A 144,179-nucleotide genomic window follows, 5' to 3' on the forward strand; every position below is an offset into this window, starting at 1 on the left:
CTAGAGCATACTTGTTGAACAAATTTGAAGCCTTGAAGAAGAGTTTGCAGTAGTCCTTGTACTTGAAGTTGTTTTGAAGACCTTGTGCAGAACTTGTGCAATTGATTGAAGGACTTATAAGACACCCTTGGTTGGAGAATTCTTGGGACAACGTTTTAAAGATATCTTGTTGAGAAGCCTTATTGAGTATCATGATGCATTGAATTTCATCATGAGGTGACCTTGGAGTATCATCCTAGAAGTACCTTGTGAAGACAACTTTAAGAAGACATTATTGGACACCGTGATGCATGATACATCATGAGGTGACTTGAAGAACTTGTTTGGGTACGATGAAGTGCAATGGCGATACCTTCTAATTGACAAGGTTGTCATTGATGATGTTGCATGGAGACTACAGTGAAACTGAAGATTGACAGGGCTCGGTGAAGAAGACTTTGGGAGCCGTGAAGCACAACTAAACATATCTTGACAAAGCGAAGCTATAGGATTGGTGTCCTTGGAGTTGGTGCTCCTAAACTCAAGGTTGGTGCCTTGGATAAGATAGGGTTGAAGCCCTAGAGGTCGGAGCCTCACTAAAGTCCAAGTAGGTGCTTGGCACATTCCAGGTTGGAGCCTGGGTGTCTTCATCTAGGGTCGGAGCCCTACCTATATTGTACTTGATTCATTATAAATATTATATTAATAAAAGCATTTATTTCTATTGTTCATTTTGTGTTCTAAATATAAGTGATCTAATTGGTAAAAGTATCAATTGAAAAGAAATATTGATTCACCCCCCTCTCAGTGTTTCCAACGGGAAAGCTAAGATGAAGCAAGAAGGGCCACACCATGAAGAATCAAATGAAGCTAAGATGATCAAAGAAGAATCAAGATGACGTATCTATGCATCAAAGTTATGTCATGTTATCATATGTGTATTGTTGAAGTAATGGGAATAGTTATTTGACATGAGAAAGTATGAAATATTCTATTTCACCATGCTCGAAGGCATGTACTACAATGCAATGAAGGTCAACAAAAGGATATGCTCACATAAGGAGCAAGAAGAAATTTTGACTAGTCCAGGAAGCAAGCAATGAAGAAGTGCTCTCACAAGGAGCATAAGGTGGTTGACTAATCTATCCTAGAAGAAGAAAATGAAGAAAGAGATCAAGCACATGAAGAACAACATGATCACAAAGAATCACTATCTAACAAAGAACCATTGAACATATCTCCTGAAAGAAGGCCAGACAACTCTAACAAAGGAAGGAAGGACCCTTGACACCTATGGAGGCCTTGGAGATATGAAAGGTGCAGATAAATGATTATACTCTACAAAGATGTTGTGATGAAGAAGCCATCCAGTGAAAGCAAAGCAATGTTGAAGCAATATTAGGTTGAAGTCATGAAGGGCTAATAGATTAAAGCATGGGAACAAGCAAACTCAACGAAGCATCTATGAGAACAGTATTCTGAAGCATGGACAATATGACATAGGAGTAGCCAGATGACAAGATAATTGATATATGACAAGAAGACCACTTTCCACAAAGGAAGATATCACATTACAAACTGGGAAGGAAAGTTATCGATGAATGGTGCCCTAGAGAAAGGAATTTCGAACCAAGACTTCATGACATCGAAGGAAAGAATAAGACCAAGCAATTGAAGGACCCATAAAGAAGTTGCTGATGAATGAACAAGTTCCTAGCTAAGAGGGAGCTATAACAAGTTCCCAATTACAAAGGAACTTGGACAAGTGCCTTTTCAGAGGGTACTTGGGCATGTCTTCCTCAATTGAGAGGAAGTGATAGACACAACATTCTTGTCTTCACTTGGGAAGAAAGAATGGGGGGATTGGGTAATCATATACATCTGATACTCTTTGAGGATGTGTAGGGCATCCAAGACAAGAGTAGGAAAGAGGAATGATATTCTTTGAGGGTTGGGAACCCAATATAAGAATAGTCCTAGAAGGTTATACTCAGTGATCACCCGGGTGGGTATGTACCTTGAGAGACAATGATGAAGGTGTCTATAAATCATTGGTCTCGCCAACATTGTATCTCATGATCTCATAGAGAGATGGAGTTGTTTTTCAAGGCCTTGCACTATAACAATGTTGATTAGATGATGCTATAACAGATGAATTGCAATCTGATTTATGTGAACTCTCAAAGATTGATATATCCAAACACCTTGTATTGTTGTATGAATACCTCCCTAGTTAAGAGGGAGTGTTGAAGGAAATGTAACTAGGTTCGGTCTTCATAAATGTACTTTTTATATTTGTATTTTTTCAAGAAAATAAATATTATTTTTATAGTATATGTCAATGATTTTCTTTCTCATTGAAATAGGTCTAACACAAGTTGAAGTGCTATAGGTGAGTCAAATAGTCAAAAGAAAATGTTGAAGACCTTAAGGGCATGTTGCACCATGTATATGTTTGTATAGAAGTCAAAGAATACTCCTCCAAGCAAAGTCAAGTCTCCTCCAAAGCAAAGGCACCATCAAAGAGTCTCCTCCAAGCATGTGACACCACCAAAGAAGCCATCCGAAGTAAGCATAACAAGTCGGCCTACAAACAGTCTTCAAGTTGGCCTTCTAGTCATCCTAAAAGGAGGGACAGTCCTCTATATATAGAGGTTGTCCACTCCATTACAATGTCAACCAAGTAGCTCTGAAATCTGCAAATAAAAGAGGCATGAGAAAGGGTAATGAAGGATGAAGAAGAGGTCTCTTAGTGTAGCGACGAACGGACGAGAAAAACTGAAGTGAAGAGGATTGTTTATAGGGCTAGAAACAGCCACACCTGTGAAGAAAAGGTGGTCAAGCCTGCAGGTATTGTTGATTTTGGGTAGCATCGAATGCGCTCTAGCTTCAAAATTTAGTGGAGGGGCTAGAACACATGAGATCAATAAGACCCAAAAACCATTTGGATAAATTCCACTTGGATGAGGATTTATTAAAATAATCAATATTTTTAATGGGTTCCTAAGACTAAACTTTGGAAAATAAAAATATTAATGGGTATTAATAAAAATATGGGTGAGAAGCTTCTAAGTGATGAGGATCAAGTTTGTTTTAATATTAGTCGTTGATTAGAGACTTAATCTCACTTGTTGATTTGTCAACAGGAAAAGTATAAGAGGACACTTGAGGGTCAGTTGAAGATACACCATATTGATCAGTCAGTTCGATTTTTTTGGGGCAAGGTTTGTTGAGAAAGTCGAACAAGTGATCTAAGTTGCAACAGAGGGGGAGGGAAAGTTGGGGTTGGAGGATCTTCTCCAGAACCCTGAATACTCAGCAGAGAGAAGTAGAGATATGCCAAAGGAGGTAGCGCAGACCAGGGAGGCTGATGTTGGGCCAGGAGGACCCACACATTTCTTGACGCAGTGCCAATGCAGGGAAATATTTGCCTTCCTACAGAAATTCTGAATTCATTCGGGGAGCAATAGGATCAGCCGAGAAGGCTGACATCAGAGCTCTAGGAGGTAGAGGAGGCAGTACAGAGCTGGTGCAGAGTCTCAGAGTACTCCACGCAGACCCACACAGCTACTGCAAAGTCGTAACCCAATTGTAGCCGGGGATAGTCATTCCAGTTGCCGGATCGAAGGGATTTTTCCGGGTTAAATGGGGTAATCTCACTTAGGTTTATACCAATATATCTTATCTTTGTAACTGGATAGTCGAGAGGGCATCTAGAGTTGTATTCAGAAATATTGCGTGATAATAGAAAACCCTCAGAGTTGTTGCACTGATTTTCCCGCATTGGGTTTTTTCGGGGATCTTTTATCAAAAATAACGGTGTCCCTTGTGTGTTTATCCATAGTTATTTTAGTTTATGATCTTTATGTCAATGTAGTCTGCAGTAGTGTTTTTCATCATTGTTTAATTAATTAAATAACTTTTTGAATCTAAAAATAAGTAGGAGATGATAAACTAGCGATTGCAATAGGAATTTTGATGTGTAGATTCATAAATTTTCACATGGTATCAGAGCATTTCAGATCATAGGACACTAAAGACATCAACTGGGAGATCCAGTGAATTCGCTACAGAGAAGTAGTTGTCCCGAGTGACAACGTTGTTTCAGAGGCAGAGGAGCAGTTGAAGGAGTGACGCAGAGCCAAATAAGTGATGCAGAGGCTCATGCAGTGCCCGCGTCAACATTCCAAGCCTGTAGAGGGTGACGTAGTACCCAATAGGAGCCTAAGAGGCTCAAATCAGTCAATTGTCGGGGTTGGAGGAGAAGTGTAGATTCGATCGAAGGGATTTGGTGGGACGTTGTTGTTGTTGTTGCATAACAATGTTTGTGGAGACAAAGTCGAGGTAGAGGGAGTCATTGCCTTGACAGATTTCTAGCCAAAGAAATCTAGATCTGAGTTACAACAGAAAAGGAGGATTAGAGAGGAGTTATTCAACATTTGGCGGGAGGATTTCCATGAAGGAAATCAGGACTCAGAGGGAGTCTAGGAGGAGCTTGTTCCTTAAAGGATTTATAGCACCAAAGAAATCCATATATGAGTCTTGTTGGAAAGAAGCGGGAGAGGGAGAAGAGAACCAGTCCTATATTTGATTGAGAAGAGATGGCAGTCAATGGACTGAGGAATCAGGATAGATTGGATGGAGCATCAAGGATTATGCCTTGAATGTAGTTGATGTTCTAGTCGACATTGATCTGCTGAAGAAGCATGAGGAGGCCCAGGCAAAGGCCGAGTGCATGATTCTAGATGGGGTCAAAGATCATGTGGTCCCACACATTGCTGAGAAGGAAACAACAAGGGAGATGTGGGAGGCATTGACCACCTTGTACCAGGGGACTTCCATTCAATGGAAAATTCTATTAGAGAATCAGCTGAGACAGTATCAGATGCAGAAGGTAGAAGATATTGATCCCTTCCTCCTTAGGTTGCAAGGGATTCGAGACCAGCTGACTTTCGTGGAGTCTACACTAGATCCTGAGTTCATGGTCAAGACTTCCCTGAATGCACTCACCGAAGACTAGGATACATTTGTCAAGAGTATCTTGGGTAGAGCTTCTCTCCCTAGTTGGGAGGATATGTGGGTAGCTCTTTGACAGGAAAAGATTAGGAGGCTGACCAAGGTAGGGAATAGCGGCAAAGGAGCCCGGGTCAAGAAGGAGGAGGAGGATGTAGCACTTGCATCATTAGGATAGCAAGGGAAGCAAAAGAGGAAGAAAAAGGATATATCCAAGGTCATATGCTTCAGTTGAGGGGAACTATGACATTTCGTCACTCAGTGCCCCCGGAAAAAGGGCAAGGAAGAGGCTTCTGACTCGAAGGCTACTCCAGCAAAAGTTGACAGGGAAGGCAAGGATGATGGTTGCGCCATGAGTGCTCATGCACCTCTGGAGAAGAGGTGGGAGTTGTAGTCGAGAGGACTACAAAAGGAGAAGGATCCTTGAGGTGCAAAAACTCTTGGATCACATACAGCTACGGGAGCCCTTAACGATAGTGTAAAAATGACGGGCATCAGTTGGTGCGAGCTGTGATGGAGCAATAGTGGCAAAGATAGAGTGCCAAAGTCTGAAGCAGCGTAGTGGATGTTGCAGCAATGCGAGAGGCACATAGCAGATTGCAGCAACATAGTAGCATCAGAGGGTTAACACCAATTAGCAACAGAGGTAGCTTCAACATCACAAGGTGTCTAGACTGACCACATGTCAATTTTCGAGTGAGGTTTCAGTTGCTTACTTTTCAACAACTGAGTTGCAGTGCAGCAGTTAGTAGTGGCAGTGTTATGGGCAACATGATGCATTATTTTGAGAGGGAGTTACAGTACAAATGTAGAAGTGACAATGGTAGAGTCATGGGAAGCAGTACAGGATGCAGTGGATGAAGGGAAATAGGCCAAGCACCAGCAGCACAGAGGACCGATGCAGTGGATCAGTGTTGTACTTTTGTAGGGAAGTATTACTAGAGCACATTCCTTGCTAAGAGGGAGTGTTGATTTTGGGTACATGGGATGTGCTCTAGCTCCAAAATTTTGTGGAGGGGCTAGAACACATGAGATATCCAAGACCCAAAAAACGTTTGGAGAAACTCCCCCTGGATGAGGAGTTATTAAAATAATTAATATTTTTAATGGGTTCCTAAGTTTAAACTTAGGAAAATAAAAATATTAATGGGTATTAATAAAAATATGGGTGAGAAGTTTCTAAGTGACGAGGATCAAGTCTATTTTAATCTTTGTCGTTGATTATGGACTTAATCTCGTCCATTGATTCATCAACAAGAAAAGTATAAGAGGAGGCTTGAGGGTCAGTTGAAGATACACCATATTGATCAGTCAGTTTGATTTTTTTGGGGTGAGGTTTGCTTAGAAAATCGAACGGGTGATCCAAGTTGCAGCAGAGAAGCAGGGATAGTTGGGGTTGGAGGATCTTCTCCATAACCCCGAATACTCAGCAGAGAGAGGCTGAGATACACCATAGGAGGCAGCACGGACCAGGGAAACTGACGTTGGGCCAGGAGGGCCCAGACAATGCTTGACGTAGTGCCATCGCAGGGGAAGAGTTGCCCTCCTGCAGAAAGTCTGAATTCAGTCGAGGAGCATCAAGATCAGCTAATAAGGCTAGCATCAAAGCTTTAGGAGGCAGAGGAGGTAGTGCAGAGCTAACACAAAGTCTCAGAGTGCTCCACGCAGGCCCACGCAGCTACTGCGAATTGGCAGCGCAGTTGTAGCCGGGGATAGTCAGTCTGGTTGTTAGATCAGAGGGATTTGCCAGGTGAAGTGAGGTAATCTCACTTAGGTTTCTTCCAATATATTTTATCTCTATAACTGGATAGCTGAGAGGGAATCCAGAGTTATATTCAAAACTACTACTTAATAATAGAAAACCCTCATAGTTGTTGCACTAGTTTTCCCGCATTGGGTTTTTCCAGGGACGTTTGTCCAAAAATAACAGTGTCCCTTGTGTGTTTGTCTCATAGCTATTTCAGTTTATGATTTGTATGTCAGTGTAGTTTGCAGTAGTGTTTTTCATCATTTTTGAAATAATTAAATAAATTGTTGAATGTAAAAACAAGCAGGAGATGATAAACCAGTGATTGCAGTAGAATTTCTTATCTGTAGATTCAGAAAATTTCACAGGTATGATGGCAGGGACAAACAATCCATGAACGAGTGTTGTTTTGGCTTGAAACCAGGCCTACAAGGCCTCCCAAGTAAATCGAAGAAGCTTATCTCTTCAGTGAAGGAAAGGAACCTTAATTCTCTAGGGTACATACCACACGTGGGAAACCTAGGGCAGTGGTACAATCATACACTGATCTAGGTGGGTGTTGGTGGCCACCCACCTATCCCATTTGGACCCCCACAACTGTCTCTTTCAGTTTTTTAGTTTCCTTAATTATAGCGCAGTTTACTATTTTTAGCAGTTTTTTGGGTCCTAAACTTCCGGAGCCGTTTTGAGGCCCTAAACGACGTTTTTTGGGAAATCTACCTCCATGAATTTTTAGGTAAAAAATCATCTTTTCCGTTGTAGTCCTCGGAGAGATCTTTCCAACAGGCTATCATGCGCGTCAAACGGAGATCATATGCCAAAGTTACGACCCGGGAAGTTGATGTACCAATTTACCCAAACGGGGCCCATAGTTTGGTGTTTCATCTTCTAGGGTTAGGTTTTTGAATGTTAAGGGTTTTCCATTGTTTCTCAATAATAAATAGGCCTTCGAGTCTCATTGTAAACACAGTTCGAAACAGTTCAGAGGCATGTAGCCGACACATCTCTTCTCAGAGATAAGCTACCATCGCCCTAGTTGGGTTATTTCTATTTGTAAGCATATTTCAGTATTCTCCATTAATGAAATGAAGTATTATTTCCGCTGCATCTCTGTTTTTATGGTTATCACATCTCTGTATTTATGGTTATCTCTGTAATCTATTGTGTTCCTGCTTAAATCCGGATCATACACCTAGACTTCAAGAAGAGTTTTCTTGGATCAAGAGAAGGGTGTCTCTTCAAGTGAAGAAAATCTTGAAGGATGGAAGAAAAGTATCTCATCAAGAAGCTAATATAGTTGATCGAGGTGGCTCCAGCCACATGCAGAAGTCCCAGAGGGCTCAGAAATGGTCAAAATTCAAATTCGTAAGATTGCTCTCAAACTAGCACCAGATAGAAGTGCTCGTCGCCTTGATTTCAACAGTGTGAGTGAAACTCAAACCTGAGCTCGTATGGAGGAGATAGGGCCAGAAAAAGTTCAAGGTTGACTTTTCCAAGTGGCAGGCTTAACGGACCTACAAATTGCATCGATAGCAGTCGTCGGAATCCGGTCACCAGTGGCGGGCAAAATTTTGGCCTCTTTAATTCGCATAATAACCTCCAGGTTCGAGAATTTTCAAAAATGGCATATTTTTATTAAAAAAAAATTATAAAATAGGGGTGGCGGGCTGCCACCCCTATCGGAGGTCATGTTATAAATATAGAAACTAGGGTGGCGGGACACCACCCCCACCACACCCCAAGGTCAACAAACCCCGGTCATTTAAGACAAACCACATTAACAAAAAAAATTGTACTATTGTTTTGGTTAAAAAATATACTAAGGTGAGATTTGGTAGGGTTTGAACCCTAACCTCCTCACCTCAAATGCTCTGCCTAACCACCATGTCAAGGGTGGCAGCTTTGTAAGGTCTGCCACCCAAATTCCATATAAACCTTATGTTTTCTCATTCGCGGGAGAGAGAATGGAACGGAGAGGGCGTGCCATCATTTTGGAAACTTGGAGGTGGAACCGTGAGTGAATGAGGAGGCAAAACCATGACTGTGTGGAACCGTGACTAGACCGTAACCATCACGCAGTGACCGAGGTGGAACCTTTCTTGGCACGGATTTTGAGACAAAATATTCCCTAATGCAGAGAGGGATCTAAAAGATTCTCTAGGAGGTAAAAATTCATTTGATCATAATGTAATCAAGTTTACAGTCATTTTTCTCAAATTTTTGCAGGGAACACAATGGTGAGGTCAAATTCTCCTTTTGAGCAGCGGATTTGCAGATTCCCAACATAGGAGAATCTTGAGGGAATCTTCCAGATTCCTTGGAGGCTGAAATTTCCGAGATCCATAATGCAGCCAACTTTATACTCATTCTTCTTAGAATTTCGCAAGGATCTCAATGGCGAGATCAGTTTTATTATTTGAGTTGCAGATCTCCAGTCAACTCAGAGGAGTAAATCTTTGGAGAATCATGAGGGAATCTAAAAGATTTCTACAAGCCCAGATTTTTCCAGTGTCAGAATTTGACAAATGGATAGTCGATTTTACACCTCTCGATGACACAAATTCATTGGTGCAGTCATTTTTTGTAGTTGAGCCTTCTATTTTTCGACCATTTTCTAGATTGGAGTGACGGTGTCAGATTTCAAAGTGTGGATAGTCGATCTTATGTCATTTGGTGGGTGATTTCGATGGTGCATTCAGATCCAGCAGCTGAGCATTCCATTCTTCAATCAACATCAGAGTTGAGGTATATGAAATGTTGTTGTCATGTACTTCTTTAATCATTTGTTGTGAGATGTACTATGTTGTTTTGATTCTTGCTTGATGTATGATGTGGAATCTTTGTGTCTATTTCACATGAGATTTATTCATCATGGATTTTTATGTATGTTTTGATTGATATCCCTATGTTGCTATGATGGTGGGATACTCATTGTCACCATGTGTAAGTTTATGTCATGCTGATAGGAGGTCTATTGTGAGTGATAGTTCCTGTAGCAAAACGTCTCGTCGAGAGACTTTGCCACTCATGTAGAGGGCACATATCCTTGTATGACAAAAAACATAATCCATGTACATATTCACCATTTCCAGCATTGAATGAAGCGGCCAACACCATCTTGACACCGAGCTCGGAGACGTAGCCCACACTAGATGAACTCCATTATCAATCTCTTGTTTATGATTTGTTGATCGTCATTATGTTTCCATTTGTTTAAGCATGCATATATGTTCATTTATGCTCTTATAAAATGCAATTCTAACCAAATCACAGGAGTAAAATATCTTGGTTAAATCCGAGAGTTGAGTCAACTCAGATCAATAGTCGAGGTCTATCTCTAGACAAAGCATTGAAGAAAAAGGACGGAGTGTTAGGGAGCAAGTGTCAGAAGGAAGAAGTCCATGTGTCGAGGAACATAGTGCAGAAAAGAGGAAAGACTTGACTTGTGCTTGGAGGGCATCCTAGTCAAGGGTCTAGGGTCTGGCATTGATCAATAAGAGAAACTTACTAAAGGGTTTTCCTCATAAAATGTCAATGTCGTTCATCATTGTAATAATATTACCATTGTTCATCTTATATATATGTTTAACACATCTCATATAAATTGAAGAAATCAACAAATTTGAGTTTTTCTTCTCCATGTACCAACATAATGATAATGTTGCGCTATGCGCTTGTACTCATGTAATTGTGTGTTTCATTTCTAGCTATGTTGTCTTTATGTAGTGTTGATTTCACATGAGTTAAAATTGAAATTGCTAAGTGATTTTAGAAACATTTTGAAGATAATGTTGTTATAAGAAAGTAAATTTTAGATATGGTTTATGCTTTGAAAAGTGTGCATTAAGGGTTAAAACTTGTTGGCATGTATTTGATAGCTCTTCCCTTGGGTTTCCTAGTGTGTTGGGATGAAGTGATGAAATATTATTTAATGATTGTTGGTGTAAGCTAATAAATTAAACCAGCCCTAAGGTTGAAGTTTACAGAGGCTAAATGTAATAACCTTGTTATGAAGTGAAAGCTATTGTTTTATATTGAAAGTCAAAATTATGAAATTTCTACAAGATACCAAAGGCAAACATAATAAAATTAGAATAAAAGACTTGGGCTTCCCTTGGACAAATGGTAGAACTTCCCCATGTTATTGTGAGCTAGATTTCAGATGCTTGGATAAATCCTAATTAATTCAATTTCAGGTCTGCAAGGGAAATTTCAAGACATTTACAAGGTATTTTTATGGTGGATGAAACCCCCAACAAGCCATCTTTCATGAGATTTATGGTCCATTGAGTGGGCATAATTAAGGCTTCTTACAAAGAGTAGCACCAAATGTTGATTGCTTGTTTTAATTGATAAGATTTTCGGCTTGTTTTAAGTAGGTGTTTTTAGAACTTGTCCACTAATTTGCACAATGGGAATACTTTACATAAAAATTCAAGTACAACAAGCACAGGGATTTAAATGTTATCGCATATACACATTAATAGAGGACCTTAATGACCCGGATGCGGGTGACCACCAAGGCATTTAATGGGGAATCAACTGTCCCCAACTGTTCGGCGGCGCTCAGACGAGCCAGATGGTGGCCAGCGCACCATCCTATGCCCAGCTAAGACGAACTCAGGCTCGCCTGCAAGCTACATTTAATGGTCACTTAAGCCAAGACCTGGACATCGTCTGCCTTGATATGGAGCCTCCCAACCCCTCAGTCTTCCCTCCTTCCCTCAGTATCTGCCCGCCCCAAGCTGGAAATCCCTATAGTCAGACTGTTACCGGGAGCCGCTGCTGGCTACTGTGTTGTCTCGACCTTGGAAATGGGCATCACTATTCCCATTCCAGGCTTTGCCCTCTGAATCCTGCCCAGATGCCCTCTGTTCATCCTTTGCTTTCCTTCTCGGCTTTCTATCCTGCTGAATTCCCTTCCCACCATATTGACATGGTCCACCATCGAATGAGGAGTCGCAGAGGTGGTACTCGCGGTGGTAGCGCTCGCCCACAGGCAGCGCAGAGCTCCGAACCTACCTCACCTTCTCCTCCCCATGAAAATCCTCCCCCTCCCAGCTCGCCTCACAGGCATTATCCTCACACTCGCAGTGGACAGAGTCATGCGCAGGCTTCAATTGCTGAGCACAACGATTTCAAGCTTCATACTGCTACATTTCCTTTGCCCCCCAGTTCGGTCCCTCACTCGACTCAATTTAGGTTCCGAAGCAACCTAAACAGACCTATCATCACTGCCAACATAACCATTGTCTTCTCTGAAGAAAGTGAGCAGCACGACGCTCCATTGAGACACTCTGAAACGCAACATTAGGAGGAGAATAGTCATGGAATTGGTCGTGACTCTGGGATGCTCTTGGAGGAAGAAGGCAAGGGAATACAGAGTGGCGGTCTGCATGCAAAAGGCGGACACACTGAAGACATTCAGCCACCAGGTGGCAGCTCAGTTGGAGCGTCTATTTCGATGGCTATGGCTGGCAGTACGAGTGGCACTCTTCCTGCGAGGGAGCCACAAGGTGGCGTGGCGGAAGAGGATGAGGACTAGTATCGGTATGCATGTCACATAGTTGAGGAGACTCCAGACCAGGATGAACCCAAATGAATCCACGTGGCATCCATTGCCACCCACACGTCAACTAAGGTCTCAGCTGCTGACTGGTTTGGTCAAGTCACTTGTTGTGTATGTTTTTTGTCTAAACGAAAGGTTGTTCTGTCAAAACTTCACTTGTGTCATTTTGTGTTGTGTCAAAACTTCTTCTGAGTTCTTCTGTGTTGGGTCAAAGTCTCATGTATGGTTTGTTTGCTATGGCAAACTGGTTTCCCCAAATATGGGGCAGTTTTGATACTCCTGATGAACAATGTTCATAACGGCTGAGGCTGGGGCCTCATTGTAATTTTATTTTTGTATCTTTTAATAGAATTAGTCTTACTTAGAAAGAAAAAAAAATAGAGGACCTTAATGACCCGATGAACTATATTTTATATGATTATTTCAACTCTATACATTGGGTAGATTAAAGGACTCATCTTAAACTTCTAGATGAAATGAATAACAAGCATCAAGTCCAAAATCTCATATGGTTTTCGAACTTGCTCAAAAGGTTTGGGATAAGGATTGGAAAATTCCCAATAGCCTTCAAATTAATGGAAAACAATATCCATTTTCATTATCAAAAAATTTCAAGCATTCTTAAAGATTCTAACCAAAACTATCAATCACCATGTAATTGAGTGAAGATTGACAACTAGGATTTATACAACTCTACATAGATCTTAGAGGGTTAAAAGAGATTTAGCCTTTTAACCACATTAGTGAATTGCATTAATACCAATCAACAATTTCCATGTCATCTCCACACAAAAATAAACATATAGATTAAGATTGTATGAAATTATGGAGAGCAATTATGTGTAGCATTTAAATAACAAATTTACATGTTTTCAATATAAACTTTAGATGAGATTTTGGGTTCTCTATATATCATTTTGGGAGATGAATTCAAGCCTTGCAAAAAAAATACATGAAATATTGAAAAATGCATTATCATTTAAATATTCATTAGTCTTGAAATAAAAGTATCCTTTGTTCCATGAATTGAATAAATACTTGAAAAATGTACTATAATTTAAATGTCCATAACTTGAAAAAAATGCACCCTTTGTTCCATGAATTGAACGGATCCTTGTAGTTTCTTAGTACTTCGAATTTTTAATTATTTCTCCATTTCTATTGTTGGGCACTCTAAATCACTTGTGGGCCTAGTTCATACATTGAGGGAGAGAACGTAACACCTGTCTTGGTCACCTTATATGGTATGATTTGTGGGCCTAGTTCATACATTGAGGGAGAGAACGTAACACCTGTCTTGGTCACCTTATATGGTATGATTAGCCTAGTTAGATATGACAATGTACTATATGTGTGGTTCCTTAGTGCCTACGAATTGTATGTTGAGTTATTATGTTGTGGTTAGGAAATTATCCACTATAATCTGACGTTGGTTAAACATTTAATTATGCCATGTCACGATTGCATTATGTATAATATGTGTACATTATGGTGAGTGGAAAACATTGTCTGCAATATTAGGCTTACTAGGAGAACTCACTTGTGTGATGTTTATGGGTACCTAACTTACATGGGGATGTGTATATGATCACAAAGTGACTAATGGCCTTAGATTCGTCAATGTAATTAGAATAAACACGTGATACACATAGAATGTGAAACCATGGAAAATGGAACTCCTTGTGCGCCACATAGAGGGAGTTATTGGGAAAGAATGGTAGAAACCCGTTTAATACTATTTAAAGCTTAGAATTGTGCATAACCTTTACGAGAGCCAAGGGGGTATGTCGAAGGAAAATGATCCCTTAAGGGACATGATTTTAGAAGAAGGGGGAATGAAGTGTTGTATGTTTTTTCTATGAAAACATTCATATACTTTGAAAAGGAGTAATAAGCTAAGCATTAATGCATAGTTTACGTCCCTAGATTTTCATCAGTGCATTCTCTAATAGCGGACTGAAGCTATTTTTTTTTGCACTTAATGAGTGATAGTGCTAGGTAGCCATGGAGTATATATTACTCTTGGTGAGTGGTTGGTAGATAGCTTAGTGTCTTGATAGGGTTATTATCAGTTTTCAATTCTTGCCTTGTGTGCCCTATAAATCACGAGGGCACCTTATAAACTCTTAAGGCGGGAAAACAAAGTCTAAGGTAAATTTGTAAGACCTCAAAGTAGGTCATGAGGTGATCCAAGAATGGCCATGGATATTCCATTGGACAGCCCGTCACAACAAATATGATAAATTACAATTAAAAATCCAAAACCTACACTACAAGAGTTTATTTCTCTTTAGATTTTTGGATTTATAAATTATTGTTTATTTCATATGCATGTGAATTATAATTATGCAAAAAATAGAGAACAATGAAATAAAAACTCAGAACCAATATTGACACAACATATCACTTGGGAAATCCTTTTTGGAGAAAACTCAACTAAAAGGTGAGGTCTCTTTGCGCTCTTTCTCTAAATTGAAAATGGCTACGAGTACAGAGAAGTAAGGCTTGTGGCTCGTGGGCTACTACAATACACAAATCTTCTCTATGTGTTCTCTCCCTATCACTCTTGACTACTTTGCTCATCTACTTAACAAATGCACTAAAAAAGAATGGAACCCCTTTTCCTCCTATTGGCCCAATTATAACACACCTTGATAGCCTACTAGTTGTTAGGTTTGACTCCCTCAACTCTTAACTAGAGTTAAAATATGGACACTTTTAAATTCTTCTGCATCATGATCATGTGGCTAGCCCATTTTTCTATGAATAATGTGACTAATGTGCCATTGTCTCGAATTATGGTAGACAAAATAGGAAGGTCAACTTTCAAATGTTACAACATTTGCATACGAACTCTGATGAAGTGATTCTTGCATCATTGGAAAGGTCTTTGTGTGTAGAATAGGAAAAAAAAGATGTGGTGACAAAATGACAAAGTTTTACCGCCAAAAACCATCATTTGATACCTCAAGATGTTTCCGAAAGGTTTCAGACCCTAATTTTCCAAATTGTTTCCCATTGGTAAAAATGGTCTTATGTTAATTCTTCCGCTTTTTCCACTCTAAAAGAATCGAGATGGATGAAAAAAACTATAACGATCCAATCAAGATCATAACTTCCCATTTGGGAGGCTTTTGTTCCCTAACAACTACTGAATGAGGTGGAGAAATTTTCCTCCACCTTCTCTGGAGAATACCATTTGACCTTGTCTTGAAGTTGTCCTTTCAACCCAATATGTCATTGGAGAAATTTTGATGTCCAAAATGGGCCTCAAAACAAAAATATACAACCAAAATCAACTTTATAAAAATCACTGGAATTCAAGATGATGATGTCAACCATGGGGGTGAGTCACCATTTTTGTAGTAAAAATGTAAAAATATTAAAAATGAATAAAAAATAAATAAATAACTATTTTTTCAACTCGTATTTTCAACTTAGCTCCCTACGGTTTTATTCAAATTTCGAATTGGAGCATTCGTTGGATGTTGATTTAATTCCTCATCCAAGGAGTACCCATGTTGCATACTTTCGATGGACCCTGCTACACAAAAAATGAGAAATACATGAAAAATTGTGATCGTAAATCATGTTTGTCATGTATTTTTCATTTTTCATGAAGCAAGGTCCATAGGAAGTATGCAACATGGCTACTCCTTGGATGAGAAATTAAATTCTACATCCAACGAGTGCTCCAGCACGAAATTTGCCTAAAACTGTAGGGAGATAAGTTGACAATACAAGTTGAAAAAATAGTTTTTTCTTTTTTCTTTTTTCCCTCTAAAATTTAATGATGTAATCTAATTTTATTTTATTATTTCCACTATTATTTTATAATATTCTTTGGAATACCCATACTCAAAATTTCTCTAATGCCAAAGGTCATGCTACCCGTGTCTTCTAGTTCTAAACCTCTTTTGCAAAATTATATCCTATGTCAACTTTGATTGAATAGAGTTTCATATTATTTACATTCACAATTGAGTAAATGTGCATGTATGGGGGTATCTTGCAAAACCTTGATTTTCTTACCAAAACATTGTAGTCTCTCTTTGTTCAATTGTATCCATACTCTATCTCCCACATTGAAAAAAAAATTGTTTTATGTTGATCATGCCTAGCCTTGTATTTTTTTATGACTTCTGCAATGTTTCTTGTACTTGTATATGGATTTCCCTGATTTTTTCTATAACTTTTTCAGCCTTTAAGAAATTCCTTCTAAAATCCTCTCTTACTCCTCCTTGTTGCCCATATGCAATATCCAAAGGTGAAGGTGGAAAATATCCAAAACAAGTTTATAATGGTGATTTACCAATAGAAGTGTGAACTGCTCTATTATAAGAATGTTGTATATATACCAAATTTTCATCCCATGTCTTTAAGTGCTTTTGATTGTAACCCCTAAAACGTGGCACTAAAGTCTTGTTGACTACTTTTGTCTGCCCATCTATCCGAGGAATGGAATGTTGTAGAGCCCTTCAACTTCATGTCCATATTCTCCCATAATGTAGTCCAAAATGCATTGAGAAATCTCGTGTCCTTGTCTGAAATGATGCTCCTTTGTATCCCAAAGTGCACCCAAAATTGTCCAAAGAACAAGTCTCTTGCTTCTTTCCCATTGATGGTCTTTTTACAGGGCATCAATACACACATCTTATTGAATCTGTCAAATACCATGAACAAGTTGTCATGTCCCTTTGTAGTTGTTAGAAAACTTCCCACAAAACCCATGGAAATGCTTTCTCAGGGACAAGTGGGTACAGGTAAGGGATGATATATACCATGTTTCTTGTCACTAGGCTTGTCGATATAACAATACATGCATCCTCCTATGAACCTAGCTACCTATTTTTACATCTTGGGCCAATACGCATACCTCTATAAGTTGGTCTAAGCCTTCCATATACCAAAGTGCCTTGCAACCTTGGTGGTGTGAGCCTCTCTAATCAACTACAATCACTTGCCTTTAGGAACATATAACTTATCCAACATGTAGAGTAACCCATCAGGGAAATGGTAGTCAATAGTGTTGTCACCATCGTGCACATGAATTTGGCTCTCCAACTACTGAAACACCTCCTTGAATTCTTAATCTTATGAATATTCCTCTTCCATGTGCATCATATTTCCTAAAGTTGTGATATTTTATGTGAGTGGCCTTCAAAACATGTCAAACAACTTGTTTGTTTGTCCCTCTTATACTTGATCACTAAATGAAATTATTGTGGAAACCCCATCCACTTGTAATGCATGGTTTGTTGTAGCTTACTCTGGATCTACAGATATTGTAGAGGCTAGTGATATGTGTGGATTATTGTCTCATTCCCCATTAGATAGCGCTTCCACTTCTTCAAAGCTTGCACCAAGGCATAGATCTCTTTGTCGTAGGTAGAGTAATTAAGAACTACCCCATGAAATACATCATAATGGTAGCATACATTATTCCTCCTTTCATCAAGATCGTTCCCATAACATACCCACTAGCATTTGTCTCCACTATGTTATAGCTCTGATACCACTTGTTATAGATCTAACCCAGAAATATATGATAATATAAATAAACCCAAGAATAACAAGATCAAAATAGAAAGAAATGCTTCTTTATCGATATCAAAACCCTTAACGTAGGGCAACACCATACATTCACTCCTTAAGGAAGGAGAACATTCCACAAGCCATATGCCTATTCATACAATAATCCTTCACTCTCTTCCTTGACTTGGAGTCTCTAGCCTCTATATAGGCCTCATACATACAATACCATGGTTCCCTCATACCATCAACTAATACCATGGGCCCATTACATTATTACTAACTACTTGTGGTCCCTTACATGATATGGGTTAACCACCTTATTTATTACTATGGCCCATCCCATTATTACATTATTACCTTGGGTACCTCCCTTGGTACCCCATATTATCCCCCCTAGGTATATAACATTCCACCCCCCTAGCATGTTTCGTCCCCGAAACATGGGAAGAACACAAATAATAAGATCTACTCAAAAGAGTAGTCCACTGGTACCATGAACGTGCATCTAGCCATACAAGAAAAAGGTGAACCCTCAATCTCGTTGGTGCCTCGCTCGCTTGAGATGGAAGTTGACCGTGGCAGCTCTTTTGTGTTGATGTGTAGTAGGTGGATCGTCGCTCCTCGCTATCCGTCATACGGGGGTTGTTGTCCTTATGGTTAATTGGTTGCCATCTTGTTGGTTGTTTTCTTGCGGGGTGATATGGGTGATGATATGTTGAAGTTTTAACCCACAGTGTCTTTTTCTGTAATTCACCCTGCTGTGATGCCTGTTGTGGTGTCTTCGTTTCCAATATGACTTCAACCACTGAACCCTCATAAGATGTGTCAGCACATGTTACCTTTTCGGCTTCAGCCTTTGTTTATGTTTGATTGTCGACCATCATCTGCTCATCATCTGATATATCAGTCCCTGGAACATCTTCTGCATCAACCTCCATGGACTCTACCTGTTTATTGATGGAAATATCTTGTAATGTAATTTTATTCTTTTTATACCAGAGCTTCAGGAATTTCTTTTGCACATTAATATTGATCGTACCCATAGATTCCATCCAAGGATATCCTAAAACAACATCCATATTATCCATCTCTGAAGTATAAAAATCACCATGCAACACATACTTATCCATAGAAATCTTCAAATCCTTATACACTTGAACATCCTCATCCTCCACCTGTGTGTTTTTAATGTTTTTTGCAGGAACTTGCAACTTTTTTGCCAAATTAACATGGATGAAATTATGCTTACAACTAGGATTTACAGAAACAATGATCTTCTCTTTCTGAATCAATCCATGAACCTGCAGTAAGGAGACACCCGTAGCAATTAACCCCTTATGTGTCTCATTCTCATTTTTTCTAGCCCGAGACCATTTGTCCAAAAAGACTTTTTCAGATTCTGCATTTGAAAGTTTGGTCAACTGCTTGTAGTCAAGTGATAAATTCCATTTTTGAGCCTCATCTCTCATATTAAGCACCATTGGAATCTTCCAATATGTCCCATGTGTGGACTTGTATCTTTGTATGAATTCTTCAATAGTAGGACCATCATCTTTTCCTGTAAAATATAGAATCGCCATGAAGAGGGTTTGAGAAAAAATTCGCTTACTTGGTGAAAATTTGAAATTGTCACAGTTTAGTCAATATTGCTCAGAATCCCTATTATGACCTATTTTTAGAAATGGAACAATCATTCTGCATCTACCCATGTGATAGAAATCTTGATCCAGGTACTAGAATTTCAGATCTGCGCTGCTACTCTCCCGTCGTCACCAAAATTTCTTAAAAAAGAGCTGATTTTAAATCAGCGATATCTCCCTCATCCGGACTCCGATTCGACTGATTTTTCTTTTTGAAAATTAGGTATTTTTTCACAAATATTCCAGATCTACAATTATATTTTGCAGATAGTGCACCAGGACGTCCAGATCTGCGCCGCAAACTCGCTGCCCTGAAAAATTGTCTGCAACCCCACTGATTTTTTTATCAGCGATATCTCCTTCATCCGGACTCTGATTCAACCGATTTTTTTTTAAATCGGCTATTTTTTCACAAATAATATAGATCTGCAATCAGATTTTGCAGTTCTTGCACCAAAATATACAGATCTGATCTGCAAACTCGCCCCCCCCCCCCCCCCCCCCGAAATCCTGCAAAAATTTAAAAAATCTCCACTTTTGTGCCCAAGAAAGTGCTCTGATACCACTTGTTATAGATCTAATCCAGAAATATATGATAATATAAATAAACCCAAGAATAACAAGATCAAAATAGATAGAAATGCTTCTTTATTGATATCAAAACCCTTAAGGTAGGGCAACACCATACATTCACTCCTTAAGGAAGGAGAACACTCCACAAGCCATATGCCTATTCATACAATAATCCTTCACTCTCTTCCTTGACTTGGAGTCTCTAGCCTCTATATAGGCCTCATACATACAATACCATGGGTCATTACCATGGTTCTTTCATATCATCAACTAATACCATGAGCCCATTACATTATTACTAACTACTTGTGGTCCCTTACATGATATGGGTTAACCACCTTATTTATTACTATGGCCCATCCCATTATTACATTATTACCTTGGGTACCTCCCTTGGTACCCCATATTATCCCCCCTAGGTATATAACATTATCCTCCTTTCATCAAGACAGTTCCCATAACATACCCACTAGCATTTGTCTCCACTACGAAGGGTTGTTGCAAGTTTGGTAATGTCAGAACTGGTGATTAATTGATCATTTCCCCACTAGAAACTCTTGCCACTTTTTGATATGGCATGGAGTGGTGTTACTACGACTAAAAACAAGGCTATGAATATCCATAGGAACTACATTGCCCAAACAAAACTCCTGACATCACAAACATTAGGCACTAACTATTTCATGATGGTCTCATCTTCGCAAGATCTATTTTTAGCGCTCCCCCACCTATCACATACCTTAGATACACCAAAGATTGTTGTGCATACTCATACTTCTTGAGATTTGTTAGTTGTTGGTGCTTCTTTAATGTCTCCAACACCAACGTCAAAAGTGAGATATGCTCCTCCCAATTAGAACTGTATGCTAGTATATCATCCAATAGATAATAACAAATGAATTTACAACAAGGTATAACATAACATTCATTAACCTCATAAATTTCGCTAAGGCATTGCATAGGTCAAATGGCATGACTAACCACTCATACAAACATTGCTTAATTTTGAAGGTGATTTCCAGATATCTTCTTCTCTGACTTGAGTCTAGTGATAATTGAATTCTAAGTGTAGCTTGGTGAAATATTTTGCTTATTTCCACTGATATAGCAGATCATCTATTATGTGTAGGAGGTACCTATTCTTGAGCATGATTTTGTTCAACACCCTGTAATCAATACACATTTGCCAAGTCCCAATTTTTCTGACACTATGATGATGGGTTACCCACATGGTGATGTACTCGATTGAATGACACCTTGTTCCAATATCTATTTCAACAATTTCTTAACCTCCCTTGCTTCTATAACATATTGTTTGTATAACCCAATGTTTTTCACTGGGAAGTCCGACAATAGCTAGAACTCGTGCTCCACTTCCCTCTTGAGTGGCAACCCTTTAAACTCCTGGAAGACAACCCTGTATGCAGGTAGAAAGTGTTTTGACTTGTGTTTTTGTTACTCAATACACCCCTCCAGGGATACCTTTTCTCTTACTGACTCTTTTATAGATTGACTATCTCTTAAAAACAATAAAACAAATTTCTTGCTAGAATTGATTAGTTTCTTAGCTTGATTGACACTTACCAATGAAAATTTTGACTTGGCTCTGTGTGTGTTGTTGGTGAATGATTTTCTATTCTTGACGAGCTAGTACAAATTGTCTCTCCACATGAAGATTGCATTCCACATATACATGTATGAACTTCCAAATATCACTCCATATACATCATGGGTAACTACATCTAGTTATACTTCATCAATAAAATTACCATGGATAGAAAAACTAATTATGCACTATATTGTTACCTTAACTCTGCATCTTTATTTACCCATCCTAATGGGTATGGTCTTGGAAGATCACACAAACTTCCAATCCCAATTCGTTGATTGGTTCTACTACAATGAGATTCGACTATGATCCTGAGTCAAACAAAACATCAATCTTTGTTTTCTTGAAATGTATCTTTATGTGGAAGAGTTTGGTTATTTCTTTCGCTCCCTATTGTTGGAGGCTACTCAGATTCACCTCCTTTTGCATTGACATATAAAGGATCTTCTTATCCACATCCAAGTTGCTTTCGACTTGGTTGCTCAAATTAGTGGCCATGAGATTTTTCTTATTATCTTTCCTTTTGTTCTTTGGGTTAAGCTCTGGCTACAACTTCCAACACTTCTTTGTATGACCGTCAATATTACAATATTGTTTGATCCTTGCACTTGTGCAATATGGTTGTTGCCTTTTTATATTTCCCCCCCTTTCAACTCTTCTTCCCCTCCTTAGAAGTGTCTTGATGCTCCTACTTCGATCCACTTGATTTGTCTTTCTTTTGGCCTATGTTCTACAAGTAGTATGCCAGTACAAGCCTTGTCCATCGATCTGGGCTTAAACATCAATTATTTCTACAAATGGTTGCGTAAATCTCCCAGATACTTGAAGTGTACATTTGGGTATTTTAAGGAGATACCCAACATTATGGCCATCTTTCTAAACTTTGTAGTGTACCCCTGTACACTTTGCCCCTACTTTTGTCTGATGTAGTGCCACGTGATCCATTGGTCCTTTACATACTCAATAGGGTAAAATTGTGACTTTATAAGGGTTTTAATGTCCTCCCACTTAATCCCTAGAGGATCTCCTTCCAACCTCAAGGTCTTCGTGTGGCTTTCCCGCCATGTTAGGGCATGGCCCTCTAATTTCAACTGCGCAAATGAAATCATTTGTTCTTTCCCTATATGATGAACACTAAAATAATTTTTTAATTGATGCAACTAGTATTTAGCTTCAGAATGTCAATCTCACTTTGGTACAGTTTGATATCGACCTTCACTTCCATTTTGAACAATGTTTGTGAATGGTTCACGACATTCAAACCGGTTTAATCCTTTTCGAGTCCTTTCTTGGCTCGCTCTCTATTTCTTCATGATCTCTTGATGTTCCCTCTGTGGAGATTCACATTAGGCCTTATGTCTGCAACTTGTCCTTCCACCCGTGAAAACCTCTCCTCTGTAAGATCAAGATGGTTATTCACAGGTTCATCAATCATGACTAAGGTTTTATGAATTTTGGCTTAGCCGATCTAGATTCCTCGCAAATTTTCATAATATACTCAAAGAAGCATGTTTTGATATCAATATGATACATAAACTACTGTGGATATTCCACTATAAAGTTCATCACAACAGAGCTGATGAATTATACTTAAAATTTCAAAATCTACACTATGATAGTTTATTTCTCTTTAATTTTCTGGATATGTAAATCACTATTTATTGCATATGCATGCAAATTATAATTATGTAGAAAATAGAGAACAACAAAATAAAAACTCAAAAAACCATTATTGAAACAAAATACAACCTAACAAACGCTTTAAGGAGAAAACCTAGTTAGAAGGTGAAGTCGCTTCGTTCTCTTTCTCTGAATAGAAAACGGTCGAGAATAAAAAAGTAGGGTATGAGGCCTATAGGCTACTACAATACACAAATCCGCTTTGTATGATCTCTCCCAATCCTTTTTGACTACTTTGTTCATTTATGGAACAAATAACCCCTTTTCCTCCTAGTGTCTAGTTATAATACGTCTCAATAGTCTACTCGTGGTTATGTTTAACTCCCTCAACTCTTAACTAGAGTTACAATATAGACTCTTCTAGATTCATTTTCATCGTGATCATGTGGCTAGCCCATTTTTCCATAAGTAATGGGGGCTGACATGGCATCCTCTCGAATTATGGTGGACATAACAGGAAGGTCATGATGGGAATTGATTGATATTATTCATTAGGTAACTCATGTTTATATATACAAAAATAAAAAACGGATCAGTTCATCTTCTAGATGACTGTCCAGTTCACCCATCCGTTTCGGATTAGGTGTCAACATTCCCCCCCTTAATCTAAAGGGATGTTGGTGAGTCCAAGCATCGTTCTGAATCTTTCAAGCTTTTCTCTTCCAAGCACTTCGGTGAAGATCTCTGCAATTTTCTCATTTGTGGAACAATGACGGAGATGGATTGTTTTGGCCTCAACATGATGTCGGATCAGATGATATTTAGTATTGATGTGCTTAGTACGATCATGGAACTTTGGATTCTTGGCCAACTTTATTGCAGATGTGTTATCAATCATGAGTGGAGTAGATTGTATTTGTTTTACTTGCAAATCTTCAAGAATTTTCCTGAGCCACACAATTTCTTTTGTTGCTTCAGCTGCTGCCACGTATTCTGCTTCTGTTGTGGAATCTGCTGGTACTGATTGTTTGCGTAATCTCCAGGAGGCAGCTCCTGATCCAAGACTCATAGCATATCCTGAAGTAGATACCCCAGTTTCTTTGTCTCCATCGAAGTCTGAATCAGAGTATCCAATCAAGTTGAAGTCGTCCACCTGTGTATACTTGATTCCAAGGTCTTGAGTTCCCTTCAAGTACCTTAGAATTCTTTTTGCAGCAGACCAATGTCCCTCACAAGGCTTTTGCATAACCCTGGAGAGGATTCCAACAGCAAATGAAATGTCTGGTCTGGTAGTAGTGAGGTAGATGAGACTTCCTACAAGATGTCTATACTTTGTTGCATCCTCAAATTCCTTTCCTTCAATAGATGTGAGCTTCAAGTTTTGTTCCATTGGAGTAGAAAGGGGATTGCACTCTGTCATGCCAAATCTGTTTAACAAATCTCCAATGTATTTCTTTTGAGAAAGAAATATGGACTTTGGATGTTGGGTTACTTCAATGCCAAGATAGTAATGAACATAGCCCAAATCAGTCATTTCAAAAAAAATTCCTAATTCTTTCTTTATGGATGCAATATAGCTTTCATTGTTCCCTATCATTAAAAGATCATCTACATATACCACAAGATATACAACTGTTTTGCCAACTTTCTTGACAAATAAAGTTGCATCATCAAGATCAAAATGTTTGAAGTTGAGTTTCAGAAGATGCTCAGTTAGTTTTTCATACCAGGCTCGTGGTGCTTGTTTGAGGCCATACAAGGACTTCACAAGTTTGCATACTTTGTGTTCATGTCCTTTCACAGCAAATCCTTCAGGCTGGGACATAAAAACATTCTCTTTTAGATCTCCATTCAAGAATGCAGTTTTTACATCCATTTGATGGACTTTCCAACCGTTCTGAGCAGCTAGTGCAAAGAGTGTCCGGATGGTGGCCCATTTTGTTGTGGGAGCAAAAGTTTCCTCATAATCGACCCCTTCCTTCTGTGCAAAACCTTTTGCCACAAGCCTAGCTTTGTGCTTGTCAAGTGAGCCATCAGCTTTGTACTTGTTCCTGTAGACCCACTTGCAGCCAATTGGTTTGGTTCCAAATGGAGGATCAACCAGCTTCCAAGTGCCATTCTTTATGAGGGCATCATATTCCTTCTGCATCGCTTCTTTCCATTCATCATGAGAAGCAGCTTCTTTGAAGGAAGTTGGTTCAAAATCTGTAGACAAGTTCAATTCACAATCATAAGTAACATCCATATCAACAGGTGAATTAGAGTTATCTACATCACCTCCATCTTGTCGGTTTGTATTTCTGGTTCCTGTTTTTCCAATTTCATCAGGATGAACACTTTCAAGTGTCTTTGTCAGCCACTTTGGAGGACCTTTCTGAGATGGTCCAGGCTGTTCTGTTGATTGAGTTGGGACTGAATCAAGATTAAGTCTCCCAATTCTATCAATTACATCACTTAAAGCATCATCCGTTGTTGGAGTGTCATGCAGGGGAGATTGTTCTTCAGAAGGAGATTCCACATGTTGATCTAGTATAGGAATCCCCCCTTCAAGATGTGGAATCTGATTATCAAACTCTTGGAATGATTTTGGTTTTGTGAATCTATCCAAGCGATCAAGTTGCCGCTCAACAACACTATCAGATTTGGATGATTCAAGAAAAATGACATCTCTAGATAAAACAAACTTTTTATTTACTTCATCATAAAGGCGGTATGCTTTAGATGTGTTTGAATACCCCAGGAAGATACACTTACGACTTCTAGCACCAAGTTTGTTTCTATGTACCTTTGGTATTAACGCATAACAGGTGGAACCAAATATCCTGAGATGTTTTACCGAAGGAACATGTCCATACCACAATTCATAAGGAGACTTGTTTCTTATAGCACTAGATGGACATCTATTCTTTATATATGCAGCACATAGAACAGCATCAGCCCAAAACATTGTCTTTACATTTTTGAAGCAAAGCATGGATCTTACCATATTCAAAATTGTTCTGTTCATTCTTTCAGCTACACCATTCCGTTGAGGATTATAAGGCACAGTTGTTTGATGTTTAATCCCATGTTGGCGAAGATAGTGTTCAAATTCATTTGATGTATATTCTTTTCCATTATCAGTGCGAATAGACCCAATATGAGATTGTGCATCATTTTCAATCCATTTATGAAAATTCTTGAATGTTTGAAAAGCATCAGATTTGTTCTTCAAAAAATAAACCCAACACATTCTGGTGTAATCATCAATAAATGCCATGATATATTTATTTCCATTTGCAGAAGAAACAGGCATTGGACCACATAAATCTGAATGAATAAGTTCAAGCTTCATATGTGCTCTTGAATGTGAATCATGAAAAGACGGTTTGTTGTGCTTTCCTAGAATGCAAGCATCACATTGTTTATGTTTTCTAGGAATTGTAGGCAAACCAGCAACACCATTTTTCTTCAACAAGCGGACGCTATCATAGTTTAAATGTCCAAATCTAGCATGCCATAATAAACTTGATGGAAGTGCACCTTCTTCATGATGAGAAATATATGAGAAATGTTGTGCATGAGCAGAGGTTCCTTGCAGTTTAAGAAGTCTTTCTTCTTCTATACCCCTCATGACAAGTGAGTGGTCAGATGCCTTTCTTACCTCAAGCTTGCCATCAAACATGTGAATGGAGTGACCTTGCTGGCGGATGTGGACCATGGAAAGCAAGTTTCTCTTGAGCTGTGGGAGATATAGAACATGATCCAGAAGAAAGTCTGGAAGACCAGGCAGTTTAAGCCTGATTGTGCCAAGCCCTGATGGCTTGATTTTTTACTAATCTGCAAAGTATACTACTCCATCAACATTGTCAGTGAAATCTTCAAAGAAATCTTTCCTATGAGTCATATGACAGGTTGCTCCTGAATCAAGCAACCAGTCATTTTTCGAAGAAGCAAGTGAAGCATTAAACAGATCTTCATTTACTCCAATGTTACATTGTGCCTCAATATAGTGAGCGGATTCAGGTGCTTTACCTTTGTCTGTGTCATCAGTTTTACCTTTCTGCTGATTTCTTCTCTGCTCAACCTTATCCCATGGTAGCTTGCATGTAGAAGCATCATGTGATCCATTTCGTTTGCAGCGAATGCAATGCAGATCTGCCTTTTCTGCTTGAGGATGTCTGCCCCCCCTGCCTCTGAAGTATCTTCCTCTTCCTCTTCGTCCACCTCTTCCTCTTGTAGAATCTTGAGCAGGATGCTTTTCTTTATGAGCAAGGCAAACAGTCTCTTCAAAAGATTCAGGGACTGTTTTCTTTCCAAAGGCTTTCTCTCTTTCAGCAAACTTTTTCACAAGAGTGTCAAAGGTTATATCTTTAAGATTTCCATTTGCTTGTAAAGACTCAAGATAATTAGAGTAGGTAGGATAGAGTGCTTTGAGAAAGGCAATAAGAGAGATATCCAGCTCAACCTTAGTGGATTTAATATCATGCATTATAGACTTTATTTCAGATGCAAGAGCAAGAGGATCATTATTTTTCAGTTCAAGAGTGAAGAGTTTAATCATAAGTTGAACAACTTCAAGTGCAGAATGTGTATCATAGAGTTCTTTCAGCTTTTGTAAAGCTTCAAAGGCATTGGAATAGGATGAAATATGACGACTTACTTCCTCATTTACAGATGTTGCGATTAATGCATAGGCTTTGCTGTTCTTGTTTTCCCAAATAACAAGTTCTTTATCTGATGTAGGCTGCACAGGGTCTTTGTCTTCTTCTCCGACACACACTCCTTTCCACAGCTCATTGTAGATGAGGGTGTGTTTTACCATCCGAGACCATTCTGAATAGTTCTCCTTGCCAGTGAGAACTATTCCTACCATAGAAATGATTGAATGCATTCTGTAAAAAAAATATCTCTGCCAAAAAACTTTTGTTGAGAGAAAAAAAAATCCTTATATGATAGCCTTATGCATTTTATTTTTCTTCTAACATTTCATCAGCATTTCTTATATCACCATTTCTTTATATCACTTCCACAATATTATGTTTTGAGAAAAAAGAGGGCGCTCAACATATATCACTGCTACAATATTATGTTTTGAAAAAAGAGGGCGCTCAAGATATCTCTTCAACATATATCACTGCTACAATATTATGTTTTGAAAAAAGAGGGCGCTCATATATCACTGCTACAATATATATATCAATGCAATTGAAAAAATGCGCAATGATGACTTCACTATATCAGTTCACTTCACTGTATTAATATTTCAATTCCCGCAATTTCAAAGGCCACTTGCAGCCAGGTCACGCACAGATCATAAAATAAAGCACAAAATTTTTGAAAAAATATCTCTCACTGTAATTCAAAGCCAACAATCCCCGCAGCTTTGTGTCACAGCAATTCGCTTCAATAGAATCTTATCAAAAACGCAGCGATACCACAGTTCTGAAGTGGGAAATCTTCAATAGAATCTCATCAAAAACGCAGCGATAACACAGCAATTCCATGGGAAATCTTGAGTATTACGATACAGATAGATACACAAGCATGCGCTTCAATAGAATCTCATCAAAAACGCAGCGTAACCATAGTTCTTACAAAAACGCAGTCGATGCTACAGTTCAAAAAACGCAGCGAATAATAAAACTGAGGGTATGGTTTTTGAATGGATCGATGGAGGACGCAGGGACATTGAAATCATCCGAAAAACCCAAGAATGCAAATCAGCATTCACGTATTTTACCACAGCTATCAGTCGAGCACTCAAGCCCGCGGTCTCTCAAATAAGTGATGCTGAGTTAACCAATTTGGGAGACACCGTAGAAGAAATAGCAGAGCGGTTTATTCAGAATGAGCGAAGGACATTCAAAGGGACGGAATGGCAGTGTAATCCCTCAAACCCAAAAATTATTGAAAGAAAATTTCACTTGAAGGCGGCACCAAAATGCAAGTAAACCATTTCAGAGCCGAAAGATTCTGGAAAAAAAAAATCACAGTTTAAACGCCTCAGACTCAGGCCATGGTAACGGCTCTCTGTCTGGAGATGCATTCAATTAGAAACGCATCAACGCTTATGCGCATTCAATATCAATCACTGAGAACAACGCACATTCAGCAGCATAATTATGGATAGTGCACAGTCTTCAGGACAGAGGCGCAGTCTCTGGCAGTCAAAGAGCGCGGGGCATTCAATAAAAATCAGAAACGTATTGCAGTCAGGGAATCGCTCAGGATGAGGCAGCGCTCAGCAGGAGTTACACTATTTTGGGACTTGTGCTCTGATACCATGTCAGGCCAGGGTAACTCCACATTGAACGAGAGACAAAACTGATTGATATTATTCATTAGGTAACTCATGTTTATATATACAAAAATAAAAAACGGATCAGTTCATCTTCTAGATGACTGTCCAATTCACCCATCCGTTTCGGATTAGGTGTCAACAGGAATCACAATTGTCGTTAGACCAAAACCCACAGGAGTTAGTGAACGATTGCATTGCTAGAGATAAGGATTCGGGAGAGGTGGTTAGTCCATGTGATCCAGATGGATGTTGGTGGCCACCCACCTATCCCACTTGGACCCCCACAACTCTCTTTCAGTTTTTCAGTTTCTTTAGTTGTAGCACAATTTACTATTTTTAGCAGTTTTTCGGGTCCTGAACTTCTGGAGCCATTTTGAGGCTCTATACAACGTTTTTTGGGAAAACTGGGAGCAACATCGGTCCATGAAGTAGATTTTTTTAATGAGGTAAATTGCACGTCAAACGGAGATCGTATGCCAAATTTATGACCCTAGGAAGTTGATGTACCAAAACAGGGCCCATAGTTTGGTGTTTCATCTCCTCGGGTTAGGTTTTTGGATGTCTAGGGTTTTACATTGTCTCTCAACAATAGATAGGCCTTTGAGCCTCATTGTAAGACAGTTCAAAGGCATGTAGCCGCCACATCTCTTCTCATAAGCTACCATCGCCCTAACTAGTTTATTCCCATTTTTGTTTGTAAGCATATTTCAGTATTTTATATTAATGAAATAAAGTATTATTTATTTTGCATCTCTGTATTTCTGGTTATATAGGTAATTTGTTGCATACCTGTTTAAATCTAGATCAGTGGTATCAGAACAGTCTGCTCTTTCTCTGTTTTTCTTTGCGTCTCCCCAACGAGGTCGAGATATAAGGAGTTACGGCTTGAATTGGTAGATCCTTTGCAAGACCAGCCTGGCAAATCCTGACGGCCTCCCATGGCGGATGAAAAGAAAGACGAGTGGACAGGAGATCCTATCAAAATCTTGCTCGAAGAGGCCCTCGAGCGATAAAGGAACGCGATGATGGACAACTTTGCCCAGATCCTCCAGAGGCGACCCAGGGGCGACGCATCTGCTTCCAATAGCTACTCTGGAAACGCCACACCCTTTAAGGTACGAGTTAACTTTGAAATCCCCATATTTGAGGGTCAAATAGACGCATATGTCATAGATAAATGGTTAAATCTACTAGATTGTTATTTTTTTGTTCATGATTTTTCCAACCGGGAAAAGGTCACTTTTGCACTTCTCAAAGCAACCCCCCACTTTTGTACAAGCTCACTATTTTTTGCCACACCCACATGGAATTCATTACAGGATGCCATCAAGGAGCAGTACTACCCTGTCAAAGGCTATGAGGATAAATACATAAAGTGGACCATGCTGCAGTAGGGAAGTGACCAAGATGTGTCGGAGTTAACAATGTTTTTCATACCCTTCGCACAAAATTCGGTATCAAGGCTTTTGAGTTGCATTTGGTACTCAAATACCGCGGCTACCTACATAGATACATTCAGGACGAGATGGAGTTCTTAAACATCTCCTCACTCGGCACGACATAGCGATACGTTGTCAAGATTGAGCAGAAGTTTAAACAAAAGAAGCGAGACTTTGGATCTGCGAATCCGAAGAACAAAGGACAAAACCAAGGCAGGGTGACCCAAGACAACCCATCAAAGCTGCAAGAAAAGAACAACACCACAAAGTCAAAGAAAGACATAGTAAAGTGGTGTGAGTTCCATAAGAACCCCACTCACAACACAAGTGAGTGTCGAACCAAGTAGCCCTAGTGGCCGAGTTGAAGGCTTCAAAATCAGATGCATGTTCCGACCCTGAGTCAGAACCCGACAGAGGGAATGACAAATGGAACCAAATCATTGATGCGGAGCCCAATGCCACTGTTGCCATCACCAAGGTCCAGAAGAACGAGCCCGAAGATCCAAAGGAGGGGGAGCGCCTTTTCCACTCACAAATGTGGTGAAGGGTTTGCCGATGCAATTCATTGTCGACAATGTCAGCCAAATGAACCTCATTTCAGCAAAGGTCATGAAGCCGCTGGGACTACTAGCCATACCACACCCACAACCATAAAACATCGGGTGGTTTCACTAAGGGCGAGATCTTTGAGTCTGCCGACAATGTCGCCTTCCCTACAGCATCAAGCCCTTCACAAATAAGGTATTGTGTGATGTTGCACCGCTTGATGTTTGTGATGTATTATTAGGCCAACCATACTTGCATAAGCGACATGTTGTGTATGAGTCAAGGCCTCGTGCTGTTACTATTTCTTCGTGTAACACATTATACAAGATACCAAAGGTAGCCCCACCTACCACCACTTCTTTGATCTCTGCTAAGAAAAGCAGTAAGATCATATCCCAGACTAGGAAAATTATTTTCTATCTGGTTCGCTCTCAAAGTGAGAGGAAGATCGTAGCCACATCCATGGCCCCCGGGAAGGGTTCCTCCACGCAGCAGAAGCAAGTGGATACGGTCATGAAAGAAGACAGGGACATCTTCTCCACACCCATAGGGGTACCATTGCACTGTCAAGTCAAGCATTCGTCTGATCTGACTTCCGGAGCACCTGTACCCAACAGGCCAATCTATCGCCACTCCATTCTGGAAAAAACCAAGTACAAGCAGCGATATGATCAACATCAGGTACCACACAAGTTTCAAGTGGACAACAAAATCTGGTTGCATCTGTAGAAAGAATGCCTTACAATAACGCATCAAAAGCTCATACCACTCTGATATGGCCCTTATTGTTGATCTAGATTGTCATTGATGTCAATATGGAAATATTTTGGATAGTAAATAATGATGTGAAGCCATGCAGAGTAGATTAGTGAAGCAACAGGAGCAGGAAGAGTTCATAAAAATCCATCAAAGAAGAGCTATCGGAAGAAGAGTTATCGGAGCATAGAAGAACTATTGGAAGAAGAGCTATCGGAGCAGAGTATCAGATAGGAGTAAAGAGAAACCACAGGAGCGACGAGCCAAGACAATGCAGATCTATCACATATGCCAAGAGTAAGAGCCATATCGGAGGAAGTAATGAACCCCCGATTGTGATATGAGTTACGGACCTGATGGTCCCATTACAACACGCCCTAAAAAATATCGCATCCACCATATCGCTAGCCTTAAAACCTTGTCACATACAAATTTTTCGATTGCTATATAATATGCAGACCCACTGGACCATTATAATTCACCTTAATGAAATATATCGTCGGCCTATTGGAACGTTCATATCGCAAATCATAAGGGATGTATATCCAAAACCTCTGATTGTGATAACATTGTGGACCCACTGCACCATTATAGTATGACTGAATGAAATATCGCATCCGCAATAATCGCAAGTTTCAAAGGGATGTCAAAATGCTGATTACGATATAATACGTGGACCCAATAGCTCCATAGAATATACCTTTATGTAGTATCGCGTCCAGGTATCGGGGAATTTATGCAAATCATAAGGGTTGTCACCGCCGAAACGCCGATTGCGATAAGACTTGTGAACCAGACCGCCGACTGCGATAAGACTTGTGAACCCAACCGTCAATTGCGATAAGACTTGTGAACCCGACGGATCTATTAACGACGGTTTAATATTATATCGTGTATGCTTCATCGGCAGTATGAATATCGGCCATGTTACATCAATGATGTTAAGAATTGCGATTTCGAGAGTTCAGATAATTGCAATTGTGATTAACGTGGCATGTGGGACCTCCATGTGGGCCTTGTGAATATTAAAAATGGCCTCTCTGATATATTGTGTAATAAGAGACCTCTGAAAAGTTGCGATTGTGATTAGCGGTGATGTGGCAAATGAGGACCACTAGACTTCTATTATAATATCGATATAGCCTCTCCTATAATGCGATTTTTGTAAAAGGGCTAAGTTATAATTGAATATTAACAAAAGGCCCTTCGATATATTTTAATATACCACCTCATGCACAAGTCGGCCCCTCCACCAATGAACGGGTCATTTCATTTATTGGCAAAACTCATATATATATACATGTTGAAATGCTTCACTTGAGGTAGGTCATTCGCGCATCGATTACAATGAGAAGAAGTAACAGTTCACAACTCATGAACTTGAAGGAACAGAGGAAGCCAAAGATGGAGCGAGAAGGAAGAAAGTTGAAGGTCCAGCAGGAAAGAAGGAAGTTGAAGATCTAGCAGGAAAGAAGGAAGCCGAAGGACGAGCAACTCTGTTAATCTAACCTTTGAAAGGCTCAGACCAGTGATGAATTAATCAAGTACATAACACAACCTGAAGAACGATTATGTGAAGGGAAAAATATAGTTTCATCTGACATCGTTTGAAAGGAGCAGTAGCTAGCACCAGCATTGAAGCGTTTGTGACTTTGTTTTTGGGAAGTAAGAGATCGTGATAGCAGGAACAGTGAGAAGCAATCACCCCTGAAACAGTTACCACAACAGTAAAGAACAGAGGGTTGAAAACAGAGAATTCCCTTTGTGCAGATATTGAGGACAGCTCAACTTATCAAAGATATCTTGTTGAAAATCATCAACAGACCTTGGAAACATTGTTGGAAATCATGATGGCTATTTAAAATCATCACGAGGTAACTTCTACAGACTCTGTTTGGGCAATATGAAGAATTCTTAAGACTCCTTCATATGAAGACAGGTTGTCATTGATATAGCAGTGAAGCTATAGATTGACATAATTCAGCGAAGAATATTTTGGGAGCAGAGAATTACTATCAAACATATCTAGACAAAATATAACAGAGGGTTGGTGCCCTGAAGGTTGGAACCTCGAACAAACAAGGTAGGTGCCTTGAAAGATAGGGTCGGAGCCCTTGGGGCTGGTGCCTCAGAATTAGAAGGATTGGTGTCCTTGGAGTTGTTGCTCCTAAATCCAAGGTTGGTGCCTTGACAAGACAGGGTTGGTGCCCTAGAGGTTGGAGCCTCACAAAAAGTCCAAGTTGGTGCTCGACAACAAGTTGAAGCCTGGGAATTTGAAGATCGGTGTCTTCATCTAGGATTGGAGCCCTATATACATTGTATTTGATTCATTGTAAAGATTATATTAATAAAAGCATTTATTCCTATTGTTCATTTTTTGTTCTAAATATAAGTGATCTAACTGGTAAAAGTAACAATTCAAAAGGAACCCCCCCCAGTATTTCCAACACTTGCACCATTACCAAGGTTGTGGGAAACAATGTTTTGGAGCACAACATTCCCCCATTATTTTGCTTGCCTCGAGTGTTCAATGTGGATTGCCCTCGACCATGCTTCCCACCATCACTGGACACATCTGAGGTTGTAGAACAACCCACCAAGGACAAAGTTCAGCAGAAGTTTCCTCATCTCATGGAGGAACTCAATGCAATGGGGACCATTGCTTCCTAAGGGGGGAGGAATGATCCAGGTGGATGTTGGTGGCCACCCACCTATCCCACTTGGACCCCCACAACTGTCTCTTTCGGTTTTTCAGTTTCCTTAATTATAGCATAGTTTACTATTTTTAGCAATTTTTCGAGTCCTCGACTTCTAGAGCCGTTTTGAAGCCCTAAACGATGTTTTTTGGGGAAAACTAGGAACAACATGGGTACAAAGACCGATATTGTTCATCCAAAAGTTGTAGTCCTCAGACAAATCTTTCTAATGAGGTATTGTGCACGTCAAACAGAGATCGTATGCCAAAGTTACAACCCCAAGAAGTTGATGTACCAATTTTACCCAAACGGGGCCCATAGTTTGGCACTTCATCTCCTAGGGTTAGGTTTTTGGATGTTTAGAGTTTTACATTGTTTCTCAACAATAGATAGGCCTTCGAGCCTCATTGTAAGACAGTTCAGAGGCATATAGCCGCCACATCTCTTCTCAGAGATAAGCTACCATCGCCCTAGCTGGTTTATTTCCATATATGTTTGTAAGCATATTTCAGTGTTTTACATTAATTAAATGAAGTATTATTTCTGATGCATCTGTATATTTTTGGTTATATCTGTAATTTGTTGTGTTCCTGTTTAAATCTGGATCACCATGTCACGAAACACAATGGGAGTGTTGGTTTATCCAATGTCCAACAATCTCCCCCCAGCACGAACCAGGTGTGTATCTAACTTGTGACCTACACTCTAATACCATTTGTTGGGAATTACAATTGTCGTTAGACCAAAACCCACAAGTGTTAGTCAATGATCACATCGCCAGAGCGAAGGATCGACCAGACGCAAATAGTCCATGTCATGAAACACACGAGGAGCATTGAGTTATCTAAATGCTGAAAAGGGCAACTTCCAAGTCGCATAATTTTATCATATGGTCTTTGATTAAAGCGATTTTTGCATCATTGGAAAAATATATGTAGAATAGGAGGAAAATGTGTAGCGCTGAAACATCAATTTTTTACCCTAAAAAAACGTCATTTAATGCCTCAAAATGCTCCCACAAAGTTTCATACCTCAATTTGCCAAACTAGGTCATGTTGGTAAAAATGGTCCTATGAGTCGGAAAGCATCAAGATGGATGACAAACAATATAATGATCCAATTTGAATCACAAGGCTTGGGAAATCCATAAAGCCTTAACATAGATGTAAGTACTTAAATGTGACATAAATACAAAGGGTTGGACTCTAAATCCTATTGGCAATTTATGCGAAATTCAGGGTTTGGACTTCAATCTAGTGTTTAAGTTTTGTGAGGTTGTTTCATTTGAGTTACCCAAGGAGAGGTGTATTGGGCCTTGAATTCTCCCTAAGGTTGGGTTGAGAAACGTCATAGGGCATGATGGGTGCATGGATATAATATTGTTGTGGTTGGAAGGAAAATGTTATAGTGTTAGTGTTTTGGCTTCATTAAATTTGGAGAGAAATTTATTTGATAAGTTAGTTTTCTAGTATGTCGCTTATTAATAAAATAATCAAACAAGGATCAAGGCTAACCTTCTCTACATTGCCTACCAGTATTGGTGTGGTGGACATAATATTGTTGTGGTTGGGAGATACGTGGTATAGGTTTGTTAGAATTGGAGAGATATCTCCTCGTAAGTTAGTTTTCCAATCCGTTGTATACTAATAAAATATTCGAAGAGTTATTAATCTCAGATTACAATTAGAAAGCATCCTTTCACGCCTCTAAAAGGATTCAATCGACTTGTTCAAAATGTTGGCACTTGCTTCATTGACAATTCATCGAGTTTTCAACATCCACAATATCTTTTGATCCAAAACATTTAATTCTCTTTCCTGCATTAAGTTACCATTTTATAAAGCAGACACTTACAATTTTGTGCCTCAAGCCACATTTGTCCATGCCAATTTCGAGTAGTCACCATAATGTTAAGGATCAAACCAATCATTCTTCTCGTGAATGATTTACCTGCATCATATTAACAATTTAAAATGTGCATACAAAATGCACGCTTCCAAACCTAGCTAGGAAATCCCATCTAGCTCTGACGTAAATGCAAGTGTTAAAAATATAAATAAAGGATAATTAGGTTACTGTATGGCCTCATAAGTTCACTTGTGCTTTTGCAAAAAAGAGGCAATGCTTGTTTCAATGTTTTGCTGTTTGAAAGCTTCAGAGAAACCAAGTTAAATGCCAAACTATGTTATTATAAAGGATTCATGGCTATGACTAGCACAGAGGAATGCCATTGCAGCTTGAAAAGTAGGTCATCAGTGATCCTCGAATACTCATAATTACAGATAGATTGTGGAGCCATTTACAAATGCAGAAATAATACCAACTTCCTATTAAGCATGTTCACATAAAGAAAAAGTCAAACGAACATGGAGAACTAAAACCAAGCGTACAAAATACAGTTGGAAGATTGCATGTTAACTGGGAGATCACAGAGATCACAAGTTCAACGCCTGTAACAATAATAAGTTTTCTACACTCAAAAGCACAATAGAATGGTTTCCAATCCAATATGAAACCAGAAATAATGAGAAAATTCTTATCAAAAGAGAAATGTCTTACTTGCATGATAGGCATGGATGGCATCAATCATACCTCTGATGCATTTACATGGCTAAATATTGCCTCAAGAACTGAAACAGATTAAACACAATTATATGGTCCCCAGTACCAAACCCAAGCCAACATGACCGGAATTTTATTTGCAAACGCAATTGCAAATCATTTTTTTTAAATGCCAAAGTTTGTTCGCAGACAAGCTGAATTACAGTATGAACAAAAGTTTAATCTGAAGATTCAAAGAAGGTGTGCTACTTATGCAAGCCCTGCATCTTTCAAGACAGCTTCAAAAGCATCTTCACTATTCCAAGGTACCTGCATGGCCCAACAATAATTGACCCATTTATAAAAATTGGATCTCTGTAAAGAACAATAATTTCCCACATTCCAACATCTTGAATACAAAAGGTTAGGCATAGAAACCCTTCATGGGTAAAGATATCTCAACCCTTCGGTACTACAAGATGAGGTGAAGAAAAAACAATGCTATAGGTTCAGTCGAGCTACTAAATCAGGATGCTACTAACTTACCTCAGGTACCTGTCGCTGAAAATATCTTTCTATCTTGCTCATTGTTTGCTCATCTCGGTCAGTGCAAATGAAATTAAAAGCCGCTCCTGTAAAGCAAAAAAATAAATAGCCCATTATAGATTTTGGATAAAATTAAATGTCATTGGCTCAAATTGTAGGTGTCTACGTAAGAAGCAGGGAAGGCACTGTGCATGTTTGAGACAGGAGAAACACACCCTTGCGACCAAAACGTCCACTTCGACCAATTCGATGCAAGTATACTTCATAATCAGGGTCATATGGATGAGAATGTTTAATAGGGAGATCAAAATTCACAACCAGGGTTACCTGTCATAAGATTCCTTTTATTAGCTTCTTAACTATTGCAAGATGTCATAAAACGCTAAGGCAGACAGTGAAAGATGCTTCAACAAAGAAATCCTCTAAACAAGAAGCATACAACATTAAGTGCGAAGAAAACATTGAAAGCAAACCTGTGCTTGATCAAAACCCCGTGCAAGCACATCAGTTGATATAAGAATCTTTGTCAGTCCTGTTCTGAATTCCTTAATTACACGATCCCTGTCATCCAGCTTAAGTCCACCTTGAATAGAAGTGCACTTGTAACCCTCTGCTTCTAACTTGCTATGCAACATACTTGCATTCTCTCTGGTGCGGACAAAGATTATTGACTGCCCAAGTTTTTCAGCCAGTGGGAAAATTTTGTCCTTTAAAACCTCTACTTTAGCAAGTTCATCTGGACATTTCACTACATACTGCTTGATTACATCTAAAGACAACTCTTCCTTTTTCACAAACACCTGATTTGCTTTTGAAATTACCCTAGTTGTGAACTGCTTGACATTCTCATCGTAGGTTGCTGAAAAGAGGAGAATCTGCAATACACGCAACGAAGATACATAAGGTTCACAATAAGTAATCTCCAACATTGGAACGACAAAGCCCTTACCATAAATGATACATCTAAGAAGAGAAACAAAATCCTAAAAGACCGCATTTATGCTACAAAAAATCTATAGAAACAAATATTAGGAGTATTTACGAATTAAGATACCAGGATGCAGATCTGGATACAAATGTTGAGTTAACGACTGTAAGATTGATCATTGTTGTGAACATCTCGATAATATCCCGATTTTATCTCGAAATCACGATTTTTTGACCTAGCCGATGTTTGCCAATTTAAAAAAATATTTTTATGGTATCTTAATTTTGCCGATGTTCGCCGATTTTTTACTGATATTTTCCCGATTTTTACGATTTTTTGGTTTTTCGGACCCTTGCCAATTTTATCCCGATGCCGATGTTTGCAACATTGAGATTCACTCACTTGTTGGGCATTGAAAAAGATAAGAATAGCCTCCAAATATTCAGAAGATTCACTAGTAGTCATCAAATGGGTAAAAAAGAAATTCACAGTGAGAAATTTTGTATTACAATCTGTGGTAGATAAGATTCTTGGATTGTCATGTTCTTCTGATCAAATATCCTTTCATCATGTGTACAGAGAGAGGAACAGTATTGTAGATGGCTTGTCCAGGGAAGTAATTTTGATGACTTGTGGAGAAGGGATTATACGAGAAATCACCCAGAGGCATATTTCTGAATACACTCACCCACCGTTCTATTACATCTGTATTTTTAAGACAAGAAAAGCCTGCATGCTTTGGAATAGCATACTTTTGTGATTTATCTGGAAGACTGTAACTGGGGACTTACTTGATGAACTGTTGTTTTTATTTGCAAGCCAGAAGAGGATATATATATAGTACTGTTTAGATCTTCCTGAAAAGGCTATGATGATAAGAGATGGGCTCATGTGTTAACATATTCATGCCAGTGTTTTTTTTTGGGCACATTCTATTCTAGAAGTTATCATTATGCAAAGTCCAAAAAAAGGCTATCAGAACATTTAGTAGCAGAAAGACATATTGTTGTCAGCTAATACACGAACGTTGGGACAAACGATAGAAAATCCACAGGAACATCACGTGCGCTCATTGAGAAAACCTCCTAAACTTATTGTCAACTAACAATACTTAAACAACACTCTTCCTCCAATCCCCAGTCACAAAAATACCATTCTGTAGGATAGATTTATATATAATGGAGATTTGCAGCTTAAAAGCTGCTAATGAGAAGATAATAGACATCAATAAAGATTATATTTATCAGAATCAGCTAAAACATATAGAATCAAACATGACTACTGCTGTCAGCTTAAAAATGGACAATGAAACTTGAGAAGAGAAACACAGAATACAATACATTAAATGAGCTTTCCAGGAGCAATCTACAGAAACAGCTTCTCACTTACCTTTCCAACAACTAAACTGGAGAATTACATATGTACAATAAAATAGAAATCCCACATACCTGACAATCATCTCGATTTTTCTGAATGTCCTTTATAATTCTCAGGGAATCATCTTGAAACCCGTCCTGATTCAGAAATTAAAGCGTCACTATACAATGAATTTGTATAAGGAAAAAAATAAATACTGCAACCACACCTTAAATTTAAACAAACAAGTTTTGAACAGAAACAAATTACACTTCCCACAGCTGCTAAAGACCACAAAACCACTGAATTGATCAGTGCCCTCAACAAATTTTTGCACCTCTCCGAAAATGTAGCCAAAGAATATTTTGATATTTTTATCAGTTTAAATCTAGCAATGCCTGTTATACGCATTCATAATTGTAACTTACGTTAAGATATAACTTACTGTAACAAAACCAGTCATACGTCTTTGTTCACTATCTCTGAGATATAAGAAAACTCCAGACGATTAAGGATAAAGATTATGCGACCTAGTAATGTATGTCTTATCTAGATCTCTTATGTTTTTTTAATTTTTGCTGCAAAAGTGCATCATGTCATTATCCAATAATGAAAAGCAGACAGATCACCCAAAGCGATTCTATAAAAAGCTAATGCACATGACACTAGGACACGAAACACAGGACCTGTCAATGAGTATCCGACATGGAACACGTCAACCCCCAAAATGGGACACAAGGGATACATTTTCTATATATATGTATCAATTGGGTTTATCTCAGATGGTTGGGAGGAATGATTGTTATACTCCCTGCCCAGAATATCTTACACTTAGCTATGGGCTGGAGGGTAGGGTGCTTGGTTACATGGGGAAGGAAAAAAAATATATCCATATATGTGTGTCTGCACACACACATACACACATATATCTACAGAAAGAGAGAGAGAGGTGATAAAAATTATATATATTAAAAAAGTACACAAAATGAAATATCGATGTAAAGATCCAAATTTTTTAAGCATTTACAAAATATTGATACAGCTAGTTACTACATCCATGATGATCCAACACAAGATTTTAGAATATTCAATACTCATAAAACATAGGTTACAAAATGAAATATCGATGTAAAGATCCAAATATTTTAAGCATTTACAAAATATTGATACAGCTAGTGACTACATCCATGATGATCTAACATGAGGATTTAGAATATTCAATACTCATAAAACATAGATTTAGAAATTAGAGCCATAAAATGCAGTTTTCTCATTCAGTGATTTGTATCATCAAAATCAAAATGTAATCAGCAGCTATTGAATCATTGATACTATAGATGGGAATGCCAATGGCAAATACAAAACAAGGTAGATACCAGAACTATTGATGGAAGAATCTAATAGCTCATTAGTCATGTTCCTCCATGTTAGAATCATCAAGATCACCACCATGTCCACTGCTCTCTCCATCTTCTCCCTCCTACTCTATATCCAATCCAAGATTTGGATCTGCTAGTGTAGAGGATGACCCTTCAAGAGGATCACCATCATTAAAAGTGACTAACATTGGCACATGTTTATTAAGATCCAAGTTGGCTATTGCCATCTCAACGCTATTGCCCAAATCCATATCATCTAAAAATATATCTCATATATGTCTACCTCTTCAACCATAAGTCAAATGACACCAGATCAAAGGACACAAGACATGAAGGAGACATTGATACAAGTACTTGACATGGGGCACATTGATCCCTCTTACCCACCCAAGTGGGTAACCTCTAGGTGAAATTTCTTCTCATTTAGCTTGCCAGCCAACAGCCCTATGTTGATCCACAAATAACTAGCCTCAGATGCCTCCCATATGTTCTCTAGCTAGTGATTTATTCCATCTAGTCTTTCATGATTCATCCAATAAAGGTAGGTCGTCAAATATGAGGTACATTAACCATTTTTGTAATGAAGCTTTCATTTAATGTTTAAAGTCATTCTAGTATGTGTCACAATTTCAACTGGATGATTGACCTTTTTTTCCTTAAAACCAGTGTGGAAAAAGTCCCGAAAAAGTCGCGATTAATCCTAAAATTCCGATTTTTGGCCAAAATGATTAAATCGCACGATTTTTTGGTGACTTGTTGGCAAATGAAAAAATCGTGATTTTTTCGTATTAATCACGAGTCTACCCAAAAAGTCGGCCTCCCTTCTCAAGCGCCTCCTTCAACAAAAAACACTTTCCGAAGAACAACAAAAATGGATTGAAAAATTTGTCGCCTTTAACATGGAGATACTACATAAAAAGGGAAAAGACAATGTAGTAGCAGATGCCCTATCTAAGAAGGACGAAGAACCAACATTACTTGCAATCTCAGTTGTTGTTCCTCAATGGCTTAATGAGATTCGAAGTGAGTATGCCAAGGATCCAGAAATAACCACGATAATCAATTACCTTCCAGACAACTCAAAGTTTGAATGGAAGAACAATATTCTATGGTACAAAGGAAGAATCTATCTAAATTCAAACTCCAAGTTTAAATCCAAGATACTCAATGAGTCACATGATTCGCTGTTAGCTAGACATGTAGGATTCTTTAAAACTTACTACAATGCACGTCAATCATTCTTTTGGAAGGGGATGAGTCGCAATATTCAGAAATATGTAGCAGAATGTGACAAATGTCAAAGAAATAAAAGTGAAAATATTATGAAACCTGAATTACTTCACCCCTTAAACATTCTAAATCAGAAATGGGAATAAATATCAATGGACTTTATTGAGGGATTACATGTATCTGAGGGCAAGGATAAGATTTTTGTAGTAGTCGACAGACTCACCAAAAATGCTCACTTTATTGCAATGAAGAAATCAAACTCAGCTAAACAAATCGTTGAGATATTTTGCAAAAATATTTATAAATTACATGGTTTTCCGAAAGTCATTTTGAGTGATAGAGATGCCAAATTTAAGAGTAATTTCTGGAAGGAATTGTTCAACCATATAAGAACCTACCTAAATATGAGTTCGCTTACCACCCTCAAACAGATGGACAAACGGAGGTTGTCAATAAATGTTTGGAAGCCTACCTACATTGTTATGCTATAGAAAAACAAAATAAGTGGGTTCAGTGGTTGCATCTCGCTGAATGCTGGTATAATTCTACTTATCATATGTCAGCAAAATGACTCCATTCCAAGTTTTGTATGGGTACGAACCTCTGAAATGGAAGGATCTAGCTACCGGCCAGACAAATCTACCAACTATTAAAAACCAACTAGAAGAAACCCAAAAAATCGTCCAAACCCTAAAAGAAAATTTAAATGCAAGAAACCGTATGAAGCAACAAGCTGACCGAAACAGAACCGAGAGAGAATTTTAAGTTGGAGAACGGGTATTTGTAAAGCTCCAGCCATACAAACAGTTGTCCTTGAAACAAAAAGGAAAAAATAAATTGGCACCGAAGTTCTATGGACCATACCAGATCAACAAAAAGATCAGCCAAGTTGCATATAGTTTAAGCCTTCCGGATAAAAGTCGTGTTCACAACGTCTTCCATGTATTCTACCTTAAAAGGGCACTGGGAGACCATCAATCAGCACAAACAACACTTCCATCCTTAGATGATAAAGGAAGGGTCATTTTAGAACCAACAGGTCTCATATCCGCCAGAGAAAAGAAACATCGATCTCATGTAATCAAGGAATACTTGATCAAGTGGAAGGACTTACCAGAAGAAGAAGCTTCTTGGGAGACTGAAGCATTTCGTCAATAACATCCGTCGTTACATATACTTTGAGAACAAAGCATTTTTTGGGAGGAAGGCAATGTTATATAAAAATTAGTTAATTAGTAGTTATTAGGCAAAGGGCACATTCACCAAGAGGCACCCAAGGCAATATAAAGCCAGGGGCCTCCCACAAATTGTAATCATCTTCTATCTGTTTTAATAATAATAAATATGAATTTGCTAATTAGCTGAGTTAAACTATGCCAGAATGAAGGTGCATTGATGAAGAGTGCAAACAAACCCAAAACCTCCACAAATAATCACCATATTTTGTCCACTCTAAAGAAGAACTGCTTGTTGGGCTATCCCTTTTCTTTGAATGTGAGAGTATTTTCTCCACTCTCTGTGAGCACTTCCTTCTCGAATGAAGGCATGCCTAGACATTTGCCTGACTGACTGAAGGCATTCTATTTTCTCAGTAGAGGCCTTCTTTCTCAACGAAGAAGTAACCTAGATTTATTCCAATGTTGAATGTACGATATACAGAATCCTAACAAGGATCAAATGAGTCCAAATTCCGCATTTGTGCAACTTCTGTAATAGTTACTCCATCACTTTGACCTGCATTTTGAGGTGCACATATGCCAATTAATATTTCAGCAAATGAAGTCCTCAAGATGAATGTGAATATTGCCTGTATTTACCTCTATTATATGTCGATCTTATGGCTGATCTCTCCATCTGATATTGGAAAAAATTTAAGGCTGATATGGATTGAATCTAAGGTTGTTAGTTCTAACTGGTTATGGGCAGAGTGTGCAACTAGTCTTCAACCAAGTATATTGCTGGTTTGGACCGAATCCAAAGAACTGTCTTTCCGGTCTACAAAATAGAGCTGGTTTTGGACTGGGTATGCAACTTGTTTTGGGCATACTATAGGTTTGATTTTCCAGATGTTTTTGAGCTGTTCATGCAGCTGGTTCCAAGTATACTTTCGGATGATCAAAAAGCTGATTTTTGGTTGAGTCTATAGCTAGTAGGGCCGAATGTAAAGGCTTATTTCATCAGCTAATTTCTTCCATGAGCAACATCTTAGCACATTCACTTCATTTCTGAAAGCTTATCAAGACCGTCAGTTGGTCTATATTCCTGTCCCAGGTATGGAAAACTGGGTGCAATTCATTGGCATGACTAATGCTTTTATCAAGCATGCCAGTAAGGTTTCCTCACCCCAAGAACTCAGAGATATAGTTCAAGGGTTCATAGATCATCACTATGGCTGTCACTACTTGTGTCAGTATTATTTGATACAACTGATGATGAATGCATAGACTTATGGTTAGTGGAGAGCGCATATGATCAAACAATCTCAGAATTGGACTATGATACCTAAAGCGTGCATATGATCAAACAATCTCAGAATTGGACTATGATACCAAAGCATTGGTCATATTCGTCCTCAGTCGCAAGATCTCTATGACAGAGTGCATATGATCTAATCATATCAGTTTTGGACTCCAATACCAAAACAGTGGTCACATTTGTCCTCGATCACATGATCTTTAGAAGAAAGAGAATATGATCTAGATGAATTGCATGGTAAACAGAATGGTTAGTAATGCTTTGGTCTCTTATTGCTAGATTCACAATGTCTTTATTTTGAACACATGGGAAGGACTACTTAGGGACCCAGACATCTGAAATGAGTGTGTCCAGATCTAAATGGTTTAAGTATCAAAATTAAGGATTTCAAAACCGAAGCTGATCAATAGGCAAGGACTAAACCTGGTGTATGTGAACTAAGGAATCCTGCAGGACAAGTACATTCTTCTACATTAGCTCATTTAATTAATCTACTAGTATGTGGATGTGTGGTTTAGCAATATAAGAGAGTTAATGAAACATATATAACAGTGTTATCAGATGAAAGTTTGCATGTGTCCAGTTGTGAGCACTATAGAAGTTACAACAGTTGCCAGAATGGAATTTCAAAGATTTATATAATATAAATGAATACATATGTTCCAGATATATAATGAAGTTTTGTCACATCTCATGCTGAGGACATATGCACACAAGTATCTTTGCACACACAAAAAATGTCATGCGGTGTTAAGGAACAATGGGTGGTTTTCTTTTTCTCACGCTTATACTGACATCAATTTCTTCAAGCAAACTAGGGTAAAACAGAAATTAAAATTTTCCATTTAAATTTGATACCTGAGCCAACATGTGATCAGCCTCATCAAAGACAAGTATTTTGATGTGTCTCATACTCAAAACTTTGGTGGACATCCATTTCTTCAGTGTGCCAGGCGTGCCAATCACAACTTGATCATTAACTGGTCCACGTCTTGACGATGAGACATAATTTCCAATGTCAGTTGGCACAGCACAAACCGAAGTTATGCCTGTATGCTTCCCCATTTTCACCAGGACTTCCTGATTCTGTAGATAATATCAAAATGAGATTTTTAGAAACAAAGCCGTTCATAACACACATTACATGAATTGCATGACATTCCCATCAAAATAACAATTACAAACCTGCATTGCTAGTTCTCTTGTTGGGCACACACAAAGTGCTTGTGGTGCAGCAATCTTGGGATCAACCCGGCTCAACATACCAAGAACAAAACAAGTAGTCTTTCCAGAACCATTATGAGCCTGAGCAATCAGATTTTGGTAAGGTGGAGTAAGAATCATTGGAAGACTTATTGCCTGGATCTTGCTTGGCTTCTCAAATCCCATCTCTGAGTACAGACCTCTGAGTAGTTCAGGTGAAAGGTTCAACTCCTCAAATGTCTTTGCTGAAGTATAAGGAGTGTCACCAGCAGTGACCTGCATTAAATTTAACAGTTGTAATCAACTAGTGCATGAAAATAACTGTTAAGGTATTAGTTCATATACATAATAATTTATACTGTATAGATGGGCACTCTAGATGTACAGTCATCAAACTTTCATTCCCTATTTTGGAAAACTGTTAACACTAGTCTCATATTATGTCGGCCTCTAGCCACTACATAGGTGGCTTGTAGGCCTTTTACCAATATTCGTACCGTCCGTATCTAACCCTTTAGATCTAAACCTCCCCAATCTAGTAAATAATAAGACAAGCCCTTTAAACTCTTGAAAGAACCTTTGGGATAGATCAAAGAAATTCAAAACTGGACTGCAAAAGCAAGGATGACCCTAGGCCGAAATATGGACACTTTAATAGCTGGGAGACTAGAGCATATTCTTTCATCTGTGACTTTAGAAATTTTGATCACAGGACAAATTAATTGTTAAACCTAAAGGCCCCTTGTTTTGTTTTTGTTCTCATTTTTTGCGGCACTGACCTCTTGTTGATTAATTCCATACACCCACCATCCATAATGTCACATGATATGTATTGAAACAATAGCTAAAGGTACATGAAAAGCATTTGACAAACAGTCTACCTTGGTTGTGGGAACTTTGTGCTTGGTGTCATGGGATTCTAAAATGCACTTGTGAAAAACTCATGTTTTTAATTTCCCTGGTTCTATTGCAGAAGACAACTTTATTTTCATAATCTAGAAAGGATCCCTTGAAAGCGACCACTATAATGGCATAAGTTTCGGAAAATGAGTCACTCTTATGGAGAAATACTTTTATCCAATTGTGTTACACATTTCCAATGTGAATTTTTCAGTCATATTCAGTCCCATGAAAAATTACTGAGTTTTTCCAACAGGTAAAATATGGAATAATCCTGACCTTTGTGTGTAACCACATTGTCATCCAGTGACCACCATGGCTACTGATCCCTGTCATTTTCTTTTGATGGCAATTCATCAAACAACTCTACACTTGAGTTGGACAGATGTGTCAGAAGGTATCTGGTTGTCTGACAAAACATCTTTTGACCATTTAATCAACCTATAAATAATAATGCTGTTGCCAGGAAGCGCTTTTAAATCTTGCTTCTGACAGCAACCTAATTCCTATCAGTTGGAAGTCCATGCTTGAACCTTGAAAATAACAGGGATTATCAAATATCAATCTAGCTAGAAAGTGTTGATTTTTTAAGTGCAATATAGATAAAGCACAAATTTTCTAAAACTGATGACTACTTCTAATGATGTTGTTATTACTTTATCACATTTCAGATTATCATTAAGCAATTACACTTCAGAAAATTCAACCATAAATGCAATATGGCAGTAGAGATCACAGTAGATTAACAATGCACAAAAGACACCAGAAATTTACCCTAGGAAAACACTAACTAGGGAAAAAACCAGCAACCTTTTCTTAGGAGAAACTGTTCAATTCAACAAAAGTACAATCTGATTTTCCCAATCAGATTTGGTCAAACAAGACCAACAAACTAGCACAGGTCAAACCCGGTCAAACTGTCCAAATTAACCTCAGTCAACATACTGTCAAACTGCCCAGAAACAGGCCGAATTTCAGCCTCTTGAAGATACCCAGAAAGACACCCAGAATATTTGGTCAGTCAATCAAACCATGCAGCCCACACGTGCGAGGTCAACACTGGTCAAAGTGATGATCTGATACAGAAATTGGCTCCTTAAGAAACTCAGCTCCTTCCTCAGATTTCTTCTTTCTCCTTCGCACGTGTGAACAGAAGAATATATGCTTATTAGATGATCCGAATCTGTCTCCAAGTGATGAGATCAAATGGCAATATATAGTGGTTTAGGGTGCCCTAAAAGGTGTCTCCTTGGCTGGGCCAACATGAGTAGTTGGAGCTGACTTGACTTTTTGGAGGCAAAATAAATTCAAATTTTAATTTTAAATTCCCTCCTTTTTATTTTGCTTTAAGGGCTGACATGAGTAGCTGGAAATACCAGTGTTCCACAGGGTCGCGTCCCCCCACCTGGGTGTCGAGTTTCCTAGCTCCCGGGGAATTGGGGACAAGAGGGGGACGTTTCCCCAAGCTCCCAAAAAACAGGGTACGCGAGGAAACTTGGAAGGGGCCGTTTCCTCCATTTTTGGGGTCGTTTCCTCCAACTGGGGTTGTTTCCTAGGCAAAAGGGGTCTTAAGGGGTCTTGATGGGTCGTTTCCCTAGAAAAAAATCACAATTTTTTTTATGAAACAAAAAAATCTTAGTTTTTAATATTTGGTGACCGACCGGGAAGGGTTTACGTCATGTGCATTCCACATTTCATTTTCTGTTTGCTTCTTCGTTGAACTGAACTTTGCTGCCATTGCCGAGCAGCCTTTCCTGGTCTATGTTATGTGCATTTCACATTTCGTTTTTTGTTAGCTCCTTTGTGGAACTGAACACTGCTGCCATCACCAAGCAGCCTTCTGTCTGCTCCTTTGTTGAACGGAACGTTGCCGCTGATGTATCAGACTTGACTTTTAAAGTTTAAAACTTTAAACATTTATAATTTTATAATTTATTTTCATTGTGCATTGTTAGTAAGTTAGTAGACTAGTAGTTAGATTGTACAGTTACAAACTTGTATGATGTATGATTATAATTTATATGATAATGATATCAATGATCATGCTTTTCGTTTTAAATTTGTTTCAGTTTTATGATTCATCTATTTATATTTTATATTTATAAGTTTTTAAGACCCCGACGTCCCCCCCACGTTTCCTATAAAATGGTGGGGAGCTTTTGCATAGGCCACTCCTGCGTATCCCCGCTCCCTCGCCTCCTCGTCCCAGAAACATGGTGGAACATTGCAAAAAACTCATCCTTATAATTCATAAAAAAATAATATTTCTTTTTCTTGACAAGTACAAAGAGCAAAATTACATTTGTAAATTCGAACCTAGTTACACTTTCTTCAACAATTTAGTAGGACCCATAAGCTGGCCAAAGGCGTAGTTTACACTTTATCTCATTGTTTTGATTTAGGAAAATTTTAATTTTCCTACGGTAAAAATTTGAAGTGATCTCAAGTTCTCAACCATCCATTGAGATCTAATCTCAGCCATTTGTTGAGATGGTGAGACTAGGTCGAATTCAAAGGAGGGAAAAGGGCGCACACTTTGGTCATTATGCACTAGACAACTTGTGTGTTCAGCTTAACAGAGAAAAGGGTGTTCAGTTTAGTGCCTCGGGTTTTCAGATGAGCGCATCCAGGGCAGAAAGTCAGGTTGAACAACCTGAAAGTTTTTCTAGTTAACGTACACTTCAACCAGGGTTGCATTCAGCTGCGCAAAGGGGCCGTACAGGCCTGTGTGATTCCATACAATGCGCATGTAGGCGTTCCGAGTAGGAGAGAAGGGCGTAGATTAGTTGTGTTGAGGGATTTGTTGAGTGAAAGGAAGTTTTCCCTCCTCTTTGTAATCATTTTTGAATATTTTGCTGAGCATAATTAGAACACAGACGTTGGCAGGTTTTCCCTAGTTGGGGTTTCTTAGGTAATTTTTGGGTGTATTGTTTTATTGTGTGCTTGTGTCTTCAAGTTTTTTTTTTCGCTGCTATAATCAGTTAGGAAACTCAGTATATTTGATGAATGGATTTTGAGAGGTCAGGTTCAGCTCTTTCGTTTAAATTAGTTGTCGGGTTTTAAAAGATTAAGAATTCCAGCATTAACGATTTATTGATTTATGCCCTAGACTTAGACTTTGTTGAAAAGTGCATTGGATACATTCGTTGGAAATATTGAGAGGGGGGTGAATCATTATTTCACTTTTTCTTTCAATTTAGTATCACAAGCATTAACCAAACACGACAGATCAAAAGTACACAAGATTTAAATTATTTTTTATTTTTTAGGGAAGCTACAACTTTCGGTGTACTAGCTAAAACTGGAAGAGCTACAACCCTAGGTTTACCAACTCCCACTGGAAGGAGGCGACAACCTCCTAAAGGAAGCTACAACTTCCTTGCCTAGCATCACCCTACCACCCTTAACAATAAGAAATAGAAAAAGAAATCTTGGGCTCTCGTACTGGGGACAATGACCCAATTACAACACTGCTATCACAATTACACTTTAGGTCTGCTTCTTGGATGTCCAATATATATATATAGATATACACACACACACACACACAGAGTGCCGTTACTTTGACTTCCAATTTTCAATATAGCTCAAGATAAAAAATTTAAGTCATACCTCCGAAATGCATTGATAATCAGCTGTAATGTTTGCCTCAACTCTGAACATGTTGATTCAAATAAGCATTGGTCCGCCTATTGAAAACTTGAATTTTGCCTCTTCCTCAGCCTCACATCTTTGCCTTATATTTGCCACAAATCTATCCAAAACTTTGGATATGTCTCAGGAAACCACAATCATGAATCTGCCTCAGGAAACCCTAGTATTGGATCTGCCTCAGGAATTCTGTTACAGGGCCAAATGTGCTGCTTCAGAGAGGGCCAAATGTGCTGCTTCAGAGAGGGCCGAATCAGGCCTCAGAAAATCTCTGCCTCAAAGGGCCGAGAATATACCACATAGAGGCCGAATAGGAGCCTCAGAAATTGGTCTGAAATGATCTCTTCCCAACGAAGAAAAACTCCAAACAAATGACATAACGATCAGTCCAGAATACCCTTGAAACTCGACCTTTTTTTCTCTAATCTACAAGACAGTCCTTGGCCTTAGTTGGCCTCAGTTAAAACACGAATGATAAGCCTTTGAAATTCTCCACAAAGACAGGTCATTAGACATGTCGAGTTTAGGCTCAAGAATGGCCTCAGATAGGATAGCCTTTAGAAGCTTGATTTAGTCCAATGAAAATTCCCTTAGAAAGATAAAATTAATTAAGTTCAAAATCTTGGCAGCTTGGCCTCCTCCAAATATTCAATAAGCTCATGCCCTCAGACAACTCCAACAGGTTCCTTTAATATGCCACAAATGATGTATTTTTATGCTCCACGACTGGGCTATATATACAGATTGAAGGGAGCCCTATTTTTAGGGCAGACCTGTACCAAAATAAATATTTTCATTTTGAAGGGGTACGTCTATGTTGGAGCCAACCTGAAAGAGGAAATCTGACTTCTAGGAGGTGGCTTTAAATTTCATAAAAATATTAATTTTGGCTTTCATACTAGCTCCTTTCAAGGCTAACTTGAATGCTTGGACTTGGGGCAGATTGATTAAAAATTAGATCTTCTTCAAAGGGCAACATTGCAACATTAAGTTTGTAGACTCTTGGGGCACGAGCTGGAGATACACCCATTCATTTGGGGCATCAATCATCAAACTTTAATATCTCTCCAAGCAAAAGGACCTTCAAGGCTTGCAACTGGTCACATGAAATGGTGTTAAAATTGGCAGCTAGTGCCAAACTCCATGTGGGTCATCTTATTAATGGCAGCTGATATTTTTCTTGGATCCCTCTCATCGAGAGGCATAGGATTGATCTAAAGATCATCCGATTCCAATAAGTAATCATGGAGATATGAATTTATTTGTGTTATGGGACAATTCGTCAAGGACAGCAAGCAACCAAATAAACCCCACTTGTGCTCAACGTTTTAGGATAAATAGAGGTGGCCTTCAAGTCATTTCTACACACTCACTTGGGATCTCTTCCTCTCTACTTGTCTTTGGGTTTTAGTAGGAGGAGAGATCCTAAGGGATAACGCTGCCCTAATGGAGCAAGGCTCTACGCTGCCCTAATGAAGAAGCCCTAACACAGTTAATCAAAGAAGGCTCTACGCAGTCCTAGGAGGAGACACCTCTACGCAGTCAAGAAGGGTTCTACGTTATCTTAATGGAGATGAGATGCCCTAGCCGCAGTCAAATCTAGGAGCTCAAGTCAGCTGTCAGGGAAGGGCTAATGCTGCCCTATACACAGTCCTAAAAGGAGGTAGATCTTGCCTTATCTTAGCCGCAGGTAAGGGAGAGTCTTAGCCGCAGGCAAGGGAGAGATTTGGCCGCAGTCAAAGGAGAGCTCTAGCAGCATTAAGGAGGAGATAATCTGCAATCCAATAAAGGTGCCCTAGCCGCAGTCTAAGGAGGCCTAACGAGCAGCAAGTAAAGGCCCTAATCCGCAGTCCAATCAAGGATACCTAGTCGCTGTTTTATCTACAATACGCAACCCTTATCAACAACACAAGGAGGCCTATCCCTATGTATGCTGTAGGTGACAACATGGAAATCTAAGTGCTGTAGGTACCTATGTGTGCTGTAGGTGACAGAATGTAAATCTAAGTGCTGTAGGTGCCTATGTGTGCTGTAGGTGACAGCATGGAAATCTAAGTGTGCTGTAGGTGACAGCATGGAAATGTGTGCTGTAAATGCAGCAATGGGACAACAACGAAGCTTGGTGAAGCATGGACAGCAGCAGCATGGTAAAGCATGGACAGCTGCAAGCATGGTGATGCATGGAGCAACAATGAAGCTTGATGGAGCAAGTAAATCAGACAACAGTATAGCTGTACATGATCAATACATGGACAGCATGTACATGATGCAATACATGGACAACAGTGCATGAAACAATAGATGGGACAGCTAGTACATGGAGCAGCAAGGTACAACATGTCTAGATGGGACAGCTAGTACATAGAACAGCAAGGCACACCATGTCTAAATGGGACAGCTAGTACATGGTGCAGCAAAGTGCAGTATGGTACATGGGACAGCAGTAGCAGCATAAGGTGCAACATGATGATGTGTACAACATGGTCATAAGGTCTAGCAACGTGGTGATGAGTGCAGCATGGTGAAGTGCAGCATGGTGACGAGATGTTGCACAATGATAAGTGAAAGAGTCACTTTGGAGAATCAGTTGAAGCAGCATGTCTTCAACTGATCTCATGTAGAGATGATCTATTCTCTTATCTAGAAAGTCTAAGTGTTGACTTTTGTTGTAAATGTATTATCTCTCTCTCTCTCTGATGAACTATTGAAGAACATATAAAAAGAATTGATCAAGGGTTTCATTGGGGTTTGTCCCTGGCTAGCGCCACATCTTCTGTCCTCTTGTCTTCAGCGATTTATGTTTTTGTTCTATCTGCAGTTTACTTTAATGCTGACGTGATTGCTAATCTGGAAAAGATATTGAGCTAATTGTGAAAATTGTAATAAATTGCTCTAAGCATAGAACATACTTAAACTTAACATGGTATTAGAGGTGAGGTGAAGACAATGTCCAAGCAAGAGTGAAAGAGCAATCACTAAAGACAGTTGGAAAGGAAAAAAGGATCAATGGATTCCTCATCCCTCTTCAAATTCACCAAGGGGAAGCTGAAGCAGAGCACATTATCAGAATGGCGCAGCAAAAGCTTATGATGGCCTACCTAAAGATCACTTCAATAGAAAGTCTGGATCTAAGGGTGGAAGGAAAGGCGCATGCCTTGGTTGTAATAAGTTCGGCCATTATGCAAAGGAGTGTCCAAGGTAGGGACACATCACTTGATGATGATAACAATCATTCCAGGCATATCTTCCATGATCAAAGGAATGACAGGTAATGCAAGTCATCAAGGAAACGACTGACTCTTCAGAGAAAGCAAGGAACCCCAGGTATGAAGAATCAAATGTTGTTTTTGATAAGATAAAGAAGTGTTATCTTGTATTGCCCCTCTCCTTCAGATTCTTTGGGAATCTGGCTTATTTATTGTAGTGCTTCAAGGCACTCCATCAGATAGATGGGTGCTCTCTCTCTAATTTGGTATAGATGGAAACATTCGTGGGATTATACTTGGAGCCAATGCTACCTATCCCAAAAAGGGTGTTACCCCTCATTTGAAGGAGGGTAATTCGATTCATTTACAGAATCTCTTTTATCTACTTGATCGCAAGAAGAACCTAGTGTCCAATTCGGAAATCGAAGTCAAAGGTTTCAGGGTGGCATTCATCGATGGAAAGGTATGTGTTTTAGAATTTTCAAAGATGCTTTTACTCATGGGTTCAAGGTTGGCAATTTGTATCAAGTTGCAGGAAGTCCATTGGAGACCATGTTAGTTGACACATGGCATCAGATATTTGTGAGTCAAATGATGACGGGGATACCTAAATTCAAAAGGAGCATGAAGGTACATGTCTGAGATGTACCGAAGGAAAATCTTACAAGGGGACCATTCCCCTCACGTAGCAGGTCCACAGGTTTGGAACAACCCGAGGGGGTTTGAGATTCATCGGGAATCTCATGTATGCAGGTGGAAGAAAGCCCTATATGGCTTGAAGCAAAAACACCTCGCGCTTAGTATGAGAGGATTGATAGTTGTCAGATGAAGCTGAGATTCACTAAGAAAACCATTGTTTGAAGGTTGTGGATGATAAACCTCTCATACCAACACCTTCTAAGAACGACCTATTTCTGATAGGTGCAAACCCTCTCACTTGCAGAAGTAAGAGGGAGTTGGATTCAGGATGTGGAATGGTAAACTGCAAGCCTGTGACTACCTCGAGAATCTTAACTTTCAGACGTTATATGGTGATGATGCCAAACCAGATTTGGGAAATGCCTTTGAGTTTCATAAACTCATTTGCATTCATGTTCTTGGTGAACTTCCGTCCGAATATATGTTTTGCAGTTAGCATGGTGAGCTCATATTTAGTTGACCCTCATTGGATTGGTGCCAAGAATCTTCTGAGATATCTTCGGGGCACAATCTCTCATGGATTGAGATACACTGCCGGAAATATGAAGCTGCATGATTATTCGAATGCTGACAGGGCAGGCAGTGTGGAGGATCACTAGAGCACTTCTCAGTGTTGGTTCTTTTTGGGTTTTGCTTTGATATCATGGATGAGCAAGAAGCAGAAGTCGGTTGCTATAAGCACCGCCGACACTGAATACATAACCACGAGTATGATCTTGTATGAAGCTGCCTAGTTGTGGAAGCTCTTCAGTGCGTTGTTTGCACACATGATGAATACCACCGTGATCCTCCGTGACAACCAGGGGGGGTTCGATTGTTGAGGAATCCCGTATTCGATGATTTCTCCAGTAGATAGACATCAGAATCCAGATACTACCTTATCTGGGATATGGTAAGTCGATGTGCGAGGAGGCTCCATCGCATTGAGACTGATGTACAGGTTGCAAACATTTTGTCAAAGCCCATGGAGAAAGGTCAAATCTGTGACTTTCACAAACAACTTGGAGTCGTTGAAAGACCTTCTTATAAGGGTCCTGCATGTTGCATGCATTGAGCTCTAGGATCTCTGGGGGGCTTGGGGTACTTACTGGAGCAACACACGACCATAGGGTGACTCACCCTCCCCTAATGGTACGTTGTGTATAGGGTGAATGGCTCACCTTCCCCTGTGATACCCCGAGGCGACTTTGGGACAGGATGATTAGTTCTCCTGTCGAGGCATCCTACCCATGCAGTTTGGGACTCATGGGAAGTACCTCTCATCTGATCAATGAGCAGGGAAATGGGGCTAGGGACCATAGTAGTACTATCGATGGACGCATCGTTGTATCTATTGTACTCCCTATGCTAGGATGACCAACATTGATCTGGGATTAGTATGAGTGGTTTGAGACATTGTCTTGTGATATTGATTTGGGATCAATGAAACTGACTTCGGGTCAATAACAGTGGTATGACACACTCTCTTCATATGGAACTGACTTCGGGTCAGTAGAGAATGGTATGAGATATTCTCGCTCAATTCTTCTTCTTCAGGGTTTAGCAGAGCAGAGCAGAGCAAGGCTCAGCAAAGTAGAGCAAGGCTCAACAAAACAAGGCTCAGCAGAGCACAACAGAGCAGAGCTCAGCAGAGAAGAGCAAGGCTCAACAGAGCAGAGTAAAGCAAGGCTCAACAGAGCAAGTCACTTATGGCAGAGATAGTACAGTTGGACATATGGATTAGTGAATGGAGTTCTCCCTACTTGAGAGGGAGTGTTACAATTGGAAACTAGGGCCAAACTCCATGTGGGTCATCTTATTAATGGCAGCTGATATTTTTCTTGGATCCCTCTCATCAAGAGGTGTAGGATTGATCTAAGATCATTCAATTCCGATAAGTATTCATGGAGATATGAATTTATTTGTTGTTATGGGACAATTTTTCAAGGTCGGCCAACAACCATAAACCCCACTTGTGATCAACGTTTTAGTATAAATAGAAGTGGCCTTCAAATCATGTCTACACACTCACTACCTCTCTTGTCTACTTGTCTTTGGGTTTTAGTAGGAGGAGAGATCCTAAGGGATAATGCTGCCCTAATGGAGCAAGGCTCTCCTCTTCCCTAATGAAGAAGCCCTAATGCAGTTAATCAAAGAAGGCTCTACGCAGTCCTAGGAGGAGACACCTCTACGCAGTCAAGAAGGGTTCTACGCTATCTTAATGGAGATGAGATTCCCTAGCCGCAGTTAAACCTAGGAGCTCAAGTCAGCTGTCAGGGAAGGGCTAATGCTGCCCTATACACAGTCCTAAAAGGAGGTAGATCTTGCCTTATCTTAGCCGCAGGTAACGGAGAGTCTTAGCCACAAACAAGGGAGAGAATTGGCCACAGTCAAAGGAGAGCTCTAGCAGCGTTAAGGAGGAGATAATCTGCAATCCAATAAAGGTGCCCTAGCCGCAGTCTAAGGAGGCCTAACAAGCAGCAAGTAAAGGAGGCCCTAATATGCAGTCCAATCAAGGATACCTAGTCGCTATTTTATCTACAATATGCAGCCCTTATCAACAATACAAGGAAGCCTATCCCTATGTATGTTGTAGGTGACAACATGGAAATCTAAGTGTAGGTGCCTATGTGTGCTGTAGGTGACAACATGTAAATCTATGTGCTTTAGGTGCCTATGTGTGCTGTAGGTGACAACATGTAAATCTAAGTGCTATAGGTGCCTTTGTGTGTTGTAGGTGACAACATGGAAATGTGTGCTGTAAGTGCAGCAATGTGACAGCAATGAAGCTTGGTGAAGCATGGATAGCAGCAGCATGGTAAAGCATGGACAGCTGCAAGCATGGTGATGCATGGAGCAGCAATGAAGCTTGATGGAGCAGGTAAATGAGACAGCAATATAGCTGTACATGATCAATACATGGACAGCATGTACATGATGCAATACATGGACAGCAGTACATGAAACAATAGATGGGACAGCTAGTACATGGAGCAACAAGGTACATCATGTCTAGATGGAAAAACTAGTACATAGAGCAGCAAGGTACACATGTCTAAATGGGACAGCTAGTACATGGTTCAGCAAAGTGCAGTATGGTACATGGGACAACAGTGGCAGCATAAGGTGCAACATGATGATGTGTACAGCATGGTCATGAGGTCCAGCAACGTGGTGATGAGTGCAGCATGGTGCAGCACGGTGAGGTGCAACATGATGACGAGATGCTGCACAATGATAGGTGAAGGAGTCACCTTGGAGAATCAGTTGAAGCAGCATGTCTTCAACTGATCTCATGTAGAGATGATCTATTCTCTTATCTAGAAAGTCTAAGTGTTGACTTCTGTTGTAAATGTACTCTCTCTCTCTCTCTCTCTCTCTCTCTCTCTGCTGAACTATTGAAGAACATATAAGAAGAATTGATCAAGGGTTTCCCCGCATTGGGGTTTGTCCCTAGCTACCACCACATCTTGGGTCCTCTTGTCTTGGCTTGTCTTCTGTGATTTATTTTTATGTTCTATCTGCAGTTTACTTTAATGCTGATGTAATTGCTAATATGGTAAAGATATTGAGCTAACTGTGAAAATTGAAATAAATTGCTCTAAGCATAGAACATACCTATAATTAACAAATGGCTTGATGAGGGTTATCGATCTAGGGTGGTCTCGCATCTGCATTCACTGACCTTTGCACCCATATCATCAATCAAGTACATCACATCAATGGCCCAATCACGCTTTGACATCTGTGGCAATTTCTTCCAATAATCTCCCCCTTTGTCATTGATTTCAACACTCATGCTCCCCCTATCATCATGCTCCACTTATCTTCATGCTCCCCTTGTCTCCATGCTCCACTTCCTTTTCTCTCCCCTTTGACATCAATGGCAAAGGGTGACTTGTTTGTTTTGGTTTCTTTTGGGTTGCACCCCCTAAACACATGGCACCCAACACTACTTCTGCCTTCTTGTCCTTTCCTTCTTTGTTGTTCCTGAAGCTCTTTTGCTTGGATGAAATTTTCTTTTGCTCTACTTGGTCTAATATGTATATGTTGTTTGGGCTTCTTGTAGTTGTTGCAACCAATCTTAATGAGTCTTCTTCTCTGATTTTGCAATTATGGGAATCAAACAAGAGATTACACCCTTGATCACACATTTTGCCGACATTGAGAAGATTGTGCCTCAAATCCTCAACCAACAAAACATTTGTTGCTTTGACATTTTCACTTCCAAGATTTACTACACCTTTTCCAAGTATCTTGACGGAGAAGTTATCTCTGAACGCGACACTGTTGCTTTTTCTTTTTAGACCGACAAATTTGTTTTTATCTCTTGTCATATGTATTGAGCATCCATTGTTTATGTACCATTTATCTTCTTTGGCTTCAATGATCAATGCTAGATTGCAATTCCTTCCTTTTCCTTTCCGATTCGATAGCTGGCTTATCTCTCTTTATGGTTGGTGCATTTTCCTTCACAAAGCCTTTGTCCGAGGGTGGAGTTTGTATACTTCAAGGACAAGCTTAAAGTAGTTGAGAATGCTTCCCTCAATTAGAGGGAGTGTTGATGTTGTAGCATCAAGGGGTAGACGTTCTCCCTAGGTCAGGATATTGAGAGGCCAAGGTATTCACCAAGGGCCATGTAATGTGGCTAGGGAGAATGGCCCATAGTGCATCAAGGCCCAGAGAGCTCCCTCGGACAGAAGGTTCTGACCATTTTGCCAAGAGTTGCTTGGCTAGTGGGTAGAGGGAGTGTTTTTACCATTCAAATGGCATGGATGAATGGTTATTGGCCTAGGGTTTCACCATAGATGAGAGGTATTGGCCAAGTTCCAAGTGAAGACTTGGATAATTGGTGACCTTGCTCCAAGTGATGACTTGTTGAGCATGATGTTGGTGCAAGATGCTTTCCACATGAAGTGGATAGATGCATTAACATAGCAAGCTCATTCAATCTTTTTTTAGGGAGGAGATTTTTTTTAACAAAGTGGACATCTAAAGAAGTCAAGGTGAATACCTCCCTAGCTAAGAGTGTTGATATTTAGGGTACCTCCCTAGCTAAGAGTGTTGATTTTTGGGGCAGCTATGGTCGGCATTTCCCAATGTTCCACCAAGTTTCTGGGACGAGGAGGCGAGGGAGCGGGGATACGCAGGAGAGGCCTATGCAAAAGCTCCCCACCATTTTTTAGGAAACGTGGGGGGACGTCGGGGTCTTAAAAACTTATAAATATAAAATATAAATCGATGAATCATATAACTGAAACAAATTTAAAACGAAAAGCATGATCATTGATATCATTATCATATAGAATATAATCATACATCATACAAGTTTGTAACTGTACAATCTAACTACTAGTCTACTAACTTACTAACAATGCACAATGAAAATAAATTATAAAATTATAAATGTTTAAAGTTTTAAACTTTAAAAGTCAAGTCTGATACATCAGCGGCAACGTTCGTTCAACAAAGGAGCAGACATAAGGCTGCTTGGCGATGGCAGCAGTGTTCAATTCAACGAAGGAGCAAACAAAAAATGAAATGTGAAATGCACATAATGTAGACCAGGAAAGGCCGCTTGGCGATGGCAGCAAAGTTCAGTTCAATGAAGAAGCAAACAGAAAATGAAATGTGAAATGCACATAACGTAAACCCTTCCCGGTCGGTCAACAAATATTAAAAATTACGATTTTTTGTTTCATAAAAAAAATTGTGACTTTTTTCTAGGGAAACGACCCATCAAGACACCTTAAGACCCCTTTTGCCTAGGAAATGACCCCAATTGGAGGAAATGACCCCTTTCAAGTTTCCTCGTGTACCCTGTTTTTTGGGAGCTTGGGGAAACGTCCCCCTCTTGTCCCCAAGTCCCCGAAGCGCGAGGGAGCTAGGAAACTCGACCCCCAGGTGCGGGGACATGACCCCGTGGAACACTGAAAATAACTCAAAATGAAGACATGTCGGCTAGCTAAAAGGACAAAACGGATCACTTGGTTATGTCAGCTCATTATGGAGGCATGACCACTATATATACCCACCTAGGGTCACCGCATATAGGAGGAACAGGATCTCGTATTCTTCTGAAGCAACTCGGATAAGAACCAAGTCTGCAACTCTGCATACAAAGAGGAAGTATATTCTCGGATGGGATAATATGGAACAGGATTTCAGTGACAAGGTACAGTAATACCTTCGCATTCCACTCTAAGATCTCAATTAAATTCAAAGTGTTGGAACTTGGATGGGTAGAGAACTATGTCTCTTCGCATAAGGATAAGTCTTTGAACAATATCTTTGTGATCTCAAATAAGAACTATTATAATGATCACCTTCTCGACATAAGTCTAAAGACAAGGATCTCGGTGCTACTCTCTACGGTCATAACCTTAAGCACAGTGATGATCTCAATGGTGACTCTGTCTCAAAGATATAATCTCAATAAAGGGGCAGCTATGGTGAAAACAGTGAAGATCTCGATGGTGCAGACACGATGATGACCTTAAAAAAAGCACAGTGATGATGATGATTTCAACAATATGAAGAAGAGGATTGATGTCTTGGTCTTCGAGTGGCTCAGTCAGTCAAGGGTCATGGTCTTGGTGTTCGTCAATGAGAATCTCTATAAGAAGAATTATGTGTGGGTTTTCCTCTCCAAGAGGGAGAGGTTTTGGCCCTAGCAGAATGCCGCTTCTTGTGTTCTTGTCTCTTTGTTTTGGTAACAGTTTGATGAAGCAAACACACACACTAATAATAAGAAGAAGATCAAGCTAAGATAAATTGTAAAATCACTTCACAAATTGTCATCATGCTAAGAAGAATCACTCTAACTCTAAGGGCCCTAGATTCTTCAACATAACTAAGTGCACCTTTAAATTTAGCTAAACCTTTCCTCCTCTAACTCCATTTAACACTACCTCTACACCCAATTTATCTCTGAAGTACACAAATTTGCCCCTTGTCAATGCCTTAGTCAAGATATTTGTTGTTTGCTCCTCTGTAGGCACATACTAGAGTCTGACTTTACCCCTCTGAACACAATCTCTACTAGGTGGTACCTTATCTTGACGTGCTTAGAGCGATCATGAAACACTGGATTTTCAGAGAGCTTGATGCAGCTCTGATAGTCACAGTGTATCATTGTGGGCTCCAACTTGTAACTAAACAACCCAACAAGTAGTTTCCTTAACCATATGGCCTTACAAGCTGCCAAGCTGGCAGCTAAGCTTAGTGCCACTAATCTTTGCTTCTTATTGAACCAGGAAACAGTTGTTGACCCAACATTGAAAGTACAACCTGAAGTGTTCTTCATGTCTGTTGACCCCCTTGCCCAATCTGCATCTATGAAGCCCTAAAGGCTCACACCAAATAATTTTTTTTAACTATTTATTTATTTATATTTTTATTAAATTTAAATTTTTTTATTTTTATTTTTTTTAATCCTCCTATTATTTTTAATTGGCTCTATTAATTTATTTTTATTAGTTAAGATTTGGGGATTCAAATAAGATTTCAAATTAAGATTTATTAGGGTTATAAAGGGTTAAATAAATTAATTATTATAACTATAATATTTTTATAATAAAATTTTAAATTATTTATTTACCTTAACCCTTTTTTATTCAAATCTTTTCTCTGCCCTTAGTCAAACTAGTTGTTACTTGCTAACGGCTAGTTAGCAGCTCTCTACATCTATTTATTTCATTGCCCGGATCTGGTTCCTCATCTTATCCTGAAGATGAACCACGCTGGCTAGTTCGAAACACGTCGATAAGAATATATCTTATGTGATATTTTCTGAAAGATGTTGTTAATAACCCATAATCTGTTGTGCCTCTAAGATACCTCAACACGTGCTTGGCAGCAACCCATTGTACTCTAGTCGACTCAACCATGAACTGGCTCAATTGGTTGACTGTGAAGCAAATGTTTGATCATGTGTTCACTAGATACATCAACGACCCAATAAGTTGGTTGTAAAGTATGGCATCAACTTGCTCTGCTATGGTAGCGTCCACCTTCCTCCAGTTTGTGACTAGAGGCATGCTCATGGCCCTGAACTCCTGCATGTGGAACCTCTTGAGAATCTTTTGCGTGTACCTTCCCTGTCCCAAGAAGATCTCCCATCACCCTGCCATACCTCCAGCCCAAGGAAATACTGCATGAACCCTATATCCCTCATCTCAAACTCCTCTGCAAGATCTCTTTTGTAGTCATTGATGAGCTTCTCATCCCCTGTCAATATCAAATCATCAACATATAACACAAGAATGTAAGGTTGACCCCCAACCACAATATAATACAAGTTAGGGTCAGCTTTGTTGAATTTTCTAAGTCTATCCATTAGAAAATTAATCTGTATTCTGCTAGTTTATTTCTTCTACTTGTTTAAATTTGAACAAGTTATTTAATACATTTAAATACCGAAATAAACACAATTCAGTCACAACATCTACAAATCATCAATTGAAAGAAAACAAGCACACAAGTGACACCGTTATTTTTGGACAAATGTCCCCCGGAAAAACCCAATGCGGGAAACTGGTGTAGCTATTCTGAGTGTTATATTATTAAGCAGACTTTCTGAGTACAACTAGGTGCCTAATCGGCTCACCCGACAAAGATACACAGCAACAATACCTTTATATCCGGAAACAGGTATTCAGAAAACCTGTCCCACGAAACCCTCTCTGGCACAACTGAAGCTCAGCGTTGGCCCTTCTGGCCTCTGCGTCAGCCCCAGGACTCTCTGCATCAGCCCTCTAAGGCACTACGCAGCCTCTGGGAGCCTCTGCGTCACTCCATCTGCCCTCTGTGCTGCCTTTGTTGGGCTTTGCGTAGCCTGGACTGACTGCTGCTCTAGCTCTCTCTGCTTCTGTGTTGGTCTCCCAATATTGTCCCTGCCTCTCTGCCTCGTACTCACTGCCCCTCGCTGCTGATCACTGATTCAACTTTGCTTAGCAACCTCGCTCTAGCAAAATGAATGACTGATCGATCACTCTAGTGTATTCTCCAACTGACCCTCAAGCCTATTCTTATATTTTTCTCAGCAGTCCATCAACGGCCGAGATTAAATCTCTAATCAACGGCTAAGATAGATTTGGCTTGATCCATGACTTTTGGACCCTTCTAACCCAGTTTTATATTAATACCCATTAATATTTTATTTTCCTAAGTTTAAACTTAAGAACTCCATTAAAAATATTAATTATTTTAATATCTCCCAAACCGGGTACAAGTTGTCCAAACCATTTCTGGGTCTTGGAGATCTCATATGCTTTAGCCTCCCCACCAATTTTCATGGCTAGAGCACATCCATGCTACCCCAAATCAACAAGCTTCACTCATGGTGAAGCCCAAACGAAAAGGTAGTTGTCTATCCCAGCATACCAAGCCCTCGGCACCTGCTTGAGCCCATAAAGAGCTCTCTTCAGCCTGCAAACACACGTGTCTCTTTTGAAAGTCTCAAACCCCTCAGGGTGCTTGACACATATCTCTTCCTAAACAACTCTGTTAAGGAAGGCAGTCTTCACGTCCATTTGGTGGATCTTCCACCCCAACTGCGTTGCAATCACCAATATGGTCCTAATGGACGCGTACCTAGCCACAGGTGCAAATATCTCATCGTAGTTTATCCCCTCGACCTGAGAGAACCCTTTGGCCACAAATCTAACCTTGCACTTCTCCACACTCCCATTAGTTGTGTGCTTGATCTTATACACCCAACGTGAACCCACCACTGATTTGCAAACTAGTATTGGCACTATCTCCCAAACGTCGTTCATCATGATGGAGGAATATTCCTAAACCATGGCATCTCGCCATACCTGCTGTGAGGCTACCTCCTTGTAGTAAGAAGGCTCCGAGACTATCTTTTACTTTGTCTGAATGTGGAGTTGAGGGCTCCAATTCTCTCTTAAGCCTCCTAAATCATGATCAACTGATCTGCCCACTTAGCTCATCCTCTCCCTGTGTTGGAAGTCATTGGCTGAATGGGCTCCACTTGTTAATTTTCCACTACTCTATTCTATATCAATTACTTTAGCCCAATTTAATTTATCAATATTTTCAATAACGATTAATTCTTCCAATAATCAACAGTAATTGAAGATAGAACAGTAAATGAAATGCCAATAAGAGACAATCAAGAGCATCAACCAGAGACACCAAATTGGACAAAGACCTGGAAAAAACCCCACAAGGGGGAAACCCTTCGAAATTCTTCTTCTATTAGATTGTCTTCAAATGCTCAATAGAGAGTACAATGAACCAAATTCAATAATAAAAGTCAAATTCAAAGCCTTAACTTATCTAACAAATCAACCAACCAATATGCCAATGATGAAGTAGTCAAATCCGGACAACTATCATAAATCTGCAATTCTGTCCAAGTCAACAGCAGTTAAAGTGTACCCTAACTAGTCCACAAAGTCAATGGTCAACCCTTTAGTGTTGGTCAAATTCAACCCAAAACAGTGTTGAATACTAGGTCAAAAGAGAGAAATTCTACAATCAATCCTTGTAGTCAACCCTGAAGTCAATGCCAGTCAAACAGCCCAGATCACCTCGGTTTTTGTGCTAGTCAACTCAGCCTCGAGAAATCAAAATTTTCCCAGTCAAAGCATGTCAAATGATGAAGTCAAACTTGGTCAAATGAGAGAGAAACTTCTACTATCAAACTCTGCAATTTTTCATGCGGTCAACCCAAGTCAAATAGCTCCAAAATCCTTGGTTTTTGTGCCAAAAGATGCGGCCTAGTGAGATAGAGATATCCTAGAAAAATCAAACCAAAATGATGCCAAATAAACTTTGGTCAACACTGGTCAAAGCGCAGATTAGCTAACATTTTCGGCCCCCTAAAATTCATCCTCCTTGCCCACACGTGTGGAAAAGAGTTGCCTCAGACATGTACGAACCAATCAGATTGAGAGAGAGAAGATGAGATGATGTGATATGATGTCCAAATGAGATTGAAGTCACTTGTATTTATATGCGTTGGAGGAGGGGCAATATGTCCTTAGGTCGACCTTGACAACTTTTGTACCTAAGGGCTTGACTTCAAAAATACATTTTTCCTTATCCAAATTCAGTGCTTCAAAAGTCAATTTTGGTGCTCTCGGAAAGAGAAGTCTAGTCCAATGGTTGGAATTTGTCACTGAGCTGCCAAATTAACACTCCCTCTCAGCTAGGGAGAAGTTCCAACTACATCATGTGATCATCACAAGTGTCTTGTCATGTCTCATCTCTACTCAATTCTATTTGTTGAATCATTCATTCTTGAATCTAAAGAAGAAGAATCTAGGGGAGCTTTAGCTACCACCCTCTATCCATTGGGGAGCCACTACTACCACCCGAAATAACTGCCCATGGGGAGCCAATGTTACTAGCGGAGAATCATCTGCCAGTAGGGAGCCCAATGCTACTACCCGGGAATCATCTGCCAGCGGGGAGACCATGCTACTACCTAGGAATCTCTATCAGCAGGGACCCAATGCTACAACTCGAGAGACGTACAAAAAATAGGAGGGATGCCACTTACCTTATGAGGTATGGATCGCGCCTATCCCACTGCCTAGCGATAATAAGGATACCACTTACCATAAACGGTAAGGATCGCACCTATCCTATTATCTGTTCATCTTCCCAACTTTACCCTCAAGAGTCAATGGTAGAACACCTGCATCTCTAGCTTGAGTGGGATGCCACTTACCACAAGTGGTAAGGATCGCGCCTAACTCAAGCAGCCAGCACCCATTAGCCAGATGGGTAGAAAAAACAGATGCCAACTGGAGTATACTCTATCAAATCCAGAGGACCCTCAGAGAAGTCAAACAAGGGGGGAGAGTATAGCTCAGAAGTCCTCAATCAGCCCGGACCCTTACCCGGGAGAGTCACATCCATCAGACCAAGCTGCTTTATGTCTGCAATTTGCTCATCAATATAAGTATGATGGAGTCTCACATTTCCTCTTTGTACCATATCACATATGTAGTGATATATGATCTCAATGTGCTCGAATTTGTCATAAACACAGGATTCTCTGCCAATCGGATTCCACTCGTTGTCGCAATATATCATTGTCGTATCTAGGACCTGCTCAAACAACTCTTCCAAGCTAACAACGTATCCTGCCTTGGTCGTGTTTAAAACAATAGACTTTTGTTTCCTGCTTATCCATGATATCATCGTAGATCCCAAGCAACACCCAAATGTGCTCTTTCTATCATTAACGTTTCCATCCCAATCATCATCAGTGAATCCATGCAGTGTCATATCTCTGGAAGTGTATCTCAGACCAAGATCTTTCATCTTGAACTTACACTCAATCATCAGAGGCTCACTACCTGTCAAGAATAGATCGTCAATGTATAAAACCAAAATCAAAGTCATACCTTGGACCAATTTGAAGTAGAAGTTTAGATCGACGCTGCTTCTTGTGAATTCAAGCTTCACCAAGTAACTGTCAATTCGGGCATACCAGGCTCGGGGAGCTTGCTTCAAACCACACAATGCTTTCCTCAATCTGCAAACGTGTCTTCTTGTCTTGTACTTCAAACCCCTTAGGTTTCTCAACACATACTTCTTCCTTGTACTTTTCAATGCTCCCATCTGCTTCATGCTTTATCTTGTATAGCCATTTTGAAGTTGCATTAGACTTTCATTGAGGTCTCTGAAAAACATCTCATACATCATTCTTCATAATCCATTCTTCGGCCATAGCATCCTTCCAAACCCATTCATTCGCAGCAACTCCATTCTGTTCGAGATTATCATCAGTCTTGATCCAACTAGAGGGTAATGGTCCCCTTGACTTCTTTTTACTTTGGTGCCATAGCTCACTTTGATAATTAGTGTCGTGGACCATTGTTAGAAGAGGTTTTCCATTGACTCTATAGAGTCCTTCAACTCTAGATCCCAATGTAAAATCATCTCTCATTCGGGATTTCTTCAGCCAAGAGAGGACCTTTCCATTGATGAAGGCTACTCTCATTCCTTTGTCTTCCAAGGCAGAAATAGATATCAGGTTCTTATTTAGTTCTGGAACATACATCACTTCATGAAGAATAATAGATTCTCCATAGTCCAAATCAAATTTGACAATACCAAAGCCCTTCATTGGATATGTAGTGTTGTCCCCAAGAATAATCTTCAAATAATAGATTCTCCATAGTCCAAATCAAATTTGACAATACCAAAGCCCTTCATTGGATATGTAGTGTTGTCCCCAAGAATAATCTTCAAACTCGTCTCCCTTTCAACCAGATTTGAGAGGATTTCTTTATACCCGAAGAGGTGCCTAGAAGCCTCACTATCTACCAGCCGGCTATTATACGAATCCGAAGGAGAAGAACCAGAAAGAACTGAAATAAGAATGTATTTACATTGACGAGTAGCTACATTACTTTCATACCAAAAGTTTCTTGACTTCTTTTGAGGACGAGGACTTTCTTCATAATCATTTGAAGCATCTCTTCTCCTTCTATCATCCCTTCTTCTTTTATCATCTCCTCTTCTTCTAGCATCTCTTCTTCTTTTATCACCATTACTTCTCCTATCATTGTACCTAATGTTGTAGCTTCGGTCGGATCTTGGAGCATCTCTGTTTCTCGGATAGTCTCAGGCATGGTGACCACGCTTGTGACAATTGTAGCATTCAATATCCCTTAATCTTCCATTAGAGTCATCTGACTTGGGAGAAGGCCTATTTGAACTAGATGGTCTTCCTTTTCCCTTTTTCTTCTTGTCTTGAGTAACAAATTCAGCAAGCTCTCCTTCTTCATGCTTTTGAAATCTTCCTCTTGAAATCATCCTGGATTCTTCTTGAGTGCATTTTCCAACTAGTTCATCAAATGACGGGAAACTATTGTTATAGCTTATGGTGGTAATGAAAGTTTCCCAGATAGGAGGGAGACCTTCAAGGGTTACCAGCACCAACTCCCTGTCAAGTACAATTTCCCCAACTCTCTGCAATTGATCTCTAAGACGAGATATCCTCATGATATAAGATTGCACAGATTCCCATTTATTCATTTTCATATCTTTGAGTTGATCTTTCAAGGAGATCATTTCACTCAAATTGTTGACCCCATACATGTCGAATAGCTTATCATACATATCCTTAGATTTCTTCGAATTTCCAACATAAAAAAGTAAATGATCTTGCAAACCATCAACAATAATTTTCTTTGCTTTTAACTCACATTTCTTGTACTTGTTCTTGACAGCAGCGGTAGCATTTTCCGGGTGTTCAGGAACTTTTTCTTGTGTGTACTCTAAGACATCATTGTCATCTGACATGATTTCCAACCTTATCTTCCAAGCAGCAAAATTTGATGAGTCTCACAACTTCTCAGTTTCCTTGAAGTATGAGGTAGTCATCTTGACCTGTTCAGAAAGATTCCTTCAACTTTTCCAAAGATGATTGCTCTAGCTCTTGTCTCTTTTGGGCTTGTCCTTCACCTTAGCTCTGATACAATGTTACTTTTCCACTACTCTATGCTATATCAATTACTTTAGCCCAATTCAAGTTAGCAATATTTTCAATAACAATTAATTCTTCCAATAATCAACAGTAATTGAAGATTGAACAGTAAATGCAAAGACAAAAAGAGACAATCAAGAGCATCAACAAGGGACACCAAATTAGTCAAAGACTAGGGAAAAACCCCACAAGGGGGAAAACCCTTTTAAATTCTTCTTCTATTAGATTGTCTTCAAATGTTCAGCAAAGAGTACAATGAGCCAAATTCAATAATAAAAGTCAAAGTCAAAGCCTTGACTTGTCGAACAAATCAACCAACCAATATGCCAATGATGAAATAGTCAAATTTGGTCAACTGTCATAAATTTGCAAATTTGTCCAAGTCAACCACAGTGAAAATGTGCCCTAATAGTCCACAAAGTCAATGGTCAACCCTTTCAATTAGCGCGGTCAAATCAGCAATAAATGCGGCCCCAAGCATTGGTCAAAGTCATCCCAAAACAATCTTGAATACTCGGTCAAAAGAGAGAAATTCTACAATTAATCCTTGTTGTCAACCCTAAAATCAACGCCAATCAAACAACCCAGATCACCTCAATTTTTGTGCCAGTCAACTCAACCTCAAGAAATTGAAATTTTCCCAATCAAAGCATGTCAATTGATGAAGTCAAACTCGGTCAAGTGAGAGAAACTTTGGTTGTCAAAGTTTGCAATATTTCCTATGGTCAACCCAAGTCAAACAGCACCAAATTCCTTGGTTTTTGTGCAGACAAACCCTAGAAAAATCGAACCAAAATGATGCCAAATAACGCTTGGTCAACGATGGTCAAAAGTGCAAATTCACTGAGATTTTCAGCCACCCAAAATTCGTCCTCGTTCTTGCCCACACATGTGAAAAAGAGTTTCCTCAGACCTGTACAAACCAATCAAATTGAGAGAGAGAAGATGAGATGATGTGATATGATGTCCAAATGAGCTTGAGGTCACCTTATATTTATATGTGTTGGAGGAAGGGCAATGTGTCCTTAGGCCAACCTTGACAATTTTTGTACATGTGGGCTTGACTTCATAAATACATTTTTCCTTATCCAAATTCAGTGCTTCAAAGGTCAATTTTAGTCGTCTCAGAAAGAGGAATCTAGTCCAATGACTGGATTTTGTCACTGAGTTGCCAAATTAACCCACTTGCTCTACTCTCACCTGCTCCTGCGCTTTCTCCTCATCTGCATGTTGCTCGGCCTACCTAATGACTGGTTGTGATGAAGTTTGAGGGGTTGGTTGAGCCTATTGCTCCTCCTCCTGTGTTGCACCTTGCTCACGCTCTAAAGACTTCTTGAGAGCCCTTTCATCCTCGAACTTCACATCATGCTTGATCACTGTCTTCCTGAACGCTGGGACGTACATCCTGCATGCCTTAGAGGTCTTGTTGTAGCCCACGAAAATGCCCTTCTTTGTCATGGGTTCTAGCTTCTTCAATTATCAGAAGGTACATGTTAGTAAACAAGACTACCAAAAATCCAGAAGTGGGACACATTAGGCTTCTTGCCTATGAAAACCTCCTCTGGTGTGACTCTGCCTAGCACCCTGTGTGGGCTTCTGTTCTGCAAAAAGACTCCAGTGTTGCAAGCCTCAGCCTAAAGAAACATTGGTAGCCCTTCGTCATGCAACATGGTCTTAGTCGCTCCAACAATGCCCTGATTCTTGTGCTCAGCCACCGCTCTGCTGAGGGTTACAAGGCGTGGTGAGTTGTCTGGTCCCTAAAGGCGTTGGAGATGTACTCCCCACCGTTCTCTGACCTCAGTGCCTTGATCTTTTTACCTGTCTGGTCTCCACCAAGGCTTTGAACTCCACAAACTTCGAGAAGACTTCATCTTTCTTCTTCATGAAGAAGATCTAAGTCTTTCTCGAGTAGTCATCCATGAAGGTGACATAATATCTGCATCCCATAAGGGTTGGAAAGGAAAAAGGTCCACCGAAATCCGAATGCACCAGCCCTAAGATGCTCTTAGCCCTGTTATCTCTACTGGGGAAGGATGTCTTGGCATACTTTCCAAGTGTTCAGCCCTTACACACATCATGCTGGTCAACACTGCATTGTGGCAGTCCTGTGGCAATCTCTCTCATAATCTTCAACACTCCATGGTGTAAGTGACCCATACACCTATGCCAAATCTCCCCAAGGTCTATGCTCACTAACTCCTTTGTTGCTCAAGGTTGCGGCTATCTCAAACTGAAGCCTGTAGAGATTTTTCACTCTAACTCTGATTTGCTTAACTGTTCCGGAGTTCAAAGGTTCAATAAAGGCCTTTCCTCTGTTGAAGATAACCTCATAACCTTTATTCTCCAAGGTTGAGACCGAAACAAGGTTTTTCTTCAAACCTGGGACATAGAGGATATATCTGAGGTAGAGAGGATTCTTGGACTCCCTATCAAACTTGGCAGTACCCACGCCTAGACTAGGTAACTGCCATGCATGTCCTTCTCTATCAATTGGTTGAAATATCCCTTGTCCACAGTCATATGACAAGATGCCCCACTATCAATATACCATATGGTATTTGCCACCAAGCTTGCCACGCAAGCTATGAGCAAGAATTCCCTCTCAAAGTGAGAAGTGAACTCCACCACCTTTGTTGATGCTGCCACATGGTCCTTCTTAGACCCCTTCTTGTTGTTTGGACACTTAGTGGAGTAATGTTTGAACTGATGGCAAGAGAAGCATTTTATCTTACTGAGGATCTTTCTTCTTCTTGCCTCTAGAACTAGGACTCAGCCCCTCCTACACTTCTCTTGCCCTTGTCTTGCCCTTGTTTCCAACTAGCACAAAGTTCTTCTCTTCTTCAGTTTTGGCATAAGACCCAGATTTGGCCTACTTCCAGATCTCCTCTTGTACGCAATCACTCCATAGCCACTCCTAATCTGGAAACTTTTCTCTGCCACTCACTGCATCAAAAAAGTTTTCCCGTGACTTGGGAAAACCCAATAGTGCAAAATGCTCACAAGGTCTATGTCTAACACTGTCTCCCCAACACCAGCTAACTCGTCCCTCACTTGGGTGAATTTGGTGAGATATGAGACCATGGACTCAGACTTGGTCATTTTAATATTTCTGAGTTTATCTCTGAGTACCAACTTCGTAACCTCACTCGAACCCGAGTACAACCCTAAGATGGTTGCCCACATAGCCTGAGTTGTCTTCTTTCTAAATAGGTAAGGTATGATGTGATCCTTGACTTCTTCAAGGATTATTCTTCTGGCCTTTGTGTCCTTCTTGTTATGTTGGGCCAATTGTTGAAGGTCTATTGGTTGGGCTAATGGACTGCCCACAAACTCCCAAACTCCTTACTCCTCCAGCACTACACCAATCCTCTCCCTCCAAGAACAAAAATTTTGGCCCCATCAAGGAGATCCTCAAATATCAGCCCCAAATATGCCATTTTGTTATTCGTGTTGCTCAAAAACCCTAGCGCAGAGCTTGCTAGGAGAAAATCTTTTGTATCGTTGATTCAGGTAAACCCTAGTGCATGTCTTTCTAATAAATTGTACCCTTCACTGCCTTTGGGTTGCCCCTGAGGAAATAAACATGTTTTTTGGTCTTCAAACAAAGAATTGCTATGATACCATGTTAGTCTTTTAAAACCCAGCAACTAATTTAATGAAATTTCTTAAACGAAAGAGTTGAACCTAAACTTTCAAAATTCGTTCATCAAATATTACTGAATTTCCTAACTAAATATAGCAGCAAAAAAACAACTTGAAGACACAAGCACAAAATAAAACAATACACTAGTAATTTACCCAGGAAACCTGGGAAAACCTACCAACTTGTGTGTTCTTATTATGCTCAATAAAATATTCAAAAATGATTACAAAAAGAGGGAAAACTTCCCTTAACTCAGCAAATCCCTCAACACAATTGATCTACGCCCTTCTCTCTTACTCGACTTGCCTGCATGCGCACTATACGGAATTGTACAAGCCCGTGTGGCCACTCTACGCAACTGAATGCAACCCTGACCGAAGTGTGCACTGGTTGGGAAAAAAATCAGGTTGTTTGAAACTTTGACCTCTCTTTCTGCCCTAGATGCGTTGATTTGAAAACCCTATGCGTTGAACTGAACACCCTTTTCTCTGTTGATTTGAACACAAGTTGTCTAGTGCATAATGACCAAAGTTTATGCCCCTTTTCCTCCTTTGAAGTAGACCTCAGCCCACCATCTCCAGGAATGGCTGAGATTAGATCTCAATGGATGGATGAGATCACTTCACTTTTTGACTATAGAAAATTAAAATTTTCCTAAGTCCAAATAATGAGATAAAGCGTAAACTGTGCCTTTGCCCACCTGTGGGTCCCCCTGCTAAATTTAGCTTAACGCTTCCTCCTCTAACTCCATTTAACAAGGAATAAATCTTGATTTAACATAAAATAAAAGGAAAAACAATGTTTATATTTTAGGTGTTTGCCACAAGATAGATGAACTAATGCCTTTTCAATCTAGGGCATCAGGAGTCTAGGAATCAAATTATTTTAGGGTTTCCTTATAGTGAAAACAAGATTCAAACAAACTAGGGCAAGTAAACTAACTTACCCTAGTGTTTAATATCAAGGTCCTCAATTTCCGAGAATGATGAAGGAAAGGAGCAAACTAGCTACTTCCTCAAATATTTGGACGAAGGTTAATTTAACAAGAATCATGCATCAAACATCAAGCAAACTAGCTTAACACATGAAACATCTATCCAACAAAACATGAAACCAAGAAAAAACAATTAAACCAACTTACTTCACCATACAATCATCCAACATTCACCATAATCATCCATGTAAAGAGATCACTTCACATGACAAGTATGCCCATGAAAAGTCGCTCAACTAGTCCATAGCACATAAGAGAGAAATTATATATCCAAGGGATGAATGATATCAAGTGTCACAAAAACGAATCCAAGAGATGAATTGCTCCCCGATATATCAAGCATCAATCTAGGGCACAGATGCTAGATTGAATCCAGGTTCATTTGTATTGTGTATTTTCTCAGTTGAGCCATTATCCCTAGACAAGAGCCCACACAAGTTTGTATTATTAAAGAAAAATTTTGTTGGGCAAAATTTGCACATCATTTTATGAGATCGGTTATTTATCTTTTGCTTTCGCTAACTAAGTTGAGAACCTAGTTGTGTAAGTTATTCAATAGATCTTGCTTCCGGTAGGTTAATAATTTACTAGAGTTGTGTTTAACATAAATTTAACAATTAGGTGCTTCCAATCTAAAGGGGAGGAACAATTCCTTGGCTAACCCTTTCAAATAATAGGTGTAAATGATAGGTGTTATGGCTTAGGGTTTACTTCATGAAAGGTCTCATAGTCTCATAGAAGGTTATGTAAGACCATCTTCCATGAGCACCTTTGTAGAGGTAGCGCTTAGCTGCTTGAGTTACATTCCCTGCCTTTGTTTTTCCAAAACCCTTTAATTACTCTTTTTCTTGATTTGATTGGATTTTTTAACAAGCTTCAATGATTATCATGTAATAATGACGATTTCCCCTTTAATTATGGGTAGTTCATTGCTTCATCAAGATCGAAATGTTCTTTTAAAGTTCCATTTACTTTGTTAGGTGTGAAATATGCATGAAACTTATAGGTGATGGCCTATATAAGAGGGGATAAAGCTCAAGCAATTATTTGGCTTTTAATTTTCTTTACATCCTTTGCCATTCTTTTGCATTTTGACATTTGGCTTATGCTTTTTCTTTTCTTACAACTACATCAACCTCTTGCATTTTCAGTCCCTACTTCTCATAGGATGAGGTATACAGGGAACCAGTATGAGCAACTAACACCAACCAAACAAATATGGGAGAATGAATAAGGACATGGCAACAAGTGTTAAGTATGAGTAACATGGAACGCAACCACAATCATAGCCTCTTTGTGCCCCTCCCAAATAGTGAAAGAAAAAGCCCTAAGTAAGTCACACTAGACTAGAAGCAAATGACAACCACAAAGGTGAAACAAGGGAACAAGTATACATCCCAAGCATCATAGTATATCAATCAACTTCAACCTATGATCCATACTAGAATGTCAAAAACATTACATGAAAGCACTTGCATGAAAAAATGGTTAATGTACCTCACAATTTATGACCCCACCTTCATCAGATGAGTGGGCTAGTCAAATACACAAGTCAATACCATGGATGGGCATGAGGCATTTAAGGCTACTATATGTGGAACACGGTGAGGCTAATGGCTAGAAAACTGCATCATTGGAGAAAAAATCTCCTAGGGTTACCCATGTATGTAGATGGGTAACATACGTATTGCATGTTGGCTTCGCTATTGTTACCCACCACTAGTGGGTGATATCCATAGGAGAAATGTAGGCATTTAAGGCTACTATATGTGGAACACGGTGAGGCTAATGGCTAGAAAACTACATCATTGGAGAAAAAATCTCCTAGGGTTACCCATGTATGCAGATGGGTAACATACGTATTACATGTTGGCTTGGTTATTGTTACCCACCACTAGTGGGTGATATCCATAGGAGAAATGTTTCTCCTAAATGGTCCTTAGCTGGCAGCCACCAGATAGCTCGATGTGCCACCATCTCCACCACCCAAGCCAGCCATTAAGCTCCCTCACCCATTTGTTATGATCGTATGTTTGAAGGTGGGCCTTCCAACCATGAAGGTATGGCTTTAATTATGAAGTTGGGTAGTTTTGTTTACTTATCATAAACACTTTTGGGCATGGATTAGTGGGTGGATACGGCGAAAATAATGGGCATGGTTTGTACTTTTGTCCCCTCTGTCCAACTTGGGGGTTAACCTTGTATCTTAGTCCCATGGGATCTCCTTTATTGGCTACTAGCTTTAGGAGTGCCAGTACATGGAAAATCTTGATCTTGGTTGCGCGGTCCTGCTTTCCAACACCATATACATCACTCCCCTTCGCTCATTATAAACCCTTTTCATGTATTTCCCATCCACGTCCACATTTGTCAATGGAGTCCATAAGGAGTTAGCCTTCCCCCTTCCCTTGTCCACACTTTGGTCGAGCCTAGAACGATGCCCCGGAGGTTTATGCAGCTAAAAAGAAAGTAAAAAGCATAATTTGGCCACTCTCAACAAGAAATGTACCATAAAATACAAAAGATGGTCGGGACATACAAATTTAGCATGTGGGCAAAAAGCCATCATGAGCACTACCCCTATTAGTATGGTCGTCACCCTGGTTCCTAAGGCCCCTTATATTAGCCCCCCTGCATCATTAAGGAACTCATGCTTGTCCCGACCCCTGGTAGGCAATGAACTACCCAACCGTAAGGGGGTATTCGTTGTTGTATCTTATACATCATGCTCTCATCCCCTAGAGCTCCAAATAGTTATAAAAGAAAAATCAATAAAAGGCAAAAGGCATATGAAGAAGGGTGGAAAAGCAAAGGTTGGGGTTACTCATGTACCTCGATTGCTCCCTTCTACACTCATACACCCAAGTGTGGCCTTCCCTTAACATAGCTACCCTTGTACTGTGTCATGTGGCTAGGAGGTTTCCCTTCATGCCCCACTACATTCCATCATTATATCACATGAAACCTGCCACTTGAGGGATGTACCATGGACCTGTCACTCCCTTAGAGGTTGAAACCACTTAATAGGGTCTTTGGTTAACCTCCTTCTTGAACTTGGAGACACCTGTACACTCTAAAGCCCATTATGGAAGGGCATGCCACTGTGAAGTGCACACTTGATTCCATGATTTGTAAACTCATTTGCTCAATTACATTAATGAGTTGTTGTACTTGGAGGTGAGGAGAAGCATTAGATCTTAATACAATATTGCAAGTGGGTCTTCATCTTGGGGTTTGGTTTCTCTATACAGGGTCCAAGCCCTCCAGAGAGTCATATTGGCATTTGTAAGGTGTGCGTTGAGAGCCACGGGCCTCCACTATAGCAAAGAGAAGATAGCCATGCCATGGGACCCTTCAATATTATCCAATGCTCGCTTGTGTTCCACCTATTTGAGGATGATGATGCACCTGGACCACTTTGCCCAGCCAACTACACTTGGCAGTTGACCCAGGGCCCAGACGGGGTTATGTCTCACTATGGGAGACAAAGGGAGGGCTTGCATCAGTGTTTCAGCCCTTACAGACAGAGTACAAGCTTGTTCCATCCACTTGGAGACCCATGAGGATGTTTTTGTGCCCCCACAGTGACTTGGGAGCACCACATGTTATTTGCTTGGAGATAAGGGGCCACCCCCTTTATCACTATATTTGGAGCCCTTCCATTCATTTTGGCACATATTGGACTCCACTTGGCTTTTCAATGGCCCTCCTAGCTACTTATCTATCATTTTGGCCCTCTTGAGAGGCTTATTTTTCATGTTATGGAGCTATCTTGGTGGGCTTGTCACCGAGTAATGTTATTTTGGACATAAGTTTATTATTAGGGGCATCATCAGGCCTAATTAGGCAAATCGAACTCTAAGAGGATGATATATATTGATGAGAGGATCATTCTACTCCTCATCATCACTTGGATTTGTATCTCTCTCTTCTTGAGATTTTCATTATAGCTATTGATTGGCGAATTGGATGAATATTGATGCATTTCGATGTTTGGATATCTTTCTTAATCTTGGAGCTTCGATTTTTTGTCTCTTTGATGATTGGATATACTCATTATACTTGTAAGTGATTTTCATGATCTATTTCTCTCTCTTTATTGCATACCTGTATAATGTATAGAATTTTTGCTCATGAAATATGAAATTTTGCCCTAATTTAATGTGAATTAGTCAAATATTGATCTTGTGAGGGAATTGCATATGTTAGATGTTTGGGTATAGTGAATGAATGTTCCTAGGGGTACATTATCTCCATAATTGCCTTGAGAAGTCATCAAATTGTTGCAACAAGAAGTATAAATTCCTTTGGTCGCCTATTTGTTGCCTTTAGGGCTATGCGAAGTTGCTAGAGGACTCCTTGATTAGGTAAAAGCACTCCAAAAATTGAAAGCACATTGACTCCATTCTCCCAATAGACTAGGCACTGATCTTATCCTTAGTGATCACTCCAAAGAATATCTTTTCGCCTCCTTTTATCCATTCCTAAGCCCTAACCCTAGAGGTCTCCTAGGGCATCAAGCAAAATCTTCTTAAGCCATCCATTTTAAGAGCGAGTTGGACAACAACTGCACTAGGGTTTTCCCTAGGTCCTCACAAATTTTGAAGGATTTCTCACGGCTAGGTTTGGAATTATTCAAAGCCCTAGCTCCAACTCTATTCTTGACCCTAGGCTTCCATGCTTAGAGGCGTCCTCAAGGGTCATTCCACTAAAAATTCAAGGCAAATTCAATTCCATTGACCCTCTTCTCCTCCCTTGCTTGGTCAAGATCTTTTGTTTGAAGTTTCACCCAAAACCCTTGCCCCTGCTTGGGTTCACTTGAGCTTCTTTGTTATCCCATACACATTATCACTCTTTATCTCACAAAGACCATCTTAGAAACCTTTCTCGTAAGGACCTTAGGTCTACGACATCCTCTATCAAGAAATATCCCTCATCCCTATGAAAATTCCTAATCCTCAAGGAATCCCTATTGCAACAAATTTGAATCTACTTCACCTACTTGATTTTAATATACATTATCAAGTTATTCTCTGAATACTGAAGCAAATTATTTTTGCAGCCTACACTACTTTAAATTCGATTATATGAAACAAGATACATAGGACAATTATTTTTGGACAAAATAGTCCCCGGAAAAACCCAATACGGGAAAACCGGTGCAGCAGCTTTGAGGGTTTTCTATTATTAAGCAGTAATTCTGAATATAAATGTTGGTTGCCCTCCCGGCAAACCGATGACAGAGAAAATATAATGGCAGAAAAACTGAGTGAGTTTTACCTCACTCCACTCGATAGATTCCGACTGATCCAGCAACAAAACTAGCTAACCCCAACTACTTTTGCGTTGGCCCTGTGTAGGCCCTGTGTCAACCCTATGGGCTCTGCGTTGTCTCTTCTAGCCCTTGCATCAACTTTCCTGACAGTTTCGGCTTTTTGCGTGGAGGGCAACTTTTGCTTCTACGTTGGCCCTTCCGACTCTGCGTCAGGCCTGCATGGGCCCAAATTGACCAAGCGTCAGTCCTCTTAGTCATTGCACTGCCTCCAGTAGCTTCTCTCTACCTCTTTGTCAGTACTCCTAAACTATCCCTGCCCCTCTGTTGCAATTGATCACCTAGTTCGAATTTCTCAGCTTCCTAGCCCCACAAATCAAAGTCCAGATCAATTTGTTCTTTCAGTGTGTGTTTCTAAATGAACCCCAAGCCTCCTTCTTATACTTTTCTCGTTGATACTTCAACAGCCGAGATTAAGTCTCTAATCAACGGCTAAGATTAAAACATGATTTGATCCGTCTTCTAGATCATTCTCACCCATATTTTGATTATACCCATTAATATTTTAATTTTCCTAAGTTTAGACTTAGGAACCCATTTCAAAATATTAATTATTTTAATAAAATACAATCCTGGTGGAATTTCACCAAACGGTTTCTGGGTTCTTTAGAACTCATGTGCCTTAGCCTCTCCACTAATTTTCATGTCTAGAGCACATCCGATGCTACCAAAAACTAAAACTCCCTCTTAGCGAGGAAAGTGATCTAGCAATAATGTCCAACTACATGTTACTCTGTTTCTGAAGCATCTCCTTTCCGCACTGTTGTTGCCACCAACATTGTGTTGTTGTTGCTACTGTATTGTTGCCCATGACATTGTCACTGTTGCATCTGCACTACAGCTCCCTCCCAAATGTTGCATCTGTTATGCTACTAGCACTGCCACTGCTAACATTGTGTTCATACTGCAACTCAGTTGTTGAGAGAAGCAACTGAAAAACATCCAAAATTACCAAATTGTGTTCAGCACAATACCATGAATGTTGGAATTTGATTGCTACTAGTCTCTAACCCTCTAAATCTTTTGCGTTGTTGCTGACTCCTACACTCCTGCCAACCTTGCTCTGTGTTGATCAGTCTCAAGCTATTGCATCTGTCTCTCCAAACAATGCACTACATCATCTGACACTAAGTCCATCTCGCTATTGCTGAATCTCGAGCTCTAGTAGCAAGAAATTGATCCAAGAGGTGGACTCTTCAAGGATCCTGCCCACATGTAGTCCTCCCGACTACAGCTCAATATCGCCCCATTTCCCTCCTGGAGATGTGTGGGCACTCATGGCAAACTCTTCTTCGTCAATCTTTGTTGGCGCAGCCTTAGAATCATGTTTCTCATCCTTATCCTTTTGCTTCAAAGGACATTGGGATGCAAAGTGGCCCATCTCGCCTCATCTAAAACATTTCACCTTCGAAATGTCCTTCTGTTTCTGCTTCTGTTGTCCCTTTGATGCTAGAGTTGCGTTCTCCTCCTCCTTGGTCTCCGTTCCACTCCCACTGCTGCCATTGAGGTTGACCTTAACCAAATCCCTCATTAGTTCTTCCTGTCGAAGGGCTGCACACATCTCCTCCCATGAAGGTAGTCTTTCCCTGCCCAATAAGCTTTGGTTGAAGACTAGCAATTCATCTGAGACTCCATTTAGGGTCGTCCTTACCATCGCGGTAGACCGAGGAGTAGACCCCACTGCAGCAAGTTGGTCTCTGGTGTCCTGAAGACATTGAAGATAGGAGTTAACCTCTTCTCCCTGTTGCATCAATGTTCGTTGCAACTTTTGTTCTAAGTACATCTTCCACTGTTCAGAAGAGCCTTCATATAGTGAAGACAAAGCTTCCCACATCTCTCGGGCTATATCCTTGCCCTGCAAGTGTGATACCACATGATCTCGAACTCCATCAAGTATGAACCTCTTCGCCTTTCCCTGCTCAGCCTTATACTTCTTCTTCTAATCATTGTCAGCAGGAACAGCCACAACACTCTTGACGTAGGCTTCAAGATCGTACTACTCCAGAACAGCTAAGATTTTGGTCTTCCATATGTCATAGTTGGAAGCCCCTTTCAACCTGTCGTGATCTTTGAGCCTATGTGATGCCATCTCACCCAAACTGTCAAATCGACTCGTCTAGTCACTATGCAACACTGGTCTGTTGCATGGCAAGTGAAATATTCGAACTTTTGGCGAGAAAAGTCCTTTGAGGAGAAACTTCCCCTTCTATGTGTCTTCTCTCTTTTCCGATAGATTTATGCCCTTGCGGAAATTGAAAAAATTGCACCCTTCAAGCACTGCGTTAAGGCTCTGCGTCACTCCCTCTGCCTCTACAAACTCGCGAACTGGAAATCGTACCTCTCTATCAACTCTCTAAGAGAGAGATTTCCTCGGAATCTCTACTTCCTAGCGAGGATTGCGCAATCCCTTCAAGTGGATTCGAATTGCTGCCAAGTGCAGATTTTAGCCTCTCTTCTCAGCACTGGATCCGCAATTCCTGTTTCAAAATCAATGCTCCGATACCATGTGAAAATTCTTAATCCTCAAGGAACCCCTACTGCAGCAAATCTGAATCTACTTCACCTACTTGATTTTAATATACATTATCAAGTTATTCTTTGAATACTGAAGCAAATTATTTCTGCAACCTACACTACTTTAAATGTTGAAATTTGATGACTAAAAAGTTTCCTGCAATCCCAACCCAGTTTTAGTTTCACCTTATGACACCCATTCAGTTAAATGCTCTTTCCCATAAACATACATTCAACATATAGAATTATGGAAATGCAATTTTCAGATTAAAACACATGGGACTGTCAACACATGTTGAAAATAAATATGGGCATAAACAAACCAGCAACACATAAAAAGACACAGATTTTTGGTCAACTTAGACCCAAGCAAAACTTCAATCTTCTCCGAGAAAAACCTGTTAGAGAGCTCTTCAAATTTATTTATTTGTCAAGTTCAGGAAAAATACATTTGCAGACAAAACAAAACATCAAAATACAACTTACCTCTTCAGTCCAAAACTCCTTGAAAATTGTGCCCACTTTGCCTCAATTTCCATGCCCACTTAACGCTGAAAATATGTACTATATGGATACGGACTGTACTATACTGATTTCGTACTGACTATACGAATTTCGGTACTGTTGTACGACCTGTACGCATTTTTCAAAAAAACTCAAAAACTTCTCTCAAATGACGTGCAACACACAGCATTAAATGTTGTTCATACTTTACCTTCTATTTTCTTCTATGCCTTGATTTTTGTGCCCATATTTGCCCAGAAATCACTCCTTTAGCTTGCTGCAACAAATTTCTCCTTCATAACTTTTCTCCAACTCTCAGCCTCCTTTCTCCAATCTGCTCATGATTGAATGAATGCAGTCTCTTTTCTTTTCCCCCTTTTGTTTCCTTAAATGACTTTTGGGCCCCTAAGATCTAATGGCTCAGATTCATTTAGATCAAAGGATAAGAATAAATGTGCATTTAATTCTCACTTTCTATTTTTTAACTCACCCATTAAATAAAGTACCCACATTGTACTTTATGTCTAAAGTCACTTTTCACCTTATAATTTAACATTGACTTTACCACTTATAAAGTCACTTTCACTTTATAGAGTCACACTTAGGAAAAGAATTATTTTGGTCACTTTTCCCTAGATAGAGACTAACCCATGGGAAACCACTTGTCCAAGGTACATTAAAAATCAACACTCCCTCTTACCGAGGAAAGTGTTTCTCACCACACCCATCTTGTCCCTGAAATGGACATGCTTGCCTCTTGGCAAGGACTTTGTGAGAACATCGGCCACCTGCTCATCTGTCAATATATACTCCAGCTTCACTGCCCCCTTCTGAACATAGTCCCTGATGAAATGATATATGATGTCAATGTGTTTTGACCTGTCATGAAACACTGGATTCTCCGTGAGTTTAATGCAACTCTGATTATCACAGTGAATAACCGTCAGTCTCAACTCCTGATCAAATAGGCCATACAACAACTTGCAAAGCCAAATGGCCTCACAACTAGCCTGGCTAGCAACCATATACTCAGCCTCAGAAGAGCTCAAAGCAACTGACTTTTTCTTTCGACTGAACCACGACACAACTGCCAAACCCAATCTAAAGCAACACCCTAAAGTGTTTTTCTTGTCAAAAGCACACCCTGCCCAATCTGAATCTGTGTAACCTGCAAACCTCACTCCATCTCCCCGCATATAGTCCAAATCATAATCAACAATCCCCTGCACGTAGTGAAAAATGCGTTTTGCAGCTACCCAGTGCACCCTCCTGGGCTCAACCATGAACTGGCTAAGTGTGTTCACTGCAAAGCATATATCTAGCCTAGTGTTGACCAGATACATCAAGGACCCAATAAGCTGCCTATATAATGTGGGATCCATCAAACTAGAATCTAAAGCATGAAGCTTCTTCCAATTGGTGATCATAGGTGTAGACATGGGTCTACAATCTGCCATATGAAATATGCTCAACACATCCACAGCATACTACCCTTGCCCCAAAAAGATATGCCCCTCCTCCTGCCACACCTCAAGCCCTAGAAAGTAATGCATCAGCCCAATGTCCTTCATCTCAAACTCCATAGCAAGATCCTTCTTGCAACCATTAATCAATCTCTTTGCCCCAGTAATGAACAAGTCATCAACATACAGCGCAAGAATGAGCGGATCATCCTCTACGTCAATGTAGTACAGGTTCGGATCTACATCTCTCCGTGAAACCCATTTGCTGCAAGTATCAATCCTCGAATACCAAGCTCTTGGAGCTTGCTTAAGTCCATAGAGTACTCGCCCCAACCGGCATACATGGGTCTCCCACCCAAGTAGCTCAAAGCCCTGTGGCTACTCACCATACACCTCCTCCTCTATAACTCCGTTCAGAAATGTGGTCTTCACATCCATCTGATGGATCTGCCAACCCATTTCTGCAACAATAGAAATAAGGGAACGAATACAAGTGTATCAAGCTACGGGAGCGAAGGTCTCGTCATAGTCAACTCCCTCTATCTGTGAGAACCCTCTAGCCACAAACCTCACCTTGAACTTCTCAATGCTGACATCTGCACAATGCTTGATCCTGTAGAGCCACCTGGAAGTCACAACTGACTTGCCCTCGGGCCTAGACACCACTTCCCAGACATTGTTCTTAATGGTAGAGGCATACTCCTCCACCATAGCCTCTCTCCATACCTCCTGGCTGGTAGCCTCCTCATAGCTAGTAGGCTCAGAGTCAACAATGTTGGTAGCCTTCGCTACATAACTGCAAAACTGCTCAAGTGGCACACTCTCCCTGTTCACCCTCTTCGGAGGACCAAAGAACTTTGCTTCCTTCAGGGTGTCTTGAAGCCACTTGGGCCTCCTCTTCCCTGAAGAAGCTTCTATAAAAATTTGGGTACCAGAGGATAAGTGGTTCCCTAAAGCTTTGATCTTTGGCCTAGGGAAAGGTGTCCAAATTTATTTTTTACTCCTCCTAAAATGACTTTATAAGTGGTAAAGTCAATTTAATTTAAAAGTGACTTTATAAGTGGTAAAGTTACATTCTAATTTAAAAGTGACTTTATAAGTGATAAAGTTACATTTTAATTTAAAAGTGACTTTATAAGTGGTAAAGTTACATTCTACTTTAAAGGTGACTTTATTAAAGTGAACGAAGAATTAGAGAGTGAAAAAGTGACTATGGAACTAAAAGGCTAAGTGGGTCTTTATTTAAGTGGGTGAGTTAAAAAATAGAAAGTGAGAATTAAATGCACATTTATTCTCATCCCAAAATCTAAATGAATCTCAACTATTAGATCTTAGGGTAACCCAAAAGGTCATTTAGAGAATAAAAGGGGAAAAGAAGAGGAAAAGATCAATTCATTCTTTCATGAGCATTTGAGAGAAAGAGAAGAGAGAGCAAGGAGAAAATTTATGAGCAATGAGGAAGTGAAAGAGAGCAACAAGAAGACATTTCAGCAAATCTGGGCAGCAGCATTTATTGGCACGCATCTCAAGGAACCGTGCAGTAGGAGAAAGGCACAAAAATCGAGTAAGAGGGGCAACAAGTTCTGGGCACATTTTTCGAGGCTGGACGTACAGCATTTAATGTCATTTTATTGCTGTAAAAATTTCTGTTTTGACTGTTTGCTGATTGGCACGATTTTCGAGGTGGAATTCAAGCACGAAAATCGAGATAAGCTGTAATTTGTGGTTGCTGGAATTTTTACTGTGTATTTCAGTTTCTCTGTAAAATCATTTTCAGAAATAAATGAGAGCTCTCAAACTGGTTTTCACCAAGAGTTGTAGGGGGTTTTTCTAGGGTCACATTGACCAAAAATCACTGTGTTATTTTCTATGTGTGGCTGTCATAATTTTGTTGTGTTTTATTTCTGCAATTTCAGCAGTTGTGAAATCTCTAAATTTGTGTTTTCATAAAAAATATTATCATTTCCAAATTTTTGAATTTTTATCATGCTTGGATTTAAAACTAAATGCATGGAGTGATAAGGAAAACTGATAACCAGAGTGGGAGTTGAAATTTCTTCATGGTATCAAAGCTTAGTTGGCTGAAAAGTGCAATTTGGGACAGTAAAGTGAAAATTACAGCACGCTGATTTTTACACAGAAAACAAAAACCTTTACCACAGATTTGAAAATTTCAATTTGGTAGGACAATGAAACATGTCTTTGGGTTTGAGAGTTGAAGACAGGTTGGATGGGCAAAACAACTACAGTACATGGAAGGAGAGAATCCAGAGCATCTTTGAGGAAGCAGAAGTTTGGGGCATTATGGTAAATACCACACAGAACCCAGTAGTAGTACCTGCTGACCCTGTACAGTTGGCAGAGTTTAACAAAAAGAATGTTAAGGCAAAAAGATTGATTCTGGAAGGAATGAAAGACCATGTCATTTCTCATATGAGAGGAAAGACTTATGCACGAGATGTGGACAGCCTTGACCAGTCTTTACCAGAGCTCAAATGAAAACAAAAAAATGGTTCTAAAGGAGAAACTAAAGGCCATTAAAATGGCTAAGACTGACAGTGCTACAACATACCTCACAAAGATCATTTCAATGAGAAATGAGTTGGCAGTGGTAGGTGAGATCATTGCACCCACTAAGTTGGTGAGAATTGCTTTGAATGGTCTTCCCAAGACTTGGGAAAATTTTGTGGATGGCATTGTTGCACGGGAAAACCTTCCGATTGGGAGAGGTTGTGGGATGATTGCATTCAAAATGAGATCAGAAAGAACCATCTTGGGGCAGCCAAACAGGTGGAGGAGGATGACAATGTGGCATTGTTAGCAAGAGGCAAGAAGGGCAGAGCAAAGAAGCAAGCTACCAACAGGGGAGGCAAAAGCAAAGGTAAAAGCAAGCAACAGAACAAGGAGAAGGACTATTCCAAAGTCAAATGTTGGAATTGTCAAATGTTGTGACACTATGTTGTTGTGTGTCCAGATAAGAAAAACAAGAAAGGGAAAGACAAACCCATGGCAGCTTCTGCAGAGATAGAGAGCTTCTCAGAGAGATTTGATCGGGAGTTTGGGTTCATAGCTTGTGAGGCCACTAGTGCAGGATCACTTGCCATAACAGGTTCAGAGGGAGTGTGCATTCCCCACTACTAGCAGAGCATCTTCTATGAGTGGTCGGATGTCTCATGTATCATTGAGTGGCTACGAGTACTATGTTTTATTCATTGATGACCACTCCAGGAAAACCTGGATTTATTTCTTAAAGACCAAGAGTGAGGTCTTCAAGTGGTTTCAAGAGTTCAAAGCTCTTGTGGAGACCCAAACAGGTAGGAAGATCAAGGTCCTCGAGTCAAACAATGGAGGGGAGTATACCCTTGTGAGTTTGTTGATTTTTGTGTTGAGGCAGGCATTAGGAGGGAGTTCACAGTTCCTTACTACCCCCAACCGAATGGGGTTGCAAAGAGGAAGAACAGATCCATTGCAGGGGTTGCCAAAGCCATGCTTCATGATCAGGGGTTACCTTTATTTTTGTGGGTAGAGGCCTGCAACTCTATTGTGTACTCGCAGAACAGGAGTCCACATCGTGCCTTGGGGAATGTGACTCCGAAGGAGGCTTTTTTGGGAAGAAGCCTGATGTTGGGCACTTTCGTATCTTTGGGTGCCTTACATATTCATATGTCCCCAAGGAGAACAGGACCAACCTAAAGCCCACTGCAGACAAGGGCATCTTTGTGGGTTATAGCGAGACCTCGAAAGCTTATCGGATTTATATTCCTGCGCAGAGGAAAGTGGTTGTCAGGCGGGATGTGAAGTTAGAGGAGGAGAGAACTTTCAAAAGGTCACGGGAGTTAGAGTATCTAGAGTCACCAGACCCTCAGGAGCAGCGAAGTCAGTCACAGGGATCCAATGGTCAGGGATCAGAAGGTACGTCGATTACAGTGTTAGGTCCATCAGTGAGCAGTGGCTCTCAGAGTCGGGTGGGTGGTTCTTCGGGCAGCATGCAGGGTAGCCCGCAAAGCAATTCACAGGGCAGTCCACTAATGGACAGTTTGCACGGTACTTCAGCGTCTACAAGCACAAGTTCAAGCATGAAGTCAATTGACAGGCCTTCAGGAGTTCAGGCTTCTAATGATGATGATGATTCTTTCACGCCAGTGGGAGAAGTATGCTCAGGAAAGAGGAAGCCCAAGTGGCTTCAAGATACCTTGCGCGGGGCCACATCAGTTGTTGGGCCAAAGAGACAGGTTAGAGAGAGTAAACCCCCTGAGTGGTTCTGTAGTTACATGGCATTGGTAACAAGCACTGTTGACTCTGAACCTTCTAGTTATGAGGAGGCAGCCAGCCAGCAAGTCTGGAGAGAGGCCATGATGGAGGAGTATTCTTCTATTATGAAGAACGATGTTTGGGAGGTAGTACCGAGGTCTTAAGGTAAATCAGTTGTTACTGCCAGATGGCTCTACAAGATAAAGCATGTTGCATATGGCAACATCGAGAAATTCAAGGCTTGATCTGTGGCGAGAGGGTTCTCACAGGTAGAGGGAGTTGACTATGAGGAGACCTTCGCTCCCGTAGCTCAGTATACATATATTCGCTCCATTATATTGATTGCAGCAGAGATGGGTTGGAAGATCCACCAGATGGATGTGAAGACCGCATTTCTCAATGGCTTCATTCAGGAGGATGTTTATATTGAGTAGCCGCAGGGCTTTGAGGTGCATGGGAAGGATTCCCATGCATGCAGATTGAAAAAAGGCATTATATGGCCTGAAGCAAGCTCCTAGAGCTTGGTACTGGAGGACTGATACATACTTGCAGCATTTGGGTTTCACAAAGAGAGAGGCTGATCTGAACCTATACTTCATTGTGGTGGGTGAGGAGCCTCTCATTCTGGTGTTGTATGTTGATGACTTGATCATCACTGGCGCAGAGAGACCCATTGAGGTCTGCAAGAGAGATCTTGCTTCAAAGTTTGAGATGAAGGATATCGACTTGATGCATTATTTTCTGGGATTAGAGTTGTGGCAGGAGGAGGGGCATTTCTTCCTGCGACAAGGGAAGTACATTGTGGATATTCTTAGTAGATTTCACATGGAGGACTGCAAACTCATGTCTACACCTATGATCACTAACTGGAAGAAGCTTCATGCTTCTGATTCAATTGGTGGATCCTACTCTATATAGACAGTTGATTGGTTGTTTGATGTTTTTGGTCAACACTCGACCAGATATATGTTTTGCAATTAACACTGAGTCAGTTCATGTGTGAGCCCAGGAAAGTGCAGTGGGTAGCTGCAAAACAAATTCTTCGTTACTTGCAGGGAACTGTGGATTTTGGTCGGGATTATAGATAGGTTGATGGAGTGAGACTGGTAAGGTACGCAGATTCAGATTGGGCGGGTTGTGCTTCAGACAGGAAGAGTACTTCCAGGTGTTGTTTTAGGTTGGGTTCGGCAGTTGTGTCATGGATCAGTCGGAAACAATAGTCAGTTGCATTGAGCTCAGCTGAGGCAGAGTATATGGCTGTTAGTTTGGCTAGTTGTGAGGCCATATGGCTTCGCAAGAGGTTGTTTGGTCTATTTGGTCAAGCATTGAGACCTTTAGTAATTTACTGTGATAATCAAGGTTGCATAAAACTCACGGAGAATCCAATTTTTCATGACAATTCAAAACATATTGAGATCAAGTATCACTTCATTAGAGATTGTCCAAAAGGGCGTTGTCGAGCTTGAGTACATTTCTACAAATGAGCAGATAGCAAACATTTTCACCAAAGCCTTACCATGCGGCAAGCATGTATATTTCAGAGATAAGATGGGAGTGGTGAGGAACACTTTCCTCTGTAAGAGGGAGTGTTAAAATTTGGGTACCAAAGGACAAGTGGTTCCCTAAGGCTTTGATCTTTGGCCTAGGGAAAAGTGTCCAAATTTATCTTTTACTTTTCTCCCAAAGTGACTTTATAAGTGGTAAAGTCAATTTAATTTAAAAGTGGCTTTATAAGTGGTAAAGTTACATTCTAATTTAAAAGTGACTTTATAAGTGATAAAGTTACATTCTAATTTAAAAGTGACTTTATAAGTGGTAAAGTTACATTTTACTTTAAAGGTGACTTTATTAAAGTGAATGAAGAATTAGGAAGTGAAAAAGTGACTATGGAAATAAAAGGCTAAGTGCGTCTTTATTTAAGTGGGTGAGTTAAAAAATAGAAAGTGAGAATTAAATGCACAATTATTCTCAACCCTAGATCTAAATGAATCTTAGCCATTAGATCTTAGGGTAACGGGAACCCAAAAGGTCATTTAGAGAATAAAAGGAGAAGAGAAGGGGAAAAGATCAATTCATTCTTTCATGAGCATTTGGGAGAAAGAGAAGAGAGAGCAAGGAGAAAATTTCTGAGCAACGAAGAAATGAAAGAGAGCAGCAAGAGGACATTTCAACAAATCTGGGCAGCATCATTTATTGACACGCATCCCAAGGAAAACCATATAGCAGGAAAAAGCCATAGAAATCGAGGAAGAGGGGTAGCAAGTTCTAGGCACATTTTTCGAAGCTGGTCGTACAGCATTTAATGTTGTTTTATTGCTGTTAAAATTTTTGTTTTGGTTGTTTGCTGATTGGCACGATTTTCGAGGTGGAGTTCAAGCCGAAAATCGAGATAAGTTATAATTTGTGGTTGTTGGAATTTTTACTGTGTATTTCAGTTTCTCTGTAAAATCATTTTCAGAAATAAAGAAAAGCTCTCAAACTGGTTTTCCCCAAGAGTTGTAGGGGGTTTTTCCAAGGTCACATTGACCAAAAATCACTGTGTTATTTTCTGTGTGTGGCTGTCATAATTTTGCTATGTTTTATTTATGCAATTTCAACAGTTGTGAAATCTCCAAATTTGGGTTTTCAGAAAAATATTATCATTTCCAGATTTAAAATTTTTATCATGCTTGGGTTTAAAACTAAATGCATGGAGTGATAAGGAAAATTGATAACCGGAGGAGATTGAAATTTCTTCAGCTTCCCCATATGGAACCTCGTCCTCTGCCCCCCAGTCTAGTGAACCTGAAGGTCTGACAACTGACCCTGGTGTGCCTATATCAACACCTGTCCTCGAAGAACTTGTACCGACACTTGTGCCTGTGTCAGCTGAAGTGCCATGTGAACTTTGTACCAGTGGACTCCCTAAAGAAGTGCTCGGTGAACTCACCACTAGTACCCCAAATGTCATTGACGCTAAAGTACCGACTGTACCAGTCGATCCAGAACCCTAAGGTCCTGCTCCCTGTACCTGACCTCCTTGCTGAGGAGAAGTCTGTGACTCTCTCTCATCATACTCCCATGATCTCCAATAGGCCCTCTCCTCCTCGAACTTCACATCCCTCCTAATCACCACTCTCCGTTTAGAAGGAATGAAGATCCGATAGGCCTTCGAAGTCTCGCTATAACCCATAAAGATACCCTTCTCTGCCATGGGTTCCAGCTTCGTCCTCTGCTCCTTGGGGATATAAGAATATGTGAGACATCCAAAGATACGAAGATGTCCCACATGAGGCTTCTCTCCAATGAAAGCCTCCTCTGAAGTCATATTCCCCAATACTCTGTGAGGACTCCTGTTCTGAAGATAAACAACAGTATTGCAGGCCTCAGCCCACAAAAACAAAGGCAACCCCTGATCATGAATCATCGCTCTAGCAGCCCCAACAATAGCTCTGTTCTTCCTTTCAAACACCCCATTCTGCTGGGGGTTGTAAGGAACCGTGAACTCTCTCCTAATGCCCTCATGTGCATAGAAGTTAGAAAACCCACCATCAGTGTACTCACCACCATTGTCTGACCTCAAGACTTGAATCTTCCTACCTGTCTACTTTTCCACAAGAGCTTTGAACTCTTTAAAGCGATTGAAGACCTCACCCTTGGTCTTCAGGAAATATATCCAAGTCCTCCTAGAGTAGTCATCAATGAATATAACATAATACTCATAACCACCCAAAGGCACATGAGACATACGACCACTAACATCAGTATGAATCAAGTCTAGTATACCTATAGATCTATTGTCGCTCGCTAGGAATGGTAACTTGGTGTACTTGCCCAAAGCACACCCTCTGCAGACCTCATAATGCTCAACACTGAAATCAGGAACTCCAGTAGTGATCTCCCTCAGTACTCTCAAAGCTCCATGATGCATATGTGTCATCCTCCGATGCCATAACTCGCACAAGTCTCTACTGCTGATGGTACTAGTGTGAGTGCTACCAAATGTGCTACTCACCAATGCTCTTGCCGACTAAAAATTGAACCTGTATAGTTTCCCAGAGCAGACTCCAATCACTTTGGCCGAAGTGATGGAAGCTCACCTGGGATGCATCAATACCTGCCCTCCTGAGAAAGTGATGTCAAACCCCTTCTCCTCCATAGCAGACACTGAAATCAAGTTCTTCTTCATCCCCGGAACATACAAAACATCCATGATCTTCAAAGGAGGCAAAGACTCCCTCTCAAAGGTCACAGTCCCAACACCAACAACTTGCACAGCACGGTCATCTCCTAGCACAATCTCAATATCAAGTGCCCTCTCTGCAAGCTCTGAAAAGAACATTTGTGCACCTGTCATATAGCGGGAAGCCCCGTTGTCTATGTACCACACATCGGATGATGTACTCCTACTAGATGTAGACATAATAAATGCAAAGTCCTTGTCAAACTGTGAAGCAAACTGCTCCACCTCTGTTGAAGCTGCAGTGCCCTTCTTCCCCTTGTTCTTCGTCTTAGGACACGTAGCAGCATAGTGTCTCATCTTCTGATATGCCCAACATTTGACTTTGGACATATTCGTATTTTTCTTCTTCTTCTTCTCCTTTCCCTTAGCCCCATCAGATGAGGCCCCTTTCTTGGCCTTCCCTTTGTTCTTCCCCCTGGCTGTCAAGGCTACATCCTCCTCATTTGTTATCTTCACCCCACCACTGCCAGTCTTTTGTATCTCATGTTGCACACAATCATCCCAGAATCTATCCCAATTGGGAAGATTCTCCCTAGAGGTAGCATCATCTCCAAAGACCTCCCAAGACTTAGGAAGTCCCGCTACAACTATAGTGGCTAACTCTGTGGGTGAAACTGCCTCACCAATAGCAGTGAAATCATCATGTACATGTTTGACCCTGCCAAGATAAGGAACTACACTTTCAGCCTTTGTCATCCTAATGTTCTTCAATTGTTCTTTGAGTACCATCTTCCTGCTCTCATTGGTACTCGGATAAAGAGTGGTTAGAGATGTCCAGATCTGATATGCATATGTGTTTCCTCTCACCTGAGGAACCACATAATCCTTCAGACTATCCATCAAAATCCTTTTTGCCTTTGCATTATTTTTTGTGAATTCAGCAAGTTCATCTGCAACAATAGGAGGTACAACCACTTGCCGCACTATGTCACAAACTACTGCCTCCTCAAACATTGTCTGAATTTTGTCCTTCCAAACGGCATAGTTGGATATCCCATCCAGTATGTCCTCTATCCTTAAGAACATGGCCATGATTGCTGTCCAAGATTTACAAAACCAAGAAAATAGAGAAATGAACTTTCCAGCACACCACCTTGTCCCAAAAGTTCAGTATGTGTGAAATTTCACCTTGTTGTCCCAAATTATCAATTTGTTGTCCAAACTGACTTTGTTGTCCAAAAATTCAGTTTGTTGTTCAAACCACTATTTGTTGTCCCAAACTACTATTTGTTGTTCAAACTGCAATTTTCAGCCTATAGCTCTGATACCATGTTGAAATTTGATGACTAAAAAGTTTCCTGCAATCCCAACCCGGTTTTAATTTCACCTTAAACATATAGAATTCTGGAAATGAAATTTTCAGATTAAAACACATGGGATTGTCAACACATGCTGAAAATAAATATGGACATAAACAAAACAACAACACACATAAAAATACACAGATTTTTGGTCAACTTAGACCCAAGCAAAACCCTTTCAATCTTCTCCAGGGAAAACCTGTTAGAGAGCTCTTCAAATTTATTTATCTTTCAAGTTCAGGGAAAATACATTTGCAAACAAAACAAAACAGCAAAATACAACTTATCTCTTTAGCCCAAAACTCCTTGAAAATCGTGCTCACTTTGTCTCAATTTCCATGCCTATTTGACGCTGAAAATATGTATTGTATGAATACTGACTATATAGACTATACTGTATGAATTCCGTACATACTGTACGAGCTTTCATATCGTTGTACGAACTGTATGAATTTTTCAAAAAAAATCTCAATAACTTCTCTCTAACGACGTGCAGCTCACAACATTAAATGTTGTTCGTACTATACCTTATGTTGTCTTCTATGCCTTGATTTTCGTGCTCATCTTTGCCCAGAAATCACTCCTTCAGCGTGCTACAACAAATTTCTCCTTTAGAACTTTTTTCCAACTCTCAACCTCTTTTCTCCAATCTACTCATGAAGAATGAATGTAGTCTATCTTTTCTTTTTCCACTTTTGTTTTCCTAAATGACTTTTGGGCAACCCTAAGATCTAATGGCTCGGATTCATTTAGATCAAGGGATGAGAATAAATGTGCATTTTATTCTCACTTTCTATTTTTAACTCACCCATTAAATAAAGTACCCACATTATACTTTATGTCTAAAGTCACTTTTCACTTTATAATTTAACATTGACTTTACTACTTATAAAGTCACTTTCACTTTAGAAAGTCACACTTAAGGAAAGAATTATTTTGGACACTTTTCCCTAGGTAGAGACTAACCCATGGGAAACCACTTGTCCAAGGTACATTAAAAATCAACATTAAATTCGATTATATGTAACAGAAAACTGAGCAAAGAACAAGATACATAGCACACAGTTATTTTTTGATAAAACAATCCTCGAAAAAACTCAATACGGGAAAACTGGTGCAGTAGCTCTGAGGGTTTTCTATTGTTAAGCAATAATTCTGAATGCAAATGTTGGTTGCCCTCCCAGCAAACCAGTGAGAGAAAATATAATGGCGGAAAAACTGAGTGAGTTTTACCTCACTCCACCTGGCAGATTCCGGCTGATCCAGCAACAAAACTGGCTAACGCCTGCTACTTCTGCATTGGCCTTACGCAGGCCCTGTGTTAGCCCTACAGGCTCTACGCTGGCCTTGCATAGGGCATGTGTCAGCCCTACAGGATCTGCATCAACTCTGCATTGTCTGTTCTGCCCACTGTGTAAGCTTTCCCGGTTGTTCCGACTTTCTGCATGGACCGCAGCTTCTGCTTCTGCGTTGGCCCTTCTGGCTCTACGTCAGGCCTGCGTGGGACCGGATTGGCCCAAAATCAGTCCTCTTAGTTGTTGCACTGCCTCCAGTAGCTTCTCTCCGCCTCTCTGTCAGTACTCCCAAACTATCCATGCCCCTCTACTGCAACTAAAGTTCGAATTTCTCAGCTTCCTAGCCCCAGAAATCGAACTCTGAACCAATCTATCATCTCTGTGTGTGTTTCAAAATGAACCCCAAGCCTCTTTCTTATACTTTTCTCGTTGAGACTTCAATGGTCGAGATTAAGTCTCTAGTCAACAACTAAGATTAAAACATGACTTGATTCATCTTCTAGATCATTCTCACCCATATTTTTATTAATACCCATTAATATTTTAATTTTCCTTAGTTTAGACTTAGGAACCCCATTAAAAATATTACTTATTTTAATAAAGTACAATCCGGGTTGAATTCACCAAACAGTTTCTGGGTTCTTTAGAACTCATGTGCCTTAGCCTCTCCACCAATTTTCATGGCTCGAGCACATTTGATGCTACCAAAAGCTAACAATCCCTAGGTATAGGCTTCCTTTAATAGCCTTTCTTGGAGAGTCTTACACCTTGCTTCTTGAGCAAGTGGGCCTTGTCATCTGCGTCTCTCATAGGAATGGGCTCTTGAAGTCACCACCTTTTCATCATTGATAGATCGTTCTTAGTGATTTTCCTCATAACGAGACTCCTTCCATCGGTGAAAATCTGTAAAGAGCAAGGGACATTGACTGAGGTGATAGTGGGTCTAGTAATTGCCCCTTTGGAACCGCTCCTAGGACCCCTGCTAGATTCAGCGGTAACAAATTATCATGCCTATTTTTAGTTACATGCCCTCTCTTGGAGAACTTCATTGTATTATTCTTCCCATTTTTTGTTGAAGGCAAGTTCATTAAAAAAGGCTTGTGTCCACATAGCTTAACATGGTTAACCATGAATCGAGGAGGGATTTAACTACTTCATTTTTGTATTATTTTTTTTACTTGTCATGGAGTTAGTTAGCAAATAATGTTTTTTATTATAAGAGAGAAGAGACTCCCCTTATAAGGAGGAACTTTCTCTCCAATTGATGGTTGTTGAGACTTTGGGGACTGAGGAGCTCTCCCCTTGGGCTATAGGTGTACATCATATGCTTGGAATTCAATGAATGATGGGGTATTACCCACCAAAGTGAGTGACCCCATAGGAGAATTTTTCTCCTAGTTATCTTTCAACCGGCAACCCCTGACAGCCACCGATGTAGCCGATACTTTGTGTCATTTGATCTTTGCTCCCTACATCAGTCATATGTCCCCTAGCCCATCTGTCAAGAGCATATGTTAGAAAGTGGGCAATCTAACTCTAAAGGTATGTTTTTCATTATGCAATTACTTATGCATGTTTTCTTGGGCATCTTGGGCATGGACTATTGGGTGACTTGGAAGGAGGAAGGGTTTTGACCATGGTTTTGTTCCCTCACCTTAAATGGGGGGTTAATCCTCAATCCTAGTCCCATGTGATCTCATCAATTGACCTATGGTTTCAAGAAGGGCATTACTTGGGAAACCTTGATTTTGGTAGTGTGGTCCCATTTTCCCATTCCACACTTTTCACTCCCCTCTGCACATTACAAGCACTATTTCATCATTCTCCTTCTCTGGGTCCACATGACCACTAGATCCACAAGGCAATGGCACTCTCCCTCCCCTTGTCCACATATCTAGGTCGGACCTGGAAATGTTGCCCCGAAGGTCGATGCAACTAAAAGAAAGTTAAAAGCATATCATGGCCACAAGCAAGAAACAAAAACAAAAACAAAAAATTATAAAATGCAAAAGATGGTCGGGGCATTAATTAGCACGTGGAAAAAGCCAAATATAAGCTCTATCCCTTATCATGGCCATCACCCTGGTTCTTAGGGCTCCATGAATGCCCCCACATCATTAAATAACCCATGTATGTCCCAACCCTTGGTGTACAATGAACTGCCCCACCTTAAGGGGGTATTAATTGCTTTACATCATACATATCATGTTCTCATTTCCTGGAGCCTTGCGCAATAATACAAAGAAAAATCAAGAAAAGGCAAGTAAAGAGGGGTGGAAAAATAAAGGTTGGGGTAACTCATGTATCCACGTTGCTCCCTTCTACATCTATATAACCAATATGTGGACATCCCTCATTATAGTTATCCTTGTACCCATGGCATTTGGCCTTGAGACCCCTGTGACCCCATCCATCCCATCATTGTTCATATGCCACTGAAGGATATACTAAGGACTTGTCTTTCCCCTTAGGGACTAGGAACACCTAATAAGGTCATTTATTAACCATTCCTACCTAGGGAGGTAACACTACTTTGAAATCAAAGCCCCAAATTTGGAAGGGAAGCCCCATATGAAGTCTGAATGTGCTCTTGATTAACAAGCCTGGTTCACTTAGATGCACTAATGAATTATTGTACTTGATGATGAGGATGCAGCAATGGGCATTATATGTGATTGGTAGGTGGCTTCATCACGGTTGGGCAACTTAATCGGGGCCCAAGTTGTCAATTTTGAAGGGCCCATATTGTTCTTTGCTTTAAATAATTGCATTTCATCATTTTCATATTTCATTCACCCCATAGCATTTAAGCATCATTAGCAATTATCTAGAAAGAACAATGACATCATTATAACAGCGAAACATAAAAGAATATAAGAAGAAAAGCATGCACAAGGGACACCATGATTTTGGTAAGATACTAGGGCAAAACCTTATGCAAATCTGCCCTTAGATTTGCTAAATTTAGTCCCCCCTTTGGAGTTGGTTCCCTTTAGAAAAAGTGATTAACAAAACCACCGAGTTCAAGTGAGTTTCTGTAGCCCCCGAAATCAAAACTCTTCACAACATAACCCTCGAAGCCAAGCGCTAATACACTACGCATGTATGCACCTTCCCTCAACTTAGAGTTGAGCGCTAAGCCCAGTACTATACATTATGCGTGTATGATTCTGGAATGAAACCCCAAATAAACAGTGAAAGGACTTCGAAAGGAATTGCCGATGTGTCCCAGCCTTTCCTGCACAGCGTTAATCCCCTGTGTTCCATATTATAAGTCCGGTTTGGTTTATCTTCAGTCCGCTTCTCTATTGGAACATATAACCCAATGCGCAGTTGGGGTCCACTTCTCCCCTTTGTTCAATCTCTCTGGCCCACTCCTTGTAAGCTTGGCGCTTTACGAACGCGCAATTACAATTGTCGTCAAGGTAAAACCTCCGAGTGGGGTCTACTCCCACGTCCTAAACGCTTAGTCATTCTGGCAATTGGTTCTTCCTGTATATGCTCCCTGCGGTCCCCACTTGCCACGACCCGACGCTCCTCTTTCTGGTTGCTTAGACCTGGGTTCTAAAGGGTTCTTCGAGTTGTTTCCTCCAGGATGACGTGGCCCAGCGCCTACTTCTCGGTCGCTTAGACTATTTTCCGTCAAGGACTCCATCTAGTGACAATCCCGACCTTCGTTAACTGACGGACTTCTACAGTGGATTGAAATCTTGGCTAAGTGTTAGCCTTTCGGCATTAAGCCCAACTATGACTCCGCACCACTATTCGACCTCTTGTGTTTTGTGAAGCCTCTCCACTGCTCGATAATGCATGCAAATGATACTGAAGCCTTCTCCGGACTTTTGCAATGCCTCCAACCCTGGGCAGGAGTATTAAGGGATCAACCCTTCAACAAATAAAAACACAGAAATAAGGAATAACACACACAGTGTCTGCTCATAAGACAGGGAACATTACAAAGACATGGTTGCAATGTACAAGCTCTTCGAGCATAGAAAATTTCACACAAAAAAGCCACACTCCCGCATGCATCTTTTTCATTAATTAAAACATATATAAAATTACAATCATTCGATCCCTCTCCCTGAGAATAGGATCAGAGGACCAATTTAGAGAAAATCTACCTAAACTACAACCACTACAACAGTTTGTCTAATATAGAGAATTACATGGAAAATTAAAAACAAATTATGGCCTAACAATCCACTCTTTGAGGAACCAACTCCTCTTAGTAAAAGATTTCGATACTCTCGGTCGAAAGAGATTAAATATGCCCCTGCATCAAAACCGCACAAAGGGAAAAACCCATCCAAATTCTTCTTCTTCTATTTAATTGGCACTGAAAGTTCAACGAAGAGGTACAAGGTACAAAAATATTCTGAGCCATAATACATCAGGTTATCCAAGGTCTAAATTTGTCTTGTTCACAACCTTGTTTGTGAATAAGACTGCCACATAACACAGACATCAGTGTATTTCCATACTGTCTCATCTCTTCATATATAATGACTAGGGTTACTGATGGGGACATTGTCTTGTGATGCCAATTGTATTACCAAACATATCTAAGATACCATCATATAATAACCAACGTTGACTCATCTATGATAAGAGTTTCTCTTAGAGAAGAGTCTATGCATATCTCTTGAAGATGCCACAAAATATCAACCATAAGATACCACTTGTGCTGAGATGCCATATACCAGAACTGTGAAAAAAATGTCATTAAGATGCTAGCAGAGATCATGCACAGTAACAGTATTATAACCCAGTACTACAGCAAAAGCATAGATACCACTGTGTTGAGCAAGACCATAATACCAAACTGTAATGTAACCATAAGGATCACTGAGTTGAGTGTAACAATAATGGTCTGATATTCGTCATTACCTACTATACATATAGTGATGCCACACAAGCTGAATTGAGATAACAACAATGCAATAATTGCAAATGCATTGCGATGCTAAGACCACCATACATGAAACTTGGACTAGGATACCTCACTAATGAAAATCACTGAGAAAGAGGATGTGCCAAAGTCATTCTTACATCACTGAGATATTGTGCCAACAATTGTAATGACATACAAATTGTATTGCGATTGTATGACAGTAGAGCAAGATCTTTGAGATGCCAAAGGATGTAAGACAGAGAACCACAGTGAGACAAAGCCACAAGCCAATGCATTGTGCCATGCAAAGAGAAGATACCAAACCGCTCAGATTATGCGAAGATGCCTCCGAATTTAGGCTAGGATCAAAACCATGTAAAGACCTCAAAGCTAAATCCATACGAATATCTCAGAGTCATCGAGCTTACTGAGGTAGCCATCCAAATATTGCAGATTAAAATTCGCACTTTTGAGCACCCCAATGGGGTATATATAGTGATTTGTTATAGTTTGAAGGGTCACAACTATTGGATGGTCCGACATGAATTCATTTAAATAAAATGGTTTTCCCTCCAAATACATATTGAAGCCGACTTTGAATATCTTAGGCGGGAGACCTTAATAATTAAAACTGAAATAGACACCTTCGTAGCTATTTTCAAAATAAAACTTTGCCAATCAATTTGAATTCACTTTAGGGGATCAAGGGAAATTCTTCCCTAAGTTGCCTCATAAATTTAACACAATTCCACCACAAGATCATATTGACACCCCCGAGTGAAGCGTTCCATGGGACTCCCATGTGTAGAGCATCATTTCAAACCATGGGCATCTTTATCACAATCATCAGAGCCCTCACTAGAGCATTTACAAGCTATTCCATCACCACGAGACCCATGAGACCATTTTTTGCACCCCAAACACAAATTGGGGCCCATGTGATGATTTACATGGAGATTGAGGGGCCATCCCCTTGTTTGAGATTTATGAAGCCCTCTTACACATTTTGGCACAAAGAGGACTCAATGTTGCCTTCCAAAGGCCCTACATCAGCATGACATCATCATTTCGGCTTGCATTTGGATGGCTAATTCGTATTTTGTAAAGCTACATGGTCAGCTTGTGACCAAAAGATGTATCTTGTCCATTTTCAGAATGTTGAGGGGCTTGCAGGGATAATTCAATCTAGTAGGACACATATAAATAGAACATCATTTCATTTGGATTGAATCATCATCACCACTTGGGAATTTCAGCCTCTTAGGCTAATTCGTACTTGTTCTTGGATTGGCTAATGGAGTATCCTCGATGCATTTGGATATTTGGAGTTGAATTTTTATCTTCTTTTGGAGCTATCTCTTGAATTATGGATGGATATGTTGCATGTCATCTCGTAAGTGCCTTTTGTTGAAATTTTGATCTTGAAATTATGTTTTAATGCATGGAATTGTTGCAACTAGATTAATGCTGAATTGTGCCCTAATTTTGTAAAAGGGAATTTTTTTTTAAAAGCTCCTTGGTTGGTTTGGATTGAATCATCATCATCACTTGGGAATTTCTGCCTCTTAGGCTAATTCGTACTTGTTCTTGGATTGGCTATTGGAGTATCCTAGATGCATTTTGATATTTGGAGTTGATTTTTTAGCTTCTTTTTGAGCTATCCCTTGGATTATGGATGGATATGTTGCATGTCATCTTGTAAGCTAAGTCACCTGACACGGGGATTCGGGATTCGTAGGATACAGGGATTCAAGTGTCGGAATCGGACACATTGACCCCCTGGAACAGGACACGTAGGATTCGTTATATATTATTTTAGTAATATATATATATATATATATATATATATATATATATATATATATATATATATATTTTTTAAATATATATATATATATATATATATTAAAAATTAGATATTTCTTACACAAATTCTCATTAATGATACAAATTCATTGATTTCAAACATAGATCTTCATCTAGATGTTAGTTTCACTGTTTACAAAGTAAGTTAGTAACATTATAGCATGCATAGTACATACAAAATTCAAATATCTACATAAACCCTCACAAACCTCATAAACCCTCCCAAACCTCATAAACCCTCCCAAACCTCATAAACCCTCATAAACCTCATAAACCCTCACAAACCCTCATAAACCCTCCCTCATAAACCTCATAAACGCTCACTTTTTTGGGATTCGAATCCTAAAATCAAGACACGAAGTGTCCTAACGGGACACGACCGGGATTCGATGGTGTCCTGTTAGGACACGTGGTGTCCCATTTTAGGATTCAAATTCCCATCGAATTGTGTCGGATTCGTGGGATTCAAACAAGTGGCCTGTTTTGGACGAATCCGGTTTCATAGCTTGTAAGTGACTTTTGTTGAAATTTTGATCATGAAATAATGTTTAATGTATGAAATTGTTGCAACTAGATTAACGCTACATTGTGCTCTAATTTTGTAAAAGGGAAAAAAAATTTAAAGCCATTTGGTTGGCAATTGCATATTGATTTTCTCCATAAAACTCCATAATCTTTGAGTAGGTAATTGTTGAGGGTTGGTGCTTAAGGCATCAATTCTTGACGTCTTTACGGACAATTTTGGCTAATATAAAGCATCTAGGACTCCATATCCCCAAAGGAAAAGGCACCAATCCAAGCCTTTGGTGATCAAACTCAATTTCTCTCCATAAATTTCCTTTCCTAAAATTTGGTCCCCTAAAGTAGGACGGCTAGTCTAGGATATAGAGCGAATTGCATTAGAGAGTGATTTGGTGGATTCCAAGAGCCTAGACACCAAGACTGAGGTCTGATCTTCTTGACCTCAAAATTTGGTGGGCATCTAATTGGTTTTCATCCATAAAATCTCTTGCCCTAGGTGTGCCCTAAGAGGGAAACCCTAGCTTGTTGTCGCCTCAACTTGGGGACTTCTTTGAGGGTTGTATGAGCCTCGTACTTGGTGAAGTAAATCATAAGAAGCCCTTTCTCATCCTTGCCTTAATCTTGGAAGTGCCTTTATCGACAATTACCTATAAAACCCTAGGTCTTGCACAAGTCTTTTCTAGGTCTCTTAGACGGAGCGAAATACTAGCATCATTTCATCACCTTGAGCTTCCTTTGAGTGGTCTTGCCACATCACCTAGCACCATAAACTCTAGAATATCTATTAAATATGATTATCATCCTACTGGGACTCCTCCCATCAGTGAAGGTCCATAAAGAACAAGGGACATTAGTTGTGTCGACAACGGGCCATTGTCCCATTATTAGCGCTTAGTCTAGCTCTTTGTCTTGAAGGATTTCCCTCTTCAAGGCCTGCTAGATTTTGTGGTAACAAGGGGTATAGCATCTTTCTATGTGAGGCCTTGTATGTTTCCAATGTTTTTCACTTGTTGATTTTTGTTTTGGGAAACCCTTGTAGCATGTTACAAATGCCTTGTAATGAACTATGAGACATTCAGATAGAGTAACATGAGAATTGTATCCCTCTTATAGCTATTGTAGTTATGTTAGCCTTGCATCTAATAAACCTAATTGTTGTTAGATTAACATGACCTCACCTTGATAGCAATGCTTACGAATGGCATCCCTACCTTTCCAAGGATAAATTTTTGCGATAGATTTCAACAAGTTAAGGTTGATTTGTGGCATGCATAGCAGCCCTATTGCCTTACTTTTTCATGCATTTGCCCTCTTTGATCCATACTCCCTTGACTCCATTTGCCCAAGGTTTGCTTAGGTACTTGGTCTTGGGGTTTTCTACATTTATCTTTTGTTCTGACACCATTTACTTACCTATCCATACTACAACCATTCACTTTGCTTGGGCTTAATCTTCAATAAGTCACATTGTACCTCCACTCTATATCCTTAGCAATCCTATCTTTAGGGAAGGCTCCCATGAATTAGAGAAGAGACAACAAAAAGTGAGAGGAAGAGACACTATGGTGAAAATGGGTAGCCTTCCTGGATTGAACAAGTCTAGCTCCTTGATGACTGGAATGTTACATCATATGGGGATGCTAGATTTTGTTGTAACAAGGTGCAAAATCCTAGGTTGATATGAGAGCAATCTCCATCCTCTCTCACCTAAATACTAACACCGTTAGCTTTGGTGTGTGACTTCCCATGTTGATGAAATAACATCCTCCCTCACCTGAATACTAACATCATTGGAATTCACACTTCAATGTCATGTCATGTGGACCTTCTTCAGCTTGAGGTTGTTATCAATATGATGTCCATAATTACAAGCTATTACTATGCTCACATATCCATATAATGGGATTTTATTCAACATTAATACTTCCTCTTATCACGTGTGTGTATGTTGGGTATGTGTATTGTGAATAATACGAAATGTATAACAATTATGATACATAGTTGGTTTATGAGGCATTACCTGCACAAAAATCTTTGCCAAATCGGTAGGCTAGCTTTTGTGTCCAATTCCCCAAAATGCTGTGACAGCATCCTCACTAAGTCCAGTACAATGGTCCGTGGTTTCAGTACAATGGTCCGTGGTTTCACTGTCAGGCCTTGGCTTGTGGTGGTTATTTATTTGATGTCCATAATTTTGTGGAGGGGTGAAGTGCTTCGAGAAAAATGCCCCCTGGAGATGTGCTCCTAAGAGTTTAGGTGCCAGGGTCTGAGTGTTATCTAGTCCACCAGAATCTCCAGGTACTCACAGTGTCCTCATCACTTGGGAATACCCGTGCGAATGGAACAGTAGTGAACAGCTTAACATTCTGTCGACCTTACCATTGAACTGACACCACCAATGCCACGTTGGCGACAAATCTCATTTCCCCTCACGTTACTTAACATTTCCTGCAATCACTATTCTGTTCCCATTGAAACACATAGCAAGAATGGAACCCTGATGGACGGATTAACACTCCATTCCTCAAAAGTGAACCGATTCCTCGCCAACGCTGCTGTCGTCAAGAAATATCAATTCCGATCTCATTAATCAACAGTTCTTGAAATCTTAATCTGACGTTCTCCCAACACTTTCAAATCGGGAAAAGTTGTCTTCCAAATTCGATTTCTTCCTTTTCATATAGACATCACGATATTTGAAGTAGAAGCAGAGACATCAGTTCCAAGGCAGTATTATAAAATCATTCAAAGTTCCTAAAGCCCTATGTTGTGTTTATGCCTTCAAAGCCAAGATACATCTGATAACAGCATTCAATTTAGAGCTCAATACCACTTGTATACAATTACAGTCCTTTGACAAATTGTCACTGATGTTAATTTCAGCAGAGGACTCCATCAGAAGTATAATACTTATAATCTTTACAATTTCTAGGGTTTAAAATCAAAAATGACAAGAATTCCATACCGCTCTGATATTCGAGTCTTCTGAATCGACTGCGTGTACGGGCCCTTCGCTTTTGAAAACAGGTTCAGCTCTGTCCAAGGCTCCCTCCTCGCTGATCTTTAATGAACTTATATCCACTGCTTCGGAAACCTTATCGTCCTTCTTCTCATCATCAAATTCTACGTCTCCCCATCGCTTCTTCTCTTCAGCCACGTTCACCTCAGTTTTACTCTCCGATGATGATGCATCTCTGGGCTGCTGCTCCAGTACAGTCCCTTCTCCCTCCACATGGTCTGCCATGGAAGCTTTACACAGGAGAAAGAAAACCCAACGAAAATATTGAATCAGAAAATATAACTATAATACTTCGCGTATTTTTTTCCGAATTCAGAGCTTCATTTGATACTGAGCGTTATTATCGTTGTTGCAAGTGAAAGCTGGAGCGTGGAGCAAAGTCAGAATATAAAACGAATTAATGGTTGTGGGCAGCAGGCGGTGCGACGCCGAGGCCAGTCCAAAACCTTATTTTTTACCCATTGAACCATGATAACGATGTTTTTGAAGATGATGCTTTGTTACCACGCAACAGCATTATTTAAACGATAACGGGGAATATCAAATATATGAACTAACATTTTAAATTGGCCAAAAAAGTATTTTGGTTGTACCTTGACCATTTTATAAAGTCCATATACATATCACTTTCAAGGATTTACTTCCCAATTATAGGTTTAGATGGTGGAAAGCTATCTCTATTTGAGAAGGGTGAACAATTCTATTTCTCAATTTCAAATAATTTACTTGATACCATTAAACATTGTTTTATTATTTTGCATAGTTATATTTTAGAGTTAATCACTTTTTTATAGGGTTAATATCTCTTTAATTGTATTTCACAATTATCTATATTTTATATAATTGGTTTCAATAGTATTTTTTCATATTTCATATAATTGTGCCACACAACTAATCTCACCATAGTTGTATCTCACATCTATATATTATTTCATAGTGGTGATTTTTAGGTCTAATTTTTACATCTAGCTCAAGATATATCATCCAGTGGTCAGATCCAACATAAGGAAGAATGGATGTCTCCATAAAGATTTTTTTACTAATAAGGTTTCTAAAATAAGAAATGTATCAAGTTTACAACCAATTTAATGCTTACCTCATCGACGATTATTTTAGGTGAAGGTTCCATGATTGTGTCCACATCTATGGTGAACATGGATAAGATTGTTTCTTTGAACTCGTGAGAGTTTGTATCTAGCCACCTAATCCCCCCTTATTTTCCTCTAAGGAATCGCCATAGTTGCATCTTACATCTATATATCATTTCATAATGGCGATTTTTAGGCCCAACTTTTATATCTAGCTCAAGACATATGATCCAGTGGTCAAATCCAACATAAGGAAGAATGGTTGTCTCCAGAAAGATCATTTTTGTAGGGTTTTAGAGTACTATTGGGCCTCCAACATGGCCATTTGTGTCCAAGGCTACTAAGTTACTACTCTTCCAGCACTTTTCTACTAAGGAGTCGAGCTTGTTGCTGCAGCACTTAGTCTCTTGGAGGATTAGTACACTGGGAATTTCCTTTTTAATGTGGTTTTTCATGAACCTCTCCTTCCTTTTGCAATTAATTCTATGAATATTCCATGATATAATATTCATTCAAAAACAAATTGAGAGGAATAAATCACCTTCATGATCAGAGTAACTTTACATGAACTAGCTAGCAATTCACTCACTTCCTGGATTAGCTACTTTTTGGGTTTTATCCCCCTATTTTTTGTTGGAATATTCAACAATACTGAGAGGTGGGTGTGAACCAGTATTAACGATTTTTAACTTAAAAAACTTGTAAATGCATCCACATGTATAAAGCCAAGCACATAAATATACATAACATAGAGATTTTTTACATGAAATTCATGGAATACCTTTTTTAATATTTACAAAGAGTACACTCAAATTTATCAACACACGTTGAAAGGAAGCACCAACTCCTTGGTTTATCAACACCAACTAAAATGAAACACTAACTCTTTGGTTTATCAACACCAAATAAAAAGAAGCACCAACTCCCTAGTTTATTAGCACCAACTCCCTAATTTATCGTCAACAAAGCTTGTACAAGAGTCAATGTTAGTCAAAGAAAGTATGTCCTTCTAGAAATTGCTCCTTTGTCCTTCACATAGGCACTCGACTTCCTAAACATGGCCTTCATAGTAATAAAACTTCTCTCAATAAATGATTTGTGAACTCGACCTCCTTATCAAAAGAACAAGACCTCTGAAGCTTTGCCTCCTCAATAGAGGATAGTGTTAGATCTTCAAAATATACCTAAAACTTGCCTTCAAACACACCAGGATTTAGCCCTCAAAACAAGCCTGAGTTCGACCTTCTTCATACCAAAACTTCAGTCTTGAAATTTGGCCTCAACAAGGACGGGTCACTACTCTCAAGGTAGACCTAAAATTAGACCTTCCACACGTAAATTTGACCCTCTACTATTAGGGTCTGACCCTAACCCCTTTATTAATGTAATAGGTCCAAGGAGCCCCATAAGAGTCAGGATTAGTTAGTCTAGTAAATAAAGCTCGTAAGTGGTTACCCTCTTTAATGATTGCATGTGGTTGATCCTCATTCTAAAAAAGGGACCATGATTAGTTATTTTAGTTATGGATGATGAATAAACAGGTCATAGCTAATAAATAAAGTGGTAAACCTGCATTATGCAAGGGACCACAAGTAGTTATAGTTTCAGATCTTATGAAACTATGTATAATCAAAGATTACGAGGGAAATTTTGTCTTGTATTGTATAATTGAGCTCTGATCTACTGGAGGTTGTCCCTTCGAAGAGACAAGTAAAAAATATTGTTACATATCTAAATAGAATATTCTCGTTTCCTATCATCACATTGTGTTAATTTTCTATGGTTTCTATGGCATATTTCACACCTCTGATATTTTCTGCAGGTTAAGCATACTGCAAGTGGTATCAGAGCTCTTTCTTGAACCAACCGCAACACCAATTTTAGCCAAAAAAAAATAGGCCAGAGACCTGTTTTGGCGTCTTTAACCTACAGAGATTTGTCATTATGCCCATCATACTCGCGGGAAATACAAGAGGTGGCCATGTTTGTTAGACTCCCTTGTAACCCCTATTGGTACCCCTTCGAGTAGTAGCACATCCAACTATTGAGAAATGTAACTAGTATCGGTCTTCATAATTGTTTAGCTCATGTTATGATGTAATTATTTGTCAAAACAAAAAATATTGTAAGAGAAAATTATTTATAAGCATGGGTTTCATACTATATCTACTTTGTTTCTAGGTCAAAGCACCCATTGAGTGCTTCTAGGGTTTGTGTTTTGAGTCATTGTCATTGTCATTATATTCTAGACCCTTATTGGGCTTTTTGTATCAAGAAAGATAAATATTTTTGTAACATAAAATGTGTCTTGTCCCTCCTCCACCAAGTCGACTCCTTCAACTATCTATTTGGCCTCATGAAGGGATTCATTCACCTTGAATATATTATAAATAAGACGAGCATTCAACCTATTGTGACGTGATCCAAGCAAGAATTCGATCTGCAATAAGCGGTGTGAAAAAGAAGTCAAGAAAAGGGTGCAAAGGCCAAGGAAAGAAGAGACAAGTCAAGAAAAGAAGGAAGAGAATTTTATCAACCAAAGAGGATCAAAATTTCTATGTTTTCTACCACAGATGCAAGGAAATCTGAAGCAAAAGAGCAAAGGTGCAAAGCCAAGGGTATAGGACAGGATTTCAGATACGGAAAAAGGGCTGAGATTTTGTTTGACTGAAATTTTGGAAGGATGACTTATGTTGACTTGTGAGAATTTGGTTGCAGTTTGACTTGTCTACATAGTAGGCTAACTTGGTGGATTGGAGGAATTCTATGTCTTTGCCAAAAGTTATAGGATGTCTCATTTGATTTAATTCTAAAGAAGATTAAAAAAAAAATGGATTTTCCCCTAGGAGAGGGTTTTTCCCTGACTGAGTGCCTACATCTTGTGTTCTTATCTTTTTGATCTTCATAATTTTGGAAATTGTATTCATGACAAGAACTTAATAATAAAAGAAGAAATAATAAGAAGTCATAAGAAATTGCCAAGTTAAAGAGAAATCAAATTAAAGAAACCCTAATAAGTTGCCCTAAGGATTTCTTAACATGGTATCAAAGCTAAGGTCAATGGAATAAAGCATATAGAAGATCATTATTTAGAGAACAAAGAACAAAAGGAGCATTGTACTCATAAGCTTAGAAGGCCGAACTCAAGAGCATATTTTTGGGCATCTTCATAAGTCATAAACATTATGATTAGAGCGCAGACTTGGGCTAGAAAGTGAAGGTACCTGGAAGTACTCGTTACGCATCATTTGTCATCGTTTCAAGGTATCTGAGAAGACTAGATAAGGAAGAAAGTCCTGAAAGGAAATATGAAGTCTTGAACATAAAATTAAGGATCTTTAAATCATATCATAAATTCAAAAGGTTCTGTACTACAATATTAGGGTAACCAAATCAAAGTTTAAAAGGACTAAGAAGTAGTCTTGACAGCTAGCAAAGAAAAGAACTAAGACCAATATTTAGAGGTATAGTTTCAAGCTTCAACGAAGGATGTTCTCTAAAGTCTATTTTATTTAAGCCCTAATCAAAGGATCAAACTCAGAATTATATATCAATCTTTAACAAGACCTATAACGGCCTCTCCATCTCACGAATTATGTCATCCTAAAGGAAAATCTAGTCCACATTCATTGAATGAGAACTAGATTTGATTAAGAAACTATTTTTGTTTGTTTAAGGAACAAGTTTGTAAAAGAAGGTCACCTGAATCTCAAAGACACTAAAAGAGGTTCTTTGTGCATAATCTATTGTTGAGCAAACCTATTATCTTTGTCTCAAAAGGGAGAACTAAGCTACGAACTAAGCTACAACAATAAGAAGAGTTCATAATCTTATCATCTTAGAAGCTTCTACAACAAACAATGATAGAATAAGCATAAAGCATATTGCACCAACATGTGGAAGGAGCCTTTAAGATCTTATCAAAGTCAAGATTGTAGCAAATACTTTAAGGATGAAATTAGAGCAGAAAGAAAAATCTTGGAAGAACACTCATATTTGACATTGTTTGAAGGCAGCACTGAAGGAGGTATAACTTAGGAAGCAGTCACTTTCAAGAAAGGTTAAGGTAAGACTGTTATAAGGTACATATAACATAACATGTTCATTTGTGAGTTTTTGTTTAAAGACCTATATACAAATATACATTAGGGTTTTGTTATATGTTCAGGGCTTGTAGTCTTATATATAAACCCTATATGGATATTAATTAGAGATCCATATTAAAAAAACCCTGACCCTATTCTATTTTGTTCCATTATAGAAACCCTAGCATTTGGTGTTTAAGGTTTGTAGGTAGTCTAGGGAGAAATAACAATCCCTAGTAAGGGTAGAATTAGATTTGACATTCAAATCATAAAGTCAATGTTTCAAAAGGTAACATCATAATACTTAGGGTTTGGATGTAGAAACCCTAGGAATTCTCCCTCTATAAAGATTCCATAGATTAATGAAATTGTCTTCATGCTTTCGTACTTGTATATTTCGTTTGGTGGTACTTGTCAAGCAAATGTTGTAGGTACATAAAGAGATATTGATCTTATGCAAGAGGAAGCTTCCACCTTCTCACAAAAGATAAGTATTCTTTATCTCCTTCATTATGATTTCTTTAGCTTTATTATCATTGTTCGAATATTATCCTTTCTCTTGTATTTTCCTTTGAAGAAAAACTTGTAGGTCTATTCTAAAGAATAAGGATTGTGACTAGAGTACGAGGGAATATTCAAAGGAGACTTGTAAGAAGCTTTGCTGCAGAGAAAGTTCATCAATAAGAAACCCTACAATGTTTATAAAAAGAGAAACTCAAGGTATGTAAAATTGCAAGATTTGTAGTAGATAAGAAGGTATGATCAATTTGAAATTTGATTTATATTATTTTCTTATGTTTAGGGTTTTGTTATAGAATTGCATAGATTCTTATTTGTTAGGGTGATTAATATTTATAATAAATCAACCCTTATCATACTATCTATCGATTGTTCACTTTAGTAAAACCCTAACCTTTGGGTTTCTGTTGACGATGATGGACCCGCCAACATGTCAGGGGATCTCCCCAGTAAAAAGTCCCAACTAGACCTCAGACCGTTTGGAGTAAGAGTCCCAGCAGTTGATAGTAAAGCTATGCCTTAACTACAATAGCGCACAGAGGTAAGCAAGATATCCTTATCGGAAGCAAATGTGTGACCTTGCAGCGAGTCAAGAGAGATGCATGGGGAGGTTCTAACACACGAAGGGGAAAATGAAGTGTGCCTCTTAGAAGCCTATAATAGTACGCATCCTGAAAGGAACACACGAGCTTAATGACATCACAAGCAGGAAAGAAGAATAGTCGACAATCCAAAGTGATGGGTTAAACCAACAACATTACTTCAACAAGATTCGTACAATCACATACGAAATATTTCATACACAAATGCGTAAGTTAAACAACATACATTGCTAAAGTAACCAGAATAGTCGAACTACAATAACAACATATGCATGAAGACGTGTTGGCTCTGTTATATTATATAAAAGTGAAAGTTCCATCCATACATATAACCATGACAGCCACTAGCCCTAATAGTCGAACATTACAGTCAACGCCTCCTGCTCCTCCAAAGAGATGTACTCGCTCTCCATTGAGGAGAAGCTAAGGCTCGTCACAATACTCTCCAAGCCCTCTCTGAGCAATGCCTAAAAAAATATTGGCTCCCAAAATCCTCTTCTATGAGTTATGAGGTTCTATATATAGCAAAGGGTGGGTTTACCCTTGACATTCCCCTTTGGCTCGTGGACTACCCACATGACTCTTAAACTTCATTACTTATAACTCTTTACATTACATATGATAGTCTGCATTCTACAAATCACACTTGGAATTTCACTTTACATTACATTTGATTACAGCAATTATGGCTCACAGTAGTGAGGTGGCTGAGACAACTCATAACACAACTCAACATGACACTATTGACATGTACTAGTTGATTGTGGTGTTCGTGTCAAGATGTTGTGTTCTTAACTGATGGATGTGCCTTTGGATGTACTTTGTCTCCATCTCCGCATAGCTTGGTGTTGTAGGGTCGTCAATGGTCTTGGTCTTCGCAAGATGGTTCCATGCATGTGTTTATTTCACTTACAGCTTGATGTGCTTCATTTGTTCGTTCAACTGCGAGCAAGTCTTCTAACATGCACTCCTTCTTCATCCCGTTCGCCGTCGCACCATGTTCCATCAATGTACATGTTCCTACAATCACTCTTGACGAGACGACATCAAATCCAAAACCTCCTAGTCTAGCATGATGCATTATTCTCGTGTTCCGGGTGACAAGGAGGTAGGACAACTCAATGAGACAGTACATAGCACAACTCAATCCAGAATGAGGCATTCCTAGGGAACAACCTGCACTGCCAAGAAAAACTGCACAGAGATCACTAAGAGGTAGAATTGTGAAGTGAAAGTCACCAGTGTCAGCTGCAAGATGGGACCCTGAGGGGAGCAACTTCTAGAGGGAAGACAAGACAGGTTGCAGGGAATTGTTGGGCAGTTCTGCAGAGTTTCCAGAGGGACCTATTGGGTAGCTCTACGCAGTTTTCAGGAATAGTGCATGATAAGGCTGCAAGGGGGAACTGCCAGACATGACTGCACAGTTTTCCAGGACAATGCAAGATAGGCAGCAAGGGGAGTGATAGACATGTCTTCGTAATTTCTGGAGGCAGTGTAGAGCAAGGCAGCAAGAGTCAGTTGGGCAGTTCTGCGCAATTTCTGAGAATAGTGCAGGACAGGACAACAGATGACCAATTGGACATGTCTGCACGGTATTGGGGAACAGTGCATAGCCAGGTCTCAGAGGAGTGCGGGTTTCCAGCAGGCAATAGGGAGTATTGATGACTGTGCTTGAAAAATGTGCAGTTCGGTTTGGTCATGGAGGTAATTTCTGCGCAGTTCTGAGAAGGAAGACAACTGCTCATTTCTGGGATTGTGCAGTGCAGCTGGCCCGAGGGATAGCCTCAACTACTGCATTGTTCCAGATAGTAGAGCAGCACCACTAAGGGCTGAGACTGCGCAGGGCAGCTCAGTCGGGGTTTGGGGAAGTGAAGTTGTTCCATCAAAAGGTTTTCAGGAAAATGGCTAAGTGTGAGAGGCAAGTGAACTTGTGATGACTTCAACATTATAATCACACACTTAGCATATTTTGACAACATGATGACACTAACCACCAAGACAACATAGCAAATCATGACTTTCTATGGGACTGTTTATAGGTGAAAGCGACAAGTGCGACACTTGGGATAGACTTGTGGACGACCATGATGACACTTGTGCGACAATGCTTACGACTTTGTGTTTCAGTGCGACGGGTGTTCGCATAGCTAAGACAACCCAAACACACAAATGCAAACCTTCGAAATCACCAGAACCCGATTGCAAGCATGGCATAACAATCAACATGCTAAAGACGACAGTTGGTCCAACAAGTGAAAGGGAGTAAGAAAAGTAAAGGAAGCACGTGGAATGACCTTCAATGATTGCAAACATGCATGTTTTTGAAGACAAAATTATATGACGATGATCAATAGTACTTCAAGCTACACTAAGAGATGTACTTTACTTACCATACTTACCCTCCAGATGGTTATGCATCCGACAAAGTTTTCATTTGGTCCCGGTATTTTGTCATAACTCAGTGTCTTGGTCTTTCTCCTCAACTCCTTGAGAGTCACCTAGCATTCCATCTTTCCCTGTGATCACTAAGAGATAGGTATGCGCAGTTTCAGCGGGCAATGACTGTTGTCAGGATGAGGTCCTGGGAGGCCCATCTGCATAATTTCTGAATGTAAGGCAGTTTGGACAACCAGGACAACACTATATAGTTTTGAGATGCAATACACTACTATGGGATGGGTCCCAGGAGGACACATCTGCACAGTTTCAAGTTGCAAGATAGTTTGGGCAGTTGAGGGACAACACTGTGTAGTTTTTGAAGACAATGGATTCCAACTAAGGGAAGGACACTGGAGGAAACCAATTCGCAGTTTTGGATGCAAAGGGAGGCGGGATCTCTACGCATTGCACAGTTCCAACAAGCAAGTGAAAAGGTTTGAGGGTTGCAAAAGAAAAATGTGCAACTCCAGAAAGTTGGATGAGGCTAGGTTGCTCGGGAAACTAGCTAAGTGTATAGAACTTGACTATAATCACACATGAACATTTAGTGCATGACCACTTAGTGATACAACATAGACCATCCAAAACATATAAAACATAGTTTGCTTGATGCAACAACCTTCGTGACAAGAGTGCGTGAAGTGAGTGTGAAACATTTCTATGTGATGAGAACAACCCATATGCACAAAGATTTCCCCTTGAAGTAGAACAAAATTCCCTTTACATGACAAACAATAATCCCTATGCCCAAAGATGACACATGTTGCATAAAGATGAGAACATGAACAACTCTTAAGATCAAGGAGGGGGCTTGAGATCATCAACTTACCAATAAGTGACCAAGGAATGATCGATCACAAGATCCACAGGAGGCTCCGAAATTTGCATGCAAGCCAAAATTTTGGAGGGTGGTTGTAGCTGCTACAACATTGGTGACACTGTGGTAGAACTCCAACACTTTGTATGGATCTTGTCTCATTAAAAGTGATTTTAACTCGTCTGGAAGTATTGTTTGATTCTTTGATTGTCATGGCTTCCTCACTAGCTTGTGTGAAATATGTAGTCCCTACCATTATCTTGATCGGTCATCACACATACCAAGCCAAGTCAACTGAGTTATTTTGATTGGGGATGAGGGGTATATTGATACACAAGTAATATAAATGTTATAGTTTTAATTTCATTTGTGGTTTTGCTAAGCCGTCAGCAAGCTTAGACAGTACCTCAGCGGAGTCACGCAGGAACACAAGCATTGCTCCGCTGCTAGCGAGCCTGGTCAGTACCTCGGCGCAGTTACTTGCATCACCTCTCTATGCAAGAAGCCTTTCTCTTCTTTCGCCTGATTTATTTTCATTTTCATTTTATTTTCTTAAGAACTGTGCATAGGCACTTATTTATTTTTCAGAGGTGGAAGAGGGATCCTGACTTATTGAGAGAAAAAGAGGTTTTCACTTAAGAGAAGTATGTTATATATATCTCTAACATACGTGTTAAGGTTTTCCCCCTCACCCTACTCTACTTGACTGAGCTGACAAGGGTTAACCCAAAAGAACCGATAAGAGTAGGTGGTACTAGTTAACAGTGCAAGAGTTGTGTTTTCACCAAGACTCATTCTGAGCATAACATATTTTCCATCAGGGTATCGTCGAATGAAAACAACAAGCTCTTCATAAAGAGAGAGGACAACAAATAACCAAATGTTGATAGCTCTACAATTCCTCTTAGATTTGTCTGGCTTGTCTCAAGAGCCAAACACGATGTCATGTAAAGCTAACCTATGGGTGTAGACAAGCAAACAAACAAAGAATCGAAGAGAAGAAGTAAATTAAAGTAAAACAAGTAAGAAAAACAAAATACACAAACAAAAAAAAGCATACAAGAAAGCAAACACTACTCCTACTCCTATGCTAAACAGTGCATGGGCCTGCTCACGTAAAGTGATATTTCCAATGCAACCACCAGCGCATTGGTTGGCCCATGTTGGTGAAGGCATGGTTGTCAATAAAGATATACATGACAACTAGCAAAAAGAAAAGATAAAACAATGAAGACCAACACACTCCGAGTTTGAAAGCGTCCACAGAAAATAAAAGGTTAAATGCACAAGACAAACATTTTGCAGACGTACCATGGTGTTGCAACACATTGTGCGCAAATGATAAGCATGTACACACTTTTAACCTTGTCTGACAAACAAACATGAAGAAAGATTAAAACTTACATTTCGCAAGAATGCTCGTTGTGTATGACTCCTCCAAGCATGAGCGATGGGATCATGTGATTCTAGTGGAGGGAATGAAATTTGTGAAATAGATTGATCTTCAATGCACACAAGAGAGTGATAAAGAGCCTTGGTTGTTTCAACAGATTTCTGATCAGAAGTGGAGCTGACCTTAGGATAGAAAGGACCTGACATAACGATCAGTGCAAGCTGAAGTGCCTTGATAGTTTGAGGGGTTTCCACTTCATCAGAAGATAGATCATCAAATACTAGTGGCTTAGAAAAATTAACAGCGAGTGAATCATCATCATGATCGAATGAAGGAGTACAGAGATCATGAAAACCACGATCAGAAAATTCACGATGTTCATTGGCATCCTCATGATCTGACGAATCATGTAGAGAGGTTGATGAGAAACCAGAATGTTTAGACTCTGCATTTCCAAAAATGACAGATGAAAGATTGAATGGATTTTCAGAGAAAGATTTGTCCTCTCCGCAATGTAATGACAAACTGACATCTAGTGTTTCCTGCGAACATCTAGCGATGAGTTTTCACAAGGAAAATCAAAAGTGGCAGAATCACAAGGGATGTTATATAGAGTGGACTAGGTGCGGATGGAAGGGAGTCATCCTTCATCACGGGTTTTCCTTCAGATTCCCACACACTCTCACCATGAATGACAGTGCATGTTGGTTGCACAACATCAACTTCGTTGACAACTTGATCCTTGAGAACACAAGATGTGGAGTCCTGAATGGGAGAATATAACGTAGTACAATCTGGAGGACCAACAGAATACAAGGACGGAGGTTGAGAGAACAAGTTCACGTGACAACCAACAGTCTTGTAAGCCAAATTTGCTCAGATATCCAAAGCAGGTGGGGTGGGAGGATGTGATAATTCAATAGATGGGTGCATGTCTTCTCCCACCTCGTACAACGGAGCTAGAGATGTTCGATGAGAAGAGTACAACCAATCACTTGTGACAACGACCTTGTCCGTCTTGGATTTGGAAACTCTAACACTAAGGTATGTCGGGAGGGGTTTGAATGATTGTAAGATTTTTAGATTTTTAGATATGTGAAGAAGATACCTAAATCTTTCATCGAGAAATTTCCAATCAATTTCATCTTCAGGAAATTGAAATGCAAGATTACAAAAGCATATGTGAAATTGTTCAATGGATTCATCACGTGCTTTCCATAATTCAATAGTTTTTTTTTGAGTACTTTGCAGTCATAACGATGGAAAACACATGTCAACTCTCTAACTGTTGTGCATACAAATCCCCTATGTGGACAGAGGTGATCCCTCTATTCCAATGAGCAAGTCTAGCAACAAATTAAACAATCTAACATGCACTTTCCTAGCTCATGCTTGACAAATGCAGAGAGGAGCATAAACCTACCTCGCTCTGATGCTCATCGCTCGGTCCTTGGAGATGGCTTTGAATATTTCGCTCCAAGCCTCACTCCTTACTTGTTCTTCATGTCCAAGTACCTACAAGGGAGATCAAAGAGCTATGCAATATACAAGAGCATATATGGCATACATCAAACATAAACTACTTATAGATCAAGGACTATTAAGCTAAAAGCATAAACATCTACACAATTATGGAAAGTGAACATCAGATGTATGTATTAATAAGCTAAAAAGGGAAGCATACAACCTAAATCTTGATGTTGGAGACCTCCTTTTGGTGGATTCCAAGTCCAAGAAAATACTCTTCAAGCACTCCTTCTCCAAGCTACAATGGGTAGCATGTAAGCATAATGTCAGCATAGGGATGCAACAATCAATGACCAACCATTTGGGGATGGAAGGGAGTGGATTTATAGGAAGGGAGAGGGATTTAGGGATCCACAAAAGAGGGAGGAAGGTCCACATCTCAAGGGGAAATCCCGTGATGATAAGATCAAGAGGCCCAAATGAGAGAGCTTGACCATATCAACAACAACCAATATCCATCTCATTGTTCCCGAAGGTTCTAGTGAGTGAAGCTTCTCCTCCAGTTTGGGAAAACCTAGCAGAAGAGGTTTAGTGCAAGTTTTCCTATGAAAACTCATGCTAGCAGCACAAGTGTATAGCTGAGAAACCTGCCATCAACACGGGCAGGCAGTGGAGCAAAACGCGTTGATGCCAAAAATTAGGTTTTTAGGCAACCTTCTCCATAATGTATTTAGGGAAGTTTTCCTTTGATTCTTTAGAGAGGCTATGGTATGTATATCATGATGGATATGTTGCACAATAGTCAATGTTTTCGCACTTCGGGATATGGTACAGGAAGTGAACAAGAGGTATGACAAAATAATGTGTAACAGATGCCCCCTAAAAGATGAAGGCAGCACAGGGAGTGATGGTTGAGATGATTTACAAGTCAGTGCAAGGACGAGAACAACACCGTTAGGGGACCTGCAAATCAAGCCTATACATACACACACACACACACACACACACATATATATACATATCTTACATCTCTGATGATCATGCCTAATGATACAAGAATATGTATCTAATAGTACATGAATCCGCGGTATGGACACAACCATCCAAACAAAATGGATCATGTGCAAAGATCCTCCATATGGTCGCAGTCATCTGAATAAAAAGGATCATGAATATGGACCCACGGTATGGTCGTAGCCATCCGTCCAGTGGAAACATGTGTACAATCACGAATGAATCATAACTCCATGCGACTTGGACTTTATCAGAAAAATATAGGGTCTTGCACTCTGTCTCGACTCGACCAATGTATGCATTCTAATCATGTGAATAGATGTGTCAAAGTCGAACATGATAGAAAACCACCTGATTACTGATCAATGATGTAAACCGTTAACAAGCACGAGAGAAACCACCAATGATGAAAATGGATCTCAAGGTACAACCGCCACAATCCATGACTGTGAATAGTGAAACTGAAGTTGAACATTCATCATCTGATAGAAGGTCAATGATGTAAACATGTCGTCGAATGTGAGGAACTTGCCATTGAGGCATGCAAGCTCTAAGCTGATGGAAGAGAGCTTCGAGATCATATTCCCGAATAATGAGCTGAAGTTGATAGGAAGTGATCTGTCGAAGGAGGGCCATAATGAATCCCACATCATCGACACAAAACAAAAGGATGTAGTACAGTAGCTAAGTGTGATCCACGACTATGGAAAAAAGTTAGACAATGTATAGGCATTAAAGAACTGAATATAGGATGTCCCTTGAACGTATCAATGACACGACTCTGGAGTTTAGAAGCATTTGACTCAACATAGGATCAGAGGTCATGATGATGGAATAGTATAATCAGATAAGAGGCAAAATGGCTTTCCTAAACTCAAGGAGGTAAGTGACTAAGTGAGGATGTCCCAAACCCGACAGGAGCAACAAACGAGTGTCATGTTCAAGAGTGACATGCTGCCTTTACAAAATACAAAAGATGATCACTTTCACTTTTTCCCCCACCATTTCTGACGAGTACCGCATATATTTTTTTATCGCAAGGTTGAAGGAGATAACATATGATTGCCATATAAGTTCACCCTTTCGGATGAATCCATCCTAGTAAGTTTTACGAGCCCTAGGAAGGAGAAACTCGATCTCGTCATGGTGACAAGTACTACGTCATTTATGTTTTATGAGTTTGACGAAGGTGAAACTCGACAACTTTTTCATGTTTAGAGAGTTTGAAAAATAAGCAAAAACTAAAACTCCAAAGGTCCCTTTTCGTAGATAGTCTCTCGAATCTGGAAAGTTAGAAAATAATACTCAAGAGAACATCTTAGCCATATTCGACTAAGGTGTTCCTTTTTCGTACAATAGTCAATCTCAGTCTTGAAAACGGTTAAACTTATATTGAGTAGACATCTTTTCATTTACTTTTACAAGTTCAAAAATGTTAAAATTGGCAACCAGGGCAAAACTTAATGTGGGTCATCTTATTCATGGCTAATAATATTTTTATTAGATTCCTCTCATCGAGAGGTGTAGGATTGATATAAAGATCATCCGATTCCGATAAGTATTCATGGAGATATGAATTTATTTTGATTATGGAATTATTATCAAGCCGACCTACAACTCATGTAGGCTCAGAAGCCCAACAGTCGCATCTATTCACGCACCAACGTTGTGTATAAATATAAGAGGACTTTTCCTCATTTAGACTCACTCATCTCATCACATCTCTCTCTCTCTACTGCGCAGATATGAGTCTCTTCTCTACTGCGCTGAAATGGGTCTCTCTCTCTCACACATGTGAAGTCGGAAGCTGTTGAATTTGAAGCTGCAACTGCAGAAGTAAAGATTGACTTGCGTGGCCTAGAAGATCTCCTCATCTGAACTGTGTTGTAGGTTCATCTGAACCTCCTTTTAAAGCCGCAACTTTTGGTGGTGGAATGAAGTCAATCCGACGAACAGTTTGCAAGATATCGACTGCCCTAGTTTGAAGTCGGAAACTACTGAAATTGAAGCTGCAACTGCAGAAGTAAAGATTGACTTGCGTGGCCTAAAATATCTCCTCATCTGAACTGCGCTGTAGGTTCATCTGAACCTCCTCTGGAAGCCGAAACTTTTGTTGGTGGAATGAAGTCAATCCGACTGTCAGTTTGTGAGATATGGTCTGCCCTAGTTTGATAATGAAGCCGCTAATGCTGATGCTACTGATCCAGGGTTTGCTACTGTTGATATGAATCAGATTTATTGTACTATTTCTCTCTGCTGAATTATTGAAGATAAAAGAAGATTTGATCAAAGGGTTTCCCCACACATTGTGGGGTTTGTCCCTGGCTAGCCGCCACATCTTGTGTCTCTTGTCTTGGCTTGTTTTCTGTCGATTGTTTAATGTTCTATCTGCACTTTACTTTATGTACATGTGATTGCTAATCGGTGGAATATAATAAGAAAAAGAAGTAAATTGTTATAAGCATAGAACATACCATAACTTAACATGGTATCAGAGCTGAGGTGAAGACAAAGCCCGAGCAAGAGCAAGCGCAATCATCGAAGAGAAGATTGGCAAGGCTATCCTAAAAGAACTATGGGGTCCTCAACACTCTTTCCTGCCGAAGACAAGCTCCGTGAGAAATCTGACTATCACGGATGGAAGATGTCTATCGATCTAACCCTTGAAGATCAAGGAGTGCTGGACCATGTAAGAGGCAATATTGTTGAGCCTTCATCAAATGCATCTGCTGCTGCCTGGATCAAATGGAAAAATGGAGAAGTCAAAACAAAGAAGATCATTCGGGACTCTATCAACAAGCGCTTGGTGGCCTACATCTTTGATCTAGACACCTCCAAGGAAATCTACGACAGACTGGTGAGTTTATTTAAAGTTAATGATGCAAATCAAGTTTTGTTTCTTAGAAATAAGTTGAGGGAAATCAAGAAGGGTAAAGATGAAAGTATGCAAGCATACTTCTTAAGAATCACCGAGATCAAGAACGATCTCCTATCTACTGGGGAAACCATTACTGACAGAGAAATGGCACTCACAACTCTCGGAGGATTACCATCTGAATGGTATGTGTTCAGGACTACTCTTCTGAACAATAATGTAATTCCTAGTTTCGAGGAATTAATGGCTAGATGCATTCAAGAAGAAACAAGGGAAGAAGTGCAAGAAATGCCCATGCCTAAAGGTCCTCCTGCTGCTTTTTCTTCTCATGCTAAGAAAAGAAATAATTCTGGGTCTAAATCGAAAAGAAAGGCTGGATTTAAGGGTGGAAGAAAAGGACGATGTTTCATTTGCAATAAAGCAGGTCACTATGCAAGGGAATGCCCTGATAGAAAGGACTCTCACCGTGACGATGATCGAAATCCCTCTGATGGCAATCAAAGGAATGACAAATTCAACAGCAAAGGTAAGAGGAGAGCTGGGAATCAAGGAAGAGGACAAGCATTCAAGAAGGCTAGAAATTCCAGGATGTATTAAATGCACCTGACCTCAAAAGGAACCTAGTGTCCATCTTGGCAATGGAAGACAGAGGCTACAAGGTAACCTTCAGCAATGGCAAGGTATGTATATGGAAAAATAATGTTAAAGATGCCTTTACTCTTGGGTTTAGTGTTGATTCATTATATCAGGTCGATGGAAGTCCGCTAGGTGTCATGTCTTGTGACACAACCCTTTAGTCCGAACTTTGGCTTCATAGGTTTGCCCACCTTCATTACAAAGCTCTACCCGATGTAAGGCAGATGGTAACAGGGATGCCCGAATTCCAAGTAGAGAAAGAAGGTGTATGTCCGGGATGTGCCAAAGGAAAGCTCAAAAGGGGACCATTCCCCTCAAGCCAAAGCAAGACCTCTGATATATTATAATTGGTTCACTCAGGCATACCTGAGGTTGGCATTAAGAGGGAGACTACTACACCACATACTCCTGAGTAGAATGGTGTGGTGGGAAGGAAGAACCGCACAATTATGGAAGTTGTCCGGGCCATGCTACATGATCAAAGTCTTCCTAAATTTCTATGGGCTGAAGCTGCAAACACTGTCGTATATGTACAAAATCGATGCCCTCATCAAGCATTGGGTTCCAAGACTCCTGAAGAAAAATTCACCGGTAAGAAACCTGATGTTTCTCATTTTAAAATTTTTGGAAGCCCTGTATACTTTCATGTGCCGAAAGAGAAAAGAAATAAATTGGGAGCATCTGGAAAGAAGGGAATTTTCGTGGGCTATGGTGAAAATACTAAAGGCTATAAAATCTATGTAGCCGGTCAAAGGGAAGTCATAATTAGTCATGATGTCACCTTTGACGAAGATATGGCTCTCAGCAAGGTGATTCATCTTCTGACTTTGAGGAGCTCTCAAGAAGTCGACACCAGGGAACCGAAAGAAAAGTGGATGAATTCTCGGAATGCCCCCCAATCATTCTCAGATGCCGTCAAGCATCAAGTATGGAAGGATGCTATGATCGAAGAATATGAGTCTATCATAAAGAATGATGTTTGGGAAGTAGTTCCCAGACCCCAAGACAAGACTGTTGTTACTTCCAAATGGCTTTACAAGATAAAGCATGCAGCAGATGGAAGCACGGAAAAGTATAAGGCTCGTTTTGTTGCTCGAGGTTTCTCCCAAAAGGAATGTATAGACTATGATGAGATATTTGCACCTGTTGCCAGATATACGACCATCCGCTCGATCATATCCCTTGCCGCTTCACAAGGATGGAACCTACATCAGATGGATGTCAAGACTGCGTTCTTGCATGGCTCGATCAAAGAAGAGGTCTACGTGGAGCAACTTGAAGGATTTGAGATTTATGATCAAAAATCTCATGTATGCAGGTTGAAGAAAGCTCTCTATGGGCTGAAGCAAGCACCCCGAGCATGGTATGAGAGGATCGATAGCTACTTGATGAAGCTGGGATTCACTAGGAGTGAAGCTGATCCTAACCTTTACTTTAAGGTTGAAGATGACAAGCCTCTCATACTGGTATTGTATGTGGATGACCTCTTTCTAACAGGGGCAGACCCTCTCATTCACAAATGTAAGAGGGAGTTGGCCTCTGAATTTGAAATGAAAGACCTAGGACTGATGCACTACTTCCTAGGACTTGAAGTATGGCAGAAGCCAAGGGAAATTTTCCTATCTCAAGGGAAATATGTGGTAAAGATATTGGAAAGATTTGGTATGATGGACTGCAAGCTTGTGACTACCTTGAGAATCTTAACTTTTAGAAGTTATATGGTAGTGATGTTAGACCAAATTTGGGAAATGCCTCTGAGTTTCAAAAACTCATTCGCATTGATGTTCTTGGTGAACCTCCGTCCGAACATATGTTTTGCAGTTAGCATTGTGAGCTCATATTTGGTTGAGCCTCACTGGATTGATGCCGGGAATCTTCTGAGATGTCTTCAGGACACAATCTCTCATGGATTAAGATACACTGCCGGAGATGTGAGACTACTTGGATATACTGATGTTGATTGGGCAGGCAGTGTGGTGGACCGTAAGAGCACTTCCGGGCACTGTTTCACCTTGGGATCTGCTTTGATATCCTGGATGAGCAGGAAGCAGAAGTCAGTGGCTTTGAGCACCGTCGAAGCAAGATACATTGTTGCTAGCATAACCTCGTGTGAGGCAGTCTGGTTGAAAAAGCTCTTCAGTGAGTTGTTTGGATTTACATTGGATACCACTGTGATTCTCTGTAACAACCAGAGGTGGGATTCGATTATTGAGGAATCCCGTATTCGTCAATTGCTCCAGCAGATAGACATCATCTGGGATATGGCAAGTCGATGAGCAAGGAGGCTCCATCACATTAAGATGATGTACAGGTTGATACACCTTGTCAAAGCCCCGAGGAAAGATCTAATCTATGATTTTCCCAAACGACTTGGAGTCGGTAAGAAACCCTTGTACAAGGGTCTTGCATGTTGCATACATTGAGCTCTGGGAGCTCTGAGGGCTTGTGGTTATTACTGGAGCAACATACGACCACAGGGTGACTCACCCTCCCTTGGTGGTGCACACTGGAACAAGATGATTCGCTCTCTTGTGGGACAAGATGATTCGCTCTCTTGTGGAACAGGATGATTCGCTCTCCTGTGTAGCAGGATGATTAGTTCTCCTGTGAGGCCTGGATTGATGTGTTCTCCATGGCGATTGTAGCAGGATTGATGTGTTCTCCTGTGAGGCCTCGATTGATGTGTTCTCCATGGCGATTGTAGCAGGATTGATGTGTTCTCCTGTGAGGCCTGGATTGATGTGTTCTCCATGGCGATTGTAGCAGGATTGATGTGTTCTCCTGTGAGGCCTGGATTGATGTGTTCTCCATGGCGGCCTGGATTGATGTGTTCTCCATGGCGGCCTGGATTGATGTGTTCTCCATGGAAATTGTAGCAGGATTGATGTGTTCTCCTGTGAGGCCTGGATTGATGTGTTCTCCATGGCAATTGTAGCAGGATTGATGTGTTCTCCTGTGAGGCCTGGATTGATGTGTTCTCCATGGCAATTGTAGCAGGATTGATGTGTTCTCCTGTGAGGACAGGATTGATTAGTTCTCCTATCGAGGCATCCTACCCATGCAGTCTGGGACTCATGGGAAGTACCTCTCATCTGATCAATGAGCAGGGAAATGAAGTTAGGGACCATAGTAGTACCGATGGACGCATCGTTGTAACTACTGTACTCCCTACGCTAGGATGACCTCCATTGATCTAGGATCAATGATACTGGTCTGGGACCAGTGGTAGGAGTTGTACCATACTATGACGCTGACTTCGGGTCGGTTGAGACTGGTCTGGGATCGGTGGTACATACTCTGAGACTGACTTTGAGTCAGTGGAGGATGATATTGGTATGGGACCATTGGAGTTGTACTCACTATGATGCTGACTTTGGGTTGGTTGAGACTAGTCTGGGACTAGTGGTACATACTCTGAGACTGACTTTGAGTCAGTATGATACATCCTCGATCATTTCTTCTTCTTCATAATTCAGACAAACGCAGAGTAGAACAGAACAATGCAAGAGCAGAGCAGAACATAACAAAACAGTACAAATCAGTACAGGGCAGAACAAGACAAAGCAGAACAGGAAAAATAGAGCAGAGCAGGGCAAGGGTCAGGCTGTACAGGGCAGTGCATTTGATGGATGAATAGTAACGACCGATAGACAGATTGCAGATGAAGTTCTCCATGGTTGAGAGGGAGTGTTAAAATTGAAAACTAGGGCAAAACTTCATGTGGGTCATCTTATTCATGGCTAATAATATTTTTATTAGATTCCTCTCGTCGAGAGGTGTAGGATTCATATAAAGATCATCCGATTCCGATAAGTATTCATGGAGATATGAATTTATTTTGATTATGGAATTATTATCAAGCCGACCTACAACTCATGTAGGCTCAGAAGCCCAACAGTCGCATCTATTCACCCACCAACGTTGTGTATAAATATAAGAGGACTTTTCCTCATTTAGACTCACTCATCTCATCACATCTCTCTCTCTCTACTGCGCAGATATGAGTCTCTTCTCTACTGCGCTGAAATGGGTCTCTCTCTCTCACACATGTGAAGCCGGAAGCTGTTGAATTTGAAGCAGCAACTGCAGAAGTAAAGATTGACTTGCATGGCCTAGAAGATATCCTCATCTGAATTGTGTTGTAGGTTCATCTGAACCTCCTTTGAAAGCCGCAACTTTTGGTGGTGGAATGAAGTCAATCTGACGAACGGTTTGCAAGATATCGACTGCCCTAGTTTGAAGTCAGAAACTACTGAAACTGAAGCTGCAACTGTAGAATTAATTATTGACTTGTGTGGCCTAGAAGATCTCCTCATCTGAACTGCGCTGTAGGTTCATCTGAACCTCCTCTGGAAGCCGAAACTTTTGGTGGTGGAATGAAGTCAATCCGACTGTAGGTTTGTGAGATATGGTCTACCCTAGTTTGATAATGAAGTCGTTAATGCTGATGCTACTGATCCAGGGTTTGCTACTGCTGATATGAATCAGATTTATTGTACTATTTCTCTCTACTGAATTATTGAAGATAAAAGAAGATTTGATCAAAGGGTTTCCCCACACATTGTGCGGTTTGTCCCTGGCTAGCCGCCACATCTTGTGTCTCTTGTCTTGGCTTGTTTTCTGTCGATCGTTTAATGTTCTATCTGCACTTTACTTTATGTACATGTGATTGCTAATCGGTGGAATATAATAAGAAAAAGAAGTAAACTATTATAAGCATAGAACATACCATAACTTAACAAGACAAGTGCTCGACACTCTTTTTCATATTTTTGGAGTCTAAAAAGAGATGAAAGAGGACTCCATCTGGAAGAACGATAGGGATAAAAGGATTACAACTAATTCTGGTTATGATGGAACTGCTTAAAACATGTAAAGGTCAAGAGGCTGGCTAATAATACCACTCATTGCAGATGTTCCTTAAGCAAGGGTAAAGCAACCAAGTGAAAGTTTATGATTAGCCAAAGAGATGGTGATGATGGAATGAAAAAACCAAGGCTCATCTAGCAAAAACGGGCTAATAAAAACGACAATCACGAGAGGTAAAAGGGGAAATGGTTTCATTTTTACACAATCTTGAAACATGGGAAACTATGTTTGAGTATACTTGAGGATGGTTTCATTTTTTCACAAGCTTGAAACATGAGAAAAGCTATGCTTGGATTTTGTTTTATTTTTACACAAGCTTGAAATGGAAACAAACTATGCTTGGGTTTGGTTTCATTTTTACAAAATCTTGAAACAAAGATAAACTGTGCTTGGGATAAGTTTCCATGCCCCCAGCATAATAACTCAATTGGAGGTACATGCCCTCCCAAGTTTCATTTCATTCACCTAAGTAGACTACTGGTTACTAACGGGTGGATGGAATGAAGGTTTATTTATGAGATCAAGTGAATGACTCGACTGGGATTTTACGAGATCTAATCAAAGACTCGAATTAGAAGGGGATTTGTTTCATTTTTAACAAGCTTCACACAGGGAAAGAACCATGCTCATGACACCTTGTTTCATTTTTACCGAGCTTGACAATGGAAAAGAACTCTGCTCATGGGAACTTATTTCATTTTTTAATGAGGTTGACATAGTAAAAGAACTATCCTCATGGTCTTTGATTCATTTTTTAACGAGCTTGACACAAGACAAGGAACTCTACTCCAACACCTTGTTTTATCTTATAATAAGCTTGACACAAGTAAAAGAACCATGCTCATGAAATTGATCATGGATTATAAAAGACCGTGGCTTCTATGAGGTCCTCATCATATGGGAGAATAATAGTCTAGAAAGGATACATGTCCAGGGATCCAATGTAAAAATTGGGCTCCAATGTCCCGAGTACATGATGTATTACATCACCTACTAGATCTTTAGTAGATGTGGGCATGGAATAGGTAGCCATATAATTAACATGTGGCGGGGGTGATACTGCTTGCACATAAGAACCATTTAGGGATGATGGTTGATTAGGAGTTGATTTAGGCCCAATGAACGTAAGTTTATTAATGATCACAATTCTTCTTCCATGTGGGAAACACATCCCATGAAAGAGAGAACATATAAGAGCTCCCATGACATAAACATAGTCACTGTCAAGGAGTAGATTAGAATCTAAAGGACCTTGAACAACCATCACGTCTATATAGACAATATTTCGTCCCAAAATAATAGGTAACTTAGGAAGGATCCCTAGCAGTAGACTTGTTCCTCTATTAAAAGCTAACATATTGTAGGTAATGGGGACAAGTTGAGGATAACCTAAAGCTTGCCAAGCAGTTGAGGACATAATGCTAACAGATGTACCCTCGTCTATGATTGTGCTAGTTGCGGCCATATTGTAAGTCTGTACTGTAATTTGGAAGGCACATAAGATGGAAGACGATATCCTGCTAGCCGAATCCAATCAAAAGAAGTGACTAAACTACTTTGAGGGGGTGCCTTCAGAACGTGATAGTTTCCCTCTTGTGCAATGGGAACAGGAGAACTACACTCATGCACATCGGGAACGAGAGGATTTCCCTCCAATTCATTTGAAATTGAAGACACCAGAAGAACCTGAGCAATATGAGGTTCACTCTCTACCTGAAAGGTACGATTAACTAAAGGTGGAGCCAAGTCTACCATTTTCTCAACCAATGGTTGGTCGAGAATGGACTCACGTGACTCACTTTGAGAGAGATCGGGGTTGACTAAATATGGCTTTTGATCAATCACTTGATCAACGAGTGAAGGATCAGGGGAAAGCTTCAGATAACCAACCAAAAGACAAGGCTGGGAAGCTGTAAGGTTTTCCAACTCTTCGGAAGCCTCATCGAGAAAAGGACAAAGGTGAATGGGATGATTACCTTAAGACAACTTGCGAGGAAATTTTACTTTTCCAATTTTCCCATGAGCTTTACTATTACTAGTTGAGGGTCTATCACTAATATGAACTCCAAAGTCTTATGACAAATGTCGATGTGAAACTGTAGACCACATTTCTAAGACCTTGGGAATACCAAGACAATTTCAAAGAAAGTGGTCACCCTTACATAACATGGAATGGAATTTTACTTTTCAGGGTTAGTTTGAATATTTTTCCACATCAGTTACATTCGTAGCAGTGGCTGCTTCATTGCTCCCTGGCTTATTTTAGTTATTCTTCTTCGTCATCTTCTTCTTCTTCTTAGTTTCTCGGTTAATAGAATCCATACTTTCACCAAGCAAAGAGAAATAAAGAGGTGAAGAAACAGGTGAAGAAGGTGAGGGGTAAACTTTAGGATCAACATGAGGTTGATGTTGTTCAGGTGGAGGAGAACTTAGCTGAAAAATAGTTTGGACACTTGGAATCAGCGAGGTTGAAAATAACCAAACTGGCAGACTAATGGTCAATCCACGAAGGGACAACATTTCCATATAAGGAGCACCAATATTTCCAAAAGAAGGAATATTATTAGGTTTCTTGTCAGAGGGGTTTCCTTAACTGGTAGACTCAATAAATTTTGCCATTGGTATCAACCTAATATCTACTAAGGAGTATTTCCACAGGAAGGATGTTTTTCCGCAGTCAATTAATTGATTTTAGAAATTAGCAAAAAATAAATAAAATAGGGGTAAGTTAAGCAAGAGGGTTTACCAAGTATCCATAAACCACAATATATAGCTTAACAAAAACAAGGGACTTAACATATGATGACCAATCCCCCCAAATGTTGTGTTCTGTGTATGACGTTTACAAGGCGATTGACTCGGTTACCTTTGGCTAAAGGATAACAACCTAGTGGGGTCTCCCAATGTATACACGATGGTATAGGGAACAAAAGTTTGTGTTAGTGTTTTCTAATGCATAATCCTTCGATGAGATTGTTCCCATATACTTGTCATACTCGAGTGCCTATGATATACCCGAGAGTACTGGAGAACCTCTTATATACTTCAGTACATGGAACGAGATTTCACCCTTGAGGTACAATGTAGGCAGTTAACGACAACTTCTAGGTTTATAGACGTCAAAACATGTCTCTATCCTAGACCTCTAAATGGTTTTCGTTAAGTTCCAAATGATCCTTAGGTTAATTGAGTACATTTTAATGTTTATCTTCAATTATGTTTCAGTTTTGGGCTCAAAACGATGTCACCTGAATCCCCAAGATGTAGCTATATGAAAAAAGGAAAATTTTCACTTCAATGAAATTTAGACTAATCAAGGGAAGAAACTCAATCAATAATGAATAAAAAAAATGCATCAAACAACATGCCTTCCATTGACTTTCACTTTCGTCTTCCAAATGCAATGCCAAAAGTAAAAATGATTTTCACTTTTCACTATCCTAAATGCAAATTTTCGAAAGCAAAATAATTTTGACTTACTAAGATGCACTTATATGAATTATGCTTTTCTTTTCATTTTGAATGATTTGATGCACTTAATACAATGTTTAGATTTCAGTCGCCAAAAAATGTGATCTATTTTCAATATGAATCTCAAAAAATAACTTTCCAATGCAACTAATCTAATGCATTTTCACGAAAAGTAAATTTTGAAAGACAAGCTAAAACAAATGCAAAATGATGTTTTCAATGATTTCCACATAAAACAACATTCAATCAATAAGAAAAACTAGCATCTCAATGACACACTAACAAGCAGCGAGTGATGACCAATTGACTAGAAACCCTAGAACTCAATCAGATTTCACTTCATGGACAATGAGACAATTTTTTGCAAATTAATCAAGACAATAAATAAAAAAACACTAAATAATTCAAGCTTACAAGATGGGAAAAGGCCTTAGGGGCCAAGAAACATTGGATTTTGACAGAGAAACCCTAAATTTTTTCCAATCTCAGGGATTATCACGGTTGTTAAGACTAAACAGGCGTTGAACAGTGGATAAGCGCAATTGTTTTAATAAAAAACGCACTGGCAGCGTGACTGTCAGATCAAAAAACACATTGGGCGAGGAAAAAAAGGCAAAAAATAAAAATAATTTCAGAGACACTTCTATTGTCACTCAAAATTTTCCTTAGAAGTTATCATAAGAAGGAAGAAACCGAGGTAACCACAAACCAATATTTTAAGTATAGGTTCTAGCCAACCTATGACTCAGAGAGGGCTCTCTCTATATAATTTAGCTTTGTTTTTTATGGGATTTTAGGCTAGCTCTTTGTGTTTGTTGGGTTTTGGTTTTGAATTGAAGGTTGGGTGGTGGAATTCTTGGAGCAGATGGATATAGCTAGGTCTTCAAGCCATTGGGCTATGGAGTTAACAAATGGATAGCATAACTGGATCAATTCATTAAAGGGAATGTTCACAGGGCAAGCTAGCAAAGCAAAATGCAAATTTTTAGGTCTAATGGGTGAAGTAATTCTAACCAGGGTGAAAGGGCACTTAAGAATCCTTGAACCAGGATCAGAATGAAGAACAGGGGATAATCATGAACAAAGGACAATTAATAATCCTTTGTTATAGATCACTAGAGGTTACCTAAACTAAGGAGCAATCAAGAATTCCTTAACTTAAATTTGTGAAGAAAACATACAAAAATGCATAACAGTCAAGATAGAGTGCATTTAAGCAATTTCTGAGATATCATTCCATGTTATAACATTTCGATTTTAGAAATACACAAAAGATTATGGAAAAAACATAAGGAAAAACAACATTGAACATGAGAGAATACTTATTATATTTCGCTTTACACAAGAATCCTGTAAAATATCTGATCTTTATTCCTTGATCTAGCAAGCCAATCCAACCATTGAAATAATAGAATTTCTGATTTGGGAGAAAAAGTCTATAGAAATGTTTTGGAATCCACACCACATACTTCGAAATATGAAGTATATATACAAAACTATTCACAAAATATCTCAAAACAACTTAAGATTTAATCTAGGGAATATAAATATCTTCTTGCATGAAGATAGATACATATGTTGAACTGCTTCATGTTGTCCCTTTTATTGTGGTGGTGCTAGCTGTTACAGTTGAATTGGATCCCTTTAAGCTGGCTGATATTTGTGGCATTTCTATGCTAGAATCTTCTTTATTTTCATCTTTCAACTGATACCTTTTGAACCTGCTACCCTGTTTTCACTTGTTTTACCTAGCTGCCTTCATTTTTACTGTGCAGTAACTTTCTGATGTAAATTTATCACAGTAAATCTGTCATTTTTTCCCACCATTATGCATCAAGTAATTTTAAATTCACCATTCTCCTATAGATTTCACCAGCTTTAGTATACTTTGCAAAATTTGGCTTAGTGAGGAACAAATGTTTCACCTCATGCTCCAGGAAAAACAAGTTCCCAAATGTGTCATATAACACTTTACCTGTTGGCAGGGCTTTAATGGATGAAGAACTGGCTCGTTCCTTAGCCAATTTTCTTAGTCTATCACCATAGTCCAGTTAGGTCATGAGTTTATCATTGATGACCATAGGACTGGGAAGAGCTTTCTCCCTCAAAATCTGGAGCTTAGCCATGAATCTGTCAATGGCTACCTACATATTGTGGCACTTCTCTTCTAAATTGAGCATAAGGTTCCTTTTGGAAAGAACCTTACTAATTTATAGAATGGCCTTAGTCCTATCTTCTATGTTAAGCTCATAGAGCTCATATCTATTCTTGGTGTTTAGGAAGTGTATGAGTCCATTGGCATCCTCTATTTTCTCCCCCAATTCTTCCTTTACTCTCTGGATAGCTTTAGTAGCTATCTTCACTAATTCTGTCTGCTCAAAGATTACTTGGATTGATGGCCAAATATCATTGACAGAGTCAATGATATTGGCCCATAGCATTTCTTTGGTTTGTCCAAGTGGTTTTTGCAGTGTTAAATCCTTCTCCAGGATTTTGATTCTCTTACCCATTCTCTGGGCCTTTTGTGTTTCTTATTTCTGCTTGAGTTGGGCAAGTTTGCAGTGAGTTTCCAAACTTGCCACCTTTTCCTTTAACCTTTTCAGCTCGGTAGCCTGGATAGACATATCTTCCATGGCTTTAACAAGTTATGTTGCTTTGTCTACTGGTGCACCTACTGTTGTAGTAGATTTTGTTATTACTAGCAATGTTGTGGTAGGTGGAGCTATGGGTGTCAGTGATGCTACTAGTGTAGAAGGAACTGTTGTGGAGACTGTAGGGATGACAGTTCTGGAAGTTGTGGAAAAGTCACTTTGCTTCGATTGAATTAAAGTGTCCAACTCCTTCTCTGTCTCCTTGAGTTGATCATTCAGCTTCAGGACCAAGTCCATGATCTCTTCATGTCCTTGTTGGGCTTCTAGGACTTCTAATGTTTGTGGATGATGTAGCCGGGGTATCTTTAGTTGCTTATTAAGTGTAGCAATATCATCATTTTTCTTCTTAATCAGCTACTCTATATCTTTTATATCCTTGGAGTCGTGTTCCAATTTAATTATTAATTCCTCTAAGGACTTGATTCTTGTATCCTTGTCCTATGAGGAGGCCTTCTCCAACTGGAATTGTGCAGACATATTATTTAAGGAGTTATGTAATTGGTGGGTAGCTATGGTCTTTCTTTTCAATTTGGAGTATATCATCTCCCCTACTTGATTGTGTAGTTCAATCTGGTCAATGGGATGAATATCCCTTGCCAATACTTCAAAATCTACCTTTTTGAAATCTGATGTTGCTTTTGGCTGTTGAGTGGTAGGCTTGATGAAAGTCATCTGCATTTTCCCCTCTTTGATATCAAAGGCTGACATTAGCCTTGTTTGATTGGTAGGGGTCATCTTCAGGTACTGGGCATATGTTTGGGCCTTAAGCCTCTCATTTCTGGCTTTGATCTCTTTGTATCTTTCCTTGATATCTTGATCTTTGTTTGCAGGCATTCTAAACGTAGATACTTCAACAATGTGTTGCATTACCAACATCTGAGTTTGTAATGTGGAAGGCTCCTGCATACTTCCAGATGAAGTGGTGGGCCTACTTCTTTCATCATCTGTGTTTGTGACGTCAACTGAGTCTTCAGTGAGTTCTTGCTTAGAGGCTGGATTGGGCTTTTGCCTCTTGTTTGATTCTTGTTGCGAATCAGATGTGGGCATTCCTGAATTGGAAGCCCCTTCTCTGTTTCTTTTTGGGATCTTCTCCACATTCTGAGGATTTTGCATGACTAGATGGGTACTTGTAGTAGTTTCTGGTCCTTCTGATGGTTCTGGCCTTTCTTATCTCTCTGACTTGTCTGACTGCTCTGGCCTACTTGATTGTTCTGGCACTTGCAGGAAAGAACCCTCATCAAGTTTTTTTTCCATATCGATTAGAGCATTCTCTATGTCTATTCTGGTGTTGTCTTGATCAACTATGGTTCCTTCAATCCATTCTGATTGGTTGGCATAGGCTTCAATCTCAGGTATGGGATGGTGAATGAAAGGTCCTAGCTTGACCTTTTGCCTCTTCTTGGAGATGAATTCCAAAGGGTCATATCTCCAAACAAAACTTCTTTGGAATTTCATGCTCTGTAATATTACATCTGCTTCCCTAGAGTTACATATGAATCGGCCTAGTTGGTCTTTTATTTTGAAGTTTCCCTTCTTCTTAGCATTGACAAAGTTTGTCTCATCTGCATTGATAATCCGCCTGTAGTATTCTAAAGCAAACAACCTCATTGGGAGGTATCTTGAAAGCTTGCATGGTGCCAACATGCAACCATAAATTATGATTTCAATATGGTTTTGGTATAAGTACCAATCACCCACCTTGGTCTACTTTGACAATTGAAGGACCCTTTTAATGTCTGAACTGATTCTTGGAGGAGGGCTTCATGTTAACATTGTCATGATTGGATGTACAAATAGGTCAATGAAGTCAGCATATGAATATGGGGACTGAAATTTGTGGATTAATGGGGTCTAAAACATGACTGATCTTGGGTGACCTTTTGTGTCAAGTTTTTTAAGGGTGATTGGGAATTTGTCTCATTGGTAATATAGAAAAAGGTGATACAAAACAGAGGAGTACTTGAAGACTCTTTCATTGTTCATTTTGAGAAACTAGTCATGCATCCTATCGGCTATAAACTGGGCATAGTCATAGATAACAGCGAGAGGCTGCCCTGGAGTGTAGATGGACATGAAAGCTAAGACAATCTCATCAATATATTCACTGGTGGTATAACCTAGGGCACTGGATATCATGGCCACAATATTCCTCCCCCATGGGGAGAAAATGGTAGCTACATATGGAGGAGGATCCTTTGGGATGTGTTTTTTTTCTCTTATGAAAGTTTGGAACATCTCTGCCAATTTTGCAGTGGTACGTTTAGGAAACTGGTCTAATAAGACTCCAATTGAAAGAGGAGTCAAGTTTTTCCCAGGTTGGAGTTGTAACATTTCATTTATGGATTCTACAATGATAGTGAAAAGTATGGCCTAGTTAGGGGACATGACTTCTCTTTGACTTGGAATATTGTGGGCATGGCAGTAATGTACAATTTCTGGGAAAATGTAGACTTGGGGGAACTGGTACTTAGGCAAATTGGACTCCCAAAGACCAATTTCATCAACATGGTTCAAGCATTTATCCCTACTTTGGCAGTACATTTTGAGTGGGGATTCTTGGACAGAGGTGTCCTTTATATGGAAATCTTTATCAGCTAGTGGGAGGTGGTCCAGGTCTAAATGGGGTGTAGATATGGGTCTCTATCCATAGTAATTGGGGCAACCATTCTCAGTTCTTATGGATTTGAGTATGGGAGAGGTAATTTGTAGTGTTTTGAGGGAAACGACGTTCAAAATGGAGTAGGCTTGAGTTATTGAGTATCTTTAATTAAATTTTAACTTAACTAAGAACACTCAACAACTAATTTCTTTGAAATTGACAGGCTATTTGGTGAATTTTGGTTTAAATACCTGGAACTTGCGTGAAATGGTTTTAAGCAGGGTGACTGGCGACTCCAAGTGGTCGAAGGGGCTCTGTATAGGTTGCAAGGCTCACTGGGCAGTCTGCGACGTATTTGGAGTGCAATTGTACATAGGTTGATGACTTCGACGTTTGCAGGTGTCGTGCATGCATATAGAGGCTTGCAGATGAAAATTGAGCAGAAACAAACAATTTGGGTTTTTTGACTTTTATACGAAAAAAGTTAGTTTTGGCGGGTATGGGGTGAACAGTGGTTAATTTATCGTGTAGTGAGAGGGCAGTAAACGGTTTATTTCGCATTGATTTTGGGTTCTTGGTGGTATTTGGGAGGGGCCGCCCGATTCCATTCATCGGATGACACGTAGCATCGGGGGCTGGGGGAAAACCACTTTATCGGGTGGGTAAAGGACGGACGTCGGGTTGGCCCGATATGGACGAGGGTCGTCGGATGAAGAGGGAGACGATCGCATGGTGATCGGGCGAGGAAGCTATACAGAGGCTAGTGGGGGGCCCGATGGGCACTTAATTACGATGGTTTCAGGGGTTAATGATGGCTTAAAGTGTGATTAGGCCATGAGGGTAATTAACGAAGGATTAAAGGCGACTTTTTAAACTTTGATTGCAGATCGACCAGTTAAAGGTTTTGGTTAGGGTTTAGGTGAAAATCGTAGTTTATAATTAAACTGTGGTGTAGGGTTAATTAACACGAAGGAGTTAAATATATACATGAAAATGGGTTTTTATCAGGATTTAATATAATAAAGTTAGTAATCAATATGAAAAATGAGCAGAAAAGGGAAAAACACTAAGCAACTGCTTTTTTGTGAATCACATGTCTTTCACATATTTACATTAAGACTTAGGGTAAAGCATTTTTGTGGGTTTTTGATATGAAAAGTGTTTTATGTGGGGGAAAAATGCTTTCTAAGGCAAAAGTGTTTTAACCTTAGGAAAAGGAGTATTATTAGGAAAATGAATGAACTCAAGGAGGAAATGAATTTTTATGAGGGGAATCCAATACTTGATATCCATAAGTTATTGAGCCGAGGGTCCAGTCCTTCCAAAAGTCAGAGAAATGCTCTGAGCCTCTTCGACTTAAAGGCTATAGGTACTTTGAAATTTATTATGGGAAATTATTTAAGTAAAAAGGTGAAATGAATGGGGGGAGTTAATTAATTGACTTTGAAATCCATTTACATTCTTGATTTTCCATTCATATATGGAACATATAATGAAAATGATAAATATGCTTTTTGTATAATCAATCATCATACTTCTGCAACCTTTCTTCTACTTTCCTATCTACTTTTCCCTACCATTTTTTATTCACTTTAATAAGGTGCACTTAAGCTTGCAAACCCTTATCAAATATTTTTCTTTTTCTTTACACTAACAAGCTATATAAATCTAACCTTATTTCATCCAAGGGCTCATATTAAATAGTTGAGCTCCTTTTATTTACTCTACTATCTAATTATCTGCCAAGGTTACATGTTTGGTCAGATTTTTATTCTCTATCTATAGACATAGAATTGAAAACATGAACTAGCCAAGTTTAAACATTTTGACTATCATGGATTGTGGCAAGGAAATAGGAGTGGCATTTTGACTTGCTCACTTTCATGGTCTTTTTTTCTTTTCTTGGGGTTCATATTTTTCATCTTTTTTGACCTTTTTTGTTCTTTTTGTCCTTTGATTATTTTTTTAGGACATATCCTCTTTACATTTTTTAGTTTTTTGAATATGGAAAACATTTGTAAAAAGCAAAGGTATATACAATATTAAGGTTTAGTCTCAGTCATTCAAAATTATGACTCCTATTGGTATAGGAACCTAACTGTGGCTCCACTTGGGGATGGCATTTCTTGGTGAAATGTCAAGAACTTTGTAGATCAATAGCCTTGTGAATTGTTGTGATATTACCCTGCAACATTTCCCCTTTATGTTTATGCATTATTACTATTTATGACAGTAAAACCTTTAAAGCTTAGGGCCTTCTGTCCGGGCTTTCTACAAATCACCATCCAATCAACTCTAGACTTTTGAAAATAAAGTATGTACAAATGAGAAGTGAAATTAGTAGCTAGGTTCAATATAGTGTTTGAGCATTCGACCATTCACTGGTCCACCTTCTGCTTCTGTGCCATCCATTTCTCTTAGGAAGAAAACATTGTTACCTCTGAAAGCATAAATGACATATGGGCCTTTCCAAAGGAAATCAAATTTTCCATGTTTACCTTTATCTTCCCTCCTTGAGTCCCATTTTAGGACTTTTTCCCCAAGGTAGAAATCCTCAGCCTTGGTTCTTTTATAAAAAATATTCTTGATCCTTTCTTGCACAACCTAAGACTTGATGTACACTTCTTCCCTAGTTTGTTGTAAATGAATTGTTTGGTTGATTCTTCTTTGGATGTCATTTGGTTCAACCTGCAACTCTTGGAGTGGCTTCATCACTGGTGTTCCCAAGGAAGATGGAAAAACAACTTCCATTCCATAAACTAATTGGTAGGGAGAAGTACCAATTGATTTCTTTGTGGTTAGCCTGTCTGCCCACAAGGCATTTACTAGCTTTTTATTCCATGTTTTCTTGCTATCCTCTAACAAATTTTTGATGATATTTACCAGACTTTTGTTTGAGGATTCTGCTAGTCCATTTCCTTGAGGGTAATAAGCTGTGGAATGGCCCAGGGTTATATGACCCTTATTACAGAAATCTAACATTCTTCTGGACTTGAAAGCTGCTGCATTATCAGTGATGATCTTGGTTGGGCATCCAAATCTTGATAGAATGTTGGCCTCAAAGAAGGTTATGATAACAATGTTAGTGGGTTGCCTTGAAGGTACGACTTCTATCCATTTCGTAAAATATTCTATGGCAGTGAGGATCCATTTGTGTTGGGTAGAGGAAGGTGGGTGGATTTCACCAATGAAGTCTAAACCCCATTATTGAAAAGGTGCTTCAGCAGAGATTGGTTTTAGGGGTAAAGGTAGAAGTTTTTTCTTTCCTTCGAAAATTTGACATTTATGACAGGAGGTCACATATTTCTTTACATCAGAAAATAAAGTAGGCCAATAGAAACCGGCTATAAGGATTTTGTTAGCAGTGGTTTTCCAGTAAATATGTCCTCCATAGTCACCTGCATGAAACTCTTGTAACACTTTGTCAGATTCTTCTTTCAATAAATAGTTGAGAAGAATACCTTCATGATTCCTCCAAAACAAAGCATTATCTACTATGAAAAATTTTAAGGATTTCATTTTTAAAAACCTGCTTTTGGTCCTGGATAATTCAAGAGGAGCTTTTAGATTTAGCAAAACATATAAGATGTCAACGTACCATGGTGATTCAATAAAGGCCTAGATGATTGGTGGAGTCGCGATCTCCTCTTCATTATCCATTTCTGCAATAAAATTTATATCTAAGGCTTGACAGTTCGATTAAGCCATGAGCTTGGCTAAACCTTGGCCTTTGATTAACTTTTTTGGTTTGATTTCTATGTCATATTCCAAAATAGTAGCAATCCACTTCCCTCTCTTTCCATCTGGACCTTCCTGAGTTAGGATGTCCTTGACTACTGAATTAGGGACATAGGCTACTATATGAGAATATAAAATGTAAACCCTGAAATCCTTAATAGCTTTGACCAAAGCAAAGTCTTGCTTTTCCATTATGTTGTATTTTAAGGGGGCATCCCTCAAGGCTTTGCTAAAAAAGGCAATAGGTTGTTCATAACCCTGATCATTTTTCTGCAGTAGAACTGTAGCAATTGTATGTTCCGAAGCAAAGGAAAATAAAATGAAATCTCTGTCAAATTTTGCACTGATCAAAACTGGTGTTTTAGTCAAGGCTAGTTTAATGTCTTCAAAGGATTTCTTAGCCTTAACAGTCCATTTTATGGTTGAATCTTTTTTCAACATATTGTTTAATGATCTAATTAATTCTGCTAGATTAGAAATAAATCTCCTAAGAAAGTTAATTTTCCCTAAAAAGGCTTGTATATGCAAGATGGATTCTATTCTTGCAGGATCTATTCAGATACCATCTTTAGAAATTATATGACCTAATAACTTTCCCTCTTCTAACCCAAACAAAGATTTCTTGGGGTTCAAAGAAATTACATACTTCATTAACGAAAACATGTTTTAGGTGATCTAAGTGTTGATTATCAGATTTTGAGAATACAGTGATGTCATCCAAATATATTACTAGGAAGTCATGAATTTCCTTGGCAAAAGCTATGTCCATAGCCCTTTGGAAAGTGGTTCCTGCATTCATTCGTCCAAAAGACATCTTCACATACATGAATGTGCCCCAAGGAGTAGTAAAGACAGTTTTGACTTGGTCATTCGTAAGATCTGATTGTAACCAGAAAACCCATCCAATAATGAGATTTTGGTTGACCCAACTACCCTTTGTAAAATATAATCCATTTTAGGGAGAGGGTAATTTTCTTTAAGTGAAACTTTGTTAAGGTTTCTGAGATTTACACAGAGTTTGATCTCATCAGTTTTCTTCCTTGTTGGCACCAAATTTGAAACCCAATCAGAAAATTTGATTGGTGCTATTATCTTGGCATCATACATTCTCTGGATTTGCTTTTCAATAGAAGGTAATAGGATGGGATTAATCTTCCTAAGATTTTTTCTGAAAGGTTTCTGGTTTTCTTTTATGGGGATTGTGTGTTGTATGATGTTGGTTTCATAGGACTTGAGGTCCTCATAACTCCAAGCAAAGACATCTTGGAATTCTTTTAATAATTCAATATATTTCACTTTTTCAGTTGGAGGTAATGATTTCGAAAGTTTGATTAATTTTGGATTTTCCTTAGTGCCTATATTACACTCCTCTATATCAGATTTTAAGGGTTCCATTTTTGGTTTTCTAGGAACATCGTTTGAGTCAAACAAATCTTCCAAAGGGGTTAATCCTTTAGGCAAAAAGTTGTCTTTGAGATTAATGACTTCAGTATCTTCGTTAATCATCTCATTAATCTCAATCTCCTTTAGGTTTTCTACATCCGATCTTGTAAATTTAGGGGGATGAAATCTATCTATCTCTTCACCTTCTATTTCATTAATTTCTATTTCATCTTTAAAGTTAGGATCTATTGTTATGTCAGTGTCTATATTGCTATTTACAAATTCTTCTTCTAAGGTTAAAATTGTTTATCTATTTGTCATTAGCAAATACTTGGCAGTTTTTCAAGTTATCTGGGATAGAAGGTCTGTGCATGACCTCAATAATATACTGATGGTTAGGTTGAAATGGTAACTTACAAGTGCTGGCAAACATTTCTAAACTATGAGCCTGCATATTATGTTTCCTTGGGATGACTGCAAGCTTAGTTTTTAAGAAAGTATTCATTATTTCTACAATTTTACCTCTATAAAAACTTAATCTAGGGTCTTTGTTCATAAATACAACATTAATTTGTTTTATAACTAACTCAGAGTCTCCCATGACGGAAACTCTTTTAGCTCCTAAATTCCTAACTAGTTTAAGGCCTAATATTAGGGCTTCATATTCGACCATGTTGTTAGTGCATTTAAAATTCAGTCTGTAAGCATGGCCTTCTGAGTGATCATTCTCTAGATTGTATATCTACACTCCTGCTTCTGCTCCTAACTTATTTATTGATCCATCAAATTCAAGATGCCATAATATCTCATGTTCATAATTTTCACTATCTAGTGGAACAAAATTTTCATTGTTTGTTGTATTTTGATCATCTTGATTATTGGAAAGCTCTAAAGTTTGGACAATTTCATTTTTGGTTGTAACTGCAATTTCTTTTGGTTTTGTAACAATACCATTTAAAATAGTTTTTTGTGTTTGTTCAGCATTATACAAAATAAAAGAATCAATGTCGGAATGCATGGAGTAGATGAGAAAGTTTTGAGGCCAATCCTGGCTACTCACCACATATTTCATTAAAGTCTCTCGATCATCTTGATTATTGGAAAGCTCTAAAGTTTGGACAATTTCATTTTTGGTTGTAACTGCAATTTCTTTTGGTTTTGTAACAATACCATTTAAAATAGTTTTTTGTGTTTGTTCAACATTATATAAAATAAAAGAATCAATGTCGGAATGCATGGAGTAGATGAGAAAGTTTTGAGGCCAATCCTGGCTACTCACCACATATTTCATTAAAGTCTCTCTGTACAACTTTTTAGATTGTTCAAAAACATAGATTGTGGCATATGACATGTCAAGTTGTAAAGACCCTTGGAGTTTGGCTCCCCATGATCTAGACAATAGCATTCCATATTTGGGTGGGATGTCAGTGACTACTATATCCATGAGAATTTTTTTAGCAGGTTATTGTACTAAGTTAACACACAGGTCTTTGATTAACCCTAGACACTTTACTTGACTTGAGTCAAATGATAATAAGTCCTTGTAAGGCCTTGTAATAGTTTAATTTTTCCATAACTGATTTGGGCTTTAAATTGTGTGAGGCCCCAGAATCTAACATTACATAGTGTAAGGTTTTATCATGAATGCTAACGCTAATGTAAAAGGGTGGTACCCCTCCTTCTAGTGGTTTATCGTTAACATCAAGACCAAATATAAGTTCTGGCTGATCATCAAACAAGTTGACAAAATCTCCATTCTCAACAATGTTTAAAGTTTGGTTTAGTTGAGACTTATAGGTTTCACTTTTAATGAGTTCCGTCAAAGGAAGTGAAATCTTTAGTTTAGCTACCTCTGCTCCCAAATTGAAAGGCAAAGGGGCTTTTTCTGTTTGGAAATTTTATAGTAGGAATTTGAGTAGGATGATCTCCTTTTTCTATATTTGTGGTCTTTTTTTGTGGATTTTCTATATTGTGTTTGGAGGTTGTTTCACTATTTCCTTGGAGGAGATTGAAGTGGAAGGTTGATCATTAGAGGGTTGATCAGGGGTTATATCTATAATGGTGGGGCCAGAAGGATTCTGGTCTGGTTTGGGGAGGTTTTGGAGAGTTTTAGAAATTGGAGCTGCTTTGATTTTCTTGGGTTGATTTGGCATTGTTTTATTGGTTTGGTCAGGAGTATCAATGTTCTTTTTACTCCTTAAGTTGTATTGTTTGTGTACTTCAAAGATGGCAAAATCACATCCTTGTTTATAGTCAAATGATTCTCTGGATTGGATCCGCAATTGCTGCGGAATATGCAGTTCCTGCTCATCTTGGGTTAAGAAGACAGTATCCTCATCATCCAATCCCATCAGGTTAATCTATGTATCTTGTTCAGGGTCTTCTGAATGGGATGTTTCAACATAGTTTTCTTGAAAGGGAGGCCTAATATTCTGATCAGGTCCATTTTTTCTAGTGTTCTAATTTTGGTTCTTTCTAAAGTTTGGGTTTCTAACTGGAGGTGCCTGTTGATTATCCCATTGAGGCTTCCTCTCCATATTATCTATCCTATCCATAAGTTTTTCCATACTCTTGGCCAGAACATCTATTTTAAGGTCAGAGAGCGAGGCTTCATATTTTGCAGATCCTCTCCTTTCATTCCTAACCTTAGCTCTTTTTGCTAACAAATTTGTTTCTACACTAACTGCTACACTCTGCATATCTTCTAAAGTTGGGGGAATTCTCTCTCTGAGTTGGAATGCCATATCAGTGTCAAACACATTAGGAAATTTTATTAATTATAAGTCAAGTGGGGGTCTAAGATTAACTGGTATTTCATTGTATATATTGTTAAATCTGGTGCAATAATCCTGGACTGTTTCATTAGGTCTTGTTTTAATATTTTCGTACTCTGAAAGGATCTGCAAAGGGTTCTTTTCCCTTTCCCATCTATTTAAAAATTGCTGATAAAATATATTTAAATTATCTATGCTATTAGCAGGTAACACTCTCAACCATTTCCTAACATCACCAGCGGGATTCTAAGAAAAAAGTCTCATTTGAACATCTCCAATATCAATTTCATGCAATTCAAAGTAGTCTGTCATTTTGTTTACATGATGCTATGTTATATAAGGTCCCATGCCATCAAATTGGACAA

General features: G+C 39.5%; 1 protein-coding gene across 1 annotated transcript; it reads right to left on the minus strand.

Moving 5' to 3' along the window:
- Window positions 1-37,392: 37,392 nt before the first annotated feature.
- On the minus strand, window positions 37,393-105,886 carry LOC149210732 (DEAD-box ATP-dependent RNA helicase 38-like). Its single transcript, XM_089396771.1, has 8 exons — window positions 105,341-105,886; window positions 46,646-46,939; window positions 46,319-46,546; window positions 40,469-40,534; window positions 38,566-38,967; window positions 38,308-38,419; window positions 38,093-38,178; window positions 37,393-37,876 (listed from the first exon to the last, which is right to left on the minus strand). Exons 1-8 carry the CDS (start codon window positions 105,617-105,619, stop codon window positions 37,817-37,819), a joined length of 1,527 nt encoding a protein of 508 aa, XP_089252897.1. The 5' UTR covers window positions 105,620-105,886; the 3' UTR covers window positions 37,393-37,816.
- Window positions 105,887-144,179: the final 38,293 nt, after the last annotated feature.

This window comes from Pinus tabuliformis, chromosome 1_2 (assembly GCF_031772625.1).
Source record: "Pinus tabuliformis cultivar Carrire ecotype Pingquan chromosome 1_2, CPIR1, whole genome shotgun sequence".
NCBI classification, from domain to species: domain Eukaryota; kingdom Viridiplantae; phylum Streptophyta; class Pinopsida; order Pinales; family Pinaceae; genus Pinus; species Pinus tabuliformis.

Bases quoted from the DNA above. Each gene is read 5' to 3' on its own strand.
- LOC149210732 (XM_089396771.1), bottom strand. From the start codon at position 105,619: ATGGCAGACCATGTGGAGGGAGAAGGGACTGTACTGGAGCAGCAGCCC. The intron at 46,940-105,340 runs GTATGGAATTCT...AATTTAATGCAG, and splicing joins AAGACTCGAATATCAGAGCG to GTCACTGCTGGTGACACTCC. The intron at 38,179-38,307 runs GTGTGTTTCTCC...TTTGCTTTACAG, and splicing joins TGGACGTTTTGGTCGCAAGG to GAGCGGCTTTTAATTTCATT.